This window comes from Saccopteryx bilineata, chromosome 1, assembly GCF_036850765.1.
Source record: "Saccopteryx bilineata isolate mSacBil1 chromosome 1, mSacBil1_pri_phased_curated, whole genome shotgun sequence".
Classification (NCBI taxonomy): domain Eukaryota; kingdom Metazoa; phylum Chordata; class Mammalia; order Chiroptera; family Emballonuridae; genus Saccopteryx; species Saccopteryx bilineata.
Genome location: NC_089490.1, coordinates 127126356 through 127270534, shown reverse-complemented (window position 1 = coordinate 127270534; position 144179 = coordinate 127126356). Strand labels below are relative to the sequence as shown.

At 43.3% G+C, this 144179-nt stretch overlaps 2 protein-coding genes, 1 non-coding gene and 1 pseudogene across 9 annotated transcripts; 3 read left to right on the top strand and 1 right to left on the bottom strand.

The window, feature by feature from the left end:
* Nucleotides 1-19921: 19921 nt before the first annotated feature.
* On the top strand, nucleotides 19922-56871 carry POU6F1 (POU class 6 homeobox 1). Its single transcript, XM_066265121.1, has 11 exons — nucleotides 19922-20009; nucleotides 35226-35320; nucleotides 37596-37791; nucleotides 42731-42852; nucleotides 43759-43984; nucleotides 44513-44766; nucleotides 45453-45581; nucleotides 46169-46372; nucleotides 49309-49450; nucleotides 49988-50156; nucleotides 52617-56871. The coding sequence occupies exons 2-11, from the start codon at nucleotides 35273-35275 to the stop codon at nucleotides 52960-52962; spliced, it is 1836 nt and encodes a 611-aa protein (XP_066121218.1). The 5' UTR covers nucleotides 19922-20009; nucleotides 35226-35272; the 3' UTR covers nucleotides 52963-56871.
* LOC136319322 (swi5-dependent recombination DNA repair protein 1 homolog pseudogene) lies at nucleotides 25505-33065 on the bottom strand (annotated as a pseudogene).
* LOC136321557 (U6 spliceosomal RNA) lies at nucleotides 28250-28356 on the top strand. The gene has a single exon (XR_010728708.1). It is a non-coding gene; the product is annotated as a U6 spliceosomal RNA (small nuclear RNA).
* An 11481-nt stretch (nucleotides 56872-68352) lies between the features above and the next one.
* Nucleotides 68353-142884, top strand: TFCP2 (transcription factor CP2). Of its 7 annotated transcripts, none has more exons than XM_066265082.1 (16): nucleotides 68353-68557; nucleotides 68959-69140; nucleotides 113117-113268; nucleotides 117720-117796; nucleotides 119064-119169; nucleotides 125466-125572; nucleotides 127324-127476; nucleotides 129661-129771; nucleotides 130090-130178; nucleotides 132172-132220; nucleotides 133367-133460; nucleotides 134234-134324; nucleotides 136982-137106; nucleotides 137890-138032; nucleotides 139926-139977; nucleotides 140787-142881. In XM_066265082.1, the coding sequence occupies exons 2-16, from the start codon at nucleotides 69019-69021 to the stop codon at nucleotides 140822-140824; spliced, it is 1509 nt and encodes a 502-aa protein (XP_066121179.1). In that variant the 5' UTR covers nucleotides 68353-68557; nucleotides 68959-69018; the 3' UTR covers nucleotides 140825-142881. The 7 variants fall into 7 exon arrangements, with proteins under 7 accessions (XP_066121179.1, XP_066121202.1, XP_066121194.1 ...); XM_066265086.1 differs by having other exon boundaries at nucleotides 68355-68469; XM_066265105.1 differs by lacking the exon at nucleotides 68959-69140 and having other exon boundaries at nucleotides 68353-68469; nucleotides 140787-142883.
* Nucleotides 142885-144179: the final 1295 nt, after the last annotated feature.

The window sequence follows — 144179 nt, the reverse complement described above, 5'->3', positions numbered from 1 at the left end:
TGTAAAAACAAACAAACTAACTAACTAACTAAGCCTTAGGCTATAACGACCTGGCCTTCTTAACAGCCTGTCCCCCACACCAATACAAACTATAAGCGAGCAAACATATATATCATATTTAAAAACTTATTTGACCAAATAGGGTTATACAGCAGACTGAGTGACCCCTTGCTCAAGCCAGCAACCTTGGGTTCAAGCTGGTGAGCTTTGCTCAAACCAGATGAACCTGCGCTCAAGATGGCGACCTCGGGATTTCAAACCTGGTCCTCTGTATCCCAGTCTAACACTCTATGCACTGTGCCACCGCCTGGTCAGGCTGTAGGTTTTTATTTATATAAAATTTTGGCAAATACAAACTATTTATAGTGATGAAGACCGGATCAGTGGTTACCTGTTGTTGGGCAGATAAAATATATTATGCTCACTTTGTTAAAGATGGCGCTGCCCACATGGAAGCCATTGCCCAGGTGATATTAATGTGTGTTGGGGGCGGGCTGTGGTCAGGCAGGATCCTTGTAGCCTGGGGCTTGGTTTTAGGACTAAGCCTTTCCCACCCTTTTTGATGTGGGGTGGTACAATCCCATCATGCCCCAGATACGTGACTTTGTATTAGAGACTTCCCTATTTTGTATATTGGATTAAAAGTTTTGATTTCTACACTATAAAATGGGGGCAGAACGGGAGCTTGCTCTCTTGGTTCCTGAGATTATCATTAGAGAGGAGAGAGCAGAGAGGAGAGCAGAGAGAGGACACATGGAGGAGGCCAGGAGAAGCAGCCAAGATGACGGAGTGTTGAGTGAGAAGCCAGTTTGTGCAGGGAGAAGGAAGGAGATGGGGAATAGAGGTGAATAAGTCTGGTGAGCTAGAAACCTTTGATTCTAGGAAACTCGGATAAGTCAGTAGCTTTGTGAGCACTGAATGTGAGTGGGTTTTGGAGCCCAGTGGGTGTTTTTACTTGCCCGCCGGGTGCAAGCTAGGATTAAAGATGATGGCCCACCAGTTTTTGGCTCCATTGTTTCTTTACCGACTGTCCTAATCCAATGTGAACCTGTATGGGCCAGGCGACTGTGATGGTGGCCATGGCCACTGGCCTTACACCTGTGTAGGGGGAACGGAAAGGGCAGGAGGGAGTCACAGATACTGGGAAACGTTGTGGGGTGATGGATATGTTTATTATCTTGATTGTGATGGTTTCATGGGTATGGACATATGTCAAAACTTAGAAAATTGTACATTTTAAACATGTACTTTATCAATAAAGGTGTTTTAAAAAATAGTGTTGGAATAAAGAAGAGGGAAAAGCCAAGGATAATGACTAATGAACTCTTAATGTGCTTGTGTAAGACAGATGCTGAAAAGAAAATTACTGCAGAATGCGAGCAGTGCCACAGAGGAATTGGGTAAGCTGTGCTCTGAGAGATCGGAGAACAAAGGTGCCTCTTCCTGATGGGCCCCCCAGTCCCAGTTAATTATATTGATTAGAACTTTTTATTGTACCTTATTGAACACCTACTATGTGTTATGCTCTTCACTTATGAAACTAGAAAAAAAACAAAACCATTTATTTCCCAGCCCAACGAGGGAGGGTGGAGGTTTGTGGAAGAATCCAATCAGGCTCTTTGAAGCAACTTTTCAAAGCTTTGGCTGGTTTTGTGTAACTAAGGGAACGAAAGATATTACAAGATATATGCCTCAGGATCCTGGCTGGCTGGCTTAGTGGTAGAGCATCGACCCTGCTGTGAAAGTCCCAGGTTCGATTCCTGGCCAGGGCACACGGGAGAAACGCCCATCTGCTTCTCCACCCTTCCCCTTCTCCTTTCTCTTTTTTTCTCTCTTCCCCTTCCGCAGCCAAGGAGCAATGTTGGCACAGGCACTGAAGATGGCTCCATGGCCTCTGCCTCAGGCACTAGAATAGCTCTGGTTGCAATGGAGTAACGGCCCAGATGGGCAGAGCATCGTCCCCTAGTGGGCATGGCAGGTGGATCCTGGTCGGGTGCATGTGAGAGTCTGTCTGACTGCCTTCCTGCTTCTCACTTCAGAAAACTACAAAAAAGAAAAAAAAAAGAAGATATATGCCTCAGAAATGGACCCTCCTTTCTTATTCCTGGCAGCCTTTGTAGGAGAGGCACTAAAACGTCTCTGCATAATAATGTACCGGGCTAACGCTACTGTAGCTAGGCTGCCTAGCAAAATCTAGGGCAGTAGCTCTTCTTTTGGAATTTTGATTCTTTTTTTTTTATGTGAAATCTCAAACCACTTGCATCACTGCATCAGAATCATTTAGTGCTTATTAAAAATGCAAAGTAATGGACTGATACTAATGCACACCAACATTCGCTGGTTTGGGGGTTGAGATTTCATTTTAATTGTGTGTGTGTGTGTGTTCTAAAGGTTACTTACTTTCCAAAGGACATTCAGAAGTCTAGAACCTCATTTGTATCTCAGGAGACTGGATGATGTCTGGACTTGAGGTGCCAGTCTCCCTTAGACGATTCTGCCAGATGGGCTGTGTGCCAAAGCTCACTAGGACACATGCACTTTGGCATCATAACCAGTGCTGGGATTCAAATAATTTAACAACTGGTTCTCTGCCCTAATGTCTGTTTTAAGTATAAAAAAACAATATACCAAAAGGTAGTTTATTATTTCATGCATTTAATACTTAAAAACAGCCTGACCAGGCGGTGGTGCAGTGGATAGAGCATTGGACTGGGATGCAGAGGATCCAGGTTCGAGACTCCGAGGTTGCCAGATTGAGTGCGGGCTCATCTGGTTTGAGCAAAAAGCCCACCAGCTTGAACCCAAGGTTGCTGGCTCCAGCAAGGGGTTACTCGGTCTGCTGAAGGCCCGTGGTCAAGGCACATATGAGAAAGCAATCAATGAACAACTAAGGTGTTGCAATGCACAATGAAAAACTAATGATTGATGCTTCTCATCTCTCTTCGTTCCTGTCTGTCTGTCCCTGTCTATCCCTCTCTCTCTCTGGAAAAAAAAAAAAAGGAAAAAAAAGAAAGAAAGAAAAAAACAAATAATACAAAAGGTACACAAAACTAGATTATAGGAGTTTAAAATATTAATAAAAATATTAAATAATAGCTGACAAAAAATAAAACTATTGTTTAAGATATTTCCAGTGACAGCTTGCCAGCCCCTGGTTATTTGACACTTTTTCTCTTTACATTACATGTTTGTTTACTGAAATAACAAACACAAGGGAATTAAAATGTAGTATTTCATCAAAGGTATAATGAGTTTTATGAAATGAATAAATAAATATTGCAAGCCATAGTTCCATCATATAGACCTGAAGACAGAATGAACATTAATACAAGTGCTTAGAATACACTGTTGCACAGATGGATGTTAAAAAAGTAAGGAATGTAGATTTGTGATTTCCACATTGGGTGGCTGCCCAGGCACCCACCTTAGAGAGAACCCTGATTACAAGTGCCAGGTTAAGAACTGGTTCACCGAACTCAACAAAAAATTAGGTATTGGTTCTGCTGAACCTGTATGAACCAGCTAAATCCCACCACTGTACCTTAACCCTGTTTACCCCTCCACACACTCACCTTTTCCAGACTGAACATGTCAGATATGGGAAAATGTACTTCTGGGAATAGCTGAGGCACCAAAGGGAGGAAGGATCTGGGGCTTCCCAGACAGGAGTGGAGGTTTGAAGGAGGATTTCCAAGGGGAGGGGAAGCAGACCTGAGGGCAGGGAACCAGGTTAGGATCTGGGGTTCATCAATTAAAGGACCTGACTCCTTAATAAAGATTGAACTTCTTAGCTATTTTTTACTTGGATTATAGAGAAAATTAAAAACCAAGTTTTAATGTTCTTTTTTATTGACTGGAATTATTTTTAGTTTTCCCACAATGCTTCAGTCAAGTATAGCCTGTGTAGTCACTTTAGGGAGAATTCACAGCTGTGCCCCACTGGGAATATAGTTGCATTTTATTCAGAGGAGCCACACCAGGAGTTCCAGGCCAGCAGCCAAGTGAGCGGTCCAGGAAAGAATGAAACAGACCATCAAGCAGAAGACTTGGGGGGACAGGCATGAAATGAACCTTGTTTTCCATCCCACTTTTCTGAACATACTAGAGAAAGAGATAACCCTTAAAACAGAGGAAAATGCTGACATTTGGGCTTCATATGCATCATCTCATTTAACACTTAAAAAACCCTAAAAGTGAGAAACGATGGCGATGGAGTAGGTGGACGTACCAACTTCCACCTCCCAGAACCAAAGTGGATTACAAACTAATTTTAAGAACTATCATCTGGATAAACCAACTTTGGACTAAACTAAGAGGACTCTTCAACCAAGGAACACTGAAGAAACCACACTGAGACTGGTAGGAAAAGTGAAAACGTGGAGAGGGCTGCCCAGCTCCCCAGAGCGAATGGCAGCTGGGAGAGGCTCACGTGGCGGGAAGAGAGTTTAGCAGAGAGGGGAGGGTCCTGAGTCCCAGGAACAAAGCCCCACCTACAGCCCCAGAACCTAGAAGAGGCGTATGAACAGTATTTAGCTGGAAACAACACAGGATACTATTTGTGAAAAAGAGACTAATTTCTCAGACCCAGGATTCTTCTTAAAGGGACCGCTCAGAAAACCTCTCTCATAACCACTCACCCAGGGATCTGGGGGACGGGGAGAGAGGAGAGGACTGGAGCAGCAGGAAAAGAGTGTAATCTAGGAGGCATGGGGAGAAACATTTTGAGAGACAGCCACCCTAACCCCTGGGATGAGTCACTCCCCAAATCTGAAGTGAATATTTCCCCTGGAAACAGCAATACCAGCAAAGGGAAGCAGGACACCAGCCAAACAAGCTCTTCTGTGGTACTCAGAGCAGAGTTGCTTAGAAGGAAGGAGTTTTCGGGACTAGAGTAGTGAGTGTTAGGGTCAGAGCTGCAGTACCTCCACCCGCACGGCTGAGGGCTCGCCCAAGAGCAGGAGGTGGGATGTGGAAGAGCGGTTCTGTCAGCAAGGGTGGAAGCTGGCTGGCCACCACTGAGGCGGAGGTGTGAGCTCAGTCTTGCCCGGCTGGGGAGGAGGGGACCCCCGAAAGTTGTCAAGGCCATCTGTGGGCCACCTGCAATCCAGCCTGCGGGGGAAGGGCAGGAGTCCCGGAAGGGGCGGAGACCCGCCCTTGAGCAAGGGTGCAGGAGCACAGCCTCGCCCCTCCTGCTGAAGTGGGAGCCAGCTCCTCCCGCGGGGCTGGAGCAAAAAGCCAGAACAGGCGGAGTCCCGCTACTGAGCATGGGCACGCAATCTCACCTGGCCTGTGGAGCCAAGGCTTGTAGCTGTCCCATGAGTGGGCTCCTACTTCAGGGGTGGGACAAAAGCCCGGAATCAGGCAGAGACCAGCAGCAGAGCAAAGATGCTCACCCCTGCCCTCAGGGCTGAGCATAACACCACCTGCGGGGGCTGGGCAAAGGCCAAAACCACCGAGGCTTGTATAACCAAGCACGTGATCACAGCCACTCCTATGAAGAAGAGGTGGAAACCACAGCAACAGCCCCAGTGGGCAGGCACCAGCAACGCCCATACCCTAACACCCCAGGCAGCAACAGCAGAGGGGGTGGCAGGCCTGCAGACAGACCACACTTAGGGAACACAGAAGCCACACCCAGTGGACTCCAGTGGCCAAAACCTTCTTTTACACAGACAAAATGAGAAGCAGAGAAATGCAAAATAAATGAATCAAGGGGAAGCCCCAGAAAAGGAACTGAATCAGTCAGATATAACCAAATTACCAGATGCAGAGTTTAAAATAATGATTGCTAGGATGCTCAAAGATATTAGAACAAGAATACATGGTCATTACAAACACCTAAATAAACAGCAAATATAAAAAAGGACACTGAAATAATAAAGAAGAATCAGTCAGAAATGAAAAATACAATATCAGAAATGAACACAATGGAAGGAATTAAAAGCATTATGGATGAAGCTGAGAATTGAATCAGCGAGTTAGAGGACAAGATAAATGATGGCACAGAAGCAGAGCAGAAAAAAGAAAAGACTCAAAAAGTCTGAGGAAACTCTAAGAGAGCTCTGTGACAACATGAAGAGAAATAACATCCGCATCATAGGGGTTTCTGAAGAAGAGAAAGAATAAGGAATAGAGACTTTGTTCAAACATATCATAGCTAAAAACTTCCCTTAGTTAAGGCAAGAAAATGTCTCACAAGTTCAAGAAGCACAGATAACCCCATTAAAGAGAAACCCAAAGAAATCTACACCAAGAAAAATAATTAAAATACCAAAGCTAAGTGATAAAGAGAAAATATTAAAAGCTGCTAGAGAAAAAAAGACTATCACCTACAAAGGAGCCCCCATAAGGATGTCTTCCGACTTCTCAACAGAAACACTTGAGGCCAGAAGGGAATGGCAAGAAATATTCAAAGTAATGCAGAACAAGAGCCTACAACCAAGACTACTTTATTCAGCAAGGATATCATTTAAAATTGAAGGAGAGCCCTGGCCAGATAGCTCCCTTGGTTGGAGCATCAGCCCAAAGTGCAGAGGTTGCCATTCAATCCCTGGTCAGGGCACATACAGGAGCAGATTGATTTTCCTGTCTCTCTCTCTCTCTCTTCCTCTCTGGCTAAAATCAATAAATAAAATTTAAAAAAAATAAAAAAATAAAAAATAAAATTGAAGGAGAAATAAAAAGCTTTCCAGACAAAAAAAAAAAAAAAACTCAGGGAATTCACTACAACCAAACCAAGGCTGCAAGAAATGCTAAGTGGCCTGTTGTAAACAGATCAAAGGAGAAAAAGAATATAGCAAAAGAGGAATACAATTTTAAAGAATAAAATGACATAAACAACTACATATCAAAAATAACCTTAAAAATGGATTAAATGATCAAATCAAAAGACATAGGGTAGCTGTGTTGATAAGAAAACAGGACTCATACATATGCTGTCTACAAGAGACACACCTGAAAACAAAAGATGCACATAGACTAAAGATAAAAGGATGAAAAAATATTTCACGCAAATGGAAATGAAAAAAAAGTGAAGTAGCAATACTTATATCAGACAAAATGGATTTTAAAACAAAGGCTATAGTAAGAGATAAAGAAGGTCACTACATAATGATAAAGGGGGCAATCCAACAGGAAGATATAACTGTTATAAATATCTACGCATCTAATATAGGAGCACTAAATATATAAAGCAGACTTTGATGGACTTAAAGGGTGAGATCAACAGCAATACTATAATAATAGGGGATTCCAATACCCCACTAACATCACTAGAAGATCCTCAAGAAAGAAAATTAACAAAGAAACAGCAGACTTAAAGGACATACTAGATCAACTCGATTTAATAGATAATAGATATCTTCAGAACCTTTCACCCTAAAGCAACAGAATATACATTCTTTTCAAGTGCTCATGGTACATTCTCTAGGATAGACCACATGTTAGGGCACAAAAGCGGTCTCAACAAATTTAAGAAGATTGAAATCATATCTAGCACTTTCTCTGATTACAATGGCATGAAACTAGAAATCAACCACAACAGAAAAACTGAAAAATACTCAAACACTTCAAAACTAAATAGCATGTTATTAAATAACAAATGGGTTAACAATGAGATCCAAAAAAAAATTTTTTTTTCTAGAAATGAACAATAACGAGCACACATCAACTCAAAATTTATGGGACGCAGCAAAAGTAGTCCTGATAGGGAAGTTCATAGCATTACAGGCATACCTTAAGAAGCTAGAAAAAGCTCAAATAAACAACTTGACCCTGCATCTAAAAGAACTAGAAGAAGAACAGCAAAGTAAAGCCCAGAGCTAGTAGAAGGAAGGAAATAATACAGATCAGACCAGAAATAAATGACATAGAGGCTAAAGAAAAAATACAGAGGATCAATGAAACCAACAGCTGGTTCTTTGAAAAGGTAAACAAAATCGATGAACCTTTAACCAGACTCACCAAGAAAAAAAGAGAGAGAACTCAAATAAATAAAATTAGAAATGAGAGTGGAGAAATAACAACTGACACAACAGAAATACAAACTATTGTAAGAAATTACTATGAAGAACTGTACGCCAAAAAAACTAGACAACCTAGATGAAATGGACAAATTCCTTGAATCATATAATCTTCCAAAAATTAATCTGGAAGAATCAGAAAACCTAAACAGACCAATTAAAACAAATGAGATTGAAACAGTTATCAAAAAACTCCCAAAAAGGAAAAGTCCTGGGCCTGATGGCTTCACAAGTGAATTCTACCAAATATTCAAAGAACTAACTCCTATCTTTCTCAAGCTATTTCAAAAAATTCAAGAGGAAGGAAGACTTCCAAGCTCCTTTTATGAGGCAAGTATAATTCTGATTCCAAAACCAGGCAAAGACAACACAAAGAAAGAAAATTATAGGCCAATATCCCTGATGAATTTAGATGCTAAAATCCTCAACAAAATATTAGCAAACCAGATCCAGCAATATATGAAAAAAATGATATACCATGATCAAGTGGGATTAATTCTGGGGAGGCAAGGCTGGTACAATATTTGCAAATCAATCAATGTGATTCATCACATAAACAAAAAGAAGGAGAAAAACCACATGATAATTTCAATAGATGCAGAAAAAGCATTTGATAAAATCTAGCACTCATTCATGATCAAAACTGTCAGCAAAGTGGGAATACAGGGAACATACCTCAACATGATAAAGGCCATCTATGACTAAACCACAGCCAACATTATACTCAATGGGCAAAAATTAAAAGCAATCCCCTTAAGATCAGGAACAAGGCAGGAGTGCCCCCTTCCACCACTCTTATTCAACATAGTTCTGGAAGTCCTAGACACAGCAATCAGACAAGAAAAAGAAATAAAAGGCATCCAAATTGGAAAAGAAGAAGTAAAACTATCATTATTTGCAGATGATATGATATTGTATATAGAAAACCCTAAAGTTTCAGTCAAAAAACTACTGGCCCTGGTCCTGGCCGGTTGGCTCAGTGGTAGAGCGTCGGCCTGGCGTGCAGAAGTCCCGGGTTCGATTCCCAGCCAGGGCACACAGGAGAAGCACCCATCTGCTTCTCCACCCCTCCCCCTCTCCTTCCTCTCTGTCTCTCTCTTCCCCTCCTGCAGCCCAGGCTCCATTGGAGCAAAGATGGCCGGGGCGCTGGGGATGGCTCCTTGGCTTCTGCCCTAGGCACTAGAGTGGCTCTGGATGCAACAGAGCGACCTCCCAGAGGGGCAGAGCATCGTCCCCTGGTGGGCGTGCCGGGTGGATCCTGGTCGGGCGCATGCGGGAGTCTGACTGACTGTCTCTCCCCATTTCTAGCTTCAGAAAAATACAAAAACAAAAAACAAAAAAAAAAACTACTGGACCTGATAAATGAATTCAGCAAGGTGGCAGGATATAAAATTAACAGTCAGAAATCAGAGGCATTTTTATACACTAACAATGAACTGTCAGAAAGAGAAATTAAGGAAACAATCCCCTTCATCATTGCAACCAAAAAAATAAAGTACCTAGGAATAAATTTAACCAGGGAGATTAAAGACTTGTACTCAGAAAATTATAAAACATTGATAAAAGAAATCAGGAATGATACAAACAAGTGGAAGCATATACCATTAGGAAGAATAATATGGTTAGGAAGAATAAACATCATTAAAATGTCCATATTACCCAAAGCAATTTATAAATTCAATGCAATGCCGATTAAAATACCAATGACTTACTTCAAAGATATAGAACACATATTCCAAAAATTTATATGGAACCAAAAAAGAATACGAATAGCCTCAGCAATCTTGAAAAGGAAGACTAAAGTGGGAGGTACCACACTTCCGGATATCAAGTTATACTACAAGGCCATTGTACTCAAAACAGCCTGGTACTGGGATAAGAACAGGCATATAGATCAATGGAACAGAACAGAGAACCCAGAAATAAATCCACACTTTTATGGACAACTGATATTTGAGAAAGAAAGTAAGAGCATACATTGTGGAAAACAGTATGGAGATTCCTCAAGAAATTAAAAATCAAACTGCCTTTTGACCCAGCTATACCACTTTTAGGAATATACCCCAAGAACACCATAGCACTGTTTCAAAAGAAGAAATGCACCCCCATGTTTATGGCAGCATTGTTCACAATAGCGAAGATCTGGAAACAGCCCAAGTGTCCGTCAGTGGACGAGTGGATTAAAAAGCTTTGGTACATATATACTATGGAATACTACTCAGCCATAAGAAATGATGACATCAGATCATTTACAACAACATGGATGGACCTTGATAACATTATACTGAGCGAAATAAGTAAATCAGAAAAAACTAAGAACTATATGATTCCATACATAGGTTGGACATAAAAATGAGACTCAGAGACATAGACAAGAGTGTGGGGGTTATGGGGTGGGGGAAGGGCATTGGGGGAGAGGAGGGGCACAAAGAAAACCAGTTACAAGATGTCGGAAGACAATTGGACCTTGGGTGATGGGAATGCAGCATAATCAAATGTCAAAATAACCTAGAGAAGTTTGCTCTGAACATATGTACCCCGATTTATCAATGTCACCCCATTAAAATTAATTTTTAAAAAACCCTAAAAGTGTTATCTCCATTTTATAGATGGGAAACTATGACTTAGAGGCTAACTTGCTCAAGGTTACACAGCTAGTAAATGACCAGATCCATATTGGAATGCAGATCTCTGGATCCAACTATATTATAATGTCTCCTACTTGTTCGTTTGGTGGTGGAGGTAGGCAGACATAGCATTTAACAGCCTGGGACATTTGTTATTCTCTGTTCTATAGAACATTGTATTATTTAATGATATCAACCTTGTATTGCTTCTATAGTTCAGAGAAATCATAAAGATGTAAAAAAGGGAAAACAAAATTAATGGTTCATGGAAAACATTGTGAAATGCTTCTATCTTGGGAACAGTGGATTTTATCATCCAGAGGATTTAGGAAGACAGAATATAAAGAACATGGAATGTGGAAGAAAATTTAGGTTCTAGTCCTGGTCTGTTCCTTACCAGCTGGTTGGCATTGGACAAGTCATTTAACCTCTTTTACCCTCAGTTTTCTCATCCTGAAAGTTATTCCTATCTCAAAGACTTGTGAAGGTCAAATAAAAAAATAAATGATAAATACTTCTTCAGCTATAGAATTCAACCTTTGTGTTAGTTAATATAAGTTAATTCTATCATATTTGCTGAAGCTGTTCTTTGTTGCAAGAAAGGAGACCCCCTTTGGTTACTTCCTGGGCACAGTCTCTGGAAGCAGGAGTCAGGGGCCTTTAGCCAAATTAAACCGACGGTAGTGGATTCTGCCAATTTATTTCCTACTCCAAGCTTTCTTTCCATCTTATCTACACATTGGCATGTCAGAAATAATTTGTTTCTCTACAATATCATTCTTTGATGGAAACTTCTAGACCAACTCAGAGGAGAGAAAGAGGTAGGGAAGACAAAAGCTCACATTTCTTCAACATTTCAATCAATAACTTCATTTTCTTCTAACAGTTGAACTGAACTTCTTATGAATAATAGATGATAGCCCGATGAATATGCATGCAGCCTATTATGCCTGTGAGGTTTAGTAAATAATTTACGAGCTAAATGTTCCTCACCTTGTTACTGTACAAAAATTATGATAAAAAACATTCACCCTTTGAGCTGGCAGGTTGATCTGTTGAAGTGACAGTAGCCCAGCAACAGTTTTACATCATTGCTAAAAGTAAAGTAAATACAATAAAACATATGCATTTCAGTGTCTAAAAAGTGGAGCATGCACAGCCTTGTCACCACAAGTTTATAAAACTTTGGCTTCCCATTTTTAAAAAATGCCTAGATTCATAACAGCACTCAGCGACCTCTTCCTTCATGGTCCATTATCTTCACAAGGACTTAAATATGACCAGTTGGAAAGCCAGTATCCACAGCCACCATCACAGCCGCCTGGCCCATGCAGGTTCGCATTGGATTCAGACAGACAGTAAAGAAACAAAGGAGCCAAGAACTGGTGGGCCATTAGCTTTAATCCTAGCTTGCACCGGGCGGGCAAGTAAAAACACACACTGGGCTCCAAAACCCATTCATTCAGTACTCACAAAGCTACTGACTTATCCGAGTTTCCTAGAATCAAAGGTTTCTAGCTCACCAGACTTATTCACCTCTGTTCCCCATCTCCTTCCTTCTCCTTGCACAAACTCTGCACAAACTGGCTTCTCCCTTGTTGGGCAGATAAAATGTATTATGCTCACTTTGTTAAAGAGGCCGTTGCCCAGGTGATATTAATGTGTGTTGAGAATTGTAGCATGAGGCTTGGTTTTGGGATTAAGCCTTTCCCACCCTTTTTGATGTAGGGCGGTACAATCCAATCATGCCTCAGAGAAGTGACTTTGTATTAGAGACTTCCCTGTTTTGTATATTGGATTAAGAGTTTGGATTGCTACACTATAAAATGGGGACGAAGTGGGAGCTTGGGCTCTTGGTTCCTGAGATAATCATTAGAAGAGAGAGCAGAGGAGAGCAGAGAAAGGCCACGTGGAGGAGGCCAGGAGAAGCAGCCAAGATGGTGGAATGCTGAGTGAGAAGCCAATTTGGGCAGAGTTTGTATCTGGGATAAGGAAAGGAGATGGGGAACAGAGGTGAATAAGTCTGGTGAGCTAGAAACCTTTGATTCTAGGAAACTCGGATAAGTCAGTAGCTTTGTGAGCACTGAATGCGACTGGGTTTTGGAGCCCAGTGTGTATTTTTACTTGCCCGCCGGGTGCAAAGCTAGAATTAAAGACTATGGCCCACCAGTTTTTGGCCCCGCTGTTTCTTTGCCTACTGTCCGAATCCAATGCGAACCTGCATAGGCCAGACGGCTGCTGTGATAATGACCCTGGCCTTGGCCACTGGCTTTACATCCCTCAACACTCTACCATCTTGGCTGCTTCTCCTGGCTTCCTCCATGTGGCCCTTCTCTGCTCTCTAATGCTAATCTCAGGAACCAAGAGAGCAAGCTCCCATTCTGCCCCCATTTTATAGTGTAGAAATTAAAACCTTTAATCCGATATACAAAATAGAGAAGTCTCTAAAGTCACTTATCTGGGGCATGATGGGATTGCACCACCCCACATCAAAAAGGGTGGGAAAGGCTTAGTCCTAAAACCAAGCCCCAGGCTACAAGCATCTTGCCTGCCCACAGCCTGCCCCAACACACATTAATATCACCTGGGCGACAAGCTTCCATGTGGGCAGCATTATCTTTAACAAAGTGAGCATAATATATTTTATCTGCCCAACACAGCCTGTCCCCTACACCCAATAAAAACTATAAGCAAGCAAACATATCATATTTACAAGCTTATTTGACCAACACCAGTCAAGATGGACTGCAGCTTCCCTGTTTCATGGAAACTGATCAACCACAAGAAGCCATAACATTATAGACCTTTTTTTTTTTTTTATCTGAAAAGCTTTCAGAGAGAACAAGCAGGTAACAAACACATGGGGGTGGGAGGAATCTGGCCAGGGAAGTACTTGGAAATGCAGTGCTCTCTTTTCTCTTCTCTTAGCTGAGAGCTGACCGACCTGACTCCCTGCTGTATCATCCTTCAACTCACTCCCACCTGCCCAAGCCTCAGTTCCTTAGCAACAGCACTGATACTTTTAGTCTGGTGACTGGAAAGGGGAGGGCAAGATTAACTATGGAGATAAGGAAGGTGTTTGGAAAAAAATACGTGAGGAACCTGGAGAAATTTGATTGCTCCAGAAGTTTTAAAGACTTGGAACTGGGTCAATTCTCTAGCCAGAGAAATAAGGACCCAGGGTTTATCTGATTACATTCCTAGAATTTTTTGGAATAAAGTGCCAAGGGAGACTTACTGTCAACAGAGCATCCCTAATAAGGTGAGTGCTTGGAAATCAGGCAAAAGAGGAAACAGGAGGCTCTGTCCCATATCTATGGGGCAAAGCAATATATTCTCAGGAAACAGAATGGCCTATAACAACCAATTATATAATGGAGTTATTGGAACCGTGAGGTAATTAAAGTAATAATATTAATTAGAACAATGTATTATTAAAGGAAGCTTCCTGGAGGGGGTAAATTTTAATAGTTTGTAAAGAAAGAAAGAATCCAATGAAATAGAAAGATTAGAGGGTATATATAGCCAAGCTTTTCTGAGCTGGGCCCTGCCTATCAAATGTAAAGCCAGGAGCCGCTATTGTGGCCATTCACATGCAGGTTCGCATTGGATTTGGACAGTCGGTAAAGAAACAACGGAGCCAAGAATTGGTGGGCCATCATCTTTAATCCTAGCTTGCATCCGGTGAGCAAGTAAAAAAACACACAAGGGGCTCCAAAACCCACTCTCATTCAGTGCTCACAAAGCTACTGACCTGTTGGGCATATAAAATGTATTATGCTCACTTTGTTAAAGATTACACTGCCCACGAGGAGGCCGTCGCCCAGGTGATATTAGTGTGTGTTGGGCTAAAGGCAGGCAGAATCCTTGTAGCCTGGGGCTTGGTTTTGGGATTAAGCCTTTCCTACCCTTTTTGATGTGGGTTGATACAATCCCATCATGCCTCAGAAAGTGACTTTGTATTAGAGACTTCCCTATTTTGTATATTGGATTAAGGGTTTGGATTTCTACACTATAAAACGGGGATGGAGCGGGAGCTTGCGCTCTTGGTTCCTGGGATGATTAGCATGAGAGCAGAGGGAGCAGAGCAGAGAGCAGAAAGAGGCCACGTGGAGTAGGCCAGGAGAAGCAGCCAAGATGGCGGAGTGCTGAGTGAGATGCCAGTTTGTGTAGAGTTTGTATCTGGGATAAGGAAGGAGATGGGGAACTGAGGAGAATAAGTCTGGTGAGCTAGAAACCTTTGATTCTAGGAAACTCGGATAAGTCAGTGGCTTTGTGAGCGGGTTTTGGAGCCAAGTGTGTGTTTTTACTTGCCCGCCGGGTGCAAGCTAGGATTAAAGAAAATGGCCTATCAGTTTTTGGCTCCGTTGTTTCTTTACTGACTGTCCGAATCCAATGCGAACCTGCATGGGCCGGGCTGCTTTGATGGTGGCCCTGACCCTGTCTTCTGGCTTTACATGACCTATCCGTGTTTCCTAGAATCAAAGGTTTCTAGCTCACCAGACTTATTCACCTTTGTTCCCCGTCTCCTCTCCTCCCTGCACAAATTCTGCACAAACTGGCTTCTCACTTAGCACTCCACCATCTTGGCTGCTTCTCCTCTCCTCCACATGGCCTTACTCTGCTCTCCAACCGGCTCTCTGCTCTAATGCTAATCTCAGGAACCCAGAGCAAGCCCAGGTCTGCCCCACTTTCTAGTGCAGAAAAACCTTTAATCCAATGTACAAAATAGGGCAGTCTCTAATACAAAGTCACTTATCTGAGGCATGATGAGCTTGCACCACCCCACATCAAAAAGGATGGGAAAGGCTTAGTCCTAAAACCAAGCCCCAGGCTACAATGATCCTGCCTGCCCACAGCCTGCCCCCAACACACGTTAATATCACCTGGGCGACGGCTTCCATGTGGGCAGCACCATCTTTAACCAAGTGAGCATAATATATTTTATCTGCCCAACAAGTTCCTACTACACTTCTGGCAGGTCTGCGATTTTGGGACATAGGGGTGAATACCATCATGCTCTCTGGAGCAGAGATGGAAATGCTGACTGCCATTGCCACGTGCTCCTCTTTGGGACAGTGTAAGACCTGCCAGGATGGCAGGGATGAGGGGGTGGCTAAGGCCTCATGTGCATGGACTGATTTCCTGGACTACAACCGGAGTTGGCACTGGCTCCTTTGTTTAATGGACTTACAGATTTTGAACGTGAATACCCTGATGGGTTAGGGGGGACGGTTTTGCTGGAGAACCTCACCCTGCCCTGGGAAGCTTTTCTCATGGCTAGAGAGAAGTTTGAGGACATTTTGTGCTTTTGGCAAAGTGTTCAGAGACTGGTGAAATGTATCTTTGTAATTGTTGAAATTTTATGATTTGTCATGTTGTTGTAATTTGTGTAATGTGCCAAATTTCCTTGCACAGGGATGCCGGTGGTGTAGATTGTGGGTAATAAAGTGAGCATAGGGGTGGATTGTTGGACAGATAAAATATATTATGCTCACTTTATTAAAGATGGCACTGCCCATGTGGAAGCTCATCTCCCAGGTGATGATATTAGTTGCCCTTCCTGCTTGGGATGGGTGTGATTATATTAATGTGTGTTGGGGGTGGGCTGTGGGCAGGCAGCATCCTTGTAGCCTGGGGCTTGGTTTTAGGACTAAGCCTTTCTCATCCTTATTGATGTGAGGTGGTGCACTCTCATGAGGAATTCCATTATGCTTCAGATAGTGACTGTATCAGAGACTTCCTTGTTTGTATATTGGATTAAAGGGTTTTTTTTTTGTTTTTTTTGTTTTTTGTATTTTTCTATAGCTGGAAATGGGGAGAGACAGACAGACTCCCGCATGTGCCCGACCGGGATCCCCCTGGCACGCCCACCAGGGGGCGATGCTCTGCCCCTCCGGGGCGTCGCTCTGTCGCGACCAGAGCCACACTAGCACCTGGGGCAGAGGCAAGGAGCCATCCCCAGCGCCCGGGCCATCTTTGCTCCAATGGAGCCTCAGCTGCGGGAGGGGAAGAGAGAGACAGAGAGGAAGGAGAGGGGGAGGGGTGGAGAAGCAGATGGGCGCTTCTCCTGTGTGCCCTGCCGGGAATCAAACCCAGGACTCTTGCACGCCAGGTCGACGCTTTACCACTGAGCCAACCAGCCAGGGCCGGATTAAAGGTTTTGATTTCTACAATATAAAGTGGGGCAGACCAGGAGCTTGTGCTCTTGGTTCCTGAGATTAACATTAGAGCAGAGAGCAGAGAAAGGCCACGTGGAGGAGGCGAGGAGAAGCAGCCAAGATGGTGGAGTGCTGAGGGAGAAGCCAGTTTGTGCAGAGTTTGTGCAGGGAGGAGATGGGGAACAGAGATGAATAAGTCTGGTGAGCTAGAAACTTTTGATCCTAAGAAAGTCAGATAAGTCAGTGGCTCTGGGAGCCCTGAATGGAAAGGGAAGTATTTTCCCATTGTGTGTATTTCTTGCCCGCCAGATGCAAGCTTGGATTAAAGGTAATGGCCCACCAGTTCATGGCTCCGTTGTTTCATTACTGTCTGTCCGAATCTAATGCGAACCTGCATGGGCCAGGCAGTTGTGATGGTGGCTGTGGCTACTGGCCTTACAAGTACATACTGCCTGTCCTGGTTGGATGGCTCAGATGGCTAGAGCATCATCCAAATGCACAGAGGTTGCCAGTTTAATTCCTGATCACGGCACATAGAGAAATATATTGGTGTTTCTGTCTCTTTCCTTACCTCTCTCTCCAGAATCAATTAAAAAAAAAATTTTAAGAGTACATACACACACTGATTCCATTTATATGAAGTTTCAGAACCAGCAAAACTGATCTGTGACGATCAAAATCTGAATAATGGTCACAAGGAGCACAGGGAGCCTTCTCAGGTGTTGGAAATGCTTTGTATTTTGTTGTGGATGGTGATTACATACACAATGTAAAAATTCATCAAGGTGTACATTTAAGATCTATGCACTTGACTGTGTGCATGTCATATCCAATAAAAACGAAACAAAAAAAATCATATTCGAGCAACAGTGATGTATACAATATAAATTAAAATTTTCTTTTTCCCAAAGAAAACCATAATTAACATGTTGGTGAATGTCTCCCTGAACCTTTTTGATCACATCTACTTTTCTCATCATATAATCCCTGATATCCATGTCATCCAACGCATCTGATTTGTATGCAGCAACAAACCAAGCCACATAGCCTAACAGTTTCTGCCTTCATGGTGACAATGTTTAATAGCAATACTGTGCCCCATAAAGAGTTACAGGAAATACAAAAATGAGTTAAGTTACAACCTGTGCTGTGGAAGAATTTACAGTCTGCTGGGAAGACCACAGGGACTACAGACCAAACAAAACCCCCAAGGGCTATAATACCATGACATGTATTAGAGTTTCACAGCCATTAAAGTGGATTCCAATGGACCTTCATCCTGAAGCACAGAAGTTGCCAGTTCGATCCTGGGTCAGCACACACTGGAACAGCTCTATGTTCCTGTCTCTCTCTCCCTGTCTCTCAAAAGAAAAAAAGAAAGTGGGTTCCAGTTATTGTGCAGGTAATTGTAATCAATTATATATAGCTCACATAATCTCACAAACTAAGATGTTTCAACCCTGTGAAGTAGTGATTACCTCATTTTATAAATAATGAAGAAGTTAAATTACCTGCCTGAACTGCTAGTGAAAGAGTTGGGACTAAAACCTAAATATTCTGACTCCTAATCCATTAGTTACTTATAAATCTGACATCAGCAGTATCTCCTCACCCCCCCACCCCCACCCCATGGAAACAGCAAGCTAAGAGAACCTGAGTTCTGCTGGTGGGGCAAATTATGATGGTGACAGGCCTCAAGGGCCCCTGGCTGCGAGCAAGGTACAGCTAACTTTCTGGGAAGGGTTGTGATGGTCTGGAGTCACCTGATACTACTCCCCCTTCCTCCCCTCTTCTGCAGTGTCCTTCTACCAGGGGGCTTAAAGAACAGTCTAGGGAGGGCTGAGGGCTCCCTTCCATTCTTCTCATACTACCCCTAACTCATTTATGCTACCTCATGGTAAGACCACCACATGACAGTGGGGGTGGAGCAGCCTAGGCAGAGAGCAGGCTGCCTCAATGTTGGAATCCACATTCACTGGATTTACAAAGCCACCCTCCTCCCAATTCTCCCCTCATTTCTTCTCTTCCCCTTTGTTTTCCCAACCCCTCCTTCCATTTGTCAACTACTTCTCCAATCTGCTTTCCCTCAGTCCCAAATTCTGCGTCTTATTCCCATCCCTTTCTCTACCTTTGAGAACCGCCAGACAAGTCAGACCCTCGCTACCATTACCACTGCCAAAGTAGACTATTTTTCACTCCATCCTACAGAACTTTATCTTTTTCCCCCCTTTTCATTTCCTTGTCTGCTTGGACAAGAACGCAGGCAAGTTGTCTTACGACAACACAGTTTCAGGACCTGAGAGGGACGTGAGGCAGAGCTCGAGGTTTGACGCTGGTTGAGCGATGTCTGAGTTCCCTCTCCTTTCTCGAAGTGGGGTCCCGACCTGGGGCTTGGGAATGGACGTGAACTTGACTTTCAGCAGATGGCTAATTTAGGGAGGGAAAGGCGACTGCTAAGAAGTCACTGCCGTCACCGCCCAAACCCAAGGCTGAAGGGAATATGGTTAGGGTCGCAGTCCGGATCCCATGCTCCTCCTGCTCTATCTCGCACCTTCCAAAACAAAACAAACTCAAGCAGTAACTTAAATGGAGCTGCGTGCCCCGCCCCACCGACCCCCCACACCCGTCCCGGGAGTGAGCCTCTCTAGGACAACCCGGGGTGGCTAGGGCAGAGGGTCCCTTCCCTGCCCCCATCCCTGGTTCCTGGCTCCCCTTCCTACCCGCCCGCCCCCGGCGGCTGGCTAGCGCGGTGCAGCAGCCTGCAAAGCTCTTTGCATAAATTATGTTCATGACGCAGCAGCTAAAAAAATCCAAGTAGCAGGAGAAAAAAGGAGAGGGGGGTAAGGGGGGGCTATAGAAGGGGAAAAAGAAACACACATATACCTGACCGCCCCCTCCCGCACCCCCCCCAGCTTCTCTTACCCGCTCCCCCACCGTCCGGCCTCCGCCCAGCGCAGCCTGCGGAGTCCCCCTTCGGCGCTGCCCATCCCCGGCTGGGGACCCGGGGGCGGGCGGCAGGTCCCGACCGGTTCCCAGGCCCCAGGCCGAGCCGAGCCCAGCCAAGCCGCATTGGCTTCTTTGTCTACAGGCGGCGGCCGCCCCGGCCCCGGCCCCCGACCCCCCGGCCCCGGCTGTGAGATGCATCTGTAATCGGTGGCCGCCAGACACCCTGGGCGAAGGCGGCTTGGGATCAGGCTCCGGTAAGTCGCGGGGTCCCGGGCGGGGAGGGGTTTGCACAGAGGGGGTGGGGGACGGGCAGGGGAGGTTTCGGGTTTGGTTAATATGCAATGCCCGTAATTAGCATAATTTATATATTTATGATAAAGAGAAAAAAATGCCACGGGGCTGGGGCGCCAGGATGCTGGGCCGAGCGGCGGGGAGCTCTGGGAGTGGGGACAGCGTGCGGCCGCCCTCCTGGGACCGGAAAGCCTGGGACCGCAAAGCCTGGGACCGCATCCTCACCCACCCGCGGACCCCCGGGACCGGGGGAGGAGAGGGGATGGCCGCTAGGTGAACGGTTAGGGCGCTTGCACCTGGCCTCTCACCGTTTCTGCTTCTGGAGCCCAGGTGGGATCCAGACCTTAGAGGATGTTCTGTACATAGACCCTGTGGCTACCAGGAGCGTATTCTCACCCCATGGGAGAACCGGGATCCCTGGGTTCCCGGTGGTTAAGGTCAGCTGAGGCAGCCAAGGCGACCTGTCATAATTCTCTCCACTTGCAATGCACTCAGTATACCGGAAGGACTAGTGGGACTCAGGGTTAGGGACCCGGCATTGCTGGAAGGGTGAGGAAGGGGTGGGAGGGTCACCATCGAGCAGCATGACTACTTCATAAATATTTAACAATATTATTATTAATAAATTGTCATAATAATGGGCCCGATATATGCTCCCTGTCATTCTTACCTAGCAAGGCCAAGGGAGCCCCCAAGGGGCCTAGTAACCTCCACTTTAACGTTGGAATTCCTCACTCAGCTGTAATTGGAAACTTAAAAACTGCACAGAATAGCCTAGGCTGCGGGGAGAGTCAGAGGCAGTCAGGAAGCCTTCTTGGGCAAGTGAAAGAAGTTCTTTGCAGATATTTTAACCTCATCTGCTCTTTCTGAGTCCTTGTTCCATATTTAGGGACCTGTCTTCAATTGTTTATAGACATTTATCCCTAATCCCCTTATCTTGGTAGTCTAAGACAGCCAACACTGACAAGCAGGGCCTTCCGAAAAATGATTTCATATAGTAGTATTCCATTTTGGTTGAAGTACTGGTGCTCAGGGTGATAGTTCTGTGATCTGGTATTTCTTTGCATATTTGTGGTGGAACTTCATTTATCTGTTCACCGGTCCAACAAAAATATCTGTATGTGCCACACACTGAACAATACAGATAGAACTTCCTCTGTCACAGAGTTTTCATTACAGTTTAGGGGGACAGGCAGATCATAAACATGAAAACAAACAAGATAGTATCATTTGATGTGATGTGATGTGTGTGAGATGGGCTATTTCTTCTCTTGGAGGTGCTACATGGCAATTAAGAAAAAGTCAGAAAAAATTTGCTTCTCTAAGGGTTCTCTAATTAAGGAACACAGGATGAGACCATATCCCCTTCCTCAAGATTCACTCACTATAAAGTCATAATAGTGCCTGACCCTCTGGTGGCACAGTGGATAAAATTTTGACCTGGAATTGGGAGGTCCTTGGTTCAAAACCCTGGGCTTGTCCAGTCAAGGCACATATAGGAAGCAACTACTATGAGTTGATGCTTCCTGCTTCTCCCTCTTCTTTTTCTCTCTAAAAATCAATAAATAAAATCTAAAAAACAAAAGTCGTAATAGTAATCTTATACATTTTTTATAACACTTTACATTTTAAAACATTTTTTTTTTTTTTTTTTAGGGAGAGAGACAGAGAGAGGGACAGATAGACAGGAAGGGAGAGAGATGAGAAGCATCAATTCTTTGGGCTCAAGCCACTGACCCCATGCTCAAGCGGGTGAGCCTGCACTCAAGCTGGATGAGTCCACACTCAAGCCTGTGACCTCTGGGTCTCCAACCTGGTTCCTTGGTGTCCCAGGCCAATGACCTCAGTGTCCCAGGCTGATGCTGTATTCATTGAACCACTGCCTGGTCAGGCTTAAAAACCTTTTTATATGCATGCTTTACTTCCATTAAAATAATAGTAATAGCCTGACCTGCGGTGGCGCAGTGGGTAAAAGCGTCGACCTGAAACACTGAGGTCGCCGGTTCAAAACCCCGGGCTTTCTTGGTCAAGACACATATAGGAGTTGATGCTTTCTGCTCCTCCCTCCCTCCCTTCTCTCTCTCTCTCTCTCTCTCTCCTCTCTCTAAAATAAATAAATTTAAAAAATCTAAAAAAAATAAAATAATAATAATAGTAATAACAGTAACAATTACATAGTGTTTGCTGTGTGCCAGGCTCTGTTCTAAATGCTTTACATAAATGTTATCAATTTAATCCTCACAATAATCCATGAGATGAATAGTGTAATTTAGACTCATTTTCCAGATAAGGAAACTGAGGCTAAAGGGTGTTACCTGAGACAGAAGCAGCACTCAATTTGGGTCTTCTGCCTTTAAATCCCAAGCTCTTTCTGTGTCACAATTTATAGGAAGAAACCGTGGGCCGAACCAAAAACACACATGAGGCTAGTATGTTTCAAAAGGAAAGTTTATTTTAAAAACTCCTGGGTGCAAGCAGGCTGAGACCAGCAATGGTTGTCAACCTCTGAGCTGTAGAATGGAGCATTAGATATAGGGGCTAGGGGTGGATTAGCATATCTTGGTTTATGGGCTTGGTCACTGACTTGATGAGTAGGAAGTAGGGGGTTCAGATGTGGAAACACCTCCTTTGCAAGTTTTTCTGTTGTAGCACAGGCTTAATTAGCATGGTTCTGTCTTGTGTCCTTGGTAAATTTTCAAGACAGCAGAGGTCAGGTATTTCCCAGGAACAGCTAGGTCCTGGCACCTCTGAGAATTATCTGTGAAATTTCTCTCATAAACTCTCTTTTCTTTAGGATACAAAGTAAAGATTTAGGATTCATGAACTAAGTTTCTAATTAATTTATAGGCTTTAACTTTTCACAGTAAATCCTGTGGCTAGGCTTTTATAAACAACTATTGTGATTTAAATTCCCCTATTAGCCCTGACCAGGCAGTAGATAGAGTGTCGCAGAGGACCCAGGTTTGAAACCCTGAGGTCACTGGCTTGAGCACGGGGTTGCTGGCTTGAGCATGAGATCATACAAATGACCTCATGGTATCTGGCTTGAACCCGAAGGTCACTGGCTTGAAGCCTAAAGTCGCTGTCTTGAGCCCAAGGTTGCTGGCTTGAGCAAGGGGTCACTGGCTCAGCTGTAGTCGCCCCCCTCCCCATCAAGGCACATGTAAGAAAGTAATCAATGAACAACTAAGGTGCTACAATGAAAAACTGATGCTTCTCATCTCTCCCCTTTCCTGTCTGTCTGTCCATCTCTCTGTCGCAAAAATAAATAAATGAATAAATAAATTCCCCTATTTGTCAGTTTCCTCCCCAATGTAAGCTGTTCCTGACATTCCTGCAAGGTGAACTTTTTGCTACATTTCAAAATAAAGGCCAGAAAGCCATTAACAGAGAATAGCAAGCAAATTAATTATAACCTTGCAGTAGGGGATGAGAATGTTCTGTTTCTAGCCCTTCCTCCTCCTTCCAGCCTACATTGTTCTCGGGATGGCAGCTGAGTAGCCATTTTATCTATCAAAAGTGAAGATGAGCGTCAGCCTGGCGTGCAGGAGTCCCGGGTTCGATTCCCGGCCAGGGCACAGAGGAGAAGCGCCCATCTGCTTCTTCACCCCTCCCCCTCTCCTTCCTCTCTGTCTCTCTCTTCCCCTCCCACAGCTAAGGCTTCTTTGGAGCAGAGTTGGCACGGGCGCTGAGGATGGCTTTGATGCAGTGGAACAACGCCCCTGAGGGGCTGAGCATCACCCCTGGTGGGCATGCTGGGTGGATCCTGGTCAGGCACATGAAGGGGTGTGTCTGTCTGCCTCCTCCCAGCTTCTTACTTTGGAAAAATACAAAAAAAAAAAAAAGAAGTTCAGTGGGGCCAAAGAGGGAATGATACCAGGGAGAAACTGGCCAAGGGAAAGAAGGCTTGGGAATGAGGAGCAGGACAGGCACGTTAGGAAGAGGTAGGTGTGATTAGGCTCCTCCAGAACTCAATACTACTTTGAAATCATTTTATGTAGTCATAGTACTGGGAATGGGGGCAAAAAATATGAAGCAGGACATGTGCTTTAAGGGGGAAAGTAGGAAATATGAGGAGGTTAAGTACTATGGTCTGATTTAAAAAAAAAAACCCAGAATTTTACTTATTTATTTATTTATTTTTGATTTCTAGATTTTATTGATTGATTGAATTCTGGGGGGTGGGGGGGAGAAGTGGGAAGCATAAACTTGTAGTTGTTGCTTCTTGTATGTGCCTTGACCAGACAAGCCCAGGGTTTCAAACCAGCAACCTCAGTATTCCAGGTTGATGCCTTATTAATTGTGCCACCACAGGTCAGACTATGGTCTGATTTCCTAATTTTTCATAAATTTATTAAATTTATGATTTCTTAATTATGATTTCTAATTTATTAGCTGTCTGGCATATACTAGGTATTACACGAGGCACTGGGATATAATAAGTGGACATGCCTTCCATCTTGGAGCTTATAGTCTAACGAGGAAACAAGTGTGTTTTCACATTTTATTTGCCCCCTCCCTTCACCAAGTCTGAGATTAATCAAGTTTGGGCACAAGAGGATAAACTAAACCTAAATTTGTCCTTATAAAACTAGTTTTTACTGTTTGGCTATATATCTAAAATTACAAATGGTATGCTGGAAGAGGGGAAATTGTCACGGTCCAGCCCCAACGAGTTTATTCTGGGGTCTCGAATGAGAAAATGTATGGAATTGAATAAATGATAGAGACTTAAAGATATATACATACAGATGGGTTCGGGAGGACGGCACAGTGAACAGTCTCTACTGTTCCTGAGCCATAACATGGCTGCTCCACAAAGTGCATCCATCTTTATTCAGGGAAAAAAAACGTGGCCATTAGCAATTCAGTTGCTTCCAAGACAACTCAAAGACAACCCCCACCATACCATTCAAATCTAACTTTACACCAATAAGAAACTAGCTTCCAGCCTCTTCTGGAGAACATGGGTAGGACAAGCGAGACTCAGGTATAGCTCTTTGTTAACTAGGCAGGTGAGGTGGGGGGTTGGGCCCAGCACCTCTGTCCCCAAGATATCCAGATTGTAAAAATACCCTGTTTATATTTCCAGTCCCCAACAAGAAATAAAGTTGTTTACTACTTCCCTGTCTTTTTCCCTTTTCCTGTGTGTTCCTAGCCATTCTACCAACAGCTTCACAAGCCATGGTCTCCATCCATGGGTCCAGGGTCTGAGGTGGAAAGTCTGGGGCAGACCCAAGAGCTTCCTTTTTCCAAGTGTCCTTATCCTTTGATGCCAACAGTACAGCCCCTATTAGCCTTCGTTCCAAGTTTTTTTTTTTTTAATTTTTAATGTTTATTTTATTGATTTTAGAGAGAGGAAGGGAGAGAGTAGGAGAGAGAGAGGAACATCTGTTCCTGTATGTGCCCTGACTGGGGATTAAACCAGCAACCTCTGTGCTTTGGGGCAATGTTCTAACTAACTGAGCTCTCCGTCCAGGGCTTGTTTCACCTTCTGAGAGAAGGCTTGGTGTAGTGTATGGAGGACAGGGGTCTGGGGCAGGTGGACACATCTTGAAGTTTGATCAGCCACTGACTCTCCTGTGCCCTTGGTCAGTCCCCTGACCTCCTCTGTCTTCATCTCCCTGTAGACAAAAATGGGGATCATAATAAGAGCACCATGCTAAGCATTTTACTCACATGATCTTATATCATCATTATAACAACCCCATAAGACTTGCCCATTTAATCACCATTTTAAAGATAAGGAAATTATGCTTTAGAGCGGTGGTTCTCAACCTTTCTAATGCCGTGACCCCGCAATACAGTTCCTCATGTTGCGGTGACCCCAAACCAAAAAATAATTTTGGTGGCTACTTCATAACTGTAATTTTGCTACAGTTATGATTCGGAATGTAAATACCTGATATGCATTATGTATTTTCTGATGGCTTTAGGCAACCCCGCTGGGGTCGCGACCACAGGTTGAGAACCACTGCTTTAGAGATATTAAAACAGCTGCCCAAGATCACACAGCTATTTCATTGGCAAGCTGGGATTTGAAGCTTATACCCTTACCTCTCTTTTGATCCTCAACTTTCTCATCTATAAAATTGAGGGCAATAATAGCTAATTGTTGTTAGTGTTATGTACAATAATTCTAATTACTTATTAGAATTATTACTTATCTAGGAGAAAACAGAGAAGTAGCCTGTCCACCTATGTTGCTCTTTGGTCTCATAAGGTTGGTGTCAGAATTGAATAACAGTTTGTATTTATTGAACCTTTATACAGTTTACCACATACAACATTGTCCCCATTTTAAATGTGGTAGCTGAGGCATGGAGAGGTTAGGTCTTTGCCCAATGTGTCACAGCTAAGAAGTGGTGAGACTGAGAGATGAACCTAGGTTCTTAATCACTCCACTAAATTGAAATGATATAATGTATGTAAATTTTTATAACAGCTACCATTTTCTGAGCACTTATTATGTTCCAGGCATTGATCTAAATTATTTATGTGCTCTAATTTATTTAATTCTCACAGTAACCCTCTGAAGTAGGTGCTATTACACTCATTTTTACAGATGAAGAAACTGAGGCACTTACAAATCATTTGTCCCAAGTCCCACAGCTAGTAAATATCAAAGCTGAGGTTATAAAAGAAAGCTGTTTCTAGAGGGTCCTTACTGTAATACTATGTGTAAAGGGCCTGGGTCCCAATTAACTATCAGTGATTGCTATCCTTCAACTAGGAAGGGAAATCTGTGTCCTGAGGCCAGAAATGGAGAAGTGTAGGAGGACATACAGAAAATCTACTGGGCAATAACAACTTGGAAGAGGTGGTAGCCTACCTGGAGTCTGGCGATTTAAGAACAGATCAAGTAATACTGTGTACAGAAGGGCATGTGGTGTTCCTTCTCACTAGGTCCACTAAAGCTGCATGGACCAGGGTAGTAGTGATAAAAATTGGGAGGATTCTGGGGATATCATGAGGGAGAGCCAACAGGATTTGCTGAAGGAGTAAATGTGAGATAAGAGAGAAGGCAAGGATGATGGCAAGGTTTTGGGCCTGAGCATCTGGAAGAATAAAGCTGCCATTTGCTGAGATGGGGAAAGCTGAATGCAGGTGGAGCAGATCTGAGGTGGAAATCAGGAATTTGGTTTTGAACTTGTTGAGTATGAAATGATATGAACAACCAGTAGCCATTGGATATATGAATCTAAAGTTACCAGGTGAGGTCCAAATGAGATTTAGATCTGGTACTTCCCACTGGGGAGGAGGGGAAGAGTGGATTGTCCTCTCCATTCAGTTCAGCCCCAGCCACCAGTCTATATCTATCTCCTGCTTCCTGTCCTTGTGGCCTATTTGAAAGGCAGCTCTGCAGAAGGTAAGTGTACATGATTTAAATATAAACGTAATGTAGAGCTAAAGATGCTGATGTCTACAAGCAGCCTGGTCTGTGAGAATTATATCAAACATGTGAAAGGTAATTTCTCATTTAAAAAAAATGTGACTTTCGCCTGACCAGGCGGTGGCACAGTGGATAGAGCGTCGGACTGGGATGCGGAAGACCCAGGCTCCAGACCCCGAGGTCGCCAGCTTGAGCGCAGGCTCATTTGGTTTGAGCAAGGCTCACCAGTTTGGATCCAAGGTTGCTGGCTCAAGCAAGGCGTTACTCAGGCTGCTGAAGGCCCACGGTCAAGGCACATTTGAGAAAGCAATCAATGAACAACTAAGGTGTCACAACAAAAAAACTGATGATTGATACTTCTCATCTCTCTCATTCCTGTCTGTCTGTCCCTGTCTATCCCTCTCTCTGACTCTCTCTCTGTCTCTGGGGGGAAAAAATGTGACTTTCTATCAGTCAAATACCAGTAAAACTAATTTTACCTCAAGTAGCCATTCCTTGAAGTCTACTGACTTCATGCATACTACCCTCCACTCCCAAAAATGACTGGATAAAGAGGTGTTTTACACCTTGAAAACCTCAACCTCATTAAGTGTTAAGGGAATGAATAAAACTACAGAAATTAGTTTGAATTAAAAGTTTGGCCCTGGCCAGATAGCTCAGTTAGTTACAGCATCATCCTGAAGTGCAGAGGTTGTGGGTTCGATCCCTAATCAGGGCACATACAAGAACAGATTGATGCTCCTGTCTTTCTATCCCATTCTTTCTCTCTAAAATCAATAAGTAAAAAACTTTTAAAAAATTATTAAATGAGTGCTCGCTTCGGCAGCACATATACTAAAATTGGAACGATACAGAGAAGATTAGCATGGCCCCTGCGCAAGGATGACACGCAAATTCGTGAAGCGTTCCATATTTTTTTACTATAGTTAAAAAAAAAAAAAATTATTAAATGAGAGGCAGGGAGGCAGAGACAGATTCCTGCATGTATCCTGACCGGGATCTACCTGGCAAGCCCCCTATGGGGCAATGCTCTGCCCATCTGGGGCCACTTTGCTCCATTGCTTGGTAACTGAGCAATTTTAGCACCTGAGGTGGAGGCCATGGAGCCAACTTACTCAAATGAGCCATAGCTACAGGAGGAGGAGAGGGAGAAGGGGGGGAAGGGGGGGGAAAGGAGGAGTAGAGAAGCAGATGGTGACTTCTGTGTGCCCTGACCTGGAATTGAACCTGGGACTAGCTGATGCTATACCACTGAGCCAATCAGCCGGGGCCTAAAAAACTTTTTAAAAACAATACCATATAAGTTCTATTTTCCTCTACATGGCACAAAAGTCTTCATACATGAAATTTCATGTCTGGAACATGTGCCACTCTAGAACAGGGGAAAGGACCACCACACAGAACTTCATTGGATATCTCTTCTGTGCATTCTCTGCTACTCTGTATGCATTTACATGACACTTAAACATGCTGTACTGTAGTTATCTTCTTTTTTTTTTCTGTATTTTTCTGAAGTTGGAAATAGGGAGGCAGTCAGACAGACTCCCGCATGTGCCTGACCGGGATCCACCCGGCACACCCACCAGGGGGCGATGCTCTGCCCATCTGGGGCGTCGCTCTGTTGCAACCAGAGCCATTCTAGCGCCTGAGGCAGAGGCCATAGAGCCATCCTCAGCACCCGGGCCAACTTTGCTCCAGTGGAGCCTTGGCTGTGGGAGGGGAAGAGAGAGGCAGAGAGGAAGGACAGGAGGAGGGGTGGAGAAGCAGATGGGCGCTTCTCCTGTGTGCCCTGGCCGAGAATCGAACCTGGGACTCCTGCACACCAGGCTGACACTCTACCACTGAGCCAACCGGCCAGGGCCTGTAGTTATCTTTTTATTTCTGTGGCTCCCATGTTAGACTGTAGGCTTCTTGACAAAGCTGAGGAATGTGTTTTTCCCTTATCCTATTGTATACCCAACACCCAGCATATATTAGCCATTGAAATATTTTTTGAATAAATGAAGGACAAAGCATTTCAAGATTTTCTTCTAGTATGATCTCAGGCTAGTTTAGGGGGTTCTGATATTATTTTTGCAATTTCCCAGAGCTCTTCTGGATGTCAGAATGTTGCACTAAGCTTAAAGCAGTTCCTAAAGGAGAAAGATAAATAGAACTAGGTCCTCTAACTCATCTCAGTCCCCTCCACTGAAAGTCCTGGATAGCCCTAGACCTCTGGATTTTTAGGTTGTAGGCAAATGCCTCAGCACTCGCAGTTCATTCTCCCCCTGAGATTTTTAGATGTTAGCACAGGAAAGCCGGGATAATTGAGCCATTCGTTAGGTGAGCAAAGTGCCCTGTCAGGTTTGCTTCAGGTATTTTAAAATTCAACTCACTGGAGAAAGAAGGCATAGGAGGCTCTGGGTGGTCTCTGGCTTCCCTAGCAGCTTTTACCAGAATTGTCCAAATTATTATAATTACTTAAATTTTAAATTTACTTAAATTTATTATAATTACTTAAATTTTGACCTCTGGTGGCACAGTGGATAAGCTTGACCTGGAATGCTGAGGTCACTGGTTCGAAATCCCGGGCCTGCCTGGTCAAGACACATACAAGAAGCAATTACTTTGAGTTGATGCTTCCCATTTCTACCCTCCCTCCATCCCTTTCTCTCTCTGAAAACAAACAAACAAAACCTATATATTTAGAATTTTTTATATTTCTTTGGCAAATTTATTCAAAATGTTAAGTGTTCATTTTAGAACTTGGTTTATATGACAGAATGCCTTAAATCAATAATCATTGGGATACCTTTCTCTAAGCCAGTGATTTTCAACCAGTGTGCTACAAGAATTTTTAAAACATGCAATACCTGAGAAGGCCAAATATACAATGATGGAAAATCATTTGACTTTTGATGATGGGCACACAATGCAATGCACAGTTCAAGTGCTATACAGAGAGATGTTTCCCTGAAACCTATGTGTTCTTATGCACCAATGCCACCCCATTGAATTTAACTTCTAAGTTAAAAATATTTTGTGGAGTAAAAACATGAAATGCCTGACTATTTAGTCAGGGGCACTGACTTCTTTTCCCTTACATTGTCAAATAAAAAAAATGACAACAGCCTGACCAGGCGGTGGTGCAGTGGATAGAGCATTGGACTGGGATGCGGAGGACCCAGGTTCGAGACCCCGAGGTCGCCAACTTGAGTGTGGGCTCATCTGGCTTGAGCAAAAAAAGAAAAAGCTCACCAGCTTGGACCTAAGGTTACTGGCTCAAGCAAGGGGTTACTCGATCTGCTGAAGGCCTGTGGTCAAGGCACATATGAGAAAGCAATCAATGAACAATTAAGGTGTCACAACGAAAAACTGATGATTGATGCTTCTCATCTCTCTCTGTTTCCGTCTGTCTGTCCCTATCTATCCTTCTCTCTGACTCTCTCTGTCCCTGTTAAAAAAAAAAAAATTCACCCATTATCAATAAACTAAGTAGTGTGTGTGTGTGTGTGTTTAAATGACAATAGCCAACACAATTTAAAACATCCAATATGGCCTGACCAGGTGGTGGTGCAGTGGATAGAGTGTCAGACTGGGACGCGGAGAACCCAGGTTCGAAACCCCAGGGTCTCCAGCTTGAGCGCAGGCTCACTGGCCTGAGCGTGGGATCATAGACATGACCCCATGGTCTCTAGCTAGAGCAAGGGGTCACTTGCTCTGCTGTAGCCCCTTAGTCAAGGCACATATGAGAAAACAATCAATTAACAACTAAGGAGCCTCAATGAATAATTGATGCTTCTCATCTCTTTCCCTTCCTGTATGTCCCTGTCTTTCAAAAAAACCCAAAACAACAACAAACCAAAACCATTAAATGTGAATGAATCAAAATGATAAAAAAAAAATTTTGTCAGTGGCAAAAAATATAATACATTTTTTGGTGTGCCACAGAATTTTAGTAATTAGTTTTTTTGTGTCATGAGATGAAAAACGTTGAAAATTGCTGCCCTAAGTGTTTTTTTTATCTTCTCTTTAATATGTATAAGTATCATTTTTATTATGTTGTGATTTTCAGAGATATTCAAGAGAAAAAATTATGAATTAAACACTTATAAATTTTTCTTCATTTCTGTTCTAGTGTAGCAACTGATCAAAACTAGTGGCCTGAGTAAAACTGCATTTCTTAGTCTCTTCAGACCTATCTACAACTTCTCTGCTTATTTACCAACAACCATAACTGAGGTCATTCTGTGATCTATACATTTTGACTATTGTAGTTTTAGCCTCTGAAGGTCTTATTTCTCCTGAACCTGCTTCATCAACTTTGCCTTCTCTTCCTTTAGTTCTTGTTTGTAAAGGTTCTGATTCACAAAAGTCATTTGGAGACTACTGCATGACCCAGTATCAAGTGACTGAAATTCACATGCATTGATTTTTTTTTATGTTTTTTTTTTTTTTTTTTTTTTTATTTACAGGGACAGAGAGAGAGTCAGAGAGAGGGATAGATAGGGACAGACAGACAGGAATGGAGAGAGATGAGAAGGATCAATCATCAGTTTTTCGTTGCAACACCTTAATTTGTTCATTGATTGCTTTCTCATATGTGCCTTGACCGTGGGCCTTCAGCAGACCGAGTAACCCCTTGCTTGAGCCAGCAACCTTGGGTCTAAGTTGGTGAGCATTTTTTATTTGCTCAAGCCAGATGAGCCCGCGCTCAAGCTGGCGACCTCGGGGTCTCGAACCTGGGTCCTCGACATCCCAGTCCAACGCTCTATCCACTGCGCCACCGCCTGGTCAGGCCACATGCATTGATTTTTTAAAAAATTTTTATTTATTGGTTAGAGAGAAGGAGAGAAAACATTGATTTGTTTTCCACTTACTTATGCATTCACTGGTTGATTGTTGTATGTGCCCTTGGCATACTGGGAGGATGCTCTAACCTTGGCATACTGGGAGGATGCTCTAACCAACTAAGCTACCCAGCCAGAGCTTATATTCTTTTTTTTTTTTTTTTTTTTTTACAGAGGCAGAGATAGACAGGGACAGACAGACAGGAACAGAGAGAGATGAGAAGCATCAATCATCAGTTTCTCGTTGTGTGTTGCGACTTCTTAGTTGTTCATTGATTGCTTTCTCACATGTGCCTTGACCGTGGGCCTTCAGCAGACCGAGTAACCCCCTGCTGGAGCCAGCAACCTTGGGTCCAAGCTGGTGAGCTGTTTGCTCAAACCAGATGAGTCTGCGCTCAAGCTGGCGACCTCGGGGTCTCGAACCTGGGTCCTTCTGCATCCCAGTCCGATGCTCTATCCACTGCGCCACCACCTGGTCAGGCCCAGAGCTTATATTCTTGAAGGTATTTTTCAAATATATACCTTTTTCAAATTCACTGGCTATGTCTTTAAAATTTTCTGAACTTTCGAAGTTTTTTTTTTTTATCTGAAAAGTTCTGATAGTTTTCTTCTCTCTAGTTGAAGATGTGCTACCACTCTGTAACAAGGATTAAATGAAGTTTGTAATTTCCTTTATTATTCTCTAAGTGTTGCACTCACAGGTTGTTTTCTTGATATGCTTGTATGGGAATTGGTGGCCTAGCACAGGCCTGTGGAGTGCTAAGTAGGCTCACAGCTGAGTCTGATGGACTTTTCATCTTGGAAATCAAATCTTGGTTTACCCATGCCTAAGGCATCCTTAGAGAGTGCAGAAAACCCATACAATGGAATATTACCCAGCTATAAAAAGGAATGATGTACTGGTACGTGCTACAATATGCATAAACCTTGAAAACATTCTGCTAAGTAAAAGAAGCCATACGCAAAGGGACATATAGTGTAGGATTCCATTTATATGAAATATGGAGAAAATCCTTAGGTAATAAGCTGATTAGTGGTTGTCAGGAACTGGGGGGTGGCAGGGAAAGGGAGTAACTGCTAATGGGTGTGGGATTGGGAGGGAGTGATGAAAATATTCCGGAACTAAATAATGATAATGATTGCACAACAATGTGAAGGTGTTATATCTACTGAGCTGTATATTTTAAAATAGTGAATTTTATATTATGTGGATTTTTTTTTTTTTTGTATTTTTTCTGAAGCTGGAAACGGGGAGAGACAGTCAGACAGACTCCCGCATGCGCCTGACCAGGATCCACCCGGCACGCCCACTAGGGGGCGACGCTCTGCCCCTCCGGGGCATCGCTCTGACGCAACCAGAGCCACTCTAGCGCCTGGGGCAGAGGCCAAGGAGCCATCCCCAGCGCCCGGGCCATCCTTGCTCCAATGGAGCCTTGGCTGCGGGAGGGGAAGAGAGAGACAGAGAGGAAGGGGGAGGGGAGGTGGAGAAGCAAATGGGCGCTTCTCCTATGTGCCCTGGCCGGGGATCGAACCCGGGTCCCCTGCACGCCAGGTCAAGGCTCTACCGCTGAGCCAACTGGCCTGGGCCATGTTATGTGGATTTTATCTCATTCAATAAAAACACAAAAAAAGTAAAACAAACAAATAATGCAGGGATGAAAGAGGAAAGTGAAGGGAAAGGTGAGGGATCCACAATACTTCTCTGAGTTTAGTTTCCTTATCTATATGGTGATAATAATGCCCCCAGCTGGCATGAGTAATACATAAGTGATTACATAAAATGCTTAGCACAATAACCACTCAAAATAAATGTTAATTTCCTTCTTTTCCATATAAGTGTCCAAACTTATCTGCCCCTTTATTACTTTTATTTCTTATGACTATATGGTTTGTAGCTCCAGCCGACAACCTTTTCTTACAAGGGCTTCTCCCACTCCTCATTGCATTTGGCAGGCTGCCCTGCCTCCACTGTGAAAGGCCAGTATGGTCCTTGGGCCACTGCCACAAAATCACCTAAGAACTGATTCTGTGGGACCCACCAGCTAAGTTAGATTCTCTGGGGTTGTTGGGTGAATCTGGGGGGTCTGTGGTTTGTTTGTTTGTTTTAGTGAGAGATAGGAAAGGAGAGAGAGAAGCATCAACTCATAGTTGCAGCACTTTAGTTGTTCATTGATTGCTTCTCATTGGGGTTCTGTGTTTTTTAATAAGTGCTCCAGATGATCATGCACATTAAAGTTTGAGACTAATGTTTTAATTTATTCCTATTTTTACTGTCTCTTCCAGAAAGTCTGCTTAGACTCCTTCCCTGAGAAGCACTCTGACACCCAATGTGCTCCTTGTCCATGTTTGAGGTTCTGAGTGCCTGGGTCACAGTTGCCTTGGGTTCTGTTGAGTTGTCTCTCTCCCAGTGAATGGTGTGTGTGTGGGGGGAGCTCCCAGGGACAGATGCCTGGCCCTCTCTTTCCTCTTGTTATCCTGGTTCTTCTTTTTTTCTCCCCCTGGTTCTTCTGAGTGTAGGTTCTTCTGGGATGCTGTAAGAAACGAGGCACTTTAGTTTTTGTTTTTTTATAAATTTTATTTTTATTTTATTTATTTATTCATTTTTAGAGAGGAGAGAGAGAGATAGAAAGGGAGAGAGAGGAGAGAGACAGAGAGAGAGAAGGGGGGAGGAGCTGGAAGCATCAACTCTCATATGTGCCTTGACCAGGCAAGCCCAGGGTTTCGAACCGGCGACCTCAGCATTTCCAGGTCAACGCTTTATCCACTGCGCCACCACAGGTCAGGCACGAGGCACTTTAGTTTTAAAGTCCTTACAATCCTTTCTGTCTACAAATACTTGGGAAAACTTAGCTTCTCTCTCTTCCTTCCATTCTACTTCTGACTCTTTGAGATGGTATGAAAATTGTATTACTGAGTCATATCAGCCTTTGCTTTTCCCATCCCATTTTGCCTCACAGGATGTGCTAGGTGTGGGCTGGCCCCCACTCCACCCTGACAAGTGACCATGGATCCAGGAGCTGGCCCAGAGTCCTCTCTGACTGTCAATGAGCAGGTATCTTCTGGGGCAAAAAGAGGTGGGGGAGTGAGAGTGATGGACCAAGAGATGTGGGAAAGTAGGAAGACCCCATAGAGACCCTCATCATTTGTTTCTTACCAAAGTTCATGATGACCTCACCTGTTCAGGTAGTTCCCAGCTAGGAATTCTCAAGGGGCTAAGTTTGGGGATTTAAGCCATGACTTTATTTATTTATTTATTATTATTATTATTTTTTTTTTTTTTTGTATTTTTCTGAAGCTGGAAACAGGGAGAGACAGTCAGACAGACTCCCGCATGCACCCGACCGGGATCCACCCGGCACGCCCACCAGGGGCAACGCTCTGCCCACCAGGGGGCGATGCTCTGCCCCTCTGGGGCATCGCTCTGTCGCGACCAGAGCGACTCCAGCGCCCCGGGCAGAGGCCAAGGAGCCATCCCCAGCGCCCGGGCCATCTTTGCTCCAATGGAGCCTCGGCTGCAGGAGGGGAAGAGAAAGACAGAGAGGAAGGGGGGGGTGGAGAAGCAGATGGGCGCTTCTCCTGTGTGCCCTGGCCAGGAATCGAACCCGGGACTTCTGCACTCCAGGCCGACACTCTACCACTGAGCCAACCGGCCAGGGCTAAGCCATGACTTTAAAAAGTGAAATTAAAATGAACAAATATGTATAAGTTTACATAGGGAAAGATTTGGATACAGTGTGTATGCAAAATCCCGCGATATAGTGAAAAATCTGCGATACTAAATTAGATATATACAATTTAAAAATCCACAATACAGTGAGACCACGAAAAGTGAACTGCGATGTGGCTAGGGACGACTATATTGGGTAATTTGCTCTTAATTTTTTCTTCTTGCTTATATATATTTTCTAATTTTTCTGCCATGACCATTTATTACTTAAGTAATTTTTAAAAGGAGAAAAAAGATTAACAACTCTTAAAATGTAATTAGAGTGAAGTTCCTCATAGGTCAAGTATGAGTCAGAAGACAACTGCTTTTGGGGATTTATTTCATTCCAGCTCCCCTGATGGGTCATACTGTCACTTTTTCCAGCAGAATCTCTGGCTGAATTGAATTTTCAGGCTTAAGAACTGTGTTGTGGGAGTGGCTTCAGGCACAGGCCAAATGCAGGGGAGGCCAGACAGAGAGCTTTTTAACCCTTTGAGTAGTAGGAACGTTCATGTACTTCCTTGTGCCTCCTGACCATCCAGAGTACGATCAATTTATTTTATAAATGTGTAAGGCAACATAAAAAAAAAAGGCAAATGTATGTTTTTCTTGTTTCCATAAATTGGTTACCAAACAAATATGATTTTAAGTGAATAAAACTGGAACTGGAACTAATTTCATTTTTGGAGAAAAAAACAACAACTCACTTCTGGGGATCAGCGAGCATGAAAAAAACTCACTACTCAAAGGGTTAATGTACAATGTCCTTGATTTTTAATGGGCCAATCTGAAGCCTTTCAGTGCCAGAGGTAAAGAGCTGAGTGCTGACTGGCTGAGCAGAGGAAGAAGCTAGCTAGTGTTCTGAAGAGGCCCAGGGCACCGCATGGCTGGGGCATGGAAGCTCCCTTCAGCGTCAGAGCAGGCCCACAGCAGATGGCACAACTGTAGTCACAGGCCCACAGGGTACAAGCTCTAGTCCAGGGGGTGGGGCGAGGTGAGAGGCTACATCTTCAGGATTCAGGAATTTAGCTTGCAAAGAAGTCTTGGCCTTTACCCTGGAGTTTTGTTTGGAATAAAAGAATCATGAGCTGAAAAAGTTACTTAACATTATGGAGCACTTGTTTCCCACTGCTCTATCTTTGAGGGAACTTCTATAAGGTCTCAAGGGACATGGAGCAGGATTTGCTTCTTGACCCAGCTTAAGCTGTGGATACTGTGCTAGGAGCCCACATAGCCACACACCAATATCCTAGAGCCAAGAGGACATCCTTGCAAGGCTGTGGGATGAATCTTTTACCACTTCCTGAACTGAGTTCAAGAAAGGGAGCAAATAGAAATATCCCCAAGTGATTTGGCTGCATGGGACTTTTTCTAGCTTATGTCAGGCCCTTTCCCCTGCCCATGGGGCCTACTTTCTCCTAGCTGCTCCTTCTCTAGAATCCAGGAGCTGTGGCCTACCCCAGGCTCTGGAATTCTCAAAGAGCTCACAGTCCTTGGGAAAGGAAGTCTGCATCCTCAGGTGCCATTTTCTCTCTCCCCCAACCATACCCAGAGCTATGGTCCCCAGAAAGGTCTATATTTGCCTCATTCCCCAGAAATGTTCCCTGTACTCTGTTTGTAGGTCATCGTGATGTCAGGCCATGAAACCATCCGCGTGCTGGAAGTCGGAGTAGATGCCCAGATCCCTGCTGAGGAGGAGGGCAAAGGACTGGAGGGTGTGGCCGCTGAGGCCTCCCAGAGTGGAGGCTCTGCTGAAGCCAGTGAACTTACTGGTGAAGCTGGACCAGACAACCCAGACTCCTCTGCAGAGGCAGCTGGTATGAGGCCATTGCCCCCATCTGGTATTGCTCCACCCAACTCAAGTCCCTGCCTGTGGTTCCCTGGGGAGCCAGCACAAGTCCCTGGAACTTAGGTGGCTTTAGAGTCTTGTTGTCTTCCTGTCCACTGGACAGCCTTTGGCCATGGCCTGTATTTCTGGTCAGCTACTAGGGCTATCTTAGACTCCTCATCTCTGAAACTTAGGTTCTGGTTTTAGTCACTTCCAGACCTAAACTGGGATGGGTCAGAATAAGGTGGGTGGAGAGTGGCCAGGCTCAGCTAAGGGGACTGAATAAACGTCAGAGTGTGCTCCTAGACCTAAAGAGACCTTCAGGCCCAGTGCAGAGAGCACTAGACCTTCAGGGTCCTGCCAGCCCTTTCAACTTTACTTGCTATAGTACAGCTGGGAGGTTCCAGAAGCTGGCAATAGGAGGGCATTTTACCTACCTTGGACTAAGTATGTACATTAGGTAGGACCTCGCAGAATGCTAGCTCCTTACATCCAGCTGGGCTGGTGTGAGTTAAACCTGATGACTTGTTTCTGCTGTCATCCAGAGGTGATGTGATGGTGTGATTCTCCTACATGGGTATGGATATGGCTGATCCCTGCACATTATCTCCCCTAATTACCTACAACAGTGCTGTTCTGAAGGCTAGGGCTGGTACCAGGCCCTGCTTTCTTGCCATAGGGCACCATTTCATTAATTTTTCTCATTAATACCGTGTAGAACAGATTATCTCCTTCTGCAGGAAACGTAAGGTCTCCCCTGCCAGTTCCCACAGAACACCAGGATCCATCTACCTTGCCTTCTGCTTATCTACCCTTTCCTAGATTGGAGATCTGGGCTGGTAGGGCTGGGAAGCCAAGAAGACAGCAAATGAGAACAGACAGACTTCAGGGAAACAGCATCTCCTTAACAAGGAAACTGTTAGACTTCACATCCTTTGCTTTACCTGCAAATTAGTGTGCAGATTCATTTGGGACCCTAATAACTTGGCTAATTTTACCCCCTTTTGAAAAAAGAAGTGACAAGAGACATGACCATTTTCCCTTTACCAGGAAATGCTGTGCTTTTATTTTATTTTATTTTATTTTATTTTATTTTATTTTTTTCTGTATTTTTCTGAAGCCAGAAACGGGGAGAGACAGTCAGACAGACTCCCGCATGCGCCCGACCGGGATCCACCCGGCACGCCCACCAGGGGGCGATGCTCTGCCCCTCCAGGGCATCACTCTGCTGCTTCCAGAGCCACTCTAGCACCTGGGGCAGAGGCCAAGGAGCCATCCCCAGCGCCTGGCCATCTTTGTTCCAGTGGAGCCTCGGCTGCGGGAGGGGAAGAGAGAGACAGAGAGGAAGGAGAGGGGGAGGGGTGGAGAAGCAGATGGACGCCTCCCCTGTGTGCCCTGGCCAGGAATCGAACCCGGGACCTCTGCATGCCAGGCCCACGCTCCACCACTGAGCCAACCAGCCAGGGCCAATGCTGTGCTTTTATTGAGGCCAGGATGGGCATTACCTGTGTTTCTATGGTCCAGTGCCCTGGAGAGCAGACAGAGAGGACGAGGATTCTTGTCAGTCACCCTTCCCATTCCTTTCCATTGTGGGGATGGAGTCCCTTTTCACAAAATTTGAGAGGTGTCCCAGGTTTATCCACAGTGCCTTGACTTTCATTTTTACCCTTTAACCATATTCCATATCTATTTTTTCTGATATCTTAATTCTGCTCCTTATCCAAATCTGCTCCCAGGAATAGGCCCTAAGTCAATTACTTTCACCTTAGCGTGAGTGTTTTGTTTTTGACAGAGACAGAGAGAGGGACAGATAGGAATAGAAAGATAGGAAGGGAGAGAGATGAGAAGTATCAAGTCTTTGTAGTGGCACCTTAGTTGTTCATTGATTGTTTTCTTATATGTGCCTTCACCTGGGGGCTACAGCAGAGCAAGTGACCCCTTGCTCAGGCCAGCGACCTTGGGCTTCAAGTCAGCGACCATGAGGTCATGTCAATGATCCCTTGTTCAAGCCAGTGACCTCATGCTTAAGCCAGATGAGCCTATGCTGAAGACGACAACCTCGGAGTTTTGAACCTGGGACCTCAGCGTCCAGGTAGATACTCTATCCACTGTAACACCACTAGTCAAGCAAGAAGCATTTCCTCTTAAAACAAAATAAAGCTAAATAATAGGGAACTTTTCCATGGTGAAGAAAAATCTAGTGATTTATGGCACTCTAAGTTACTACCCAGTCCTTGTCACACATACATATTTTTATAGCTGGAACCACCACGTATAGAATATGTAGTATGACACTGACCACCATGTTATTTCAGATACTCTTTTCCTTTACTGACAGATTCACAAACCTGTTTTGGTTTTGGCTATTGTCAAATGTCTGTTTTTTTATTGTCATAACCAGTGCTGCTTTAAATATCTTTGTACTGGTCCTTTGAAAAAAACAATTAAAAAAATTTTTTTAGAGATTTTATTTATTCATTTTAGAGAGGAGAGAGAGAAAAGTGGGTGGAGCAGGAAGCATCAACTCCCACATGTGCCTTGACCAGGCAAGCCCTGGGTTTCAAACTGGCGACCTCAGTGTTCTAGGCTGACGCTTTATCCACTACACCACCACAGGCCAGGCTGAAATATTTTTTCTTTTTTTCTTTTATTTTTATGACAGACACTGAGAGTCAGAGAGGGACAGATAGAGACAGACAGACAGAAAGTGAGAGAGATGAGAAGCATTAATTCTTCGTTGCGGCATCTTAATTGTTCATTAATAGCTTTCTCGTATGTGCTTTGACGAGGGGAGGGGGGGGCTACAGCAGAGTGAGTGACCCCTTGCTCAAGCCAGCAACATTGGGTTCAAGCCAGCAACCATGGGGTCATGTCTATGATCCTACGCTCAAGTCACAAACCCCGCGCTCAAGCTGGCGATCTTGGGGTTTCAAACCTGGGTCCTCCGCGTCCCAGTCTGATGCTCTATCTCTTGTGCCACCACCTGGTCAGGCAGAAAAAAACTTTTTTCTTTGCAGTATAGTCCACTCACATTCCTTTTGAAGAGAAATCAATTGTTTATATAGGAAGAAGTCATCATATGAAAAAATACAAAATCTTGCTATCAATGAGAGAAAAAGTAAATGGCTATAAGGTACTACCTGCCTGTTAAGCCACAACAATCAACAGCAATAAACACTAAATTGGGTGATGCCGTGAAGAAACAGATACATTGTCGATGTTTCTATAAATGGGTTTAGTCTTTCTGAAAAGCAGTCTAGCAAGAAGTGACCGAAGTCCTAAATGTATGCAAACTCTTGGACCCCTTGGTCCTACTTTGGAGATATATTCTAATAAAATGAATATTTTATATCTTCAGATGTTAAGCTTTTATCATTCATGTTTATCATATTGATATTTTTTAGTTTCCTTTTTATAGTTCATTATATTTGTCAAGCAAAATGTTTTTACAATTTTTCTAGGTTCAGATTATCCTTGCCTTCTCTGATTTTTTCAGTAGTTGAAAATGTATTTTTCCTCCACAGTGGAAATAAATCTGACATTTTGTTTTATTTTAGGATTTGATAAGACTTTCGTTGCTGCTTGTTTGTCTCTTTAATTCCTTAAACAATGTGACTGTCTTTATAATGTGCTATGAGCAGTACAGTCCTGGGTTAAGTCGGTGCCTTTTCAGATTGGGCTGGGAATGCGGGGCTGGAAGGTTATCTAATTCAGTGGTTCCCACGGTAACTGTGTGCTGTACCGCAAGGGGGCTTAAAAGGAAAGAGGCATTAAGAAGTACAAATTGCCAGTTATAAAAACAGTCATGGGGATGTAAAGTATAGCATAGGGGAATATAGTCAATAATATTATAGTAACTATGTATGATGTCAGAGGGGTAATAGACTTCTAGGGGTGATCACTTCATAAATTATATAAATGTCTAATCACTATGATGTACACTTGAAACTAATATAATGTTGAATGTCAACTGTAATTGAAAAAAAATAGAGAAAGGAGAGGTTACTGGCCTTCACTCCCAGGCATTCTGATCAGTAATGGTCCTGGAAAACCTGTGCCCAGACAGTATTAAGAGGCCACTGATCTGGCCATGTACTCATCTCCCAATACCTACACTCCTTTTAATGGCTCATCAGATAGAACATAATAACCTATTTCATTGCGTGGCTTTGAAAAGGCTTCCTGGTGGGCACCCCCAATACCTGACAAATCAAGGCAACAAGAGGAAGCTATAACCTGGATGAAAAGCTTTGGTTTACAGGAAGTTCCTTTAGAAGCTCATTAAAGCTGCTCATCCAGGTGTTAGACCTCGGGGACTGGCAGAGAAGAGCTACCTGGTCTGTAGAGCCATTGTGTGGCAAAGACATGTCCAATTTTTAGGGACTGTCATTTCAAGGACTTCACCCTGCAGAATCCTTGCCCCTCCCCCTGCATCCAAAAACTAGTCTGAAGGTGGGTTGAGCAATGGTCCAGTTGCTGGATAAGCCAAGGGAAGCTGCTCCCATAGATCCTATCTAGTTCCTTCCCTCCCAGATACATGTTCACTTCAGGCTCCTCTGCTGATTATGTGATAGGTCACAGTGTTCTGTAGAGCCAGGAAATGAGAGACTGAGAATCAGCTGTGCATAAGCCTGCATTTTCTTCATCTAAATGTGGGAAGAAGAGTTCCTATATTCTATGTTTGGCACAGAATAGGGCTATGTTTGGAGTGAATAAGGCACTCTAGTTTCCTATTGTCACTACCAGTAGCGTTTGGGAATCTGCCTTCTGGGCAAGGGAAAGCCAGGGATTGTCTTGGGTTGTGCAGAAATACAGTGTGAGGCTGATAGTTGCCATTTCAAGCTGTAGACAAGATATTCTAGCCCAGTGACCCCTCTGCTCACACCAGGCTTACTCTTTGTCCCTCTTTCTCTCAATGCCACATGAAGGGAAGTCACTTCCTGGGACCCCTTCGAGCCCTGCCCCTAATGTCACCACCTTTAGCCAAGCCTCAAGCCAGCCTCAGGCATCGCAGATCCTGACACCACTGGCTATACAAGCTGCCCCCCAGGTAAGAGCCACCCCTGGGAGCTGGACAGAGAACAGTGGGCAGAAGCAAGGCATGGGACCACTAAGGTGGAGTAGGCTTGGGATCTGGAAACTTCATTGGGCAGGACAGGGAAAGGGCTGTGGCTTGAGGGTGGGAGTCCCCTACTAAGCACCCCTGGCCTTTCCCCTGCCCGAAATCAGGCCCACTGGAAAAGAGTAGACCTGCATTTTCCAGGTAATCTCCTTGGGTCCAGAAAGGATTGTAGGTTCATTAACTCTTTCATGGCACAGGCCGTTCTATTTATCTGATGATTAAATGAGTGACTGCCCTTGTCATTCCCTCCAGTGGATGCCTGGAAGAGTTAATGATTGCATTGTTAAAGTCCTCATAGTGTGTGTGAGTGTGTGGTGGGGGGAGGGGGAGCCCCAGCAGTTAGCTGCCTCCGGCATCTCCCAGGCTCCCTATCACCTTTCGCTGTATTTCAGAAGCATCCATCAAAGGGTGGCCTCCATCAGAGCTGCTCAGAAGCTTCAGTGGGCCCTTGATCACTTGGTTCCATCAGCCTCTGCCCCCGCTCTGGCCACAAAGTGTTGGTCCTGCGGGTAAGGGCCCAGAGGAGGCTGGGAAGCAGCAGCAGCCTGTAGTGGAAGAGGCCTGTGCACCCTTTGCTGTCCTGTGAGCGGGGCCAGGTCCTGTCCTTGATTTGGGCTGCTTCTCTGAAGGCAGGTTAGTCTGGTCAGGCACACCCCTCACAGCTGAGCCTCAGGTTAGGGCTTGTCTCTTCCCTGCCTTCAAGCATCCTTTCCCCCAGTGCCCTCAGAATGCTTTGTTTGTTCTTAGCTGGGTCTCAGAGATCCAGTGTTTGCACTGTCGATGTTGATTTTTTTATTTTTTGTTTTCTTTTTGAAATCTTGTTTGCTTTTGCAGGTCTTGACTCAGGAAAACTTAGCCACAGTTCTGACAGGAGTTATGGTTCCAGCAGGGGCAGTTACTCAACCTCTTCTTATCCCCATCAGTATTGCAGGTCAAGTGGCTGGTCAGCAGGGGCTGGCCGTGTGGACAATTCCTACAGCAACGGTGGCTGCCCTCCCAGGACTGACCACTGCTTCTCCTACGGGGGGAATTTTCAAGCCACCTTTAGCCAGTCTCCAAGGTAACAGCAGATCTCCCCAGGACTGTACCAGGCCCCCCACGACCCACCACTGCCATTCCTGCACGTGGGCTTGCCATGTTGGACTCAGAACCCGCAGCCCACCCAGTGCAACAGCCCTGGAGTCTGGATCCGGTGTCCCAGGCACCCAGCCTCAAAGCTGATGCAGCACCTCGGGACTCTAAGCCATGACACCATGCTGGCTCAGCAGGCCTCACTTACTTCAGCCAACTGCCTGAGACTGCCCCTCTCCCCCCACACCAGAATTCAGCCCATGACCAGCCTCCTGAGAAGGACTGCAAGAAGACTCAACTTCTGGTTTTGAACCTACACATCTCCAGGCCCAAGGGAGGGGGGATGAGAGATGTTGGCATGTGCTGCCCTCTGTGAGGATCAAGGGAATCACAGCTGCCTGTCCCCTGCCCCACTGCCCCAACCCTCTCTCCTTTTCGTGCCAGATCCCTTGGGATTGGAGCTGCACTGGGCTTTGGCTAGGAATTTGAGCACCTCTGTCTCTGCCTTGCTCCATAGCAGCTGCCGTGCTGAACACCGCTCTCCCGGCACCCATACAAGCTGCCCCATCGGTACAGGTCTCCTCGCCCACCCAGCCACGGCCACCAGCTCAGCCCCAGACGCTGATCCAGACCCCACCGCTGCTGCAGACCACACCTGCCATTCTCCCGCAGGCCCCTGCTGCCACCGCTACCGCCCCCGCCCCCAAGCCAGTGGACACACCCCCACAGATCACCCTGCAGCCCGCAGGCTTCGCATTTAGCCCAGGAATCGTAAGCTGCTGCCCTCACCCAGGGCTGACCAGGGATGGACCAAATCTTGGGCCAGGGGTGGAACTGACGGGAGGAAAGTGGTGGAGTACCAGCTCCCTGAATACGGCTCTTTTTTTTTTTTTTTTTTTTTTTTTAACACATCAGCAGGGATGGGCTCCCTTGGAAGCCTTTTCCATGCAGCTGCCAGCCCGTCCATCCCAGACAAGAGCAAACAACCTCTGCCAAGAGGGCTGGGCAAATTCTCCAGAACCCGAACCACTGGACCAGCCTTGGAGGGTGGGATGATGTCTGGGGATTGCAAACTTGTGAGCTGTCACTAAGGTGGAGCTAGAGGCTCACAGCCCCATGCCAACATCTAACAGTGTGGCTTCTGGCTTGGCAGTGGAGCTGTTAGATGTGACTAGAATCACATCAGTCACTCCAATCTGGCCCTTAAACCCTCTCAGGCCTGACCTGAAAGATTAGCCAGCTACATTTTTATGGCTTTGACCTTAGCTGTCCCAGCTGACTGCCTGCCACCCCTAGCCCTAGATATTATTCACCTGGTGGACATGGGCCTGCAGCCTACATTCATATCTGCTCCACATCCCTACCTCCCTACCCCAAAGCCTTGATCCCTCTTCCTTCTGCCTTGGGTTCTTTCTGTCCCCTTTAGCCACTGAGCAAGGCTCTTCCTCCACCCACAGATCAGTGCTGCTTCCATCGGGGGACAGACCCAGATCCTGGGCTCCCTCACCACCACTCCAGTCATTGCCAACGCCATTCCCAGCATGCCAGGGATCAGCAGTCAGATCCTCACCAATGCTCAGGGACAGGCAAGTGGTCAAAGCCAGGGCTAAGGGATGGGGGCTGTGGAGAAGCTGGCCGGGACCAGAGTTGGACTGAGGGTCATAGAAACTCAAACAGGATGTCAGGCTGCTGTTCATATCTCCTGTGTGGCAGCTCTCTGCTTATGCTGAGACCAGGCCTAGCCACTACCTTGCCCTAGAGGTACCCACTCTAGTTGAGGTGAACACCCACTTAATTTATGGAGCACTTACTTTGTGGCCAGTCTCTGTGCTTTCTTATACATCATCTCACTTTGAGTACAGATCTATGAGGTAGAGATTTTTATTCCCATTTCACAGGGAAGAAGGTTGAGGTTCAGAGAAATTAAGCCACTCAGCTAAACTGACAGAGCAGGGATTCAGTCCAAGTCTGTATGACTCTATGTGCAGACCTGGTTCTGCCCCATCACAGCTCTGGAGACAGAATAAAGGAAGCAGCCCCCAGACTGTGAATCCTTCCCTTTAAAGGTTAACCAGTTCACCTAAGTTCCTTCCCCTGCTAGTGTTGGGGTTTGGGTTGGGAGAGGAGCTGGACACTGCCCTCAACTTAGGGCCCCTGCCTTATTTCCTCCCAGGTTATTGGAACACTTCCGTGGGTAGTGAACTCGGCTAGCGTGGCAGCCCCAGCACCAGCCCAAAGCCTGCAGGTCCAGGCTGTGACCCCTCAGCTGCTGCTGAACGCCCAAGGCCAGGTGATTGCAACCCTGGCCAGCAGCCCCCTGCCTCCACCTGTGACTGTCCGGAAGCCAAGCACACCTGAGTCCCCTGCTAAGAGTGAGGTACAAGGGCTACGGTTGGGGATGGGGCAGGCAAAAGATTATTTTCTGAAGCTCCTGGGAAAGCAGGGTACCTTCCCAAAGTAAGGGGAAGTCCGGAGTAGAAGGTTCACATGAGTCACACCTGCTCTGCCCAGGGAAGATGCACCCCTGCCCCCAGCCCCTACCTACACACATCAAACACCTGTCTATGTGCCCTCAGAGGTCAGTGCCATTCTGAGAAGGCCCAGGAGGAGGTGTTCAAAGGAAATGCTCTGGGAGGTTAGTTCTGCATCCCTTCTCTCTTCCCCCTTCATCCCCCTAGCCCTCTGCTCTTTACTGTGGCTTTGATTATTCATTTATTTATTCATCCCAGGAGCAGTTTTTGAGTGCCTACTGTATTCCAGGTGCTGAAGATATAGAGATGAATAAGACGCCTTTCCTAGCCTTAGGTAGCCCAGCACTGGAGGCAAGTACAAGGCAGCCTGACAAAGACTAGGATAGGGGCGTCATAAGGGAACCAGAAAAGGAGCTCTCAACAGACTGGGGAGTTCAACAAGGCTTCATAGAGAAAGACATTGAACTAATCTAAAGGAATGAGTTGGACAAAAGAGTATTTTATCTTTAGGAAATTGCAAGAAATATAGTGTGCAGGAGTTCTCAAACCCGAGTGTGCATCAGAACCACTTGGAGGGCTTGTTGAAATGCAGATTCCCAGGCTCACCCTAGAGTTTCTTATTCAGTAAATGTGGAGTGGAGCCCAAGAATTCCCATTTTAACAAATTCCCAGTTGTTGAGGCCTATGGTTCTCAAATGTGGTATGCCACTTCCCAGCTTTGTGAATAATCTCTTAGCCTCATTTGTAAAAGGGAGATTATAAGAAGACCAACTGCAGAAGGTTGAGTATTACAGGACATATTGCACATAGGCAGTTAACATTCTAGTACACAGGAAGCACTTGAAAAACAGTGTTTTTGTTGTTATCACTATTATTATTAGCTAGTGAAGGGTCATGGAAGGATTTTTAGCAAGGAAAGGGCTAATTAAATGTACACTAAAAAAACTTCCTCTGGCCCTGGCCGGTTGGCTCAGCGGTAGAGCGTCGGCCTGGCGTGCGGGGGACCCAGGTTCGATTCCCGGCCAGGGCACATAGGAGAAGCACCCATTTGCTTCTCCACCCCCTCTCCTTCCTCTCTGTCTCTCTCTTCCCCTCCCACAGCCAAGGCTCCATTGGAGCAAGGATGGCCCGGGCGCTGGGGATGGCTCCTTGGCCTCTGCCCCAGGCGCTGGAGTGGCTCTGGTCGCAGCAGAGCGACGCCCCGGAGGGGAGAGCATCGCCCCCTGGTGGGCAGAGCGTGGCCCCTGGTGGGCGTGCTGGGTGGATCCCGGTCGGGCGCATGCGGGAGTCTGTCTGACTGTCTCTCCCGGTTTCCAGCTTCAGAAAAATACAAAAAAAAAAAACACAAAAAAAACTTCCTCTGTCATTGGGTGGAGCCAAGAACTAGACTATGTTGAGATTTAAGTCCTTGTCACCTGCATGGAGGTGAGTTAAATAGTTAGACAAAAGACTGAAGTAAGCCTGAGGACTTGAGAAGCAAGGAATGGACTTGAAAGCTACTAAAAGGTAGATTCCAGGGAACAGGGCCCATCCTAGAAAATTTGAACTTTTCAGGAAGCATTTTCAAAAAACACTAAAAATACTAATTTCATATAGTTATAATTTCTTCTGATTATAAATGACACATGATTTTTATAAAAATTCCAAGATTATGTCTAATGTAAAAAAGTAAACTTCCCAGCCCTGGCCAGTTAGCGCAGTGGTCGAGCATCGGCCTGGTGTTCAGATGTCCTTGGTTCAATTACCAGTCAGGGCACACAGGAGAAGTGCCCATCTGCTTCTCCACCCCTTAACCTACCCCTTCTCTCTCTTCCTCTCCTGCAGCCATGGCTCGATTGGGATTGGTTTGAGCAAATCAGTTTTAGGCACTGAAGATGCCTCAAACACTATTTAGCTTAGTTCTGAGCATGGCCCCAGATGGGCAGAACATCAGCCTCAGAGGGGGGTTGCTGGGTAGATCCTGGTCGGGGCACATGCTGGAGTTTGTCTATCTCCCCTCCTCTCACTTGGAAAAGAAAAAAAAAAAAGTAAAAATCCCTTTTAATTCCACCTCCTTTTTATTTTCTTCTGGAAATTTATATGTATTTTTTGAAAGAATTATTCCATAAAACCTGTTTTTCACCTGACTTTTCTCTTTCATTTAGCATTATGACTCTGACCTCTTTCCATGCCAGTAGTTGAGATATACCTTATTCTTTTAAATGGCTATACACTGCAGGGGTCCCCAAACTTTTTACACAGAGGGCCAGTTCACTGTCCCTCAGACCGTTGGAGGGCTGCCACATACAGTGCTCCTCTCACTGACCACCAATGAAAGAGGTGCCCCTTCTGGAAGTGCGGCAGGGGGCCGGATAAATGGCCTCAGGGGGCTTCATGCGGCCCGCGGGCCGTAGTTTGGGGATGCCTGCTATACAGTATATCATTGTAAGGAGGTACCAGACATCTTGTACTTGCTGGTTTTCTATTAATGAATGTTTGGGTCTGGAAGGCTCTAAAATTAGGTTAAGTTTCTCCTCTGAGGGCAGAGATCTGAGAGTAGTTATCTTAAGGGTGGACACTTGGAGCTTTGACCATGTATATTGAACCTTCCTGAACCTCTGACCTGCCTGTGTCACAGGTGGCTATGAGGCTCCAGTTTGGTGGGACATGGTGCTATGCTTATTTTGGAGGTCATGATCATTGGGTGGGTGATAATAAGTAGCTTCTACTCTTGCTTTTTGATGGGGCACAGGTAGGAGTGTGAATTTCATGCCCATTTTGCCCATCTCTGGTCCATGCAGGGACTACAACCCCATGAGCTGGGCAGGTGGTCAATAGGGACTTGTGTGTTGTCTTCTCATAGGTACACCCCATCCAGCCTACACCAGCCATGCCTCCGCCTGCTGTGGTCATTGCCAGCTCAGCTCCGGTGGCCAAGTCATCTGCTTCTGTTCCCATCCCAATTACCTGCTCAGAGACGCCCACTGTCAGCCAGTTGGTGTCCAGTAAGTGGCTCCTGGAGGAGGTTGTGAAGAAGGGGACATAGGCATTTATTTGGACACCCTGACCTCTTTAGATGCTGCTCTCCTTAATAAATTTCCCAGAGTCCAAAGGGGAAGGGCAAACACTCAGTGCCAGGGACTGGCTTTTTTAGTCCTGTTGAGCTGGGTTCTAGGCATGATGATAGTGGAGGCTGTTTCTCTGACTAGCCACGCTATTGGCTATCTCTCCTGTGGTCTCTCATCCAGTATTTGAGGAATGTGGATGGCCAACAGATGTGCTCGGGGTCCAGGAGTAGGGAAAATGGGGAGGGTCAGCAGTTAGAGCTGGAAGAACTTGAAAATAGATGCCCTAACTCCAGAAAGGTTGGTCCAACCCCTTTTCCCCCAGTCCTGTTCTCTTGGGCACAAGGTTAATGAGGGTCTCAAGGAATGTGGGCCAAATCTCCTCATCCCTCTCCACCAAACCAGGCCAATGTGCCAGTTAAGTAGTAATGAGTGACTATTCTCTGCACTCACTCCTGGCCCCTTTCTCTGGCCTAGAGCCACACACCTCAAGTCTGGATGAGGATGGGATCAACTTAGAAGAGATCCGGGAGTTTGCCAAGAACTTTAAGATCCGGCGGCTGTCCCTTGGCCTCACACAGACCCAGGTGGGTCAGGCTCTGACTGCAACAGAAGGCCCAGCCTACAGCCAGTCAGCCATCTGCCGGTGAGTAAGGCTGCCTGAACAAGGCCAGGGCCTGCTCAGCTGCCTGGTGGCACAGGGACCTGAGTATCTGACTCCTATTTTCTCTCTTCCACCTGCCTTCTTCCAAATAAGGAAAGCTGCTTTAAGGAAAAATATGAGCCTAACCAGGTGGTGGCGCAGTGGATAGAGCATCTGCCTGGGATGCTGAGGTTCCAGGTTCAAAACCCCAAGGTCATGGGCTTGAGCGCAGGCTCACCAGCTTGAGGACAGGGTCGCCAGCTTGAGCATGGGATCGTAGACATGACCTCATGGTCATTGGCTTGAGCCCAGAGGTCACTGGCTTGAGCAAGGGATCACTTGCTAAGCTGGAGCCTGCTGGTCAAGGCACATATGAGAAAGCAATAAATGAACAACTAAGGTGCAGCACCTATGAGTTGAGGCTTCTCATCTCTCTATCCTTCCTGTCTGTCTGTCCCTGTCTGCACCCCCCTCGCTAAAAAACAACAACAACAAAAATAGATAGAAATGAAAATCTGAAGTAGCCAAAGTCTGATCAGGTCCTTCTGAGGGGCCTCTGATGTTTATCCTCCAATCCTGAACATTTCCATAGTCTTTCTCTCTCTTTAAAAAAAAAAAAATTATTGGTTGATTTTAGAGAGAGAGAAAGAGAAGCACCCATTTGTTGCTCCACTTAGTCGTGCTGCATTGCCCTTCTGTATGTGCCCTGACTGGATCAAATGTGCAACCTTGCTTTTTTGGGACTGTGCTATAAATGACTGAGCTAACCAGCCATGCCCACGAGTATTGACATGGTCTTTCTCTGGGAACCGAAGACCCTAATCCATTCGGGAGTCTTAGAGAAAAAGGAATACAGCTTATGAAACTAGTCACAAAGGTGGGAACTTCAGTTCTGGCATGGCTGTCAAGTATATACCCCCATCACCCCTATCATGCGCCCATCTCTATGTCTTATAAGGCATGACTCTAAAGTGATGTAGCTGGTGTTCTGTGTGCAGCATATAAACTGGTTCTGGTGCCAGTATCATAGGAAAGATAGCAGAGGGTTTCAAACAAGAATGAGTGTATGGGCTCAGGGATGGTAGAAAGATTTCGTCTGCCTTTCAGTTCCATAGACTAGAGTGGCTATTAGATATAGTGCCATGTTGGGAATGTCTGTAGTTACATCTGAGCTTAGCCAGAAAGAGTAGTCTGATGTAATGATGCTTCTATGAAGATATAATTAGAGGGGAACAGGACTCATGACATTTATTTGCAGTCTCTGGAGTCCTCTCAAGATAATACCTCAATCCCTGGCCGGGTGGCTTACTGGATAGAGCACTGTCCTTGCTTGCCGAGGTTGTTGGTTTGCTCCCTGGTCAGGGCACATATGAGAAGCAACCAATGAGTGCACAACTAAATGGAACAATGAGTTGATGCTTCTCTGTCTCTCTCTTTCTCTCTCTCAAATCAATGGAATAATTAAACCCTGGGCAGTTTGGCTCAGTGGTAGAGCATCAACCTGGCGTATGGAAGTCCTGGATTTGATTCCTGGTCAGGGCACACAGGAGAAGCAACCATCTGCTTCTCCTCTTCTCCCCTTCCCCCTTCTTTCTCTCTGATTTGAGGACATTGGCCCCAGGCTCTGAGGATGGCTCCATGGAGCCTCCACCTCAGGCACTAAAAATGACTTGGCTGTGAGCATTGGAGTCAGACTGGGGTCACTAGCTGGACCTTGGTTGGGGCACATGTGGAAGTCTATCTTTCTATCTCCCCTCCTCTCGCTTAAATTTTTTTAAAAAAGGAATAATTAAAAAAAAAAGATAGGGGCCCTGGCCGGTTGGCTCAGTGGTAGAGCGTTGGCCTGGCATGCAGGAGTCCCGGGTTCGATTCCCGGCCAGGGCACACAGAAGAAGCACCCATCTGCTTCTTCACCCCTCCCCCTCTCCTTCCTCTTTGTCTCTCTCTTCCCCTCCCACAGCCAAGGCTCAATTGGAGCAAAAATGGCCTGGGCGCTGAGGATGGCTCTATGGCCTCTGCCTCGGGCGCTAGAATGGCTCTGGTTGCAAGCAACAGAGCAATGCCCCAGATGGGCAAAGCATTGCCCCCTGGTGGGCATGCCGGGTGGATCCTGGGTGGGCGCATGTGGGAGTCTGTCTGACTGCCTCCCCATTTCCAACTTCAGAAAAATATTAAAAAATAATAATAAAAAAAAAGATAGGACCTCCCTTATTTGAGTGTGAAAGTTCTGGAATGATTCATATAGCATTTGCACTGTTATCACCGCACTACTAAACTAAGGCTATGCAAATGGTCCCTCTGTATCACCTAGGATACAGGACAGTCCGAGAAGTTTGGGTTTGACTGAGCTAGGAGGGTCTTGGTGGGGGTGGTAAGGAGTAGCCTCTTGAGTGGAGTGTTCATACCTGGGTGTGGGGAGTAAGACACTCTCACTCTCCCTTCCTGGGCTTGGGTCACCTACAGGTTTGAGAAGCTGGACATCACGCCCAAAAGTGCCCAGAAGTTGAAGCCGGTGCTGGAGAAGTGGCTGAATGAAGCTGAACTCCGGAACCAGGAAGGCCAGCAGAACCTGATGGAGTTTGTGGGAGGTGAGCCCTCCAAGAAACGCAAACGCCGCACCTCCTTCACCCCCCAGGCTATAGTGGCTCTCAATGCCTACTTCGAGAAGAACCCCCTGCCCACTGGCCAGGAAATCACCGAGATTGCTAAGGAGCTCAACTATGACCGAGAGGTCGTGCGGGTCTGGTTCTGCAATCGGCGCCAGACGCTCAAGAACACCAGCAAGCTGAACGTCTTTCAGATCCCCTAGGGCTCAGCCCCCAGCTCTGTGTTCCAGCACTTTCTACTTACTCCTTGGCGCCCTGCTGCAGCCATGGTCATGACAGCACTGTCATCCCACTACATATGACTGTGCTTGTCCTGAGTCTCAAGACTCCACCGTGTGCATGTGTGTCAGCTGCCTCCCTCCCGTCCGTCCCTCATATATTGCACATCATGGGGAGGCTGGAGGGGCCCACTAAGAGCACCAAGCTCCGCTGGTCATGTTGAGGGAGGGTATTTGTAGTGTCACTTAAAGAAGCACTTTGCCAGTGGTAGAGCGTCGGCCTGGCGTGCAGGAGTCCTGGGTTCGATTCCAGGCCAGGGCACACAGGAGAGGCGCCCATCTGCTTCTCCACCCCTCCCCCTCTCTTTCCTTTCTGTCTCTCTCTTCCCCTCCCGCAGCCAGGGCTCCATTGGAGCAAAGTTGGCCCGGGCACTGAGGACGGCTCAGTGGCCTCTGCCTCAGGTGCTAGAATGGCTCTGGTTGCAACAGAGCGACGCTCCAGAGGGGCAGAGCATCGCCCCCTGGTGGGCATGCCGGGTGGATCCTGGTCGGGCGCATGCGGGAGTCTGTGTGACTGCCTCCCCATTTCCAACTTCAGAAAAATACAAAAAAAGAAAAAAAAAAAAAAGAAGCACTTTGCTAACATGGTTTTTGAAGGGTGAATTCTGGTTGGGAACTAGAAATTCCCCACCTTTGGGGCAGGGCTTTAGCAGCCCCTAACAACTGGCCATTAGCTCTTGTTTTTAATTCTCTTTCCACCCTCTTCTCTTGGCTCCTCTGTGTAAGTGTGGCAGGTATAACAGCTCATTCAGTAGAATACAGCTTCACCCTTCTCTTCACCCGCAGGTACACTATCCCCTGAAAGGACCCAAGAGACTCAATTCTGAAAAGTGTGATGTGCTGCTCAGAAGGTCAGACTCTTGTCTGCCTGGGCTTCGAGGTCAGAAGGTTCCATAGCCCTAGGGCCAGAACATGTCACCTCCTCACACACCTCCCCCTGGTTCCTTTGGAGGAAAATTGCACTAAAGCAGAATCTTTTCTTTTGTAATCCATGTTGGAAGGAAGCATCAGTGAACTCTAGCTGTCCTGGAGTTGACCTGAGTCTATGGCATATTAAATAAGGCAGTTCTTCCAGATATTAATCTAATATCAGTCCATGACTATCTCTTCCCCCACCCCTAACAGTATGGGTTAAAGAGAACTTCCAGCCTGGAAAATCCCCTGCCCAAGCAAGTAGGCACTTTGGAGAAAAATGAGGAAAGAAATGCTGGCTCTTTCTCTTGTCCTCACATTCTAACCTGGCCCAGGGGCCTTATCGGAAGTGTCAAATGAAACAATAAAACCAGAGAGCAAGGCCTGGGGGGAAAGTCCAACATCCAGAAAGAGCTGATGGCAGCCCCAGAAGGTTCTTGTGGAAGATGACTTAACTGATTTTCTTTGTAACGGTAAGCCTTGGATATTGGAGGGGAAATCTTATTTTCTCCAGAGTCTTAGACCCTGTGTTGGGGTAACAATGCCCCCAATGCTCCAATAAACCAAAAAATACCCCTGGAGCAGGATGCGTTTTGCCTCTAGAGATGGCAACTACGGCACATTGGGGGTTTACATCTCATCCGAGCTCCTAGGTGAGCTTCCCAGCTTCACTGAGGCTGGACAGCCACTGGAACTCAGCATGTGACTCCGGGAAGTCAGAAGAACACTGAGAGGTGTTGCTTAGATGAGCCCAGCCTTCATGTGTAGACCATCCCTAAAGGGACACAAGTCACAGGGGTTAGCTACCTCCTCTCTTTACTGTTCCTGTCCTTACGGAGCCAGGTCTCTAGTAACTGCCCTCCATTGCACCTCATGTGATGCACCCTGAGGATGTGACTGCCAGGCAAGGGCATATCACCAGCTCTGCTGGTCACTGGCAGCCACCTCCTAGCCTAGCTTTCTCTGGCATGCTGTTTCCGTTTCTGCCTACAACTGGGCCCTCCCAGGCCCTGCAGTACCAGCGTGGCCATTCTCTTGGTAGCCTTGCCAGTAGGGTGACAGTTGTGTGTCAAATTACTACACATACACACACTTTTGCCCCTTGCAGTGGGACCAACAAACCCGCCAAAGTGTGGTGGCAGTGAGGAAGCAGGCGGGCATCTTGCCTGTCCCAGCTCTCCAGGAAAATGTCTCCAAGTGAGAGGCTCTACACTCAAGTTCAAGGTTTTCAACCTGTCTCAGTAAGATAAGGGAGGGACACTGTAAACAAGTTTTCTGTAATAGTTAAAGTCCTGGAGTTTGTTAAGGATTCAGTTGCCCTGGCTGGTTTGCTCAGGGGGTAGAGCACTGGCCCGGCCTGCAGAAGTCCCAGGTTCGATTCCCAGTTAGGGCACACATGAGAAGCAACCATCTGCTTTTCTTCCCCTCCCTCGCCTACTTCTCTCTCTTTTCCCCTCTCGCAGCCAGCGGCTCAGTTGGCAAAGCATCAGCCCCAGACAGGGGTTGCCCAGTGGATACCAGTTGGGGTGCATGCAGAAGTCTATCTCTCACTCAGAAAGAAGAAAAAAAAATTCTCGTGGAACCCTGGTTGAAAATTACTGTATTAGAGAAATACAGGTTTTCACCCTGAAACACTTGTGTTCAGATACGCTTTCTTCCAGGTGGGTCATGGCTAGTACTCTGGGAGTAGCATACAATCAAGTAGCATATAATCATGGCAGTGAACATGCAGGACACCATCTGTCTAATGTTAGGGCAGGAAAAAGATAATGAATTGCTAGTCTAAATTAGGCCTGGCCATGCTTTTTCAGCTCCTCCCTCATCTAAATCTGTTTTCCCAACACTGGGCTAGAGCTAAACCATTTTCTCCTCGGCAGGAAGGATGGGTAGGTTGTTCAGAGGAATGATACCAGGGGCAGAATATTTGCAGGCTCAATCCCCAGGCAGGAGGGCACAGGGTATCCCTGAAATGTGCCCCAAGCAGAGCTCACCAACCTATGCTCTCTTTCCTGCTTCCCTACTGTAGGGCCCCCAGGAAGCAGCTGTGGTCCTGAGGTGGGTTTTCTTTTTCTTTTTTTTACAGAGACACAGAGAGAATCAGAGAGAGGGATAAACAGGGACAGACAGACAGAAATGGAGAGAGATGAGAAGCATCAATCATTAGTTTTTTGTTGCGACACCTTAGTTGTTCATTGATTGCTTTCTCATGTGCCTTGACCGTGAGGCTACAGCAGACAGTAACCCCTTGCTCAAGCCAGCGACCTTGGGTCCAAGCTGGTGAGCTTTGCTCAAACCAGATGAGCCTGTGCTCAAGCTGGCGACCTCGGGATCTTGAACCTGGGTCTTCCTCATCCCAGTCCGTTGCTCTATCCACTGCGCCACTGCCTGGTCAGGCCTGAGGTGGGTTTTCTGTTTTTGTTTTTGGTAGCATCACACTCTAAAGGGAGTTGATATAAATTTTGTTTTGAAAGCACCTTTCTGGGGATAAAGCCAGAGCTCAGTGGCTTCTTTGCCATGGAAAGGCAAGAGAAAGGGAAGAACTGGTTTTACTGTTTGTGGTTTTGTTTGTTTTGTTTTAAATGAAAGACCAAAACTTTCTATGGCCTAGTGACTTAGCTGAGGCCTTTGGCCCTGCACTGTGCATGGTATTTTATCCATGTGGGGTCCAGGGAAAGAATTTGGCCAAATAGATTGAAGAACACACTTGATTTTAGAATGAGAGTCACTGACGTTTTTGTGTCCTTGCAAATCCAATCACCTTCCCATGCCTAGATTCCCTCCTATTTTATAAGCCAGGCTCTGAAACTGAGGATCTGACTGCCTTCTGACACAGGAAAAACCTGCTGAGGGCTGGAGTGAGGGTTAGGGAGGGGAGAAACACTTGATGTAGTTGTGTGGAATAAACAGTATTTTTCTTTTGTACCGATCTGTTTCTTCCTCCTTCTCCTCTCAGGGTGGGGATATAAGGGAACTCATGTTGGGGGCCAGGAAAGTATCAGTGAGCTTCCTTTGCTGTCAGAACTGATAGCCTGGAAAATCCCATTGCAAGAGGGTGAAGGTCAGTGCCCTGGACCTCCACTTCAGAAGACCCTGCCCCTAGCCTTCAGGCCACTACCCTCTCCATGGGGTGCCAGCTCAAAGGCATGTGCCCTTCCTCTTTCAACACCACCTTCCTGGTAACTAGGACCCCAGAATACCTTGCCAAGCCTGCTTTCTGGCCTCTCTTCTCTGGGTCCTGACAAAAGATGTTGATATGCATACTCCTAGGTTCCCGACAAAAGATGTTGATATTCATACTCTTAGATGTTGGTAAGAGACCTGGGTAGACAAAGCTTGGATGTGCAGGCTGGAGTGTCTATACATATAAGACAAAAAGTCCTCTGCAATGTGAGATGAGGCTACAAGGAGGAAGTTAAGGCAGGAGGATGGGGGCCGGGCTGAGGATTATTCTAGCACAGAACTTCAAGGACTTTTAAAAGTTTAAATTCAAGATTGGCCTTCCAGGTCATTATGAAGGTACGCTTATCATTATAGGCTGCTAGATCACTCACAATTAGCTTGGTTTATACCAGGGGTCTCAAACTCGCGGCCCGCCGAACAATTTTGTGCGGCCCGCAGACTAATCCACGAAGTTCAAAATATTTTGGATAAAATTAAGTAAGCCTAGGGGCCTACTTGTATTTTTCATTTCTCTAGCATCCTAGCTAGATATTAGCTTAGTTAACAGCAGTTGTGATGCGAACTACAGTTTCTGGTCGTTTTGTGACACTGAGTAAACTGCATGTACGATTGTGCTTGTTGTACTGATTTTTTTTGTTTTCAACTGCAGTGAGAAAAGTGTTGCGTAACAGTTGCCTTTTGTAGACCTAGTGCGGCCCGCCTAACAGCTGTGATCTTGCTCTGCGGCCCACATGTTGAGTTGAGTTTGAGACCCCTGGTTTATACTGTGTGTGTGTGTGTGTGTGTGTGTGTGTGTGTGTGTGTGTGTGTGACAGAGACAGAGACAGGGAGGCAGAGAGAAGGACAGATAAGGACAGACAAGCAGAAAGGAGAGAGATGAAAAGCATCAATTCTTTGTTGCAGCACTTTTTAGTTCATTGATTGCTTTCTCATATGTGCCTTGAACAGGGAGGGGGGGCTACAGCAGAGCTAGTGACCTCTTGCTCAAGCCAGCAACCATGAGGTCATGTCTATGATCCCACTCTCAAGCCAGAAACCCCGTGAGCAAGTTGGTGAGCAAACACTCAAGCCAGATGAGCCTGTGCTGAAGCTGGCAACCTTGGGGTTTCAAACCTGGGTCCTCTGCATCCCAGTCCGATGCTCTAACCACTGCACCACCACCTGGTCAGGCTATACTTTATAAAATTTAGATATATGGTATGTGTATCTTCATTTGTGTTCTTCCTCAGGCCAACAAATGTGAGGGATAGACTGAATCTTGAACCTATAGCTGGGACAGCACAGCTGTAATAAGGGTCTCTCTTTGCTTGTCCACTTCCTAGGAGTAGGGTTTATGCCATGCTTGTCTGCAGCCTTCCCTTTTCCACCCTCCACATACCTGTTACTGATGAGGTTTGGGCTACAAAATCTAAATTGGTGAGAGCAAAGCATCATCTTTGATTTTACTCAACCAGGATTTCTGAGCCAGGCACTGTGCTAGGTTTGACTTCATGCTCCACCGCCCCACCTCCACCCTAGGCACATTAGATGTCTAATATTCTGTTATAAGGTTAGAACCAGAAGAGCTTTACAGCACTGTGAAATAATGGGACAAAAAATTAAATAGAAGCCCACACTTACTTCTGCATAGATCTCACAGCCCTAATACTAGCTGTCCACACTAGGCAGTGGCTCCTCAGTACCAAGACCAGGGGCACACAGTATGTGCTTGGTAAATTTCAGAGAGATGACTGAATGTATCTCTCATCCTCTTCTTCAAGGAAATAATAGGAGCTGAGACATTGACTTCAGGCTACTCAGGGAAAGCAGATAGAATTCTGCTTAGCTATGCAGGGTTTAGACTGTGATATGTGGAATTGAATCGAATCTGGGTAGCAGTTGGCCCTGACTGGAGAGAGACAGATTCCATCAGAAGAGTCAGTGGAAGCTGATATCTCTGGCCCAGACTAGTTGAGTGTGGTTCCAGGCACTTAACCCAGAAAGATTTTAAAGAAAGCGAGGTGGGGGGCCTGACCAGGCGGTGGCACAGTGGATAGAGCGTTGGACTGGGATGCGGAAGACCCAGGTTCAAGACCCCGAGGTCGCCAGCTTGAGTGTGGACTCATCTGGTTTGAGCAAAAGCTCACCAGCTTGAGCCCAACGTCGCTGGCTCGGGCAAGGGGTTACTCAGTCTGCTGAAGGCCCACGGTCAAAGCACATATGAGAAAGCAATCAATGAACAACTAAGGTGTTGCAACATGCAACGAAAAACTAATGATTGATGCTTCTCATCTCTCCGTTCCTGTCTGTCTGACTCATTCTCTGTAAAAAAAAAAAAAAAAAAAAAAAAAAGCAAGGTGGGTTTGTGGACAAACTGTAGTTTCTATTCCCAGGTATATCTAGGATATTCTTTTGGGTTCCTGGACCCAATTCCAGAGTGTGTGTATGTGTGTGCACGCGCGCGCACTTTCCCACACCAACAAGCAATTCTCAGACACCAGCAGGGTGTCCAATAATTTAACTCAATTCTGACACTCTCTACCTGGAGATAGCATCAGATTCCACAGGTAAATGTCTGAGTTCCACAAGACCACCCTCCACTTCAGATACCAATTGAGGGTCCATATTATTTCCAATGCTTTTTACCAACCTACTGCAACTGGAGGCTCCAACTACCTTCTCCAACTCAGGATGCCAATTCTAAGTTCAGATTGTTACCTGTGCTTCTGACCAACTGACTATAAATCAGAGGTTCCCACAACCCCCTTCTTGCATTTGATTAATTTGCTAGAACTGTGCCTGACCTGTGGTGGCGCAGTGTATAAAGCGTCGACCTGGAAATGCTGAGGTCACCAGTTCAAAACCCTGGGCTTGCCTGGTCAAGGCACATATGGAGTTGATGCTTCCAACTCCTCCCCCCTTCTCTCTCTCTGTCTCTCTCTCCTCTTTCTCCCTCTCTGTCTATCTCTCTCCTCTCTAAAAATGAATAAATAAAAATAAAATAAAAGATTAAAAAAAAAATTTGCTAGAACTGCTCACAAAACTTAAGAAAACCATTTACTCTCTAGATTGCCAGTTTCTTACAAAGGATACTAGGATATGAACAACAGCAAAATTTAGACATACATAGGGTAAGGTCCTGAACAAAGGGGCTCTGTCCTCATGGAGCTTGGGGGCCTGGCATGATGCCTCTAGCAATGTTCTGGTTCTCCAACCCAGAAGCTCTCCAAACACTTCTTTTTGAGTTTTTATGGGGGTTATATAGGTAATATTTTTCTGCATATGAGAAAACATACATTGTTCAATATTCCTTTATGGGCTCAGTTTTCTGAAAATTCAATATTCTCACCTGCACAAGCTTCAAACTCATCTCTAAAGAGAATAGGTAGGAAGCAGATCTTTTTTAGGTCAAAACTACCCACAGGGACAGAGTACCATGATGGTTGGATGCCTAGACTTTGAGGTTAGTCAGTCAGGCTTTAACACTCAAGTTGGATGACCCTGACTGAACAAGCCAAGTAATTTTCTAAGCCTCAGTTTCCTTATCTATGAAAGTAACCCAGTAATGGTACTTTCCTTAAGGTATGATGCATAATGCACCTAGGTAAGCCTTGGAACTTCGGAATGAGTCAGTAAATATGAGACTGTTGTTATTATTAGCTACTATTTGCCCTATATCTGTGTGGTTCCTAGGAACTTGTACCACCAGCAGGCAGGCACTGAGGCAGATAAAGTCTAGCTAAGAGAACCAGGGACCAGGACTGTAGTTTCCGTATCAGCTTCTCACTTATATAATATCTTATGTTATATATAATATGAATATATAATATGTTATATATTCAAGAATATTTTTTTTGTGTGTGTGACAGAGACAGAGACAGAGAGAGGGACAGATAGGGACAGTCAGAAAGGAAGGGAAAGAGATGAAAAGCATCCATTCTTCGTTGCAGCACCTTAGTTGTTCACTGATTGCTTTCTCATACGTGCCTTGGTGGGGGGGGGGGGCACAGCAGAACAAGTGATCCCTTGCTCAAGCCAGGGACCTTTGGGCTCAAGTCAGCAACCATGGGGTCATGTCTATGATTCTATGCTCAAGCCAGTGACCCCACGCTCAAGCCAGCAACCTCAGGGTTTCGAACCTGGGTCCTCCGCATCCCAGTCTGACACGTTATCCACTGTGCCGACTCCTCTTCAGGCGAGAATACTTTTTTTTGTATATTATGAAGCATAATGATGAAACAATCACCCTTGAACTTACCATTTATCTTAACTATTACCACTACTGAAGCTACTTTTGAGTTCTTTCCCTAGCCCACTCTCCTGCCTTTTAAAAAAAAAGATTTTATTTATTGATTTTACAGAGAGAAATGGGGGGGGGGATGAGAAGTATCAACTCATAGTTGCTTCATTTTAGCTGTTCATTGATTGCTTGTTGTATGTGCCTTGACTAGGCAAGCCTGGGGTTTCAAACCAGTGACCTCAGCATTCCAGGTCAATGCTCTATGCACTATGCCATCACAGGTCAGGCTCCCCTGCCTTTCTTTAATATAACCCTGAGTTGTGTTTATATGTATTTTAAAAGAATGTATATTTCCCTAAATGATAGATTGCTTAATTTTTCTGGGTTTTGGTCTTTATAAAGTGATATTACACTATATGAGGACTTCTGTACATGCCCCCCCCACCTCTGGCCCATATTTTATTTGTTTTTTTTTTTTTTTTTTTTGTTCATTTTAGAGAGGAGAGAGAAAGGGAGAGAGAGAGACAGAGAGAAGGTGGGGAGGAGCTGGAAGCATCAACTCCCATATGTGCCTTGACCAGGCAAGTCCAGGGTTTTGAACCGGCGACCTCAGCATTTCCAGGTTGACGCTTTATCCACTGTGCCACCACAGGTCATGGCCCATATTTTAGAATGGATTTATTTATGTGTCTTGCTGCTATGAAAACAAGACAAAAACTTCTGAGGATTAAATAAGAATATATATTGTCTGACCCGTGGTGGTGCGGTAGATAACGCGTCAAACCCGGATGCTGAGGTTGCCGGTTCAAAACCCTAAGGTCACTGGCTCTGAGAGCAAGCACATCAGCATGGGGTTGCTAGCTTGAATGAGAGAATTGTCTACATGATCCCAAAGCTCACTAGCTTGAGCCCAAAGGTTGCTGACATAAAAAACCCAAGGTTACTGGTTTGAACAAGGGGACACTAGCATGGCCCTGGTCACCCAGCTTGAGTGTTAAAGCCTGACTGAGTAACCTTGAAGTCATAAAGGATTATTAGACAATGGCATGGATGAAAAGCTCAATGTACAATTAAAGTGGAAACAACTATGAGTTAATGCTTCTTACCCTCTCTCGTCCTTCCTGTCTCTATTTCTCACTCTCAAAATTATATATATATGTTAAAGTACTATTAAAACCATAACACATCATACAAAGTAATTTAATGTTTTTAAGTAGGTTAACAATACTGACCTAATCTTTCTTTCTTTTTTTTTTTTTTAACAGAGACAGAGAGAGAGTCAGAGAGAGGGATAGACAGGAATGGAGAGAGATGAGAAGCATCAATCATAGTTTTTTGTTGTGACACCTTAGTTGTTCATTGATTGCTTTCTCATATGTGCCTTGACTGCGGGCCTTCAGACCAAGTAACCCCTTGCTTGAGCCAGCGACCTTGGGTCCAAGATGGTGAGCTTTGCTTAAACCAGATGAGCCCGTGCTCAAGCTGGCGACCTCGGGGTCTTGAACCTGGGTCCTCTGCATCCCAGTCCAACGCTCTATCCACTGTACCACCGCCTGGTCAGGCTACTGACCTAATCTTAACAGAGAGGTGGAAATTGGCTAATGGGAGACTGAAGTTAATACTTAATGGATAATTATTATTTAGTAATAATTATTGGCATCTTGGCATTTAATTTAATCCTCACGACTTTAAAAGGACGAATTATTTTCATTAATTTATGAATTAAAATACTAAAGCTCATAAAGAGAAAGTTACTTGCTCAAGATTATGCATCTAGTGATGGAGTTGTTTTTCAAAGAAGGCATAGTTATACCTAATAGATATGTTTTAAAATACTCTGCCTGAATACAAAAATTTTTTATTATGACATCTCTCCTTTGGTCTCTGAGCCCAGGACCCATTCCTTTACCCACAGGCACGTGTTTTGAGATAAACTGGCTCAAGGGAAGAAACTATGACCTGAAGAGATGCTGAATGTCACAGGAAAGAACCAAAACTTGGATGCCAGAGCTCATTAAAGTAAGAAGATGAGTAAGCCTACAGCCCTCCTAAAAAGAAGCCAGTGGCTGCCTGACCAGGTGGTGGTGCAGTGGATAGAGCATTGACCTGGGATGCTGAGGACCCGGGCTCAAAACCCCAAGGTTGTCGGCTTGAGTGCAGGCTCAACCAGCTTGAGCACAGGTTCACCAGCTTGAGCATGGGATTATAAACAGGACCCCACGGTCACTGGCTTGAGTCCATAGGTCGCTGATTTGAAGTCTAAGGTTGCTGGTTTAAGCAAGGTGTCACTGGCTTGGCTGGAGCACCACCACCCTTCATCAAGGCATGTATGAGAAGCAATCAATGAACAAAAGTGCCACAACTATGAGTTGATGCTTCTCATCCCTCTTCCTTCCTGTCTCTCTTGCTAAACAACAACAACAACAAACAAAAATGCCAGTGGCTGAAACTGGGTAATGCTGTCAACTTCATGTCAACCACTTTCCTCTCATTCTTTCCTTTTGTAATTCAATAAGCATTTTTATTTTAGAAAAGTCCTATTGAATATAGGAACTATACTAGAAGATATTTAGAACACAAACCTATAAAAGCATATTCTCTATTCCTTAGGAGGTCATGGTCAAGTGAAAAAGGCTGATATATACCTGTAAAGCAAGTAGCCGCGGCCATCATCACAGCCGCCTGGCCCATGCAGGTTCGCATTGGATTCGGACAGGCGGTAAAGAAACAACGGAGCCAAAAATTGATAGGCCATTTTCTTTAATTCTAGCTTGCATCCGGTAGGCAAGTAAAAATACACACTGGGCTCCAAAACCCACTCACATTCAGTGCTCACAAAGCCACTGACTTATCCGAGTTTCCTAGAATCAAAGGTTTCTAGCTCACCAGCCTTATTCTCCTCAGTTCCCCATCTCCTTCCTTCTCTCTACACAAACTCTACACAAACTGGCAGCTCACGCAGCACTCCGCCATCTTGGCTGCTTCTCCTGGCCACATGGCCTCTTTCTGCTCTCTGCTCTGCTCCCTCTGCTATCTCATGCTAATCATCCCAGGAACCAAGAGAGCAAGCTCCCGCTCCGTTCCCATTTTATAGTGTAGAAATCCAAACTCTTAATCCAATATACAAAATAGGGAAGTCTCTAATACAAAGTCACTTCTCTGAGGCATGATGGGATTGTACCACCCCACATCACAAAAGGGTGGGAAAGGCTTAATCATGGGATTGTACCACCCCACATCACAAAAGGGTGGGAAAGGCTTAATCAAAACCAAGCCCCAGGCTACAAGGATTCTGCCTGCCCACAGAGACACACATTAATATCACCTGGGCAACGGCCTCCATGTGGGCAGCACCACTTTAACAAAGTGAGCATAATACATATTTTATCTGCGCAACAATACAAAATATTAATTCAAGGCAGATTATAAAAATTCAATAATGGAATACAACAATGAACCAATACTTTCACACAGTGCCTCTGTCTTGTGAAAATGTCAGGATCTGAAGCTGGCACATCAATTTAGCTCTGGCCAATTTAAACCCTTAGCCTTATTGATAAGATGAGGGTCACAATACTTACTTTCAGAATTATAATTCTAGTTACAAGATTGTCTTGAGGATTACTGATAAGGTAACAAAGTGCCCTGTATATAGATCAGGGGTCCCCAAACTACGGCCCGCGGGCCACATGTGGCCCCCTGGGGCCATTTATCTGGCCCCCGCCGCACTTCTGGAAGGGTACCTCTTTCATTGGTGGTCAGTGAGAGGAGCATAGTTCCCATTGGAATATTGGTCAGTTTGTTGATTTAAATTTACTTGTTCTTTATTTTAAATATTGTATTTGTTCCTGTTCGGCAGATAAAATGTATTATGCTCACTTTGTTAAAGAGGCCGTTGCCCAGGTGATATTAATGTGTGTTGGGGTGGGCTAAAGGCAGGGAGAATCCTTGTAGCCTGGGGCTTGGTTTTGGGATTAAGCCTTTCCTACCCTTTTTGGTGTAAGGTGGTACAATCCTATCATGCCTCAGAGAAGTGACTTTGTATTAGAGACTTCCCTATTATATATATTGGATTAAGGGTTTGGATTTCTACACTATAAAATGGGAACGGAGCAGGAGTTTGGCTCTTGGTTCCTGAGGTTAGAAGAGAGAGCAGAGGAGAGCAGAGAAAGGCCACGTGGAGGAGGCCAGGAGAAGCAGCCAAGATGGCGGAGTGCTGAGTGAGATGCCAGTTTGTGTAGAGTTTGTATTTGGGATAAGGAAGGAGATGGGGAACTGAGGAGAATAAGTCTGGTGAGCTAGAAACCTTTGATTCTAGGAAACTCGGATAAGTCAGTAGCTTTGTGAGCACTGAGTGTGACTGGGTTTTGGAGCCCAGTGTGTATTTTTAATTGCCCGCCGGGTGCAAGGTAGGATTAAAGGCTATGGCCCATCAGTTTTTGGCTCCATGGTTTCTTTACCGACTGTCCAAATCCAATGCGAACCTGCATGGGCTGGGCTGCTCTGATGGTGGCCCTGGCCTTGCCTCCTGGCTTTACAGTTCCCGTTTTGTTTTTTTTTACTTTAAAATAAGATATGTGCAGTGTGCATAGGAATTTGTTCATAGTTTTTTTTATAGTCCGGCCCTCCAACGGTCTGAGGGACAGTGAACTGGCCCCCTGTGTAAAAAGTTTGGGGACCCCTGATATAGATGATGCTCAGGCCTGCCTGTGGTGTTGCAGGGAAAAGCGTCGACCTGGAACGCTGAAGTCGCTGGTTCGGACCCCTGGGCTTGCACATATGGTCAAGGCACATATGGAAGTTGATGCTTCCTGCTCCTCCCCCTACTCTTCTGTCTCCTCTCTCTCTTCTCTAAAATGAACAAATAAAAAATAATTAAAATAAATAAATAAAAATAAAATAAATGATGCTCAATAAACAATGGACATCAAATGCTGAGGTCGCCGGTTCAAAACCCTGGGCTTGCCTGGTCAAGGCACATATGGGAGTTGATGCTTCCAGCTCCTCCCCACCTTCTCTCTCTGTCTCTCTCTCCTCTCTCTCCCCCTCTCTGTCTCTCTCTCTCCCTTTCTCTCTCCTCTCTCTAAAAAAAAAAAAAGAATAATAAAAAAAATAAACAATGGACATCATTATTTAAACCTCAAAGGAGGAAGGTGGAGCAGATATGGTTATCTCCTCATTTCAAATGAGGAAGTTAAATCTCAGTGAGAGTAAGTAATTATTCTTAAGCTACTAAACTAGTTAAGTGAAGATGTCAGCCCAATTCCTGATCGTTAGGCCAAAAACACACACTTTTGGCCCTGGCAGGTGGCTCAGTGGTAGAGGATCAGCTCCGCCTATGTACAGTGTGTCCGTAAAGTCATGGTGCACTTTTGATCAGTCACAGGAAAGCAACAAAAGATGATAGAAATGTGAAATGTGCACCAAATAAAAGGAAAACTCTCCCAGTTTGATACCTATTCAGTGCAGTTTGATGTGGGCTCACACACAGATTTTTTAGGGCTCCTTAGGTAGCTAGCTATCCTGTATAGCAGGGGTCCCCAAACTATGGCCCGCGGGCCACATGCGGCCCCCGGAGGCCATTTATCCGGCCCCCACCGCACTTCTGGAAGGGGCACCTGTTTCATTGGTCGTCAGTGAGAGGAGCATAGCTCCCATTGAAATACTGGTCAGTTTGTTGATTTAAATTTACTTGTTCTTTATTTTAAATATTGTATTTGTTTCCATTTTGTTTTTTTACTTAAAAATAAGATATTTGCAGTGTACATAGGCATTTGTTCATAGTTTTTTTTATACTCCGGCCCTCCAACGGTCTGAGGGACAGAGAACTGGCCCCCTATGTAAAAAGTTTGGGGACCCCTGCCGTATAGCCTCTACAGACTTGTCACTGACTGATGGCCTACTAGAATGGGGTTTCTCCACCAAACTGCCGGTTTCCTTCAACTGCTTATCCCACCAAGTAATGTTATTCCTATGTGGTGGCGCTTCATTATAAATGCACCAATATTCACGTTGCACTTTGGTGACGGATTTGAATTTAGTGAGCCACAGAACACACTGAACTTTCCTCTGTACCATCCACATCTTTACTGGCATGGCCGTGGGCTGCTCCGCTGTATACACGGTGTTACGTCATCATCTGTGCATGCGCACATGCTGCCACATCATCCTACAGAAACTGGGAGGGTTTTCCATTTATTTGGTGATTTCACATTTCTATCGTCTTTTGTTGCTTCCTGGTCAAAAGTGCACCATGACAGTACGACACACTGCACATCCCAGGTTACATTCCGGGTTAGGGCACACAAGAAAAGCGACCATTTGCTTCTCCCCTTCTCTTTCTCTTCCCCTCCAGCAGCCAGTGGCTCATAGAACATGGCCAGGGTGGTGTGTGTGTGTGTGTGTGTGTGTGTGCTGAGGTTGGTCCCAGCTGGTCAGCCTCAAGTGCTAAAAATAGCTCAGTACAGGAGCATTGGCCTCAGGTGGGGTTGCTGGGTGCATCCTGGTCAGGGCACATGTGGGAGTATTCCTAACTATCGCCCCCCCTCACCTACAAACAACAACAACTCACTTTCACTTATCTTATGCTTTCCTGTTCAAATGCATTAGGAAGAATGCGGAAGATAGGAAGTACTAGGAGGGAAGGGGGACTTAGGCAGTCTTGACCCCCAGAGAGGTGATCTGAAGGAGAGGATTACAGAGAAAACAGTCAAGAGTCCTCCAGGGTAGGGTCTGGGTTCGGGAAGACTAGAGCGAGGACTCCACGCAGGCCTTAGAGGGCCAACTAGGTACCTAGCAGATGCGAAAACTCAGGTAAGCCCCGGCAGAGACGTTTAAAGCGAGACACCTGACCTACACTACGTGCGATCCAGATTATCCAGCCCACTTTGGGGCGGGAAGCCGTGGAGTACCTGACCTATCATCTCTGCCTAGGCTGACGAAGTCTCTTTTTCATTGGTGAGTATTTGGGTGACGTCATGTTTGCCGGACAAGCAAAGGAAAAGGGCGCCATGATTGGCTGGCGTTGGCGGTGGGCAGCGAAGGATTTTGGAGAGACTGGGTTTCACATCAGTGCTGGACTTTCCCCTTACATGTTTTGAGGCCGTTTGGGGGCTGCAGAGGTCAGAAAGTCGGCTGGGCGGAAACCTGGATTTGGTTCTAAGAGCCTGGGGTTGACCGGAAGTGATCTTGGGGTTGACCGGAAGCGAGGTCTGGAGGGGAAAGGGAGAGCGGGTTCGGGAGGGAGGGGGTTATTACTAGTAGTAGTGGGCGGAGAAAAGGTGCGAAAGCGACCTGTGAGCGCCGAGTGGGCAGTGGGTCGCCGCTGCTGGCCTGTTGGGGAAGCAGCGAGTGACCACCTCGAAAGGGGACAGAGCAGAGAGTGGGAGTGTGGGGATACAGGGGTGACTCTGGGCAGCCTGGAATAATTAAGCAAAAGAGCCCTCGCGCGGCTCCAGAGAGCTGGGAGGGAGAGATTTTGGAAGTCGGGCAGCCCAAAACAGGGCCTAGGGTACGGGACATTAGTGAGGGTCGGGCTTGGGGGTGGCTGCCGGGTACTGCGAGGGAGATCTTGGTTTGAAGTTTCCTACAGTCCTTGCCCCGTTGGGTAGAATCAAACTATTCACCTCTGTGCAAGAAACTGTGTCTCCTGGGGCAAGGAAGGAACCAGGATGGCTTGGGCTCTGAAGCTGCCTCTGGCCGATGAAGTGATTGAATCCGGGCTGGTGCAGGACTTTGATGCTAGTCTGTCCGGGATCGGCCAGGAACTGGGTGCTGGTGCCTATAGCATGAGGTGAGTGAGATTTTCCCAGACCCTGCATCTTCTGAATAACAAAGGCAGGATAGAAAATAGCGGTGGTGTTCGTGGAGGGTAGTGTAATGCAGAGTTAGAGGCTGCGTTAGGGAAAAGGGACTTGTTTCTTTGGTTGCTTTTAGTTGTGAGTATTGTGGAAGAAATGGAACAAGAGATTGTAGGCAGTGTCAGTAGGAGTAAGAGTGTCTGCAGAGTCAGTAGAAGGAAGAAGGGCTCTCGATAAATGTTGAGAGGCTGTTGTGCCAGTGTGAGAGACTTGGCGATTGATGGTCTGATAGTGTGTGTGTGTGTGGGTTGTACTGGACTTACATGAAAAGGAGGCCACATTGAGCACGTGATGGATGTCTATGGAGCTAGGGAGTTGGAAGTTGGGTCTTAATGATGAATACTGGTTGACTGTTGGAAGGAAATGTGAGACCTCGGTGAAGAAGTCCACACATCTGTATCTTAGCCTGCTTTTAAGGGACTTTTGAAACATAGCTGTGAAATGAAGAAGTGTCAAAGACAACTTTTAGATTTTTCTAGACCTTTATGTATCAAGTCAAATGTTGATAAGAAATAAAAGTACTCTTTGAAAGCAACATTACTTTTTCATGTAACTTATTTGCATACATTTGCTACTTCATTTCTCTAACATAGTTTGTTTCATTTATATGATGTGCAAAAACAATGTCTGGAAATGTTGAAACATCTGCATTTTAGGATTAGATAGAATACAATAGGGTTTCCAAATGCATTATAAGGCTTAATCTAAATGAGTAAGTCAAGAGAGACTTTATTTGTATTGAATTTATTGAGGTGACATTGATTAATAAAATTAAATAGGTTTCAGGTGTACATTTTTATAATACATCATTTGTATATTGTGTATTTACCACCCTAAGTCAAGTCTCCTTCCATTATCATTAAATCCCCTTTACCCTCTCCTATCTCTTGCCAAACCCTTTTCCCTTTGGTAATCACCATGCTGTAGTCTGTCTGATGTTTTTTTTTGTTTGGTTTTTGCTTAATCCTTTCACCTTTTTCAGGAGCCTTCTAATCCCCTCCCCTCAAAAGAGAGTTAAGATTTAACACTTTATTTGGGTTTAGGGGTTTATAGAGGAAAGATGCTTTTTATGAGAAAAGTGGAGAAACTTTGCATTCTGATAGTGAAATCCTTTGAGGGTACATAATGTAAACTTTCTTTATCCTTATGAAATCAAAATGGACTTGCCTCACTAAAGTAAAAAAATTATGTTAGAATTTAGTAAATACTTCACCTTTGGGAATCTTTGGTTACAGAATAATAAAGGCTATCCTTGTGTATACATTTTTGTGATCTTTCAAGGAAAATTGAATTCTATCATGCAATACTCTTGAGAAATTTAACTCTAGTTTTACCTGTTCTTGTTCACCTAAGTCTGACCATAAAAATAGAGATTAACTTGGTCTGAAAGTAAATAACTGGACCCTGAGCTTGCATGTCAGTGTCTGACATTATATTTGACAATTTATACTAGTGTTCATGTGAAGATTACCACAGCAAAAGTTTGGTTTGTCTAGGTTATTAGAGTTTAGGATAGAGATAATTAAACATAACTGTACTTGTTATAAATATAGTTAACATTGTCAACAGACATTTGCGCATCCACTATGTACTCTCTCTACTACATGACCTTACATTGATGAGTACTTTCTTTGTCATACCGAGTGGTCTTCACAGGTGTAAGAATGACTTGCATATTTATACATTTAGAATATTTTTCCAACATCAAATCCACAAGTTTTCAAGCATCATTTTATGTTTCCCCAAGAGCACAATGTCCTAATATTTTTCTTCTCTTTTTTCCACTTTTTTTAATGCATTTTACTCTTGTCACTGTTCTCTTGGCTCTTGCATACATTTCATTTCTTTCTTTTTTTTTTTTTTTTTTTTTTTTTAGTGAGACTGGGGAAGAGAGAGACAGGAACACAGAAACATTCAGCTGCTCCTGTATGTACTCTTACCAGGGAATTTAACCAAAACCCTCCATGATCTGGGACGGTGCTTTCCAACTGAGCCATCTGGCCAGGACTTAACTTTCATTGATTTTTAGAAAGACAGAGAGAGGAAGGGAAAGAGAGGGGAGGGGAAAGGGAAGCATTCATTTTTTTGTTCCACTCAGTTATACATTCCTTGGTTGCTTCCCGTTGTTTGCCCTGACCGTGGATCGAACCTGCAACCTTGTTGTTTCAGGACGGTGCTCTTAACCAACTGAGCTAACCAACCAGGGCCTTTAATCTGATTTTTTTAAAAACAAGTTCTTAGATTTTATTTTAGTGAGAGAGAGAGAGAGATGGATGGACAGACAGGAAGAGAGAAATAAGAAAAATCAACTTGTAGTTGCAGCATTTTAGTTCTCATTGATTACTTCTCATGTGTGCCTTGACAGGGGGAGGGTGGCTCAAGTCAAGCCAGTAACGCCTTGCTCAAGCCAGCAACCTTGGGTGCAAGCCAGCAACCATGGGAACGTGTGGATGATTCCATGTTCAAGCCGGCGACCCTGTGTTCAAGCTGGTGAACCTCCGCTCAAGCTGGCAACTTCAAGGTTTCAAACCCAGGACCTCACTGTCCCAGGTCGATTCTCTATCCACTGTGCCACCACTGTTCAGGCTTATATGATTTTGATGCAGGTAGTCCAGGGACCATATTTCGAGAAGCACTGACCAGAGCAGGGGTCTCAAACTCAACTCAGCATGTGGGCCGCAGAGCAAGATCACAGCAGTTCGGCGAGCAGCACTAGGTCTACAAAAGGCAACTGTTACGCAACACTTTTCTCACTGCAGTTGAAAACAAAAAAAAATCAGTACAACAAGCACAATCGTACATGCAGTTTACTCAGTGTCACAAAACGACCAGAAACTGTAGTTTGCATCACAACTGCTGTTAACTAAGCTAATATCTAGCTAGGATGCTAGAGAAATGAAAAATACAAGTAGGCCCCTAGGCTTACTTAATTTTATCCAAAATATTTTGAACTTCGTGGATTAGTCTGGGGGCCGCACAAAATTGTTTGGCGGGCTGCATGCGGCCTGCGGGCCGTGAGTTTGAGACCCCTGGACTAGAGGATATAGACAGAGGTAATGGCTTTTTACTCTTCCTGATCCTCGTTTTAATTAGAACCTGTGATTGCTTTTTGTACACCTTCATTTAAGGAAAATGTTCTCTTTGACAAGCAATTTGTTTTTATTTTATTTTTTAAAATGCTTATTTTGTTGATTTTAGAGAGAGAGGAAGGGGGAGGGAGAGACACACACAGAATCAATATGTTCCTGCATGTGCCCTGACTGGGGATTGAACCAGCAACTGCTGAGCTTCAGGACAGTGCTGTAACCAACTGAGCAATCCAGCCAGGGCCGACAAGAAATTTGTTTTCATTCTTATTTTTTTATTACTTTTTGAAGTGGGAGGAGAGGAGATAGTGAGACAGACTCCTGTTTGTGCCCTGACAGGGATCCACCCAGCAACCCCCACTGGAGTCAGTGCTCAAATCAACCGAGCTTTCCTCAGTGCCTGAGTCTGATGCTCAGACCAACCCACCTATCCTCAGCTCTCGGGGCTGATGCTCAAACCATTGGAGCCACTGGCTGTGAGAGAGGAAGAGAAAGAGAAGGGGGAGGGGAGGAGAAGAAAAGCAGATGGTCACTTCTCCTGTGTGCCCTGACTGGGATTGAATCCAGGACTTCTACATGCCATGTTGATGCTCTATCCAGTGAGCCAACCTGCCAGGGCAAGCAGAGTTTTCTTTTTCCAAGTGAGAGGAGGGGCAATAGATGCATTATGACCAGGATCCACCCGGCAACCCCCATCTGGTACTGATGCTCTGCCTATCTTGGGTCATGCTCACAACCAAGCTAATTTTAGTGCCTGAGGCGGAGTTTCCACTGAACCATCCTTACCGCCTGGGGCTGGTGTGCCCAAACCAATCAAGCCATGGCTGCTGCAGGGGAAGAGGGAGAGAAAGAAAGGGGAGGCAGAGGTGAGGAGAAGCAGGTGGTCACTACTTCTGTGTGCCCTGACTGGGAATCAAACCAAGGACTTCCACATGCCAGGCCGACACTCTACCACTGAGCCAACCAGACAGGGCCAGCAATTTGTTTTAAAAATTCTTTCTCTAGCCTGACCTGTGGTGACACAGTGGATAAACTGTTGACCTGGAATGCTGAGGTCGCTGGTTCAAAACCCTGAACTTGCCTGGTAAAGGCACATATGGGAGTTGATGCTTCCTGCTCCTCCCCCCTTCTCTCTCTCCTCTCTCCCTAAAAATGAATAAAAATCTAAAAATAAAAGTCCAAAATAAAATATATAAAGAAATAAGTTCTTTCTCTAATATATTTTACCCTAGTTTTCTTACTTGAATGATTTTACTTTAAGTCTCTTGATTTATATTTTATAAAGATTCATCTTAACTTTTGGATTCCTCTTTTTGACTTTAAAAATTTTTTAATTGACTTAGAGGAAGAGGGGTAAAGAAAGATCAACTTGTTCCACTTATTTATGCATTCATCGGTTAATTCTTTTTTTTTTTTTTTTTTTTTTTTACAGATGCAGAGATAGACAGGGACAGATAGACAGGAATGGAGAGAGATGAGAAGCATCAATCATCAGTTTCTCGTTGCGCATTGCGACTTCTTAGTTGTTCATTGATTGCTTTCTCACATGTGCCTTGACCGCGGGCCTTCAGCAGACCGAGTAACCCCCTGCTGGAGCCAGGGACCTTGGGTCTAAGCTGGTGAGCTCTTTGCTCAAGCCAGATGAGCCCGCACTCAAGCTGGTGACCTCGGGGTCTCGAACCTGGGTCCTTCCGCATCCCAGTCCGACGCTCTATCCACTGCGCCACCGCCTGGTCAGGCCGGTTAATTCTTGTATATGCCCTGACCAGGCATCAAACCCACAACCTTGGCATATTGGGACAATACTCTAATCCAGTGGTTCTCAAATTTTTTGAAGTCAGGGCACATTTAAAATGCTACAAATAATTGTAAGTGCACTATATACAAATTTTTGAGAAATATGTTATAATAATTAAGTCAAATATTAAAGAAAAAAATAAAGCATGCTTTTATGGTAATTAAACAAAATAAATACGACAAAATTAAATTTATTCTGACATTAAAAAACATTTTCATGTTACATTTTTTGAGTTATGCTTTTTAGAATTCGTAAAAAAGAGGAGTTAAAAAATAAAAAATGAGGCCCTGGCCGGTTGGCTCAGCGGTAGAGCGTCGGCCTGGCGTGCGGGGGACCCAGGTTCGATTCCCGGCCAGGGCACATAGGAGAAGTGCCCATTTGCTTCTCCACCCCCCCCCCCTCCTTCCTCTCTGTCTCTCTCTTCCCCTCCCGCAGCCAAGGCTCCATTGGAGCAAAGATGGCCCGGGCGCTGGGGATGGCTCCTTGGCCTCTGCCCCAGGCGCTGCTAGAGTGGCTCTGGTCGTGGCAGAGCGACCCCCCGGAGGGGCAGAGCATCGCCCCTGGTGGGCGTGCCGGGTGGATCCCGGTCAGGCGCATGCGGGAGTCTGACTGTCTCTCCCTGTTTCCAGCTTCAGAAAAATACAAAAAAAAAAAAAAAAGACAAAAAAGTTCTCTTTTTATATATACAGTGCTACCTTGAGATACGAACAGACCAGCATACGATTTTTTTTATTTATTTTTATTTTTTTTTATTTTTTATTTTTTTTAAGATATGAGCTGCGACTTGGTCTGTAATTTTGTTCGAGATCCAAGCGAAATTCTGAGATACTAGTCATGATTTGGGAAGCTGCTGCTGGTTGGCGCGTTGGTGCATGGGTCCATTATCAGCAGTTTATATACAAGTTGACTGACTTACGAGCTCGGTTACAGAACGAATTAAATTTGTATCTCAAGGTACCACTGTATAGATACATTCTAAATAAGATTTAGTAAATTCGGCAGGTCCCGCCTGACCTGTGGTGGCGCAGTGGATAAAGCGTCGACCTGGAAATGCTGAGGTCGCCGGTTCAAAACCCTGGGCTTGCCTGGTCAAGGCATATATGGGAGTTGATGCTTCCAGCTCCCCCCCCTTCTCTCTCTCTCTCTCTCCCTCTCCTCTCTAAAATGAATAAAATAAAATAAAAAGACATAAGAGATGGTACCAGTAGGATTAGAATTCAGGTGTTGCCAACACCACAGCATTGATTAAAAAAAAAAAAAATTCGGCAGGTCCCGGCGCAAATGTGTTAAGTTTTTTCATTCTTTTTTTTTTTTTTTTTCATTTTTCTGAAGCTGGAAACAGGGAGAGACAGTCAGACAGACTCCCGCATGCGCCCGACCGGGATCCACCCGGCACGCCCACCAGGGGCGACGCTCTGCCCACCAGGGGGCGATGCTCTGCCCATCCTGGGCGTCGCCATGTTGCGACCAGAGCCACTCTAGCGCCTGGGGCAGAGGGCACAGAGCCATCCCCAGCGCCCGGGCCATCTTTGCTCCAATGGAGCCTTGGCTGCGGGAGGGGAAGAGAGAGACAGAGAGGAAAGCGCGGCGGAGGGGTGGAGAAGCAAATGGGCGCTTCTCCTGTGTGCCCTGGCCGGGAATCGAACCCGGGTCCTCCGCACGCTAGGCCGACGCTCTACCGCTGAGCCAACCGGCCAGGGCCAAAAATATTAATGATTTCTTGCTAGCGTGAGGGCAATTTGTATATCCCATTTTTGAAAATGTTTTATCTTTTTTTTTTTAAAGATTTTATTTATTTTTAGCCCTGGCCGGTTGGCTCAGTGGTAGAGCGTCGGCCTGGCGTGAAGGAGTCCCGGGTTCGATTCCAGGCCAGGGCACACAGGAGAAGCGCCCATCTGCTTCTCCACCCCTCCCCCTCTCCTTCCTCTCTCTCTCTTCCCCTCCCGCAGCCAAGGCTCCATTGGAGCAAAGTTTGCCCGGGCACTGAGGATAGCTCTGTGGCCTCTACCTCAGGCGCTAGAGTGGCTCTGGTCACAACAGAGCAATGCTCCAGATGGGCAGAGCATTGCCTCCTGGTGGGCGTGCCAGGTGGATCCTGGTTGGGCGCATGCGGGAGTCTGTTTGACTGCCTCCCCGTTTCTGGCTTTGGAAAAATACAAAAAAATAAATTATTTTTAATTTTTACTTATTTATTTATTTTTTTTCAGAGACAGAGAGAGAGTCAGAGAGAGGGATAGCCAGGGACAGACAGATAGGAACGGAGAGATGAGAAGCATCAATCATTAGTTGTTGTGTTGTTGTTGTTTTTTACAGGGACTGAGTGAGAGTCAGAGAGAGGGATAGATAGGGACAGACAGACAGGAACGGAGAGAGATGAGGAGCATCAATCATCAGTTTTTCGTTGTGACACCTTAGTTGTTCATTGATTGCTTTCTCATATGTGCCTTTACCGCGGGCCTTCAGCAGACCGAGTAACCCCTTGCTCGAGCCAGCGACCTTGAGTCCAACCAAGCTGGTGAGCTTTTTGCTCAAGCCAGATGAGCCTGCGTTCAACCTGGCGACCTCGGGGTCTCGAACCTGGGTCCTCTGCATCCCAGTCCGACGCTTTATCCACTGCGCCACTGCCTGGTAAGGCGAAATATATTTTATCTTTTGATGTGAAAAATTGAACCAGTGCTTGTTTGATATCTTCTTCATTTTTGAATTTTTTGCCCTTCAAAAAATTTTAAAGTTTTTTTTAAAATATTTATTTATTTATTTATTTATTTATTTATTTTTTACAGAGACAGAGTGAGTCCGAGAGAGGGATAGACAGGGACAGACAGATAGGAACGGAGAGAGATGAGAAGCATCAATCATTAGTTTTTCATTGTGTGTTGCAACACCTTAGTTGTTCATTGATTGCTTTCTCATATGTGCCTTGACCGCGGGCCTTCAGACCGAGTAACCCCTTGCTCGAGCCAGCGACCTTGGGTTCAAGCTGGTGAGCTTTTCCTCAAAGCAGATGAGCCGCACTCAAGCTGGCGACCTCAGGGTCTTGAACCCAGATCCTCTGCATCCCAGTCCGATTCTCTACTCACTGCGCCACCGCCTGGTCAGGCTCAAAAAATTGTATAAGGACAAAAACAAGTGATAGTCAGAGGGTGCTAAGTCCGGGGAATATGGTGGATGTGGCAGACATGCTTCTGTAGCATTTCTTCCTTGTTGAAATTCGTAAAAATTACGGTGGCGTAAATGAACTTTATCAGTAGCCATGGGTACACTATCGCTTCACACATAAGACTAACGTGAATCAACTTTGTTTTAGTTAATTTGCTACGTCAGTATGTATACATTAAGTGATAAAAGTAGGCACACATACGCCAAATAAACATGTGCTTAAGTGTTGAAACTTGTTGTGATAGAAATGGACAGAACTTTCCGGTAGACCTTATACTTAGAATTGGAATTGATGGGACGTATGCTAATTGTGTGCTTAATTTTTTTTTTTTTTGTAATTTAAAGACCATTTTTTAAGAGTATTTTTAGGGCCTGACCAGGTGGTGGTGCAGTGGATAGAGCGTTAGCTTTGGATGCTGAGGACTCAAGTTTGAAATCCCAAGATTGCCTGCTTGAGCACAGGCTCATCTGGCTTGAATACGGGGTCACTGCCTTGAGCGTGGTATCATAGACATGACCCCATGGTCACTGGCTTGAAGCCCAAGGTTGCTGGCTTGAGCACAGGGCTACTCACTCTACTGGAGCCCCCCAATCAAGGCACATATGAGAAAGCAATCAATGAACAACTAAGATGCCGCAATGAAGAATTGATGCTTCTCATCTCTCTTCTTTCCAGTCTGTTTCTCTCTCTCTTGCTAAAAAAACCCCCCCAAAAACAAAAGAGTAGTTTTAGGTTCACAGCAATAGAGGAAGGTACAGAAATTTCTCATATACCCCCTTCATTCTTACATGTAGAGCCCCTTAGTATCATTATCCCCCACCAGAGTAGAACACACTCTGTATCTACACTGATGATCCTACATTGACACATTGTAATCATCCAAAGTCCACAGTTTACATTAGGGTTCACTCTTGGTGTATGGATGGGTTTAGACAAATTTGTAACATGTATCCATCATGTCAATACCAGCATTTTTTCACTGCCCTAAAATCCTTATGTTTTGCCTATTCATTTTACCATCCCCCATCCCTGGCAAATTATTGATCTTTTTACCGTCTCCATAGTTTTGTCTTTTCCAGAATGTCATATAATTGGAATCATATAATATGTTGACTTTTCAAATTGACTTCTTTCACTTAGTAATATGCATATAGCATTCCTCCAGGTCTTTTTTTTCCCCTCCATGTCTTTTCATGGCTTAATAGCTCATTTCTTTTTAGTTGTGAATAATATTTCATTGTCTGGAAGGATTTATTTTATCTGTTCACCTTCTGAAGGACATCTTAGTTTCATCCAAATTTTGGCAGTTATTAATAAAGTATAAACATTCATGTGCAGGTTTTTGTGTGGAGGTAGTTTTCAACTGCTTTGGGTAAAACCAGTGAGTGTTAATTGCTGTATCATATGGTAACAGTATGTTTAGTTTTGTAAGAAACCACTGAACTGCCCTTCAAAGTGATTGTATCATTTTACTTCCCATCAGCAATGAGTGAGTTCCTGTTGCTTCACATCCTTGCCAGCATTTGGTGTTACCAGCGTTCCAGATTGTGGCCATTCTAATAGATGTGTAGTTATCTTTTTCAAGAACTGCCAAGCTGTCTTACATAGTACCTGCACCACTTTACTTTCCTACCAGCATTGCACAAGCTTTTCTGTTTCCTTATATCTTCACCAACATTCCTTCCTTTCCTTTCCCTCCCCCTCCCCTTCCCCTCTCCTCCTCCTCCCCTCCCCTTCCCCTCCCTTTTCCTTTCCTTACCTTTTTCCCTTCTTCCCTCCTTCCTCCCTTCCCTCCTTCCTCTCTTCTCCTTCCTTCCTCCCCTTTCCCTCCCTCCTCCTTTCTCTCTCTCTCTTCTTCCTTTCTTAATTAATTAATTAAAGCCATCCTAATGAGTTTGAAGCAGTGTCTTATTGTGGTTTTGTTTTACATTTCTTTAACGTCCATGATGATGAACATCATTTCATGTGCTTGTTGGCTATATATATATATATCATCTCTCTTCTTTGGAGAAGTGTCTCTTCAAGTTCCTTGCCCAATTTTAAATTGGGTTGTTGTATTTTTGTTGAGTTGAAGGAGGTCTTTATATAGTCTGGGTACTACATCATTACCAGTTATATGGTTTGCAGATAGTCTTTTCACATTCTTGATAATGTTCTTTCACTTTACAAAAGTGTTTAAATTTTTTTTTATGGAATGCTTCATAAATTTGCATGTCATTCTTACACAGGGGCCATGGTAATCTTTTCTGAGATAGACAGGCTCCCGCATATACCCTGACTGGGAACCACCGGGCTACCCCAGTATGGGGCCAATGCTTGAATTAACTGAGCTATCCTCAACACCTGAGGCTGATGCCCAGACCAACTGAGCTATCCTCAGTGCCAGGGACCAACACTTGAACCAGTTGAGCCACTGGCTAGGAGAGGGGAAGAAAGAGAAAAGGGAGAGAGTGAGGGGGAAAAAAGCAAATGGTCTCTTCTCATGTGTGTCCTGGCCAGGGATTGAATCCTGTATGTCTGCATGCCAGGCCCATGCTCTATCTACTGAGCCAACTGGCCAGGGCCCACTCTTTGTTTTTTAACAGTTTGAATGTAATCTATCTTGGTGTAAATCTCATTGAATTTATCCTGTTGAAGTTTGTTAAGCTTCTTGGATATGTATGTAGATTTATGTCTTTCATCTAGAAAGTTTTTTTCTTAATTCTTCAAATAGTTTTTCTGCCTCTTTCTCTTTTCCTGCTGGGGATCCTATAAACTGTATATTGGTAGTCTTGATGGTATACCATAGGCCCCTTAGACTGTTCTTTTTTTTTTTTTTTCTTCTCCTTATAGGCCTGAGTAATATCTTACCTTCTACCTCAGGGGTCTCAAACTTGCGGCCCGCGGGTCGTGCGGCCCGCAGACTAATCCACGAAGTTCAAAATATTTTGGATAAAATTAAGTAAGCCTAGGGGCCTACTTGTATTTTTCATTTCTCTAGCATCCTAGCTAGATATTAGCTTAGTTAACAGCAGTTGTGATGCTAACTACAGTTTCTGGTCGTTTTGTGACACTGAGTAAACTGCATGTACGATTGTTCTTGTTGTACTGATTTTTTTTTGTTTTCAACTGCAGTGAGAAAAGTGTTGCGTAACAGTTGCCTTTTGTAGACCTAGTGTGGCCCACCGAACGGCTATGATCTTGCTCTGCGGCCTACATGCTGAGTTGAGTTTGAGACCCCTGTTCTACCTGGTCAAAACCTGAAGTTGAACCCTTCTAGTGAATTTTTAATCCCAGCTATTAGACTTTTTTGGTCTAGAACTTTTATCTGGTTCCTTTTTAAAAAATTTTTTATTTATTGATTTTAGAGAGAGGGGAAGGGAGGGAGAACAAGAGAGACAGACCATCAATCTGTTCCTTTATGTGCCCTGACTAGGGATCGAACCAGCAACCTCTGCACTTCGGGATGATGCTCTAACCACTGAGCATCTGGCCAGGGCTATCTGGTTCCTTTTTATAATTTCTGTCTTTTTATTGCTATTCCTTACTTAAGCATACATTTTTCTGATTCCTTTATTTGTCCATTCCTTTATATTATGATTTCCTTCAGTTCTTAGAGCATATTTAAGATAGTTAATTTAAAGTCTTTGTGTAGTAATTCTAGTATCTGGACTTGCTCAGACATGGTTTCTGTCAGTTTCTTTTTTTCTTCCTGTGACTGGGCTATACTTTCCTATGTCTTTGCTTGCTTCATAATTTTTTTTTGTTGAGAGATATTTATTTTGAGTATTGTAATGTGGTAGCTCTGGAAATCAGATTCTAATTCCTTCCTAGAGATTACTGTTACATGGCAAAAAGCTGTAGTTGTCCATTTGTTTAGTGATTTTTCCTATTTTTGCAGTGACTTTTTCTTCTTGTGTGTGGTCAGTGAAGTCTCTTCTTTTATCTCCATGGTCAGCCAGTGGTGACTTGACGCAGATTTCCTTAAATGCCTGAGTCCAGTAAGAAAAGGGGGGGTATATGTTTTGTTTTTTTAAATCCCCTGTCTGAATCTGCTAGAAAAGACACTTCAGCCATGGGGGTTGAAACAATGGCTGGCCTCTGTGCCAGCTTCTCAGCATTCAAAAACAGTGATCACAGCCCTGGCTGGTTAGCTCAGTGGTAGAGCGTCGGCCTGGCGTGCAGGAGTCCCAGGTTTGATTCCCAGCCAGGGCACACAGGAGAAGCGCCCATCTGCTTCTCCACCCCTCCCCCTCTCCTTTCTCTCTGTCTCTCTCTTCCCCTCCCGCAGCCAAGGCTCTCCATTGGAGCAAAGTTGGCCTCGGGCGCTGGGGATGGCTCTGTGGCCTCTGCCTCAGGCACTAGAATGGCTCTGGTTGCAACAGAGCAATGCCCCAGATGGGCGAAGCATTGCCCTCTGATGGGCATGCCTGTTGGATCCTGGTCGGGCACATGCGGAAGTCTGTCTGACTGCTTCCCCGTTTCCAACTTCAGAAAAATTAAAAAAATTAAAAATAAAAAACAAACAAAACCAAAAAAACAGTGATCAAAACTCATAATTTTATCTTTGTAAGATAGGGTCCCTATTGCTCATTCTAACACTAAGAAGCTGTAACAGGATCTTGAGCAACTGTCCCCACAGCTGCCTGCCATGGGACTGGGAACTGGAGGATGATAGATGCTACACCAAACACTGAAATTCACTAAAATTTACCAGCCATCTTCTATAACCTCTGGTTTTTTTTGTTTGTTTTGTTTTTCCTTTTTAAAACCTCTGTTCTTAATCTATAATAGCCTTTTTTTTTTTTTTCTTTTATTAAGTGAGAGGCAGAGGAACAGACTCCTGCATGTGCTCCGACCAGGATCCACCTAGCAACCCCCCTACAGGGGGATGCTCTGCTCATCTGGGCCACTATTCCATTGCTTGGGCAACTGAGCTATTTTAGCACCTGAGGCATGTTCATGGAGCCATCCTCAGCACCCAGGGCCAATTTGCTTGAACCATTTGAGCCATGGCTGCACGTGGGGAACAGAGAGAGAGAGAGAGAAAAGTAGAGAGGGTTGGAGAAGCAGATAGTCACTTCTCCTGTGTGCCCTGACTAAGAATTGAACCTGGGACTTGCACACCCGGGGCCAACACTCTACCACTGAGCCAGCTAGCCAGAGCCATTGGTTCAATCCTATTTCTAGTTCTGCACTTACCAAACCCTCAGTGTATTCTATACACAGAAACTTTTATAAATGTGTGTGTATTCATTTAAAAAAGTAATTTCAGCCTGACCTGTGGTGGCTCAGTGGATGGAGTGTCAACCTGGAATGCTGAGATCACCAGTTCGAAAGCAACCGTGAGCGGCTTGCTCTGTCAAGGCACATATGAGAAGTAACTTCTATGAGTTGATGCTTCTCATTTCTTTCTCCATTTCTCTCTCTGTAAAATTGATAAATAAAATATTTAAAAATAAATTTCAGACTTGCAGAAAATTTTAAAAAAATAGGACAAAGAATTTGTGAATACCTTTCACCCAGATTCCTTAATGTTAACATTTTACTATATTTGCTCAATCTTTCTTCCTCTCTCTTGCTCTCCCCAAATACCTAGAAGTATTTTTTTTCTGAACTATTTAAGAATAAGTTGCAGATGTGGTGCCCCCTAATACCTAAATACTTCAGCCTGACCAGGTGGTGGCGCAGTGGATAGAGTGTCGGACTGGGATGCAGAGGACCCAGGTTTGAGACCCCAAGGTCGCCAGCTTGAGCGTGGGCTCATCTGGTTTGAGCAAAGCTTGGACCCAAGGTCACTGGCTTGAGCAAGGGGTTACTCGGTCTGCTGAAGGCCCATGTGAGAAAGCAATCAATGAACAACTAAGGTGTCACAACGAAAAACTGATGATTGATGCTGCTTCTCATCTCTCTCCATTCCTGTCTGTCCCTATCTATCCCTCTCTCTGACTCTTTCTCTGTCTCTGTAAGCAAACAAACAAATAAACAAAAGAAACCTCAAAAACCTAAATACTTCAGTGTTTTGTTTTGTTTTTTTTTCAACAAACTTCCTTACATAAAGTCAGAAACTTAACACCAACACAATACCCTGCTATAAACTATGGATCTTATTCAGATTTTGTCAGTTGTCCCAGTAATGTTCTTTATAGCAGAACACCGAAGATCGTGTTTTGTTTCAATAGTCATATCTCTTTTATTTCCGTTAATCTCAAACAGTTCCTAAGTACGTTTTTGTATTTTTATGAATTTGATGAATTCTGTTATTTTATAGACTATCCCTAATCTGGGTTTGTCTGTTGATTTAGGTTATGTACTTTGGGTATTAATACCTAAAAAGTGATGCTGAGTTCTTTCTGTGTGTCATCTTTGGATGCACTTGCTATTGACTGGTCCCATTACTGGCAATGTTATCTTTGACCATTTAGTTAGGATGGTGTATGCCGATTTTTTCCATTGTAAATTTATTATTTTGCCTTTTGTAATGAATAAGTGTCTTGTGGGAAAATATTTTGAGACTACATAACTATTCTATTTTCGAACTTTCACGCTACAATTTTAGCCTTTATTGAATTCTTGCTCTAATCAGTTATCTTTATGATGGTTGCTAAATGATGATTTTCTAATTACGTCTTTCCTCCTACATTTATCAGTTGGCTTTCAAAGCACTTTCCCTTATTTATTTTTTGCAATGTTACCTTATAGATTACTTTAAGCAATATGTAATAATCTTTTATTACCACTATATATTTTGATCAAATTATTCCAGATTTGGCTAGTTCCATGCAGAAGCCTTTTTTTTTTTTTTTTTTTTTTGCATTTTTCTGAAGCTGGAAACAGGGAGAGACAGTCAGACAGACTCCCGCATGCGCCCGACCGGGATCCACCCGGCACGCCCACCATGGGGCGACGCTCTGTCCGTCCTGGGCGTCGCCATGTTGCGACCAGAGCCACTCTAGCGCCTGGGGCAGAGGCTACAGAGCCATCCCCAGCGCCCGGGCCATCTTTGCTCCAATGGAGCCTTGGCTGCGGGAGGGGAAGAGAGAGACAGAGAGGAAGGCGCGGCGGAGGGGTGGAGAAGCAAATGGGCGCTTCTCCTATGTGCCCTGGCCGGGAATCGAACCCGGGTCCTCCGCACGCTAGGCCGACGCTCTACCGCTGAGCCAACCGGCCAGGGCCAGAAGCCTTTTAAAATTAAGCTTTTGTTTATGCTTATTGTCCTGAGGTAACTTTTTTTTTTAATTTTTTTAAATTTATTGACTTGAGAGAGAGAGAGAGAGAGGAACATAGATTTATATGTGCCCTGAACAGGGATTGAACCAGCAACCTCTGTGCTTCAGGATGACGCTGTAATCAACCGGGCTATCCAGCCAGGGCCTGAGGTAACTATTAATAGCTCCCTCCTTCACACACCAAAGTGTCCCTGATTGAGTGATAAATTGTATGACAAATTACATATGATAACAGATCATGTTACTTTTCTTACGAAAAACTCCACTGATTTTGCATCTAACTTTGAATAAAAGCCTCAGTTCTGGCATTGATCCTCGTGGAATGCCTCTCTGACCAGCTTGTTCTCATCTACTCTTCTCCTGGCTTGCTCTGCCTCAGCCACCTCTGGCTTTCTTATAGCTCCTCAAATGCTGTGCACACTCCTACTTCAGGTCCTTTGCATTTGCTTTTACTCTTCCTGGGGTAAAAGACTTGAGAGGAAGTAGAGGAGAGCAAGGAAAAGGAACTGTCAGCTGGAACTTTTAAAAAGGGAAAGGAGATATGGGAAGTATAATGTAGATGAGACTATAGGTAAACTGGGCCACTTTGGAAGGGACTTCTGGGTCCTGTTGAAGAGCTATCATGATTTCACTGAGAAGCCACTGAAGCATTGTAAACAGAACTGTGATATTTTAGATTTACATTTTTAAAGGTTACTCTGGCTGAAGATTGGAAGATAATGATAAAAAGCTAGTTATCATTCCTAAAAAGGGTTGAAGCTTAGTGAACTGGGTATCTTGTGCTTTGCATATTCTTGGAGATGTAAATTGATTATTTATAAAAGAAAAGGAACAAATAACAGTTCTGCTTTGATTGCATTGTCAGGCCTAATTGAGGACATCTTGGAACATGTTGGCCATTTTAGAAGAAAGAGCCTTCATCAAAGGTGCAGTCTGAAGGAGGAGAAATTTTTAAAATTGATTTTAAAGAGGGAAAGAGAGGAAGGGAGAGAGACAGAGAGAAAGAGAAACATTGATTTGTTGTTCCACTTATTTATGCATTCATTAGTTGCCTCTTGTATGTGCCCTGACCAGAGATTAAACCCGCAACCCTGGTATATTGGGACCATGCTCTGACCAACTGTGTCACATGGCTAGGGTTGAGGAGGAGATTTTTTTTTTTTTTAAGCCCTACCACTGAGCACAAAGGGAGAAGGAATAGCTGAAGCCTTTTACCATTTCATAGGACTAGTGTTCTGGTATTTATAGGATTTCTCCAAAAGTCATTATCACTCAAAGTCTTAAAAAACAAACAAACAAATAAACCCGGAAAAATGTCTGTGCCTGTTCACTGCAGGGAGGAATTGGGCACTTAGGGAAATTGTATGATTTTGAAGCTAGGTTTGGTAGCAGGGATGGAATGAGCAAGGCAGAAGAACCCCAAAGATGGTGATACTTCTTGCCAGTGAAAATGGAGTGAAGCTTAACTGCCAAACAAAGGAGAAAAAAGAACTGGCAGACATTTTGGATCTGAAAAGAACTTGAGGCTCAGCACCATTAGGAGTAAGTGTGGTTTCCCTTAGTCACAGAAAAACAAAAACAAAAACGGCTGTTTTCCCAGCTGGCTCATACTATGATGGTAGATATCAGAACAGTCTTTTTTTTTTTTTACAGAGACAGAGAGAGAGTCAGAGAGAGCGATAGATAGGGACAGACAGGAACGGAGAGAGATGAGAAGCATCAATCATCAGTTTTTCGTTGTGACACGTTAGTTTTTCATTTATTGCTTTCTCATATGTGCCTTGACCGTGGGCCTTCAGCAGACTGAGTGACCCCTTGCTTGAGCTAGCGATCTTGGGCTCAAGCTGGTGAGCCTTGCTCAAACCAAATGAGCCTGCGCTCAAGCTGGCGACCTTGGGGTCTCAAACCTGGGTCCTCTGCATCCCAGTCTGACGCTCTATCCACTGCGCCACCGCCTGGTCAGGTGATATCAGAACTTTGAATACTGAAATGGGAGTTCTACTTTCTGTATCAAAATGATCAGATTTCTGGAAAATATATAAACTCATGAATATTGTTGCAGATCGCCATTCATTTTATTAATGGGAAGAGTCATTAATTTCAGAAATTTAATAAAAGAGCCTGGTACTAATGATGCCACAGGTGATGTTTTCAGTTAACAGTGTTTTAATGAGATTTGTAGACTGGTAAGAGCTAATCCTGTCATGTAGGAAAAAAACTGAGTATATCTGGCAAATCTCCTGAAGTAGGGCTTTGCTGATTCAGAAGTCTTGGATTAAACATTTAATATCTTACAAGCTCTCTGGAAGTATCTGACATTGGTTAGATACTTTTCCACTTCCAAAGTAAGTAAGACTTGCAAGATATATTTGAAATTAGAAGTTTTTAGTGACTTTCTTAGCTAATGGAAAATAAAAAACACATTGTTTATAGAAGTAGATTAGTGAGTTGGCAGATAACTCAGTAGAAATGAGAGAGATTCAAAGACTTGGGGTAGGGGAGAAATTAGCTTAATTTTTTGCTAAATTTGGGAGGCGCATGATGACAACTATTCAGACCTCTGGTCTCTCATAACTGTGCTGAAGAAATAGAATGGTTTATACCTAAAAGCACCTTCTTAAAGTACTTAAAGACTATTAAGCCCATATTGAGATCAGGAAAAAAGTTCTAGAAACAGTATTCCTAAAGAAAGACTATCAGATAACCAATATATCTATCAGGGGAAGCATTTATCTACTGTCCCCTTGTTCTGACATCAGACTCATCAGTCTATATTCCAGGTTTTAAGTTGGAGGGGAATAAAGTTGAGCTCCTCAGAGCAGAGTTGTATAAAATACCTGCTAGAACCATGCGAGGCCCTTTCCAATCATGTCACTTTTTCTATATATATTTAAATAAGTCATTTAAGCTTTCTTGAGTATTAGTAATACTGTAAGGACAATGAACTGGAATGTAGGAAAACAATAGGTGTTTGTAGAATAGTATGCTTTGTTGATGTGCAGAGTTTGAAATTTAGATGACAGTGATGCTGTGATCTCTAAAGGGACCTTATCTATAACTTGTTTACTTGTATTGCTATATCCTGCAACATAAAATAGGTCCCAGAACATAGTAAGTGCTCAAAAACTATTTACTGAATAAATGGAAAAATTAAAAGATCTAGAATGGATTTAAGTGATTCAATATCAAGCTTAGTGTTTTACCCACTAGTGGTGGTAGAACAAACTCCTTTGTCCTTAGTGGCAATGTTTCAAGATGGCTCACTGAGGACCTCTGTAAAATCAGGTCTTGGTATAGAAAGGTAGTCATCCTGGATCACATAGAGATCAAACCCATTACCTTGGCTTATTAAGACACAGCACTCCAAGGAATTAAGCTCACCAGACTCTTCCTCCCGGCTCTGATTTAATTGGCATGGAATAAGGCCTGGCAGGGATATTTAAAAGTTCCCCTGGTGATTCTTAGTATGCAGCCATGGTTGAGAACCACTGGTATTTACAAGCCTTTCATATACACCTGACTCCTTTAATAATGCAATCTACAAGTACAGCAGATGACTTGAAAGCTATTTTATTTCCAGATATTTGCTGACTTAAAAAGTAGAATATGGATTGTAGTGTTTTTTTTGTGTATGTGTTTATTTAAGATTTGATTTACTAATTTTAGAGAGAGAAGGAGCAAGATCATAGTTGCTTCACTTTAGTTGTTCATTGATTGCTTCTCATATGTGCCTTGACAGGGCAAGCCCAGGGTTTGAAACCAGCAACCTCAGCACTTTATTCACTGTGCCACCAAAGGTCAGATGGATTGCAATTTTTAAGATAGTCTTTGGTATGAATATGTTGGCTGTTAGGTTTAGCAGCATTGTTTGTTGTTTTGCGTTGGAGAGTTATATACTATGAGTTTAAAAATGAGAGTCAACTTGACCGGGCGGTGGTGCAGTGGATAGAGTGTTGGACTGGGATGCAAGGACCCAGGTTCGAGACCCCTAGGTTGCCAGTTTGAGTGTGGGCTCATCTGGTTTGAGCAAAGCACACCAGCTTGGACCCAAGGTCGCTGGCTTGAGCAAGGGGTTACTTGGTCTGCTGAAGGCCCATGGTCAAGGCACATATGAGAAAGCAATCAATGAACAACTAAGGTGTCACAACGAAAAACTGATGATTGATGCTTCTCAACTCTCTTTGTTCCTGCCTATCTGTCCCTATCTGTCCCTCTCTCTCTGACTCTCTCTCTGTCTCTGTAAAAAAAAAAATAAAATAAAAACTAAAAATGAGAGTCAAAAAGGACCAATAAAGATGAGTTGGAGGAAGAGTCACTTTTCTATTGAGTACCATCTGTGTTTACTCTATGTGTGAATCTCACTATTTGTTTAATTATCTATTAAAGTAGATAATATCCTTGTTCTTAAGTAGCTGAGTTACAGTTTGATGAAACACTTTTATTGTGTTAGGTTTTTAAAAATTTTTAAATACTGATAAAAGGACTGTAAATAAACTTGACTTAATTTATTATAATCCTAAGGAAAAAACCCAAGTGGTGTTTTTCAAACTGCAGGTCGTGGTCCACATTTTAAAAAGAAGTTAACTAGAAAAGACTAAAACTAGTAAGTTTTCTTTTTTTTTTTTTTTGTATTTTTCTGAAGCCAGAAACGGGGAGAGACAGTCAGACAGACTCCCGCATGCGCCCTACTGGGATCCACCCGGCACGCCCACCAGGGGCGAAGCTCTGCCCACCAGGGGGCGACGCTCTGCCCCTTCGGGGTGTCGCTCTGTTGCGACCAGAGCCACTCCAGCGCCTGGGGCAAAGGCCAAGGAGCCATCCCCAGCGCCCGGGCCATCTTTGCTCCAATGGAGCCTCAGCTGTGGGAGGGGAAGAGAGAGACAGAGAGAAAGGAGAGGGGGAGGGATGGAGAAGCAGATGGGCGCTTCTCCTGTGTGCCCTGGCCGGGAATTGAACCCGGGACTTCTGCACGCCAGGCCTATGCTCTACCACTGAGCCAACCGGCCAGGGCCTAGTAAGTTTTCTTGAACCTTGTTTCATATCTGTATACACACAAAAATATATGTATGTGTGTATCCTGGGCCTTAATATAAAAATGATTTAATGTGAATAGTATTCAAAGAAGTTTGAAAGCCATAGGACTAGAGCAGGGGTCGGGAACCTATGGCTCGTGAGCCAGATATGGCTCTTTTGATGGCTGCATCTGGCTAATTAAATCTTTTTTTTTTAATTTTTTTTTAATTTTATTTATTCATTTTAGAGAGGAGAGAGAAAGGGAGAGAGAGAGAGACAGAGAGGGAGAGAGAGAGGAGAGAGACAGAGAGAGAAGGTGGGGAGGACCAGGCAAGCCCAGGGTTTTGAACCGGCGACCTCAGCATTTCCAGGTCGACGCTTTATCCACTGCACCACCACAGGTCAGGCTAATTAAATCTTTTTTTTTTTTAATTTTATTGTTTTATTGATTCACTTTAGAGAGGAGAGAGAGAGAGAGAGAGAGAAGGGAGGAGCAGGAAGCATCAACTCCCATATGTGCCATGACCAGACAAGTGCAGGTTTCAAACCAGCGACCTTAGCATTCCAGGTTGATGCTTTATCCACTGTGCCACCACAGGTCAGGCTAATTAAATCTTTAATAAAAAAATAATGTTAAAAATATAAAACATTCTCATGTATTACAATTCATTCATGTTCATGGTTGTGGGTGGCTGGAGCCAATCACAGCTGTCCTCCAGGACAACACCAAATTTTTATTGGATAATGTGTAATGTACACAGGTTATTGTATGGCTCTCAAGGAATTACATTTTAAAATATGTGGCGTTCATGGCTCTCTCAGCCAAAAAGGTTCCCAACCCCTGGACTAGAGTATTTGAGCAGATGGAGGGAAAGAGGTGGTTGTCGTATCTTTTCCATTTTTTTCCTTTTCCTTTTTTTTTAATTTTTTTTACAGAGACAGAGAGAGTCAGAGAGAAGGATAGACAGGGACAGACGGAGAGAGATGAGAAGCATCAATCATCAGTTTTTCGTTGCAACACCTTAGTTGTTCATTGATTGCTTTCTCATGTGTGCCTTGACTGTGGGCCTTCAGCAGACCGAGTAACCCCTTGTTTGAGCCAGCTACCTTGGGCTCAAGCCGGTGAGCTTTTGCTCAAACCAGATGAGCCCGCGCTTAAGCTGGTGACCTCGGGGTCTGGAACCTGGGTCTTCCGCATCCCAGTCCGACGCTCTATCCACTGTGCCACTGCCTGGTCAGGCCATTTTTTTCCTTTTTTTAAAAAAATTAATTTTATCTCCAGGTTATTTTGACATTTGATTATTTTGCAAACCCATCACCCAAAGTCATATAGTCTTCTGTCACCTTTTATCTGGTTTTCTTTGTGCCCCTCCTTTCCCCTACCCCCTCCTTTCCCCTCCCCACCCCCAGTAACCACCACACTCTTGTCCATGTTTCTGAGTCTCATTTTTATGTCCCACCTATTTATGGAATCATATAGTTCTTAGTTTTTTTCTGATTTACTTATTTCATTCAGTATAATGTTATCAAGGTCCATCCATGTTGTTGTAAATGATCCGATGTCATCATTTCTTATGGCTGAGTAGTATTCCATAGTATATATGTACCACATCTTCTTTATCCAGTCATCTATTGAAGGGCTTTTTGGTTGTTTCCATGTCTTGGCCACTGTTAACAATGCTGCAGTGAACATGGGGCTGCATGTGTCTTTACGTACCAGTGTTTTTGAGTTATGGGGATATATTCCCAGTAGAGGAGTTGCTGGGTCATATGGTAGTTCTATTTTTAATTTTTTGAGGAACCACTATACTTTCTTCTATAGTGGTTGTACTACTTTATATTCCCAGCAACAGTGGATGAGGGTCCCTTTTTCTCCACAGCCTCTCCAACACTTGCTATTACCTGTCTTGTTGATAATAGCTAATCTAACAGGTGTGAGGTGGTATCACATTGTAGTTTTGATTTGCATTTCTCTAATAGCTAATGAAAATGAGCATCTTTTCATATATCTGTTGGCCATTTGTATTTCTTCCTGGGAGAAGTGTCTGTTCATGTCCTCTTCCCATTTTTTTATTGGATTGTTTACTTGTTTGTTGTTGAGTTTTATGAGTTCTTTGTATATTTTGGATATTAGACCCTTATCTGTGCTCTTGTTTGAAAATATTATCTCCCATTTAGTTGGCTGTCTGTTTCTTTTGTTGTCAGTTTCTCTTGCTGAGCAAAAACTTCTTAGTCTGATGTAGTCCCATTCATTTATTTTTGCCTTCACTTCTCTTGCCTTTGGAGTCAAATTCATAAAATACTCTTTGAAACCAATGTCCATGAATTTAGTACCTATGTTTTCTTCAATGTACTTTATTGTTTCAGGTGTTATATTTAGGTCTTTGATCCATTTTGTATTAATTTTAGTACAAGGGGACAAACTGTAGTCGAGTTTCATTCTTTTGCATGTGGCTTTCCAGTTTTCCCAGCACCATTTGTTGAAGAGGCTTTCTTTTCCCCATTGTGTGTTGTTGACCCCTTTATCAAAAATTATTTGACCGTAATACATGTGGTTTTATTTCTGGGCTTTCTATTCTGTCCCATTGGTCTGAGTGTCTATTTTTCTGCCAATACCATACTATTTTGATTATCATGGCTCTGTAGTATAATTTGAAGTCAGGTATTGTAATGCCCCCAGCTTTGTTCTTTTTCCTTAGGATTGCTCTGGCTATTTGGAGTTTTTCATAGTTCCATATAAACCTGATGATTTTTTATTTCATTTCTTTAAAAAATGACATTGGAATTTTGATGGAAATTGCATTAAATATGTATATCACTTTGGCTAATATAGTCATTTTGACTATATTTATTCTTCCAATCCAAGAACAAGAAATATTTTTCCATTTCATTATATCTTTTTCGATTTTCCTTAACAATGCTTTGTAGTTTTCATTATATAGGTCCTTTACAGTCTTTGTTATGTTTATTCCTAGGTATTTTATTTTTTTTTGTTGCAACCATAAAGGGGATTGTTTTTTTTTTAGCTTGTTTTCTGATGTTTCATTGTTGGCATATAGGAAGGCAATGGACTTTTGTATATTAATTTTGTATCCTGCAACCTTATTGTATTGGTTTATTATTTCTAGTAGTTTTTTTGTGGAGTTTTTGGGGTTTTCAATGTACAGGATCATATCATCTGCAAAAAGTGAAACCTTTAATTCTTCTTTCTCAATATGAATGCCTTTTATTTCTTCCTCTTGTCTGATTGCTCTGGCTAGAACTTCTAGTACTACGTTGAATAAGAGTGGAGAGAGTGGACAACCTTGTCTTATTCCTGATTTTAGGGGAAAAGTCCTCAGTTTTATGCCATTTAATATGATGTTAGCTGATGGTTTATCATAAATGGCCTTTATCATGTTGAGATATTTTTCTTCTATACCCATTTTGTTAAGTGTTTTAAACATAAAATGTTGTATTTTATCAAATGCCTTTTCTGCATCTATTGATAAGATCACATGTTTTTTGTTCTTTGTTTTGTTGATATGGTGTATTACGATATTAACCATTTTACATATGTTGAACCACCCTTATGATTCTGGGATGAATGCCACTTGATCATGGTGAATTATATATTTTTTTAAGTTTTTAAAAAAATTTTTATTTTATTTATTCATTTTAGAGAGGAGAGAGAGAGAGAAAGAGAGAGAGAGAGAGAGAGAGAGAGGAGAGAGAGAGACAGGGGGGAGGAGCTGAAAGCATCAACTCCCATATGTGCCCTGACCAGGCAAGCCCAGGGTTTCGAACTTGCGACCTCAGCATTTCCAGGTCAGTGCTTTATCCATTGCACCACCACAGGTCAGGCCCAAGTGAATTATTATTATTATTATTATTTTTGTATTTTTTTGAAGCTGGAAACAGGGAGAGACAGTCAGACTCCCACATGCGCCCGACCAGGATCCACTTGGCATGCCCACCAGGGGCGACACTCTGCCCACCAGGGGGCGATGCTCTGCCCCTCCGGGACGTCGCTCTACCGTGACCAGAGCCACTCTAGCACCTGGGGCAGAGGCCAAGGAGCCATCCCCAGCGCCCGGGCCATCTTTGCTCCAATGGAGCCTTGGCTGCGCGAGGGGAAGAGAGAGACAGAGAGGAAGGAGGGGGCGGGGGTGGAGAAGCAAATGGGCGCTTCTCCTATGTGCCCTGTCCGGGAATCGAACCCGGGTCCCCCACACGCCAGGCCGACGCTCTACCGCTGAGCCAACTGGCCAGCGTGAATTATTTTTTTTAATGTGTTGTTGTATTTGATTTGCTATTATTTTGTTTAATATTTTAGCATCTGTATTCATTAGAGATATTGGTCTGTAGTTTTCTGTTTTTGTGTTGTCCTTGCCAGGTTTTGGAATGAGGGTTATGTTGGCCTCATAAAATGTGTTTGGCAGTATTGCTTCTTCAATTTTTTGGAAGACTTTGAGTAGAATAAGAACCAAGTCTTCTTTGAATGTTTGATAGAATTCACTAGTATAGCCATCTGGCCCTAAACTTTTATTTTGGGGGAGGTTTTTAATAGTTGTTTCTATTTCCTCCCTGCTTATGGGTCTGTTTAGGGTTTCTGCTTCTTTATGACTCAGTCTAGAAAGATTGTATTGTACTAGGAATTTATCCATTTTTTTTTTATTTATTCATTTTAGAGAGGAGAAGGAGAGACAGAGGGATAGAGAGAGAGGAGACACATAGAGAGAGAAGGGGGAGGAGCTGGAAGCATCAACTCCCATATGCGCCTTGACCAGGAAAGCCCAAGGTTTTGAACCGGCGACCTCAGCATTTCTACATCAATGCTTTATCCACTGTGCCACCACAGGTCAGACAGGAATTTATCCATTTCTTATATATTGTTAAATTTGGTGGCATACAGTTTTTCATAGTATTCTACAATAATTCTTTGTATATCTATGATATCTGTGGTGATTTCTCCTCTTTCATTTTGGATTTTGTTTATATGAGTCCTTTCTCTTTTTTCCTTGGTGAGTCTTACCAAGGGTTTGTCAATTTTGTTGATCTTTTCAAAGAACAAACTTCTTGTTTTATTAATTTTTTCTATAGTTTTTCTGTTCTCTATTTTGTTTATTTCTGCTCTGATTTTTATTATTTCCTTTCTTCTACTAGTTTTGCGTTGCCTTTATTCTTCTTTTTCTAGTTCCTTAAGATGTGAAGTTAAGTGGTTTACTTGGGCTCTCTCTTGTTTGATCATATAGGCCTGTAGTGATATAAACTTCCCTCTTATTACTGCTTTTGCTGCATCCCAGAGATTCTGATATGTTGTATTGTTATTTTTCTTTGCCTGTATACATATATATATATATATATATATATTTTTTTTTTTGTATTTTTCCAAAGCTAGAAACGGGGAGAGACAGTCAGACAGACTCTCGCATGTGCCTGACCGGGATCCACCCGGCACGCCCACCAGGGGCGACGCTCTGCCCACCAGGGGGCGATGCTCTGCCCCTCCGGGGCATTGCTCTGCCACGACCAGAGCCACTCCAGCACCTGGGGCAGAGGCCAAGGAGCCATTCCCAGTGCCCGGATTATCTTTTGCTCCAGTGGAGCCTTGGCTGCGGGAGGGGAAGAGAGAGACAGAGAGGAAGGAGAGGGAGAGGGGGGAGAAGCAGATTGGCGCTTCTCCTTTGTGCCCTGGCCGGGAATCGAACCCGGGACTTCTGCACGCCAGGCCTATGCTCTACCACTGAGCCAACCGACCAGGGCTGTATATATCTTTTGATCTATGCAATTATTTCTTCTTTGACCCACTCATTTTTTTTTTTTTCTGAAGCTGGAAACGGGGAGAGACAGTCAGACAGACTCCCGCATGCGCCCAACCGGGATCCACCCGGCACGCCCACCAGGGGCGACACTCTGCCCACCAGGGGGCAATGCTCTGCCCCTCCGGGGCGTCGCTCTGCTGCGACCAGAGCCACTCTAGCGCCTGGGGCAGAGACCAAGGAGCCATCCCCAGTGCCTGGGCCATCTTTGCTCCAATGGAGCCTTGGCTGCGGGAGGGGAAGAGAGAGACAGAGAGGAAGGAGGGGGTGGGGTTGGAGAAGCAAATGGGCGCTTCTCCTATGTGCCCTGTCCGGGAATCGAACCCGGGTCCCCCGCACGCCAGGCCGACGCTCTACCGCTGAGCCAACCGGCCAGGGCCGACCCACTCATTTTTTAAAAGTATGTTGTTTAGTGTCTACATTTTTGTGGGTTTGTTTACCTCCTTTTTGTAGTTGAATTCTAGTTTCAAGGCTTTATGGTCAGAAAATATGCTTGGTATAATTTCAATCTTTCTGAATTTGTTGATGTTATTTTTGTGGCCCAACATATGGTCAAGTCTTGAGAATGTTCCATGTACACTAGAGAAAAATGTATACTCTGGCACTTTGAGATGAAATGTCCTGTAGATATCTATCATATCCAATTGTTCTAATGTTTTATTTAAGACCAATATTTCTTTATTGATTTTTTGTTTCGATAAACAATCTAGAGCTGTCAGCAGTTTATTGAGGTCTCCAAGTATGATTGTATTTTTGTCGGTTTTTGTTTTTAGGTTAGTCAGTAGCTGTCTTAAATATTTTGGTGCTCCTTGGTTTGGTGCATATATATTAAGAAGTGTTATGTCTTCTTGATTCAGTGTCCCCTTTATCATTATGAAATGACCATTTTTGTCTCTGATTACCTTTGTTGTCTTGTCAGCATTGTTAGATATGAGTATTGCTACCCATGCTTTATTTTGAATATTATTTGCTTGGAGTATTGTTTTCCAACCTTTTATTTTGAATTTGTTTTTATCCTGTAGCTTAGATGTGTTTCTTGTAGGCAGCATACAGTTGGATTTTCTTTTTATTTTATTTTTTTTTATTTTATTTTTATTTTTTTTTCATTTTTCTGAAGCTGGAAACAGGGAGAGACAATCAGACAGACTCCCGCATGCGCCCGACCGGGATCCACCCGGCACGCCCACCAGGGGGCGACGCTCTGCCCACCAGGGGGCGATGCTCTGCCCATCCTGGGCGTCGCCATGTTGCGACCCTCCTGGGTGTCGCCATATTGCGACCAGAGCCACTCTAGCGCCTGGGGCAGAGGCCACAGAGCCATCCCCAGCGCCCGGGCCATCTTTTGCTCCAATGGAGCCTTGGCTGCGGGAGGGGAAGAGAGAGACAGAGAGGAAGGCGTGGCGGAGGGGTGGAGATGCAAATGGGCGCTTCTCCTATGTGCCCTGGCCGGGAATCGAACCCGGGTCCTCCGCACGCTAGGCCGACGCTCTACCGCTGAGCCAACCGGCCAGGGCCTGGATTTTCTTTTTAAATCCATTCTGCTATTCTGTGTCTTTTTTATTGGTGAGTTCAATCCATTTACAGTTAGTGTAATTATTGACATTTGAGGGTTTCCTATTGCCATTTTATATATTGCTTTCTGATAGTTTTGTATATTGTTTGGTTCTTCTCTTATTTTTGTATCATTTGTTTTTGTTTGGTCGTAACCTATACTTCTTTTCTTTGTTACTTTTTTTTCAAGCCATGTACTTCTGTGTTGGTTTTTTCAGGGGTGGTTACCATTAAGTAATGGAAAACATACATATCATGTTCATTGTTGTAAATTATCTCATGAGTGTCTGCACTCCATCCTCCTTTGCTACTGTTAATTTTGTCCTCTCCCCATTTTTCTTTCTTTGTCACAGATTAATCTTGTTTTCATTGCGGTCTTGATGGTGCTTTTACTTGTAGTTTTGCTTTGTTTTGTTCTTTGTGTCTGGTCAGAAAACCTCCTTTAGTATTTCCTGAAGTGGGGGTTTTCTGGTGATAAATTTTCTCATCTTTTTTTGTATCTGTGAATGTTTTTATTTCTCCTTCATATTTGAAGGATAACTTTGATGGGTATAGTATTCTTGGCTGGAAGTTCCTCTTTCATAACTTTAAATATTGAGGTCCATTCTCTTCTAGCTTGTAGAGTTTCTGCTGAGAAATCTGTTGATAATCTAATGGGCCTTCCTTTATATGTTGTATTCTTCTTTTCCCTGGCTGCCTTGAGAGTTTTTTCTTTGTCGTTGGTTTGTGCCAATTTCATTATGTGCCTTGGAGTAGGTTTGTTAGGGTTAAGATAAATCGGTGTTCTGTTTACTTCTTGAATTCGAGGCTTTAGTTCTTTCCATAGGCTTGGGAAGTTCTCGTCTATTATTTGTTTGAGTAAGTTTTCCATTCCATTTTTTTCCTATGTTTTTTTTTTATAATTTTAATGGGGTGACATTCATATATCAGGGTACATATGATCAGAGAAAACATCTCTAGGTTATTTTGACATTTGATTATGCAGCATTCCCATCACCCAAAGTCCAATTGTCTTCTGTCACCTTCTAACTGGTTTTCTTTGTGCCCCTCCCCTCCCCCAACTCCCGCCCTCTCCTCCCCCCACCCCGTAACCCCTCCACTCTTGTCCATATCTCTGAGTCTCATTTTTATGTAACACCTATGTATGGAATTATATAGTTCTTAGTTTTTTCTGATTTGCTTATTTCACTCAGTATAATGTTATCAAAGTCCATCCATGGTGTTGTAAATGAGCTGATGTCATCATTTCTTATGGCTGAGTAGTATTCCATAGTATACATGTACCAAAAATTTTTTTTTGTATTTTTTTCTGAAGTTGGAAATGGGGAGGCAGTCAGACTCCCGCATGTGCCCGACCAAGATCCACACGTCACACCCACTAGGGGGCGATGCTCTGCCCATCTGAGGCATCGCTCTGTTGCCACCAGAGCCATTCTAGCACCTGAGGAAGAGGCCATAGAGCCATCGTTAGCGCCCGGGCCAACTTTGCTCCAATGGAGCCTTGGCTGCGGGAGGGGAAGAGAGAGACAGAGAGGAAGGAGAGGGGGAGGGGTGGAGAAGCAAATGGGCGCTTCTCTTGTGCCATGGCCGGGAATCGAACCCGGGACTCCTGCACGCCAAGCTGATGCTCTAACACTGAGCCAACCAGCCAGGGCCTGTACCAAAGCTTTTTAATCCACTTGTCCACTGACGGACACTTGGGCTGTTTCCAGATCTTCAATATTGTGAACAATGCTGCCATAAACATAGGGGTGCATTTCTTCTTTTCAAAGAATGCTATGGTGTTCTTGGGGTATATTCCTAAAAGTGGTATAGCTGGGTCAAAAGGCAGTTTGACTTTTAATTTCTTGAGGAATCTCCATACTGTTTTCCACATTGGCTGCACCAGTCTGCATTCTCATAAAGCAGTACAGGAGGGTTCCCTTTTCTCCACATCCTTGCCAGCACTTATTCTGTGTTGTTTTGTTGATGAGCGCCATTCTGACTGGTGTGAGATGGTATCTCATTGTGGTTTTAATTTGCATTTCTCTAATCATTAGTGATGTTGAGCATTTTTTCATATGCCTATTGGCCATCTGTGTTTCCTCTTTGTAGAAGTGTCTATTCATTTCTTTTGCCTATTTTTTGATTGGATTGTTTGTCTTCCTGATATTGAGTTTTACAAGTTCTTTATAAATTTTGGTTATTAACCCCTTATCAGATGTATTGTCAAATATATTTTTCCATTGTGTAGTTTGTCTTTTTATTTTGTTCTTACTGTCTTTAGCTGTGCATAAGGTTTTTAGTTTGATATAGTCCCATTTGTTTATCCTGTCTTTTATTTCACTTGCCCGTGGAGATAAATCGGCAAATATATTGCTTTGAGAGATGTCAGAGAGCTTACTGCCTGTTTTCTTCTAAGATGCTTATGGTTTTACAGCTTACATTTAAGTCTTTTATCTATTTTGAGTTTATCTTTGTGAATGGTGTAAGTTGGTGGTCTAGTTTCATTTTTTTGCAGATAGCTGTCCAATTTTCCCAACACCATTTGTTGAAGAGGCTGTTTTTACTCCAATGTATGCTCTTACCTCCTTTGTCAAATATCAGTTGTCCATAAAAATGTGGGTTTATTTCTGGGTTCTCAGTTCTGTTCCATTGATCTATATGCCTGTTCTTATGCCAGTACCAGGCTGTTTTGAGTACAATGGCCTTATAATATAACTTGATATCTGGAAGTGTGATTCCTCCCACTTTAGTCTTCCTTTTCAAGATTGCTGAGGCTATTTGTGTTCTCTTTTGGTTCAATATAAATTTTTGGAATAAGTGTTCTATATTTTTGAAGTAAGTCATTGGTATTTTAATTGGTATTGCATTGAATTTATAGATTGTTTTGGATAATATAGATATTTTAATGATGTTTATTCTTCCTTTCCATGAGCATGGTATATGCTTCCACTTGTTTGTATCATTTCTGATTTCTTTTATCAATGTTTTATTTTATTTTTATTTTTATTTTACAGAGACAGTGAGTCAGAGAGAAGGATAAATAGGGACAGACAGGACGGAGAGAGATGAGAAGCATCAATCATTAGTTTTTTGTTGCGTGTTGCGACACCTTAGTTGTTCATTGATTGCTTTCTCATATGTGCCTTGACCGCAGCCTTCAGCCGACCAAGTAACCCCTTGCTGGAGCCAGCAACCTTGCGTTCAAGCTGGCGGCCTCGGGGTCTCGAACCTGGATCCTCGGCATCCCAGTCCGACGCTCTATCCACTGCGCCACCGCCTGATCAGGCTCTTTTATCAATGTTTTATATATAATTTTCTGAGTACAAGTTTTTAGTCTCCCTGGTTAAATTTATTCCTAGGCACTTTATCTTTTGTGTTGCAATGGTAAAGGGCATTGCTTCCTTAATTTCTCTTTCTGACAGTTCATTGTTAGTGTATAAAAATGCCTCTGATTTCTGAGTATTAGTTTTATATCCTGCCACCTTGCTGAATTCATTTATCAGGTCCAGTAGTTTTTTGACTGAGACTTTAGGGTTTTCTATATACAATATCATATCATCTGTAAATAATGATACTTATACTTCTTCTTTTCCAACTTGAATGCCTTTTACTTCTTTTTTTTGTCTGATTGCTGTGGCTAGGACTTCCAGGACTATGTTGAATAAGAGTTGTGAAAGGGGGCACCCCTGCCTTGTTCTTGATCTTAAGGGGATTGCTTTTAATTTTTGCCCAGTGAGTATGATGTTGGCTGTGGGTTTGTCATAGGTGGCCTTTACCATGTTGAGGTATGTTCCCTGTATTCCCACTTGCTTAGAGTTTTGATCATGAATGGGTGCTGGATTTTATCAAATGCTTTTTCTGCATCTATTGAAATTATTATGCGGTTTTTCTCCTTCCTTTTGTTTATGTGGTGAATCACATTGATTGATTTGCGAATATTGTACCAGCCTTGCCTCCCTAGAATAAATCACACTTGATCATACTGTATGATTTTTTTCATATATTGCTGGATCTTGTTTGCTTATATTTTGTTGAGGATTTTAGCATCAAAATGCATCATGTAGGCCTGACTTGTGGTGGCGCAGTGGATCAAGTGTCGACCTGGAATACTGAGGTCGCCAGTTCAAAACCCTGAGTTTGCCTGGTCAAGGCACATATGGGAGTTGATGCTTCCTGCTCCTCCCTCCTTCTCTTTCTCTCTCTCTCTCTCTCTCTCTCCTCTCCTATAAAATGAATAAACAAATAAAAATTTAAATTCATCAGGTTTATTGGTCTATAGTTTTCTTTCTTTTTTTTGTCTTTGCCTGCTTTTCGAATCAGAATTATACTTACCTCATAAAAGGAGCTTGGAAGTCTTCCCTCCTCTTGAATTTTTTTTTATTTTTATTTATTTATTAATTTTAGAGGAGAGAGAGAGAGAAAGGGGGGAGGAGCAGGAAGCATCAACTCCCATATGTGCCTTGACCAGGCAAGCTCAGGGTTTTGAACCGGTGACCTCAGCATTCCAGGTTGACGCTTTATCCACTGCACCACCACAGGTCAGACATCTCTTGAATTTTTTGAAATAGCTTGAGAAGGATAGGAGTTAGTTTTTCTTTGAATATTTGGTAGAATTCACTTGTGAAGCCATCAGGCCCAGGACTTTCCTTTTTGTGAGTTTTTTGATAACTGTTTCAATCTCATTTGTTTTAGTTGGTCTGTTTAGTTTTTCTGATTCTTCCAGATTAATTTTTGGAAGGTTATATGTTTCAAGGAATTTGTCCATTTCATCTAGGTTGTCTAGTTTTTTGGCGTACAGTTCTTCATAGTATTTTCTTAAAATATTTTGTATTTCTGTTTTGTCAGTTGTTATTTCTCCAGTCTCATTTGAGTCCTCTCTTTTTTTCCTTGGTGAGTCTGGTTAAAGGTTCATCGATCTTGTTTACCTTTTCAAAGAACCAGCTCCTGGTTTCATTGATCCTCTGTATTGTTTCTTTAGCCTCTATGTCATTTAATTCTGGTCTGATCTTTATTATTTCCTTTCTTCTACTAGTTCTGGGCTTTACTTGCTGTTCTTTTTCTAGTTCTTTTAGATGCAGGGTCAAGTTGTTTATTTGAGCTTTTTCTAGCTTCTTGAGGTATGCCTGTAATGCTATGAACTTCCCTCTCAGGACTGCTTTTGCTGTGTCCCATAAATTTTGAGTCGATGTATGCTCGTTATCGTTCGTTTCTAGGAATTTTTAAAATTTCTTCTTTGATCTCATTGTTAACCCATTTGTTATTAATAACATGCTATTTAGTTTCCAAGTGTTTAAGTATTTTTCAGTTTTTCTGTTGTGGTTAAATTCTAGTTTCATGCCATTGTGATCAGAGAAAATGCTCCATACGATTTCAATCTTCTTAAATTTGTTGAGACTGCTTTTGTGCCCTAACATGTGGTCTATCCTAGAGAATGTACCATGAGCACTTGAAAAGAATGTATATTCTGCTTCTTTAGGGTGAAAGTTTCTGAAGATATCTATTAAATTGAGTTGATCATCCTGACCTGTGGTGGCGCATTGGATAAAGTGTCGACCTGGAGATGCTGAGGTCGCCGGTTCGAAACCCTGGGCTTGCCTGGTCAAGGCACATATGGGAGTTGATGCTTCCAGCTCCTCCCCCTCCTTCTCTCTCTCTCTGTCTCTCCTCTTTCTCTCTCTCTCTCTCTCTCTCTCTCTCTGTCTCTCCCTCTCCTCTCTAAAATGAATAAATAAATAAAATAATAAAAAAAGTTTAAAAAATTGAGTTGATCTATTGTGTCCTTTAAGTCTGCTGTTTCTTTGTTAATTTTCTTTCTTGAGGATCTTTCTAGTGATTGTAGTGGGGTATTGAAATCCCCTACTATTATAGTATTGCTGTTGATCTCGCCCTTTAAATCCATCAAAGTCTGCTTTATATATTTAGGTGCTCCTATATTAGGTGTATAGATATTTATAATGGTTATACCTTCCTGTTGGACTGCTCCCTTTATCATTATGAAGTGACCTTCTTTATCTCTTACTATAATCTGTTTTGAAGTCCATTTTGTCTGATAAAAGTATTGCTACCCCAGTTTTTTTTCATTTCCATTTGCGTGAAATATTTTTTCATCCTTTTATCTTCAGTCTATGTTCATCTTTTGTTTTAAGGTGTGTCTCTTGTAGACAGCATATGTATGGTTCCTGTTTTCTTATCCACGCAACTACCCTATGTCTTTTGATCGGATCATTTAATCCATTTACATTTAAGGTTATTATTGATATGTAATTGTTTATTGCCATTTTATTCTTTAAAACTGTATTCCTCTTTTGCTTTATTCTTTTTCTCCTTTGATCTGTTTACAATAAGCCCCTTAGCATTTCTTGCAGCCTTGGTTTAGGTGTAGTGAATTCCTTGAGTTTTTTTTGTTGTTTTTTTTTTGGTCTGGAAAGCTTTTTATTTCTTCTTCAATTTTAAATGATAGCCTTCCTGGATAAAGTAGTCTTGGTTGTAGGCTCTTGTTCTGCATTACTTTGAATATTTCTTGCCATTCCCTTCTGGCCTCAAGTGTTTCTGTTGAGAAGTCAGAAGTTATCCTTATGGGGGCTCCTTTGTAGGTGGTAGTTTTTTTTTCTTTAGCAGCTTTTAATATTTTCTCTTTATCACTTAGCTTTGGTATTTTAATTATGATGTCTCTTGGTATAGATTTCTTTGGGTTTCTCTTTAATGGAGTTTTCTGTGCTTCTTGAACTTGTGAGATGTTTTCCTGCCTAATTGAGCGAAGTTTTCAGCTATGATATGTTTGACCAAAGTCTCTATTCCTTGTTCTTTCTCTTCTTCTTCAGGAACCCCTATGATGCAGATGTTATTTCTCTTCATGTTGTCACAGAGCTCTCTTACAGTTTCCTCAGACTTTTTGAGTCTCTTTTCTTTTCTCTGCTCTGCTTCCGTGCCTTCATTTATCTTGTCCTCTAACTTGCTGATTCAATTCTCATCTTCTTTTATCTTGCTTTTAATTCTTTCCATTGTGTTTTTCATTTCTGATATTGTACTTGTCATTTCTGACTGATTCTTTTTTATTATTTCAATGTCCTTTTTTATATTTGGTATCTATTTAGGTTTTTGTAATGACGATCTATTGTTGTTCTAATATCTTTGAGTATCCTAACAGTTATTATTTTAAACTCTGCATCTGGTAATTTGGTTATATCTGACTCATTTAGTTCCTTTTCTGGGTATTTCTCTTGATTCATTTGTGTTGTATTTCTCTGCCTTCTTATTTTGTCTGTGTAAAAGTAGGTTTTGGCCACTGGAGTCCACTGGGTGTGGCCTCTGTTTTCCCTAGGTGTGATCTGTCTGCAGTCCCTCCACCCCCTCTGCTGTTGCTGCCTAGGGTGTTCAGGTATGGGCGTTGCTGTGGTTTCCGCCTCTCCTTCATGGGAGTGGCTGTGATCACATGCTCGGGTATAAAAGCCTCGGTGGCCTTGGCCTTCACACAGGCCCTGCGGGTTGCGTTATGCTGTGCCCTGAGGGTAGGGGTGAGCACTTTTGCTCAACTGCTGGGTCTCTGCCTGATTCCGGGCTTTTGCCCCACCCTTGCAGGAGGAGCACGCTCATGGGTCGGCTGCAAGCCTTGGCTCCACAGGGCAGGTGGGACTGCGTGCCCACACTCAGTAGTGGGACTCTGCCTGTTCTGGGCTTTTTGCTCCACCCTCACGGGAGGAGCCAGCTCCCAAGTCAGGCCACAGGCCTTGGTTCCACAGGTGGCACAAGGCTGTGCTCCTGCACCCTTTCTCAAGGGCAGTTCTCCACCCCTTCTGGGGTTCCTGCCCTTCCCCTGTAGGCTGGATTGCAGGTGGCCCGCAGCTGTGCTTTACCAGTTTTGCACGTCCCCTCCTCCCCAGCCGGGCAAGACTGAGCTCACACCTATGCCTCAGTGGGGGCCAGCCAGCTTCCACCCTTGCCGACTGAACCGTACTTCTGCGTCCCACCGTCGCTGCCGTCCAGCGAGCCCTCAGCCGTGTGGGTGGGTTGTGCTACAGCTCAAACCCTAACACTCACTACTGTAGTCCCGAAAGCTCCCTCCTTCTAAGCGACTCAGCTCTGAGTGCTGCGGGAGAGCTTGTTTGGCTGGTGTCCTGCTTCCCTTTGCTGGTATTGCTGTTTCCAAGGGAGATATTCACTTCAGATTTGGGGAATGACTCATCCCATGGGTTAGTAGGGTGGCTGTCTCAAAACGTTTCTCCCTATGCCTCCTCGATTACACTCTCTTCCTGCTACTCCAGAGCTCTCCTCTCTCCCCATCCCCTGGAACCCCGGGTAAGTGGTTTTGAGAGAGGTTTTCTGTGTGGTCCCTTTAAGAAGAATCTTGGGTCTGAGAAATCAGTCTATTTCTCATAAACAGTATTCTGTCTTGTTTCCAGCTACCTACTGTCCATTCGCCTCTTCTAGGCTCTGGGGCTGCAGGCTGGGGCTTTGTTCCTGGGACTCAGGACCCTCCCCTCTCTGCTAAACTCACTTCCCACCACGCGAGCCTCTCCTGGCTGCCGTTCGCTCTGGGAAGCTGGGCAGCCCCTCTGCGTTTCTGCTTTTCCTACCAGTCTCAGTGTGGCTTCTTCAGTGTTCCTTGGTTGAAGAGTCCTCTTAGTTTAGTCCAAAGTTGGTTTTTCCAGATGATGGTTCTTATTAGTTTATAATCCACTTTGGTTCTGGGAGGTGGAAGTTGGTATGTCCGCCTCCTCCATCGCCATCTTGTCTTCTCTTTCCATTCCATTTTCTCTCTCTTCTCCTTCTGATATTCTTATGTTGCTCTTTCTGATAGTCAGACAATTCCTGTAGGGCTATCTCATATTTTTTTAAATTTGTGAGTCTCTTTCTCCTCTTCTCTCTGTAGTACCTCTAGTTGCCTGTCTTCTATGTCACTAATTCTCTCCTCTATCTGGCCTGTTCTATTGGCTAAGCTTGTTACATTGTTTTTCAGTACATGAATTGAGTTTTTCATCTCTGTTTGATTTGTTTTCATAGTTTCAGTTTCCTTGAAGAAGTATTCTTTCTGTTCATTGAATTGTTTTTTGAGCTCCCTGAATTGCCTTTCTGGGCTTTCTTGTATATCCCTGAGTATTTTTAGGACTTCAATTTTGAATTCTCTGTCACTTAACTCCGAGGTTTCTAAGCTATTGAAATTTTTTTCTATAGATTTTGCCTCATCTATCTGAGCTACATCTCTGTCTTTTGTATCCATGATATTTGAGTTCTTTTTCTTCAATGGCATTTGACAGTGATATTGTTAATAACACTAATAAGAGTTGATAAAAAAATTTTTTTTTGAGAAAGTGCAGTGAAAACAGAAAATTGTATTGTGTTAAGTGGAACAAAAATACGTAGAATGGAGAGCCTGGGTTAGGGAGGTTGACAAAGAGGCAAAAAATGAGGCAAGAACCCATAAAATGCCACAAGGAAAAAATTTGGATCAAGAATAAAATAATTGTTTTTAAATGATGGTCGAATGAGAGAAATCATGTAAGAGGAAAGAAAAAAAAGAGAAAAAAGAAAGAAAATACAGTGAAAAATGAAAATTCTATTGTATTAAGTGGTACAGAAACTATAGAATGGAGAGCCCTGGAGTTGGGGGAAATGCTAAAGAGATAAAAAGTGAAGTAAAAAGCACACATAATGCCACAAAGATAAAATTTGAATCCAGAATAAAATAATTTGTGGGTGAGATTCAAATGAGAGAAAAAGTGAAAGAGAAAAGAAGAAACAAAAAGAGAGAGAGAAAAAATTGAGTTTCGGTTTTTGGAATGTAACACTCATAGAAAAAAAAGAATGCAAAATGTAACACCAATGGGTAATAATGTTCAAAATGAAAAGAAAGAATAGAACGGAAAGAGGATAAAATGATCAAGGTAGAAGGAAAAAAAAAGCATTAAAAATACAAGAAAAATAAATGGAAATAGTTATAAAGAATGTGAATTTTTCCTGGTTTTGAGAAGTTATCTCCTTTTTTTTTCTTCTTTCTCTTTTTGACCAGTGGCACTGTACTCCAGGTTCTGCCCCTGTGTCACTCTTAGGCAGAGATTTGCTGTTGTGTCGCTATGGTAATGATATAAACTAGGCCTCAGTCCCGTTGGTAGGCGGAGCTTGTTAGCGTTTGCAGACTCCGAGAATGGGAGAGTCCATTTTCCCGGAGCCTCCCCCCAAATCTGTCCTTCTTGAACCAGCAGCCTGGGTCCTAGTTTTGAAGTTGCCCCAGCCACTGCCTGGAGAGCAAGAGGCTCTAAGAGCTGCCAAATCCCCCTCTCTATGCCCACTCAACGCAGGGTTCTGGGTAAGGCTTTGCCAGCCAGAGCCACCAGCATAATCAGGCAGTGCTGGGAGCCGATTGCCTTTCAGGTGTCTTTCTATGAGCCTTTGGGCATGTCTAGTATGCATCAGCACTCCGCAGGTCTGCTCTCCAGAGGCTGTCTGCAAGCTGCCTGCGCGCCCTTCCCCCCACCACTTCTGCAGTTCTCTTCTCCAGCAGTGTGCTTTGTTAGCCCGTATGGCTGGCGGTGGTGCCGTGCCCAGACAGGTCCGGGTGTAGGGAAGCCGGCTTTCGTGCACTTGCGCGCTGTTGTTTGGGAAGCAGAGATTATTCAGAAACTCTGGTCACAGCCCATAGAAGGCCACTACTGAGAGTCTCCAATCCAGCCCCTCCATCTGGGAACATGGGCATCTATGCCTGAAGCGCCAGGTGGATCCAATCACACACTGCCTGCACTCGCAGGCCGGGATACTGGAAGTGAACAAAGCAACTGCTCGCCCACCTCTGCCGGGGTCTGCCACTGGCGTTAGCTCCGCGTGGGCTGAGCCGTGGGCACACTCTCTCGGTTTTAACATCTCTGCCCTACCCCAGCTTTTTCTCTGCTCCCAGCCTTCGCTTTCTCTCAGTTCCAAGTGAAAGCATTCTTTGCTCAGGTCAGTGAGGAAAGTAGGATACTCCAGTCTCCGTCTTATTTCCTTGAGAGCGGATTATATATTCAGCCACCTTTTCACCCAATTGTACCTTTGTTTGATGTATGTGTATTTTAGATGCTCCTGAGATTGTTTTTTCTGTCTCTAGTTGTTTAATTTGTTGAAGTTTCAGGGAGAGGTATCTGGAGCACTCCTCACGGTGCCATTTCTCTGACGTCACCCCTGTATCTTTTCCTTAATGCAAGGGTTCTCAACCTGTGGGTCACGACCCCGGCGGTGGTTGAACAACCAAACACAGAGGTTGCCTCAAGCCATCGGAAAATTTTAGGCGACCCCTGTGTTTTGGTCGATCGACCCCCGCCGGGGTCGTGACCCACAGGTTGAGAACCGCTGCCTTAATGGGTCAGACTGATCATTTAGCACATTTTTCTCCCTTACACATATTTTTGTTTCTTACCCAGTTGCTTAGTCCTAGGATCTGGCCATATTGTTCACACTCTTTGCTACTCTTTCTTTAATAGGTATGCTTTACTAGCAATGTCGTGTTTTTTTTTTCTTTTTCTTTTTTTTCTTTTTAAAAGCTGGAAACGGGGAGAGACAGTCAGACAGACTCCCGCATGCACCTGACCGGGATCCACCCGGCACGCCCACCAGGGGCTACGCTCTGCCCACCAGGGGGCGATGCTCTGCCCCTCCGGGGTGTCGCTCTGCTGCGACCAGAGCCACTCTAGCACCTGGGGCAGAGACCAAGGAGCCATCCCCAGCGCCCTGGCCATCTTTGCTCCAATGGAGCCTTGGCTGCGGGAGGTGAAGAGAGAGACAGAGAGGAAGGAGGGGGGGACTGGAGAAGCAAATGGGCGCTTCTCCTATGTGCCCTGACCGGGAATTGAACCCGGGTCCCCCGCACGCCAGGCCGACGCTCTACCGCTGATCCAACCGGCCAGGGCTGCAATGTCGTTTTTGTAGTATCGACTTGCTGTTGTAAAATTGTAAGTGGGAAATAAAAAATAAAAAATTATTTAAAAAGTTTTTAAATAAAAGATAATATAAGTAAAGTGGTTCGTGCTTTGTTGTTTATTTTTCCTTTTGGAATGTATCTTTTTCTTTTTTCTGTGTATGTGAGGGATTTAATATTTTTACATATTCACAACTACTCTCAAGTTTTGTTGTAAAGAATTCTTTAGAAACACTGGAAACAGATCTATTCCTCTATCTTGTTACTTAACAAATCACCCCTGAAGTGTAGTGGCTTAAAACAATTTATGACTTCTCATAAGTCCATGGATTGATTGTGCTGATTTGTTTGATGTGGAACATTCAAGTTAGCTCACTCACATGTACAGTGCGCTCTGTGGGACACGGGGATAGCTGGATCAATACCTATCTACTTACCCAGCTACTTACCTACCTACCTAACCTGTGCCTGTCTTTCTTGCTCTGTCTGCTAGCCTCAGGGCCTCTCTCTCTCCACGATGCCACTTCATGTGGTTTCTCCAGCAGGGTAGCCAGACTTCTTACCTAGTAGATCAGGATTCCTCAAAACACAAAAGTAAAAGCTGACAGTCCTTAAAGATTAGTTCCTAGGCCAGAACTGGCACACTGCTATTTCCTCTGCATTGTCCTTGTTAAAGCAGTTTACCAGCCCAGGTCCACCAGATTCATTGTGGAAGAAGGGTCACAAAAGTATGACTACCAAGAGATGCTGATTATCATTGGCCATCTTTGGAGATTAGCTACCAAAGGAACATTTAGCAGCCTACTTATGAAATCTCATGCAATTTTTCTGTATATAAAACTTAAAACTAGCCTGACCTGTGGTGGCACAGTGGATAAAGCATCCACCTGGGATGCTGAGGTTGCTGGTTCATGACTCCAGGCTTGCCTGGTCAAAGCACATAAGGGAAGCAAGCTGATGCTTCCTGTCCCCCTGACCCCATCCTTCCTCTCTCTCAAATTAATAAATGAAATCTTAAAAAAATAGTAATAAAATAAATTGGTTAGGGAGAAGTGAGTACAGAATGGGGAACAGACGATGTCAAACTTTGTGTTAAAAAATTAGTAGGATCTAAAAAGATGTACCATTTATTGACTATAGCTAAAATATCAAAGACCAGAGAAAAGCAGGAAAAAAGGAAAGGAAAATAAAATTATTTTATTAAAAAAATTATATGTGATCCCTGGCCGGTTGGCTTAGCAGTTACAGTATCAGCCCAGCCTGTAGGAGTCCCGGGTTCAATTCCTGGTCAGGGCACACAGGAGAAGCGCCCATCTGTTTTTCCACCCCTCCCCCTCTCCTTTCTCTCCATCTCTCTCTCCTCCTCCTGCAGCCACGGCTCTACTGGAGCAAAGTTGGCCGGAGCGCTGAGGACGGCTCCATGGACTCCGCCTCAGGCGCTAGAATGGCTCAGACCACAACAGAGCAACACTCCAGATTGGCAGAGCATCGCCCCCTGGTGGGCATGCTGGGTGGATCCCAGTCGGGTGCATGCGCCAGTCTGTCTGACTGCCTCCCCGTTTCCAACTTCAGAAAAATACACACACACACACAAAATTGTATGTGATGTTTAGCACTTAGAATATTGCCTGGCACTAGTAGGTACTCAATAAATATTTGAATGAATGATTGAAGTTGTCTTTTTTAAAAGAGAATTATCAGTACCTCAGAAAACTTGTATTCTGCTTACTACTGGCTAGTTCCTACATAGTTTAGAAGAGTGTATTCTGAGATCATAGTTCATTAGGATCACTTTTCCCAACAAACTTTTTCTAAGACTTGAAAACCTTTTTATGTCTTGACTTTAATGAAGAATGTCACTGGCCTTGGCCGGTTAGCTTAGTTGGTTAAGAGCATTGTCCCCAAACAACAAGGTTGCAGGTTCAGTCCCTGGTCAAGGCAAACACAGGAAGCAACCAAAAAATGCACTACTGAGTGGAACAACAAATACTTCCCTTCCCCTACCCTCTTTCTCGTTTCCTCTCCCTTCCTCTCTCTTCCTCTCTTTTCCTATCTCTTCCTCTCTCCATCTCTCTAAAAAAATCAATAAAAATTAAGCCCTGGCCAGAGAGCTCAGTTGGTAGGAGCGTAGTCCTGGAGCATGAAGGTTGCCTGTTCAATTCCCCAGTCAGGGCACATACAGGAGCAACTTGGTGTTCCTCTCTCTCTCTCTCTCTCTCTCTCTCTCTCTCTCTCTCTCAAAAAAAAAAAAAAAAAAAAAGTCATGTTTTTAAAAAACTTACCTTTATTTTTAAATTGATTTTAGAGAGAGAGGAAGGGAGATAAGAGACAGAAACAGTTATCTGTTTCTTTATGTGTCCTGACTGGAGATCAAACCCACAACGTTTATGTAAGGGCACTCTATTCAACCGAGCTATCCTGCCAGGGCTCAACAGTGTCATTTTTAGGAATTATCTATTAAAAAACACTGTACTGATGAATCTCAGAATTTGGAATATACAAGGTTTAGCATGCCCAGATGTTATCATGTTGTTTTGTCATGTTGTGCCTTGTTTTGTCATGTTGTTTGTCTTGTTTTGTCATGGCAAATACACAAAGGTAGAAATGAAATTAAAAATATATATGTAATGAGGTCTGTAAGCCAGTTGGTCTAGCCAGTATACAGGCTTTTATGATTATCATTTGGTGCCTTCTGTAGCAGATGCTCTAGAATATACTTTGGACTAAAATAGCAGTGAACTAGTGATATTTCCTGACTTCTACAGAGTACTATATATGTATCTATTTATATTTTCTAATAATACATAGGATCCCTAGGCCTATCCCAATACATCTTCTAAGACCTTGACAGGCTCAAAACATTTAGGTTCTTTTAGAACAAACAGTAAAATATAGAATTGATTTGAATGACATTTTATTTATTATTATTATTATTATTTTGGTGAGAGAGAGGGAGAGACAGATGGGAAGGGAGAGAGATGAGAAGCATCAACTCGCAGTTGCATCAGCTTAGTTGTTCATTGCTTCTCATATGTGCCTTGACTGGGGGGCCCAAGCTAAGCCAGTGACCTTGGGTTCAAGCCAGTGACCATGGGACCATTTGAATGATCCCACGCTCAAGCTGGCCACTCCATGTTGAAGCTGGCGAGCCTGTGCTTAAGCTGGATGAGCCTGCACTCAAGACAGTGACTTCAGGGTTTTGAACTTGGGACCTTAGTGTACCACCCAGGTCAGTGCTCTACCTACTGTGCCACCACTGGTCAGGCTTGGAGGACATTTTAAACAGGTAACTCTCTCAACCCTGAACTGGTAATCTTTTTATTTATAATTTTTTTCCTTTTTATTTTTTAATTTAATTTTTTAGGTGAGAGGAGGAGAGATAGAGAGGCAGACTCCCACTTGCACCCCGATTGAGATCCATTCAGCAACCCCTGTCTGGGGCCAATGCTTGAATCAACCAAGTTATCCTCAGAACTTGAGGCCAAAGCTCAGACTAGTCGAGCCACTGGCTATGAGAGAGGAGAGGGTAGGGAAGAGAAGCAGATGGGTGCCTCTTCTGTGTGCCCTGACTGGGGATCAAACCAGGGACTTCCACACGCCAGGCTGACCCTCTACTGCTGAGCCAACCGGCCAGGGCCTAAAATTTTTTAAATTTTTATTTATTTATTTTATTAAGTGAGTGGCAAGAGAAAGAGACTCCTGCATGCTGAGGACCAGGATCCACCCAGCAAGCCCCCTACCTACAATGCTCTGCCCATCTGCCAGTAGTTGCTGTGTTGCTTGGCAACCAAGCTATTTTAGCACCTGAGGCTAGGCCATGGAGCCAGACTAAGCAACGGGGGGCCAACGTACTTGAACCAATCCAGCCATGGCTGCAGGATGAGGAGAGAGAGAAGGAGAGAGAGAGAGAGAGAGGAAGAGAGAGAAGCAGACTATCACTTCTCCATTGAGCCAACTGGCCAGAGTTACACTTAGGTGGTTTTAATATTGAATAGCTGTCATTGCTCATTGTTGTGGTCAGAGTATATCACTCCAGATGTTCTGAACTGAATGATTGGGAAGAAACTCCACAAAAGTGAGTAATATTGTTCTGGCTAAGTAGCTGAAAGTTGGATAGAGTGCCTTACTGATATATCAAGGTTGTGGGCTCAATCAGGGCACATGCAAGAGACAACTTGCATGTCTCTTGGTGCATGAATGGGTGGAACAACAAATTGATGTTTCTTTCTCTTTTTCTTTCTCTCTGCCTTCACTCCTTCCCTTTCTGTCTTGAATCAATAAAATTTTTAATATTTTAAAAAATAATATTTGAGTAATATTTATGGTTTTCCAAAGCAAATTGAAGTAAAATTGCTTCAACAATAAATCTGCTCTTGCACCTTTGTCAGATGTTAATGAAAATCATTTATTTGTTTTATTTCAGTGATGTCCTCGCATTGCCCATTTTTAAGCAAGAAGAGTCAAGTTTGCCTCCTGATAGTGAAAATAAAATCCTGCCTTTTCAATATGTGCTTTGTGCTGCCACTTCTCCAGCAGTGAAACTCCATGATGAAACCCTGACATATCTCAATCAAGGTTAGATATGTGGTAGATGTGTCCTTATTCATTAGTATTATTGCAGACCTGCTGGATTCATTTAATTAGGTACACTTTATGTAAAAAGTACATCTTTCTAGTGTGACCTGTCAAAGTCAGACTTCAGTTATTTGAGCTTTAATGTCATATGTGATAATATGTTACTGGCTTCTTTTGTCTACCTGCCCATTTTTAGTTCCCATTTCCCTCTTTTTTTTTCTAATCCATGTTCCCTGGACATCCCCATTGGTTATTGTCTGAGAAGTATTACCCTACTCAGCATTATTGTTTATCAGTTGTGTGGCCTTGGACAAGTTGCTTAAAGTCTTTACGTTTCTGCTTCCTTATCTTTAAAAATGGGATTGAGGCCTGACCAGGTAGTGGAACAGTGGATAGAGCGTCGGACTGGGATGTGGAGGACCCAGGTTTGAGACCCCGAGGTCGCCAGCTTGAGCGAGAACTCATCTGGTTTGAGCAAGGTTCACCAGCTTGAGCCCAAGGTCGCTGGCTTGAGCAAGGGGTCACTCAGTCTGCTGTAGCCCCGGTGGTCAAGGCATATATGAGAAATCAATCAATAAACAATTAAGGAACCACAACGAAGAATTGATGTTTCTCATCTCTCTCCCTTCCTGTCTGTCCCTATCTGTCCCTCTCTCTGTCTGCCAAAAATAAAAATAAAATTAAAAAAAAAATGAGATTGAGGCCTGACCTGTGGTGGCACAGTGGATTAAGTGTTGACCTGGAAAGTGTGGGCACCAGTTTGAAACTCCTGAGGTAGCCGGGTCAAGGTGCAGATAAGAAGCAACTACTATGAGTTGATGTTTCCTGCTCCTCCGCCCCCTTTCTCTCTCTCCCACTCTTTCTCTCCCCTCTCTCTAATATCAATAAATCTTAAAAACGTATATAGCCTGACCAGTGGTGGCACAGTGGATAGAGTGTCAACTTGAAACACTGAAGTCCCAGTTTTGAAACTCCAAGGTTGTCAACTTGAGCATGGGATCATGGACATGATCCTAGGGTCACTAGCTTGAGCCCAAAGATCACTGGCTTCAACAATAAATCTGCTCAACAATAAAATTGTTGAGCAAGGGGTCATTGGCTTGGCTGGAGCATCCTGATCAAGGCACGTATGAGAAAGCAATTAGTGAACAACTAAAGTACTGCAACTACGAGTTGATGCTTTTCATCTTTCCCTTTCTGTCTCTGTCTCTCTCACTCTGTCAAAAATAAATAAGTTAATAAAATGGAATTGATAATACCTTAGAGCAGTGGTTCTCAAACTTTTTGAAGTTGGGGCGCATTTAAAATTTTACAAATAATTGTAGGCACACTATATACAAATTTCTGAGAAATATGTTATAATAATTAAGTTAAATATTAAAGAAAAACATATAAAGGCCAAGCATGCTTTTATGGTAATTAAATGAAATAAATACGACAAAATTAAATTTATTCTGACATTAAAAAACATTTTTGTTACTTTTTTTGAGTTATACTTTTTGAAATTCGTAAAAAAGAGGAGTTAAAAAATAAAAAAACAACAAAAAAACTTATCTTTTTATATATATAGATACATTCTTAGTAAGATTTAATAAATTCAGCCAGTCCTGGCATGAATATGTTAAGTTTTTTCATTCTTGTGTTTATGAGAAACATGAGCCTGATGTGTCCTAGCGATTTCTTCAATGTTTGGGCATATATTTGAAAGGCAAACTCTCATTTCCCCGTCAATACATTGAAGAATTCCTCTCTTTTTACTCTTAATTGTGTTGAGGATAGAAAATCCTAATTCACATAAATAGGATGTTGAAAATTGTAGTAAAATGTTCAAAGCTTTTTTAGATATTACCACATAGTATTCTTTTATAGAAATCCAAAAGGCTTCGAGAGACAATCCCTTATGTTTAATCATCAATCCAAAACCCCCACCATACATATATATCATCTTAACTTTACACCAAACAAAAGGTAGAAGAAACTTGCCTCCAGTCTTTCTGGGGAACATGGGGGGTAGTGTAAACAATCCAGCACCACAGTTCAACAGTCTTTTGCAACCTAATCAGGCAAGTGATATGGGGGGTTGGGCAGACTGTCAGCTTACAGCCAATTTCCCACACCTCTGTCCCCCCAAAATCTAAACTCCAAAAACCCTGTTGTTTTTTTGGTCCCCAGCAGGCACATACAGCTAGTGCTTTACTTACGATCACGATTGGTTCTGACAGACCGGTTGTAACACGATTTGGTCGTAAGTTGAGTAGGCCGTAAGTTGTACAGTATTGTGAAATGATGTTATAAAAATCTTTAAGTCATATTTTATCATAATTTTCTTTCATTATTGTTATATATCATAATTTTCTTTGTTCATTTTATGCCATTTGTATCATCTCTACACCATTTTGTTTCTTATTTTTACATTTGTCAGATTTAAGTAAAACACTGCATTACCAGTACAACTGGTTTAATATTTGCAAAGACAATTTCCTCTTGGTAGACATCTTGGGAAGGGTTTGATGAAAAATATCCAAGACACAAACACAAAGTGCTGTACCAAGTCTGGGATAGCAGTTGAAATAGTGCACACGGAGATGGTAGTGCTGCCGGAAGCTGGTCCGCACTGTCGTAGGCCCAGCTGGGCAACGCTTGTGCTGCCAGACACGGAACAGTCATGGCTAGTGATTGTGGTAGTAAAGTCGAATGGTCGTGAGTTGCATGGGTCATAAGTCGATTAATATTTGTATTTCTCTGGAATACCATAGTGCACACCTGGAAATCTAGGGTGCACCAGTGCGACCCAGCGCACACTTTGAGAACCACTGCCTTAGAGACTTGTATCAATTAAATGATACCAGGTATGAAAACACTTAGCACTGTGCATAACATATAATAAAGGATTATGGTTGTTGTTACTAATATTAATATTATACTCTTTTATATTCAACCACCTGAATTCTTTTTTTTTAACCTTTAAAGCAGTTTATGAAAGCTCCTGCATTTAACTCTCTATCATACATCCATAAACAAGATAGTGTGGGAATACAAACTTTCATAAGATTCTATCATAAGCCTGACCAGGCGGTGGCGCAGTGGGTAGAGCGTCGGACTGGGATGCAGAGGACCCAGGTTCGAGAGCCTGAGATTGCCAACTTGAGCGCGGGCTCATCTGGTTTGAGCAAAGCTCACTAGCTTGGACCCAAGATCGCTGGCTCGAGCAAGGGGTTACTCAGTCTGCTGTAGCCCCCTGGTCATGGCACATATGAGAAAGCAATCAATGAACAACTAAAGTGTTACAACGAAAAACTAATGATTGATGCTTCTCATCTCTCTTTGTTCCTGTCTGTCTGTCCCTATCTGTCCCTCTCTCTGACTCTCTCTCTGTCTCTGTAAAAAAAAAAAAAGATTCTATCATAAGATTCCAAGATAGACAGGGTTTTTACTAAGTTTTATTATATTCTTAAGTGATTCTAAAACTTTTTCTATAATGTGTCAGTTCTAGCTGATTCTGGCAATGTGGCAATCAATGACTGTTACAGCTTACGTACATTGAGCCATTTAGTGCCAGGCATTGTTTTATGTGCTTTATATGTATTAAAGTGTTTAATCCTCTCAACAACCCCATAATATGGATTACTAAATATTATTTCAGTTTTAAGAATTAGGCAACTAAGGCAAAGGTTAAACTTGAAAAGGTCACACGATGGAAGAACTGGGTTTTAAAACCAGGGAGTAAGTAATTTGACTTCCAGCTACATTGAACTCCTGAAGAAAGAGATGCTTTTTATGCTTTTATCCCACACAGAATCTAACATCACTTTCAAAACTCCAAAAAGGTTGCTAAAATGCCTTTTTTGAGGGGTAGGAGTATAGAGAAAGAGGAATCTTTAATGATTCACTAGTTCTAAGTCACAATTCTGTCCAAAAGAGGAATATACTCATGGTATTGCATGGGCAGCGGTGTACATATCTGTGCAAGGACTATTTTCTAGCCACCTCAATACTGAGATGATTCTAGGCACATGAGTCCACTTCTGGGCCCCTCAGTCTACCTGCAGGTAAACCATTGAGGGAAGGGGAAGCACACTGCACCTTGTAGTGTCACAGGAGTAAGAGTTTTCTCATTTCATTCCTTTGCCCTGGGTGCCCTGGGGCCCACTACACACCCTCCCCTTCCCTGAGCTTCCTGCCTGAGTCTGGACAGCTGAATGCACCTGACAGTTGTTTGCACCACCCCAGGGACCTACGACCCTCTGCCCTTATGCCCCTCAGCTCCTCAGCCCATCCGACAAAGCATGGTGGCTCCATACTTTGAATCCTCAGAGAACATTACTCCTAAAATTCGACTTGCTGCTGTCACAAGGAACCACATGGAAACTCTCCTCCCAACTGAATTTTTCTTTCTGGATTTTGGAAAGTTAATTATGATGAATATAATACATAGTTACTTTTTCTTTTAGGGCAGTCTTACGAAATCCGAATGCTAGACAATAGGAAACTTGGAGAACTTCCAGAAATTAATGGCAAGTTGGTGAAGGTAAAAGAAAATGAGTAAACCATTCCTCTACATCCTTTTACTGGCCCTTTGTAATATTCTTTTGCTTTCATGAAGGGTGTGGTGATAATTTAACTGCTATAATTTACTGGCTTAGTGGTAAACTGTTGTATTAATTTGGGGGGGGTCAGAGTGAGCCTCTCTATTCATGGATTTTCAGAGTTGGGTTTTTGGTCCCCAACAGGCACATATTTTTCTGGAATACCATAGGGTGCACCTGGAATTCTTCTAGGATGCACCAGTGTGCCTTGGCACACACTTTGAGAACCACTGGCTTAGTAGCATGTAAAACAAGCTATCATTGATAAATAGCAATTTCTTTATTTAGACTGACAGTAGTGAATTCACAGTACACCTGGAACAGAGGAGTTTGGTCAACAGCTGTAAAAAGTAGTAAGAAAGTTTCTAATAAGCACCTCTACAAAGTAAGAGTAACAAAAGGAAAGTTGATGGAAACACTTGCTACCTACTCAGTGGTGTTTTGTTTTGTTTTTTGTATTTTTCCAAAGTTTGAAGCGGGGAGGCAGTCAGACAGACTCCTGCATGCACCCGACTGGGATCCACCTGGCATGCCCACCAGGGGGCAGTGCTCTGTCTACCCAGGGCATTGCTCTGATGCGGCCGGAGCCATTCTAGCGCCTGAGTAGAGGCCATGGAGCCATCCTCAATGCCTGGGCCAACTTTGCTCCAGTGGAGCCTTGGCTGCGGGAGAGGAAGAGAGAGATATAAAGAAAGGAGAGGGGGAAGGGTGGAGAAGCAGATGGATGCTTCTCCTGTGTGCCCTGGCCAGGAATCAAACCCAGGACTTCCACATACCAGGCTGACGCTCTACTGCTGAGCCAACCGGCCAGGGCCCTACTGAGTGTTTATAGTGTGTATGGTGGGTTAGCAAGCAGGGAACTTGGTGGATTTTGCATATACATCTGAAGAGCCAAGCTGAATACTATGTAGTAACAATAGGGTCATGTAGAAATGCTGAATGCTGATAGGAGTCCTTTATGCTTAGTTACCATCAGAACTGATGTTTCAGCCAAATATGTTGCCAGTTAAATATAAAGATTATATCTTAGCAATTATAAAATTTACCTTGAAATAGAGCTTGGTATGGTATGGGTTTTAGAGTGCAATAAGTCTTAAAACAATTTTAGATTATGTCTAAAAAACCACTGGCAGTGACTCCTGCAGTTTTTTCTTTGTCCGCATTGACTTTTAAGGAATCCTATTATTTGATTTTGTTGCTTCCTTTTAGAGTATATTCCGTGTAGTGTTTCATGACAGACGGCTGCAATACACTGAACATCAGCAGCTGGAGGGCTGGAGGTGGAACCGACCTGGAGATAGAATTCTTGACATAGGTGAGTTAAGAGACTTTATTGCCCAGGAAATGCTTACAACTATGGTCTGAGAATTGGTGTTCTTTACTTTGATTCAGAATGCTTCAGGGGCTCAATTAGCATAAATTTGGAAGTAATTATTGACTAAATATAAAAAAGTTACTGGTGCTTGACCAAGCAGTGGCGCAGTGGATAAAGCGTCAGACTGGGATGTGGAGGACCCAGAATAAAAAAGTTACTGGTGCTTGACCAGGCAGTGGCGCAGTGGATAAAGCGTCAGACTGGGATGTGGAGGACCCAGAATAAAAAAGTTACTGGTGCTTGACCAGGCAGTGGCGCAGTGGATAAAGCGTTGGACTGGGATGTGGAGGACCCAGATTCAAAACCCCAAGCTTACTGCCTTGAGTACGGGCTCATTCAGCTTGAGCGAGGGCTCCCCAGCTTGAGCACGGGGTCACTGGCTTGAACATGGGATCATAGACATGACCCCATGGTCACTGGCTTGAGCCCAAAGGCCCCTGGCTTGAAGCTCAAAGTCGCTGGCTTGACAGGGACAGGCTCACAGGAAGGGAGAGAGATGAGAAGCATCAATTCATAGATGTAGCACCTTCATTGTTCATTGATTGCTTTTTCATATGTGCCTTGACTCGGGGGCTCCAGCCGAGCCAGTGACTCCTTGCTCAAGCAAGTGACCTTGTGCTGAAGCCAGCAGCCATGGAATCATGTCTGTGATTCCCCACTCCAGCTGGTGACCTCGGGGTTTCGAACCTTGGTCCTCAGCCTCAGCCTCCCAGGCTGATGTTCTATCCACTGAGCCACTGCCTGGTCATGCTGGCTTTACTATTTTTAATAAGTGAAATTATCCAGTATTTACCTTTTTTGATGGGCTTATTTCACTTAGCATAATCCTCAAGGTTCATTATGTAGTAGCATGTGTCAGAATTTCCCTCTTTATGACTGAATAATATTTCCTGTATGCACATACTGTATTTTGTTCTTCCATTCATCCCTCAGTGGATGCTTGGCCTGATTTCACCTTTTTTAAATTTTATTTATTTTTAATTTTAATTTTTGACAGAGATAGAAAGAGAGACAGAGAGAGGAACAGACAGACTGGAAGGGAGAGAGATGAGAAACATCAATTCTTTGTTGTGGCACCTTATTTTCTCAGTGATTGCTTTCTCATATGTGCCTTGACTGAGGGGCTGCAGCAGACCGAGTGACCCCTTGCTCTAGCCAGAGACCTTGGGTTTAAGCTGGTGAGCCTTGCTCAAACCAGATGAGCCCACGCTGAAACTGGCAACATCGGAGTTTCGAACCTGGGTCCTCCATGTCCCAGTCCGATGCTCTATTCACTGCGCCACTGTTTGATCAGGCGTGATTTCACCTTTTGGCTTCTGTGAGTGAATAATGCTATTATGAACATGGGCATACAAATACTTATTTCAGTCTCTGCTTTCACTTTTGGTGTAAAATTACTAGATTATATGGTTTTGTTTTGTTTTTAGATTTTATTTATTGATTTTTTTTTTTTTTCATTTTTCTGAAGCTGGAAACAGGGAGAGACAGTCAAACAGACTCCCGCATGCGCCCGACCGGGATCCACCCGGCATGCCCACCAGGGGCGACGCTCTGCCCACCAGGGGGCGATGCTCTGCCCATCCTGGGCATTGCCATGTTGCGACCAGAGCCACTCTAGCGCCTGAGGTAGAGGCCACAGAGCCATCCCCAGCGCCCGGGCCATCTTTGCTCCAATGGAGCCTTGGCTGCGGGAGGGGAAGAGAGAGACAGAGAGGAAAGCGCGGCAGAGGGGTGGAGAAGCAAATGGGCGCTTCTCCTGTGTGCCCTGGCCGGGAATCGAACCCGGGTCCTCCGCACGCTAGGCCGACGCTCTACCGCTGAGCCAACCGGCCAGGGCTATTTATTGATTTTTTAGAAAGAGGAGAGAGAGAGAAAGGGAGGTGGGGGAGAAGTGGGAAGCATTAACTCATAGTACATAGTTGCTTCTCATATGTGCCTTTATGGGGCAAGCCTGGGGTTTCAAACCAGCACCTTCAACATTCCAGGTCAGTGCTTTATCTACTGCGCCACCACAGGTAAAGCTGTGGTAATTCTATTTTTAAGTTTTTGAAGAACCACCATACTGTTTTTCACAGCAGCTACACATTTTATGTTCCTATCAGAATTTCACAAGGGTTCTCGTCGCCAACACTTATTTTCTATTTTTTTTATATTAGCCATTGTAATGGATATGGAATGGTATCTCATTGTGATTTTGATTTACAATTCTCTAATGATTAGTGATATTGGGTATCTTTTCATATGCTTACTGAGCATTTGTATATCTTTTTTGGAGAATTGTTTACTAAGTCCTTTGCCTATTTTTTAATCTGGTTATTTTTGTTGTTATTGATGTTCAGTTGTAGGGTTCTAGATATAATGTGGATGTTAACCCTATATTAGATTATGATTTGCATCTGATGTATGGTGGTGCAATGGGCAGAGATAGACTCCCTCATGCTCCCCAACGAGATCACCCAGCAAGCCCATTAGAGGGCGATGCTCTGCCCATCTGGGGCATTGCCCCGTTGCTCAGCAACCAAGCTCTTCTTAACGTCTGAGGCAGAGGTTATAGAGCCATCCTCAGCACCTGGAGTGAACTCGCTCTAGCCGACCCATGGCTATAAGAGGAGAAGAGAGATATAGAGATAAGCAAGAGAGGGAGGGGTGGAGAAGCAGGTGGCCGCTTTTCCTGTGTGCCCTGACCGGGAATTGAACCTGAGAGTTCCACATGCTGGGCCGATGCTCTACTGCTGAGCCAATCGCCCAGGGCCAGATAAATGATTTTCAATATTTTCCCCCATTCTGTGTGGGTTGGCTTTTAACTGTGTTGATAGTGTCCTTTGATGGAGAAAAGTTCTAAATTTTGATATAATCCAGTATATGTATTTTTTTAATTGCCTGTGCTTTTGGCATCATATCTAAGAAATTATTGCAAAATCCAGTGTCATAAAGTTTTCCCTGGTGTATTTTCTAAGAGTTTTAAAGTTTAGGTTTAGATTTTTTCTACTTTAAAACACAATGTAGCAGTTTTCTTTTAATTCCAAAAATTCTACTTAAATATGATTTAGTCTACAACTAACTCTAGTATCATAAAAACTGTAACTTTAAATCTACTTCACTAAGTTTTAAGATTAGTGTTTTTTTTGAGAGAGAGAGAGAGAGAGAAAGAGAAAGAGAGAGACAGACAGCAACATCAAGCTGCTTCTGTGTATGTTCTGACCCAGGAATCAAACTGGCAACCTCCATGCTCTGGGACAACATTCTAACTAATCAAGCTATCTGGCCAGAGGTTTGTTTTTTTTTGTATTTTTCTGAAGCTGTAAACAGGGAGGCAGTCAGACAGACTCCGCATGCACCCGACTGGGATCCACCCGGCATGCCCACCAGGGGGCGATGCTCTGCCCATCTGGGGCATTACTCTGTTGCAACCAGAGCCATTCTAGTGCCTGAGGCAGAGGCCATAGAGCCATCCTCAGCACCCGGGCCAACTTTGCTCCAATGGAGCCTTGGCTGCGGGAGGGGAAGAGAGAGAGAGTGAGGAAGGAGAGGGGGAGGGGTGGAGAAGCAGATGGGTACTTCTCCTGTGTGCCCTGGCCGGGAATCGAACCCAGGACTCCTGCACGCCAGGCCAACGCTCTACCACTGAGCCAACCGGCCAGGGCTTTTTTTTTTTTAAAGACAGAAGAATGGAGATAGCAGGGAAGGGGAAGGGAAGCATTTATTTGTTGTTCCATTCAGTTGTGCATTCATTGGTTGCTTCCCGTGTATGCCCTGACTGAAATTGAACCCACAACCATGTCATTCCAGGTGGATGCTCTTATCTGACTGAGCTAACTGATCAGGGCCAGATCTATTTTTTAAAAATTATTTTTATTTATTTATTCATTTTAGAGATGAGAGAGAGAGAAGAGGGGGAGGAGCAGGAAGCATCAACTCTCATATATGCCTTGACCAGGCAAGCCCAGGGTTTTGAACCAGTGACCTCAGCGTTCCAGGTCGATGCTTGATCCACTGCGCCACCACCAGTCAGGCCGGATCTATTTTTTAAGTTAATTTTTGTATATGGTGTAAAGTAAGGGTCCAACTTCAATTTCATTACTTCTATGTGGATATCCAGTTTTTGTTTTTTTGTTTTTTGTGTTTTTTTAAGAGACAGGAAGGTAGAGAGATGAGAAGCACACGCTTGTAGTTGTGGCACCTTAGTTGTTCATTGATTGCTTTTAATAAGTGCCTTGACAGTGCTGGGTGCGGGGTGGGAGAGGCACTCCAGGCCGAGCCAGTGACCCCTTGCTCAAGCCAGTGACCTTTGGGCTCAAGCCAGCAACACCCTTCAAGCCAGCGACCTTTGTGGCACCTTAGTTGTTCATTGATTGCTTTTAATAAGTGCCTTGACAGTGCTGGGTGCGGGGTGGGAGAGGCACTCCAGCCGAGCCAGTGACCCCTTGCTCAAGTCCAGTGACCTTTGGGCTCAAGCCAGGGACCATGGGGGTCTATGATCCCATGCCCAAGCTGGCAACCTTGAAGTTTTGAACCTGGGTCCTCAGTGTCCCAATTGTGCTACCACCTGGTCAAGGTTGGGTATACAGTTTTTCTAGTATCATTTGTTGAAAAGACTATCTTTTACCATTGAATGGCCTTGTCACCCTTATCTGAAATCATTTTAACCTATATATGAAGGTTTTTCTGCATTCTGTTTTCTGTTCCATTTGACCTTATGCCCATCTTTATGCCAGTACCACACCATTTCTGACAATTGTAACTTTGTAATAAGTATTGAAATCAGAAAGTATGAGACCTTCAAGAGGTATTTTTCAAGATTGTTTTGGCTATTTGGGGCCTGGCATTTTGTTTTGAGTAGTATGTAAAAGGGGCCAGGTTTTCCCCCTGAATTTCACAAGTGCTTTTATTTTATAATACCTTAGAACTAGATTAGTGCTTTGTCTTACGTAAAGTAAGAGGCCTTGAATTAGAATCTATGTCTCTTGGTTTTCAGTTCAGGTTTTTCTACTTGGCTACACAGGGTGAAAGTTGTTTCTCTTAAGTCATGGCACATAAGGGAAATATCTTTACAACATGCATAACCTCTCTTCATAAATGTATTTTGAATCCTAGCATCTGTATCTTTGATCTCTTATTGGTTATTTTTATTTTTTACTTTTTTGTGGTAAAGACAGAGAGAGACAGATAGGGACAGACAGACAGGAAGGGAGAGATGAGAAGCACCAATTCTTTGTGGCTCCTTAGTTGTTCATTGATTGCTTTCTCATATATGCCTTGACGGGGTGGGGGGAGGCTACAGCAGAGTGAGTGACCCCTTGCTCAAGCCAGCAACCATGAGGTCATGTCTATGATCCCACACTCAAGCCAGAGACCCTGCGCTCAAGCCTGCAACCTTGGGGTTTCAAACCTGAATCTTCCACATCCCAGTCCGATGCTCTATCCACTGTACCACTGCCAGGTCAGGTTCTTATTGGTTATTATCTCTTATTGGTAACCTGTTAAATCCAAGTATTACTAGTTTTACCTGAGAAAACACTGGTTCTCATACAGATATACAGACACCCTGATATTCATATGACAAAATTGGCCTTAGAATGAATCCAACAGAACTAACACTGTGGAGTGGACCCGCTTAGTGCCTTCTTGTTTAAATCATTGATACTAAAACAGTACAGTTATAGGAAGCTTTATCTCCTAGTTTGAATATTTGTAAGAGAAGTCAGGGAGTAGTATTTGAATGTATGCTATGTGGGATGGAAAGCAAAGTTCTAAAGCCTATTTTTGCTACCTCTGAGTAGAAGAAGTGTCACGCTGTTATAGGATTATTTAATGACTTTCCCATTTTTATCTGAGATACAGTATTTTTTGCCTTTATTTACACATTTTACTTTAGTCTTTTATAGAAATGCTCTTAGGGTACTTCTAGCAGTAACACTAATCTTAAAACTTAGTGAAGTAGATTTAAAGTTACAGTTTTTATGATACTAGAGTTAGTTGTAGACTAAATCATATTTAAGTAGAATTTTTGGAATTAAAAGAAAACTGCTACATTGTGTTTTAAAGTAGAAAAAAGATACTCAGAAGGAAAGTACTTAGGGCAATTTTAGCTCTATTCATACCCCTTTCACTCGCAAAAGAAGGTACATAAAAATCTTGGTAACTAGAGGCCAATAATACCAATGTAAAAAACAGTGTTTTTGTACTTAAACCCAGTAGCACTCAGAATTGTTCAACGATTACCATTTGTTTCTCAGATATCCCAATGTCTGTGGGTATAATCGATCCTAGGGCTAATCCAAACCAACTAAATACAGTGGAGTTCCTGTGGGACCCTGCGAAGAGGACATCTGTGTTCATTCAGGTAAGGCATTGGGAATGGGGTTCCAGTTTCAAAGAACATCTCTTTCTCTCTTTCTTTTTTTTAAGATTTTATATATTGATTTTAGAGAGAGAAATGGGGGGTGGGGTGAGAGGAAAGCATCAACTCATAGTATTTGCTTCTCACATGTGCCCTGACCAGGCAAACTGGGGGTCTCAAACTGGCAACCTCAGTATTTGGTTGGACACTTTATCCACTGCACCATCACAGGTCAGGCGTGAGCAGCATCTCTTACTACCGATTTGTTTCTTTTTTCTTTTTTGTATTTTTCTGAAGCTGGAAACGAGGAGAGACAGACGGACTCCCACATGTGCCCGACCGGGATCCGCCCGGCACGCCCACCAGGGGCGATGCTCTGCCCCTCCCGGGCGTCGCTCTGCCGCAACCAGAGCCACTCTAGCGCCTGGGGCAGAGGCCAAGGAGCCATCCCCAGCGCCCGGGCCATCTTTGCTCCAATGGAGCCTTGGCTGCGGGAGGGGAAGAGAGAGACAGAGAGGAAGGAGGGGGGGAGTGGAGAAGCAAATGGGCACTTCTCCTGTGTGCCCTGGCCGGGAATCGAACCCGGGTCCCCTGCACGCCAGGCCGACGCTCTACCGCTGAGCCAACCGGCCAGGGCCACCGATTTGTTTCTTAAAGGATAAAACAGGTTGAGTTGGGAATCTTTACAGGGTACGAGTCTATCAAGTGTAGACTCCTTAACATGTCCCTGGAAGCAGTAAGGAGTTTCTGAATTGATCTTCTAATTTCTCCAATTTACTTATTTGTTTCTCACCAAAAATCTTACGGACAGCTGCATAATATAGAGTGGGGCAAAAGTAGGTTTACAGTTATTCATATGGAAAAATAATACAGTAATTAGTAAATAAGAATATAAGAATAAACTCTGTGTTTCACGTACTCACAACTGTAAACCTACTTTTCCCCACCTTCCATATTTTATTCTGGATGTACCATAATTTCACTAACAATTATCTAGCATTGAGATTGTCCTAATTTTTCACTATTATCTATAAAGTTATTTTGAACCTCATTATACTTAAAATTTGATTTGCATATCTGATTATCTTTGGGTAGATTCCTTAAAAATTCTTATTTGTCATGATCATAGAGAATATTTATTGAGTAGTTCCTATGAGTTAGCTACTGGGTTAAGTAAACACTTTGTATACATAATTTTATTTGAGACTTTCAACAGTAATGCTATGGAATAGGAATAGTCCTTGAGGCTTAGAGAAGTTAATAACTTACCCAGGCTAGTATTTGGTCAATCAGGGTTCCACTCTTCAGATTCACCAAAGTCTTAAGACTTTTTGCAGAGCCAAGCAAACCTTTTCCTCCCTATTGCCAGTTTTCATAGCTACTATTTTCCCAGTAGGGATGTTGCCTCCTCTTTCTAAAATCTACATAAAAGTCCAGAAAACTTTTACTAACAGAAATTATTTCTCTTTTATGTTAATTATGTATTCTCCGAAGCAGTTACTGAATTTAATTCTTCACAGTAGCTTTTGTTAATTAGATCTATATATTTACTTTTTTTGCATTTGTAAATCATTTCAGTTTTCCTCATTTCCACCATTAGAGTGTAAATTCTTTGAGATTAAAAAGAGTAAAAGTTTTTTTTGGTAAATGTTCACAATACTTTGTAAAGGTTTTGCTGGTAGTAGTTGCTAAGAAAATGTTGTTTGGTTTGCCTAGCTAGCTCTCCTGAAACCTGGATGTTGTGTTCTCCTCAGGTGCATTGTATTAGCACAGAGTTCACCATGAGGAAACATGGCGGAGAAAAGGGAGTGCCATTCCGAGTCCAAATTGATACCTTCAAGGAGAACGAGAATGGGGAATATACTGAGCACTTGCACTCAGCCAGCTGCCAGATCAAAGTCTTCAAGGTATTCCTTGGCATTGCCATGGTCCTTGGAGCTATCTTCCTCATCTTTCAGTTGTAACATTTATTTACCAAGTCAAAAAACCAACTTGTCTTTCATCAGAAACTATGAAAACTCATGGATTTTTTTTTTTTTTTAGAGCAAGAGAGACAGAGATGAGAAGCATCAACTCACAGTTGTGATGCTTTAGTTCATTGATTGCTTCTTATACGTGCCTTGGTAGGCAATGGGTGGGCTCAAGCTGAGCCAGTGACGCCTTGCTCAAGCCAGCAACCTTTGGACTCAAGGCAGCAACCATGGGATCATGTTGATGATCCCACACACAAGCCAGATGAGCCTGCGCTCAAGCTGGTGACCTCACAGGTTTCCAGACTGGGACCTCAGCATCCAAGGTCCATGCTCTAACCACTGTACCACCACCAGTCAGGCAAAAACTCATGGATTTTCATTGAATGCTCTTAAAGTCTGTTGAAATTACAAGCTTTTCTAAAAGCTTACAAAAATTATGAAAAGTTGACAGCTTTGGTTACATTCAAACTTGATCTTCCCTTATTTTGCTGTTTATTTATTTTTTATTAAGTGAAAGGAGAGGAGGCAGAGAGGCAGACTCTGGCATGCCCCTGACCAGAGATCCACCCAGCAAGCCCCCTACAGGGGGTTGCTCTGCTTATCTGGGGTGTTGCTCCTGAGCTATTTTTAGTGCCTGAGGGGAGGCCATGAGAGGCATCCTCAGCACTGGGTCCAATTCACTGGAACCAATTGAGCCATGACTGTGGGAGGGAGGGGGGAGAGAGAGAGAGAAGGGGAAGGAGGAGAGGTAGAGAAGCAGATGGTTGCTTCTCCTGTGTGCCCTGACCAGGAATTGAACCCAGGACTTCCAGGTTCTAGGCTGATGCTCTGCCAGTGAGTCAACTGGCCAGGGCTGCTCTTTATTTTTATCACATGGATAAATATGTTCTCATTATAAAAGATCCATTAATACAAAAGTATGCAGAGCATGACACTGACATTCCCCTTTACCACTCTTACCCTGACTCGCCATCCTCTCCCCAGGGGTAACAACTGTTACTATTTAGTATGTATGTATCCTTCTAGTCCCCTTCTGTGCCTTTATATATACATGTATGTAGATATACATATGCTTTCTTTCAAACATAAAAGGTATTATACTGTATGAACTATTTTGAGGCTTGCTTTTTTCAGTTAACTATGTACTTTAGAGCTCTTTCCATGTTTATAGCTATAGATCTCTTACTCTTTTTTAACTATAAAACATTTAAATTTCCTATTTTCCAACTTACATACAGTGATGCATCTTGTTTTTATGTCATTATAATATATCTTTGTTTCAATTGTGACTGCATAAGGTTTTTTTAAATTTTTATTGATTTTAGAAAGAAGGAGAAAGAGAGAGAGAAACACTGATTTGTGGTTCCACTTATTTATACATTCATTGGTTCATTCTTTTATGTGCTGTGACTAGGGGTTGAACCTGCAGCTTTGGCGTATTGGGATGATGCTCTAACCAACCATGCTAACCGGTCAGGGCTTATTTATTTATTTAAAGATTTTTTTTTTAATTTTTATTTTTTACAGAGACAGAGAGTGAGTCAGAGAGAGGGATAGACAGGGACAGACAGACAGGAACGGAGAGAGATGAGAAGCATCAATCATTAGTTTTCATTGCACGTTACAGCACCTTAGTTGTTCATTGATTGCCCTCTCATATGTGCCTTGACCGTGGGCCTTCAGCAGACCGAGTAACCCCTTGCTCGAGCCAGCGACCTTGGGTTCAAGCTGGTGGGCTTTTCCTCAAACCAGATGAGCCCGCACTGAAGCTGGCGACCTCGGGGTCTTGAACCGGGTCCTCTGCATCCCAGTCCGATGCTCTATCCACTGTGCCACTGACTGGTCAGGCTATTTAAAGATTTTATCTATTGATTTTACAGAGAGAAAAGAGAGGGTGCGGGAAGAACAAGAAGTATCAACTTATAGTTGCTTCACTTTTAGTTGTTCATTGCTTGCTTGTCGTATGTGCCTTGAATGGGCAAGCCCAGGGTTTCGAACCTACAACCTCAGGGTTCCAGGTCAATGCTCTATCCACTGCGCCACCACAGTCAGGCTTAAATTTTTAGTAACATTGTTGGATTGAAGAGTGAGTTTAAAACAAAGTATTTTTCATTTCAGCCCAAAGGTGCAGACAGAAAGCAAAAAACTGATAGGGAGAAAATGGAGAAACGAACACCTCATGAAAAGGAGAAATATCAACCTTCCTATGAGACAACAATACTCACAGAGGTAAAAGGACTTCTTTTGGTGACAATTTCAATCAATACTTTTTACTCTTAAGAAAAATCTAGTCATTTTACCATATATACATTTATTATATCATTCTGTTGTAATTTACCTACAACTAATATAATGTTGTACGTCAGTTATATCTCAAAAAAAAGTTGCTTCCTACCTGGTTGAAACTTAACTTATCTTAGTTATAGGGACCTCTGAGGACTTAAAATTTACTTTTACTAATCAAGATGTGCTATTCAAGTAACAATGTTTCTGTGGAACACTGGAGTCAATTATACTTTTTATTATCTCAGTTGTCTTTTGTTTTAGTGTTCTCCATGGCCCGAAATCACATATGTCAATAATTCCCCATCACCTGGCTTCAGCAGTTCCCATAGCAGTTTTTCTCTTGGGGAAGGGTAAGTGTGGGAAATGAAATTTATTGCCTGTGTTTGTATTAAATGTGTATTTTTCATAATCTCTCTGTAAACAAGATCTTTTCAAATCAATAAGTACAGGGGGTCCTCAGTTTATGAGAGTCTTGACATACAACGTTTAGAGTTTATAATGCTCACTCTCATAAAAACTTGGGAAAATTGAGATGTGAGTGTTTCAGCTTATGCTGTTAATGTCATACTTATGGACTACATGGGCGAACTAGTTTGGTAGTGCAAGGCGGAAGAATATACAGTATAGTGTACAGTACAGTGTATTTATGTCCTTTTTCTTTTTCTGTGGCTTAATTGTGTTGTTATGTTCTAGATTATGATTTTACAACTGTGTTAGGATAGGTAAGTGACTTAGGCTAGGGTGTGTTTCGACTTATACCAAAATTTGGATTACGTCACTGTCATAGGAATAGAACTGTGTCGTAACCCGAGGACCCACTGTAGTTCTATTTGGTTAGTGTTTGATGGATTTATGTTGTAACTGAGTTTTGGATTACCTTCAAAATAGACTGAAAGAGGTTTTTTTTATTGTTTGGTTTTTGGGTTTTTTTTGGCACTAAGTCTGTATAATGGCTTATCTCATAGATGAGAGAGCCCTGGAATAGGTTCGACTTTGTTGCAAGGTCAGATTGTGTCAGTTTTGATCATCTGCCACAGTAAGAGACTGAAAGAGGATCATAAATCCCTTTCTCTTCTTTTTTCCTCCCATTAGAAAATCACATTTATAGTTAGTTTTTAGTGATTTAGGGACTGATTTTCTGGGCTTTTCACTTCTCACAATCACTGTATACTTGTGGTTATTTCACTTCCTGATCAAACTCTCACCAGAGAGTGATCATCGGGAATTGAAACACAATTGTACAAACACTAATATCTATTTTATTATTTATTAAGAATGATCCTAACACCTAATTATTATGAATCTTTGTTAATCGGGAAGAAGGTTGAACATGATTGCTAAAGAGTGTCTTTCCCCCTAGGCCAGATTGAAATTTCAAATAGGCTATGAAATGTATGAGTATATTTAGTTCTAATGTTTTTTAATTTATTCAGGCTATGTATTCATCCACCTAAAGTAATTTAGGTGGCTTAAATATTCAAAATGTAACAATTAAGAAAAAAATAGGTAGAAGTTGTAGAAAGAATAGATAACTAGGGCCTTTGAGATAACTTAATCACTCAATTTGAATACTGAATTTGTATTTTGCAGTTAAGATAAAGAAAGAAGATGGAAAAGATCTCTTTTGAAAGAAAAATCTCTTATTACCCATGTGGATTATTCAGTCTACCTATAAGCAATTTAAAATATTATATAGGATTTAAGAGGGTATTTTTTTCCTCTTTGTTATGTACTTCATTCTAATAATTTCCTCTCATAAAAAAAACACACTAAACATTAGGTAAGAGGGACAATCTGTAAAGCAAAAGGAATCTCAGGGAGAAACTAAAGGTGTGGAAATAGTCCTTAGATTACAATATTTGAAGTTGCTTCAAAAGTAATTATTAAGTGTTTTCTATTATAAAAAATGTGTGACCACATTGCATTTCATAAATTTTATTCTAAAATTTTTTCTATAGGTGTTTGTACATTTATACATTTAATGTAGGAGTGATATATTGATTACTTTTGTATTCTGATATTTAGCTTATATTCTAATAAGTTTATGTTAAATAGTCTTTATGCCATAATTTATTCCCAACTTACTGTAATCTTGATATTTTTTCAATTTATCCAATAATAAAAAAATGTTGCAAATGACATAGTCTCTCCCCCCTCACTCCCCAAAATAGCCTACAATAAATTAACAAACAATAGAAGTATTGGGTCTAAGAATAAGAATGTTTTATGAGAGTGCACAGATTCATTTAAATATGTAGCTTAGGACTTATTATGAGAGTGAAGAATAAAATGAACTCTAGTACATGTCATGGACTCATCCTTTCATTATAAATGTTTCTTTAGAAATGGTTCACCAAACCACCAGCCAGAGCCGCCCCCTCCAGCCACAGATGTAAGTCAAAAGTTATATGTCAGTTATTTGCAATGTCTAATAATACTTTGATGACTGCGCAATCCAGTAGAAGTGCCCATCTTTTAAGGAGTATTCATTCATTCATTAACCATTTATAAAGCCTGACCAGGTGGTGGCACAGTGGATAGAGCATCAGCCTGGGATGCAGAGGACCCAGGTTTGAAACCCCAAGGTTGTTGGCTTGAGTGTGGTCTCATCCGGCTCGAGCATGGGCTCATTAGCTTGAGCATGGGGTCACTGGCTTCAGCATGGTATCACAGACATGATTTCATGGTTGGTGGCTTGAGCCAAGGTCACTGGCTTGAGCAAGGGGTCACTGGTTTGGCTGGAGCCCCCTGGTCAAGGCACATATGAGAAAGCAATCAATGAAGAACTAAGGTGCTGCAACTATGAGTTGATGCTTCTCATCTCTCTCCCTTCCTATCTGTCTGCCCCTTCCTGTCTGTCTCTCTCTCTTGCTAAAAAACAACCACCTTGGCCTGACCTGTGGTGGCGCAATGGATAGAGCGTCGGACTGGGATGCGGAAGGACCCAGGTTCGAGACCCCGAGGTCGCCAGCTTGAGCGCGGGCTCATCTGGCTTGAGCAAAGAGCTCACCAGCTTGGACCCAAGGTCCCTGGCTCCAGCAGGGGGTTACTCGGTCTGCTGAAGGCCCACGGTCAAGGCACATGTGAGAAAGCAATCAATGAACAACTAAGAAGTCGCAACGCGCACAACGAGAAACTGATGATTGATGCTTCTCATCTCTCTCCGTTCCTGTCTGTCTGTCCCTGTCTATCTCTGCCTCTGTAAAAAAAAAATAAAAAAAAACAAAAAAAAAACCAACCACCATAAAAAAACAACAACACATTTATTGAATTTTGACTGTGAACCAGATACTATGCTAAGGACTGGAGATACAAAACAAGTAATGCAGGACTTGTGTGTAAGGAATTTACAATCTAGTGGGGAAGATAAGGATGAAATTCCAAGGATATCTTGCATGGTTAGAGAAAGAAGACTGTTGTATAGACAACTTCCAAAGCAAACTAGGCCTATCTGAGTGTGGGTGTGTTTGTGAGTGTTTTTATCTTTGTGAAGTTCAATCTATTTAGTTACCAAAAAAATTGCTTTCTTTTTTTTTAGAACCTCTTGCCAACAACCACACCTCAGGAAGCTCAGCAATGGTTACATCGAAACCGGTTTTCTACATTCACAAGGCTTTTTACAAACTTCTCAGGTTAAATTTGCTTGTCCTTTTGTTTTCCCCAGCATGGGATATTTTACATTCTAAGACCTCCTGGTATACGTGTGAGAAGGTGTATGTGTGCATGTGTGCGTGCTCTGAAATACTTAGAAAGACTCTTAGTTTAAACTCACCTTAATTTTAAAATATTTATTCTTTACAACATTTTAAAATGTATATTACACATATTTATCAAGGCATATTTGCAGGTAGTCAGAAATTTTCCTCTTGATATCACTATGTTGTATTTTATTTGCACATTCCACTCTTATTTAGCACTTTCAGTGTACCATGGCAGAAATACACAAATGGATAAGGCATACTGTCTGATCATTCATGATCTAGTATCAAAATATTAAAATAAAAATAAATCCTCCAAAAAAGGGTAAACAGTAAATGTGGTATAGTAGATACAGAATTAGGCATTTTGGGGAGAGTGTGGGGTTAGGGAACATGTGTGATGTGTGAGGGATGAGGAGGAGTCTATTGGTCAGGCGGTGGAAGGGTATTTCAGGTAGGAGAAACAAATTCTCATTACACATCATCAGTATGATGAAAGCATGGAGTTAAGTGGAGAAGTAACTGGGTGGGAATTGAGGTGGAGGAAGAAGAGGCAGGGTCATGGAGGACCTTATATACCATGCAAAAGATTATGGATTGTAATGTATGTAGTAGTAATGAGGCATCTTTGTAACAAAACCCATTTTAATAGTCATTAACAAAGAGAATCTTTGCCTTTGTCACCCAATTTCTTATGTTTATTTCAGGGGCAGATTTATTGAAACTAACTAGAGATGATGTGATCCAAATCTGTGGCCCTGCAGATGGAATCAGACTTTTTAATGCATTAAAAGGCCGGTATGTGATTAGTGTGAAAATATCAGGTTGGATTTCAAATGGATTTGAACTCATGGACTCTTCACAATACTTGTTGCACAGCTAAATACATCTTGTCAAAGCATTCTTTTTGAATGCAAGCTTTGTACCAAATAAATGAAGATGAAAAATATCCTTTCCAACACTTGATTCAAGGAATTCCTCGCGATATTTCTTTTTTTCTAGCAGTTTTTTCATTCAGTAAATATTCATTGTCCCTATTATGAGCTATTAGGTTTTGGGGATACAGTGATGAGCAAAATAGACAGGGTACTCATTATCATGGAGACTACTATCTAATGGGAAGAGAGATAAAGATATAAACAGTAAGTATTTTGGATAGTGATAGTGCTTTGAAGGAAAGCAAAACAAAGACACAGTTGTGACTTACAGAGTACCTAGAATTTGGTTAGGAAAGATCTTTCTGAAGAGAAATTATTTAAGCTGAGTTATGAGAAGACTAGAAGCTATGAGGTCATATGAAGGAAGAGCCTTCTAGGCAAAAGAAACAACAGCTGTAAAGGTCCAGCTTTAGCTAGAGAAGAGATAATTTGTAAGTTTGGGTAAGAATTGCTTAAATGTCTTTTTAGAAATATATTTATAATACAGAGAGTAATTTGTAGTCCCAATTTGTGATTTCAAATTTGCAATAGGTACCAGTAGCATTGATAGAAAAAACATACAAGTCAATGCCATAGAACCAAATCAGTGACTAAATAATGAAACAGATTGTGAAGTACTTTGTTTCTGTATATTACAAGAGTTTATCAGTTTGGCTATAATTTAGGAAAATTTTAAGGAAAGATGTGAAATTCACAAAGTACTAATGACTTGGGAAAAAGGAATGGATATTTATTTTTTTAATTTATTGCAAGAGAGAGACAGACAGAGAAAGGGAGAGAAGGGAGAGAGATGAGAAGCATCACCTTATAGTTGCGGCACTTTAGTTGTTTATTGATTGCCTTCTCATACGTGCCTTGACTAGGGATTCAATGATGATCCCATGCTTAAGCTGATGAGACAGCACTCAAGCCAGGACCTTAAGAGTTTCAAACCTTGGACGTCAGCATCCCAGGTCAGCCCTGTTCTGCACCACCACTGGTCAGACTAGATCTTTCATTTTTAAATGTATTATCTAAAGACCATTTAGAAATAGAAAGCAATAAGATAGATAATCAGATCAAGAGGTAATTGAATACAGTTATCAAAGAAATAAGAACCAAAAGAAGGCTTAGGCTATTTAGGAAAAGAAGGTAATGAAGCAAACAAGACTCTCCAGTTTACTATATTGGCACATTTTAAATAAAAGTTGTATCTTGAACCTAACTCATAAAACAGTGGTTCATGCCCTGGCTGGGTAGCTCAGTTGGTTAGAGAGTTATCCTGATATGCCAAGGTTGTGGGTTTGATCCCTGGTCAGGGCACTTATAAGAGTCAGCCATAAATAAATAGGACAACAAATCAATGGTTCTCTCTTTCTCTAAAAAAAATCAATGAAAACAAACAAAAATATTGGCTCATAACATTTTGACTATAGGTGGTCCCTGATTTATAATGGCTCGACTTATGATTGTTCAACTTTAGGATGGTATGAAAATGATATGTAGTCAGTAGAAACTTTACTTTGAATTGTGAATTTTGATCTCTTTCTAGACTCTAGTGATAAACGATATGATACTCTGTAATACTGAGCAGTTTCAGTGAGATGATTTTTCCCAACTCTAAGATCATGTAAGAATTCTGATCACGCATGACCAAGCTGTGGTGCAGTGGATAGAGCGTTGGACTGGGACACAGAAGACCCAGATTCGAAACCCTGAGGTTGCCAGCTTGAGCACAGGCTATCCGGCTTGAGTGTAGGGTTGCTGGCTTGAGCATGGGATTATAGACATGACCCCATGGTTGCTGGCTTGAGCCCAAGGTTGCTGGCTTGAGCAAGGGGTCGCGATCACTTGCTCTGCTGGAGCTCCCTGGTCAAGGCACATATGAGAGAGCAGTCAATGAACAACTAAGGTGCCACAACAAAGAATTGATGCTTCTCATTTCTCTCCCTTCATGTCTGTCTGTCCCTATCTGTCCCTCTCTCTGGCTCTCTCTCTGGCCCTGTCAGAAAAAAAGAAAAAGAATTCTGATCACATTTAATGTAGGCTAAGTTAAGCTATGATGTTTGGTAAGTTTGGTATATTAAAGGTGTTTTCAATTTACAAGATTTTCAACTTAGGATGGGATATCAATATATAACTTCACCATAAATTGAGGAGCATCTGTATTCTAATGTTTACATCAAAGGTCACAAACTCAGATGACCACAGAGGTCACATGTAAATGAGTAACAGTCAAGTCTGGGGTGTGTACTGAAGAATGCATAGCCCATGCATAGAGAACAGCTGATTGTTTTGTAGTAGAATGAGGGTTTTGGATCACCAGATCTGATTTTTGAAGAAAAGCCAAAAATTCAGAGGTGTATATGATGCTTTCTGTGGGAAAAAATTCAGTTAAATGCACATGCACCCCCTCCCAATGGGGAGCTAATAAAACAGCAAATTAGCTTCATTGGCCCATGGGCTGTTAATCTTCAATCCTTGCTCTACAGTAATAATGTAAATGTAAGATTAACAGCTTTTTTTTTTTCTCCTTAGGATGGTGCGCCCAAGGCTAACCATTTATGTTTGCCAGGAATCCTTGCAGCTGAGGGAGCAGCAGCAACAGCAGCAGCAACAGCAGCAGAAGCATGAGGATGGGGACTCAACTGGTACTTTCTTTGGTAGGTCCTTCTGGACAGGACAGGACAGATATGAGAAAAGGTGGAGAGATGACTTACCAGCATATGTGATAGGAATTTACAAACAGCAGATTTAGCAATGGTAATAGCTAACATTTACTAAGTTCCTAGTATATTCCAAGCACTACTCTCGGCAGTTTTGTCATGTTTTTTTTTTTTTTCATTTTTCCGAAGCTAGAAACGGGGAGGCAGTCAGACAGACTCCCGCATGCACCCGACCGGGATCCACCCGGCATGCCCACCAGGGGGCGTCGCTCTGTCCCTCTGGGGCGTCGCTCTGTTGCATCTAGAGCCATTCTAGTGCCTGAGGCAGAGGCCACAGAACCATCCTCAGTGCCCAGGCCATCTTTGCTCCAATGGAGCCTCGGCTGTGGAAGGGGAAGAGAGAGACAGAGAGGAAGGAGAGGGGAAGGGGTGGAGAAGCAGATGGGTGCTTCTCCTATGTGCCCTGGACGGGAATCGAACCTGGGACTCCTGCACACCAGGCCGACGCTCTACCACTGAGCCAACAGGCCAGGGCCAGTTTTGTTGTAGTTCCTCTTTACAGTAGATTTTATTGTTATCTCCAGCATTTAGGTGAGGAAAATGAGGCTTAGATATGTTACCCCAAGTCACACACTAGCAAGTGGTTAAGTCAGGATTTGAACTCAGGATTTGACTCTGAGTCCTTCAGAAGAGTGGGCATTTTTAGGGATCAGATTACCTTAAAGAGCAGATAAATATTATATTGACTGCCATTGCTCTCTTTCTCTCTCCCTTTTGCAGTGTACCATGCCATCTACCTAGAAGAATTGACAGCGGTTGAACTGACAGAAAAAATTGCCCAGCTTTTCAGCATTTCCCCTTGCCAGATCAGCCAGATCTACAAGCAGGGGCCAACAGGAATCCATGTGCTCATTAGTGATGAGGTAGGTTTTCAGTACAGCTGAATCACCAGATGGCAATTGATTTGTCAGGGAGTGTGAGAGGATCAAGATCAGTTCTATTGGGGCAGAGTGCTATTTTCTAGACCAGAGGTTTCAGATGGTTTTGTTTGCTTGCCTCCTAAAATAATTTTCTTTTCTTTTCTTTTTTTTTTGTATTTTTCTGAAGTGAGAAGTGGGGAGGCAGAGACAGACTCCCGCATGCACCAGACTGGGATCCTCCCGGCATGCCCTCCAAGGGGCAATGCTCTGCCTATCTAGGGCGTTGCTCCATTGCAGCTGGAACCATTCTAGTGCCTGAGGCAGAGGCCATGGAACCATCCTCAGCGCCTGGGCCAACTTTGCTCCAATGGAGCCTTGGCTGCGGGAGGGGAACAGAGACACAGAAAGAAAGAAGAGGGGGAAGGGTGGAGACACATATAGGCGCTTCTCCTGTGTGCCCTGGCTGGGAATCGAACCTGGAACTTCCACATGGTGGGCCACGCTCTACCGCTGAGCCAACCAGCCAGGGCCCTAAAACAATTTTTCAAAAATGTGTATCCCGTTGTACATTTTTAGGGACTTGAACTTTTTTCTCTTAAGTTTAAATAGTTGCAAAAGATGTTATTTCTGGGCATATTATGACATTTAAAAATGAAATGATTGCTTCACTATTTTAACTATATTCCATGTAATCTAAATACAAGAATGATTTAATACTTTCATTTATTTAGGAAAAAAAAAAGAGACCCTGGTTGGCTGGCTCAGTGGATAAGAGCATCAGCCCAGCATGTGAAGTCCCGGGTTTGAAGCAACCATCTGCTTCTGTTTCCCTCTCTCTCGTCCTTCTCTCTCACTATCTCATTCTCTCTTAACACCATCATTATATAGTTGATTAAAACAAGAACAGTCAGTGACTTGATTGGTTCAAGCTTTGGCCCTGGTGCTAAGGATAGTTAGGTTGATTTGAGCATTGATCCCAGACGGGTTGCTGGGTGGATTCTGGTTGGGATGCATGTGGGAGTCTGTCTTACTACCTCCCCTCCGCTCGCTTATAAATAAATAAATAAATAAATAAATAAATAAATGGGAGGCCCTGTCCTGGTAGCTCAGTCAGAGCATCATCCCGAAACACCATGGTTGTGGGTTCAATCTCAGGGCACATATAGGAAGCAGCCAACGAATGCATAACTAAAGTGGAACAACATATAAATGTTTCTCTCTTTCAAATCAATAAAATATATAAAAATGAATACACTTTTTTTTAACAGAATTTTAATGTAATTTCTTTGTTTCCTTTAATTCATATTTCCATTCACTTCCCCCATAGAATTTTTCTTACCATAACCTATTTTTATGCTTGAATACTTTTTAATTATTCTACCATATTTCATTGAAACAAAATTTGTTTCAATTAAAATATTTATTTCAGTAAAATTGATAAATTATTTCTTCTGAATAGAATTAACACCATAATTATATAGTTGATTAAAACAATATAAATGTACTACATGTTTTCATGAGTAATTTTTTCTTTTAAGTGTGAGAGAGAGGGACAGACAGACAGGAAGAGGGAGAGAGATGAGAAGTGTCAACTCATAGTTGTGGCACCTTAGTTGTATAATGATTACTTTCTCATATGTTCCTTGACTGGGGGGCTCAAACCGAGCCAGTGACCCCTTGCTCAAGCCAACGACCTTGGGCTTCAAGCCAGTGACCTTGGGATCTTATCTATGATCTACTTAGCTTTTAAAACTTAATAACTAAATGGAAGAAAACAAAACAAAGCAATGGATTATTTTTTACTTAAGTCTAATATAATAAAAAGCCACACAAGCAAAATTAAATACAACAGACTGAAGTTTTTAATGATCAGCAAATTTTCTTGCTTTTTTTCAGATGATCCAGAACTTCCAGGAAGAAGCCTGTTTTATTTTGGATACAATGAAAGGTAATAAAATAGTAAGACAAACAAACACCTTTTTCTAGGGGATTTAAGAGCTTTTTTCATACTAGTTTTTGAGGAGAGATGAAAGGTATTGACCACCGTATTTGAGGTAGAGAAAGTGACTTTTCTTTTAAAGATTTTATTTATTGATTTTTACAGAGAGAGGAGAGGAAAGCAATATGTATCAACTCATAGTTGCTTCACTTTAATTTTCTCTGCTTGCTTGTTATATGTGCCTTGACCGGACAAGCCCAGGATTTCAAGTTGGTGACCTCAGTGTTCCAGGTCAACGCTCTCAGGTCAAGGCTCTATCCACTGCACCACCACAGGCCAGGCTAGAGAAAGTGACATTATTAGAGATTGTTTCTTTGTATGAATTGACTCCTTGTCATTATCAGAGTAGACAAAGTGTAACTGATGATTCTCTGCCATTCTCTTTTACCTTCCATGGACAAATGAGGAAATTGAAGCTCGTCTTTATCATGTATATTTTATTTATTTGTTTATAGATATTATTTATTGATTTTAGAGAGAGAGAAAAGTGGGGGGGGGAGCGGGAAGCATCAGCTCATAGTTGCTTTTCTCATGTGCCTTGACTGGGCAAGTCTGGGATTTTGAACCAGTGACCTCAGCATTCCAGGTTAACACTTTATCCACTGTGCCACCATGGGTCGGGCATAATATATATTTATCATTAGTATTCTGTGATAATAAGTATGCTGCCCCTTGTCTTCTGTATTTTTTTCTTCCACTGTGTTTTAAAGGTGACTAAAGATTATTCTCTCTCTCTCTCTCTCTTTTTTTTTTTACAGCAGAAACCAATGATAGCTATCATATTATACTGAAGTAGGTGTGGGGTATTCCATCCTCAGTGACTGCTGCTTCCTTCACCTCTTGGAAACTCCCCTCTTGAAGGGGCCAGAATGGAGATTTGAAAGTCTGCAGGAACCTGACCCATCTGACTGTGTGTGGGGGGAGTTCAGGCTATGGAGGCAGAGTCCCAGCCATCTGTGTTGGCCCAAGCTCTTGCGGCACACACAGATTACTGCCTAACATGCATTTCTGCAGCTATTCTTAGTTAAAATTTCTGCACCCTGTTGTCATTGAATATCAGTAGAAACTCTACATCATCTGGGGTGTATTTAGGGCATAATGATGGGAATTGTGTGATATTTAATGGAAAGATGTTAAATTTTGTGATATGGAATTGTGTAATTTTTTTTAATAATATAAAGTGAACACTTATATTCATAAGACTAGATCCTAAATCTCTTTTGCATCAGACATATACTGGCTTTTTACCACAGTTGGCCCCTGAAAACCTCATCAAAGTGAAATACTGAAGTAGACTAGGATTTTTCTTTTGGTTCCCCTGTAATACTATGATGGGTATAATTTTAGCTAACATTTATGGAGCATTTATTTGTGCCATGCAATGCGATAAATTCTTCTAATGGGTTATCTTGTTTCAATTCTCTTAATAATCCTATATGAAGTAGGTAATAATGATCCTAGTTGAAGACAAGGAAATGGAGACATATAGTGGCTAAGTAGCTTGCTGAGCAGCAGGCAGGTAACAGGCAGTGATGCTGAAATCCAAACCCAGGCAGTCTGGCTCTTATTAGTAGCCACCCATTACTGCCACCCATGCAATACCCTGAGCTTGCCATCATTTCTTACTGTGGCTCTTTTGATGAATAGAACTTTATACTGAGTGAGAAATGAGTGTTTAACCACTGAAAGGGACAAACCATACCTAAATAACAAACAAATCAAAACCTACAAAAAAATAGGTGCTTTGTAAGCATCATCTGTTATCAGATCACAGAATTTGAGGTGGTGAAAACTGGGGATTTTCTGTAACTCTGAAAATTCACAATCTTGAGTGACCTTCTCAAACTATTTATTAATGAGCTAAACTAACCCCTCCTTTTTCTTTCCCCTCTCTGCATTTTCTCTTGGTATAGGAAGTTCTTTTACTTATGTGGTGTTCTTTTATTTAAGCTTTACAAGAAATTCATTCTGATCCCATTCACATTCTTACCATGTATTTTTGTTCTTCCTTAAAGAATGTGTGTGTTTATATGTGTAAGACTATGGGTCTTTTTTACACATGTAAAGTTTTATCGAGAAATCCCTTTACATATTCTGTTGAGGTGAAAAAAAGAATGTTCATAGATTATGTATTGGATTTGGATCTGTGTGTGTGTTTTTAAAGCATTTGATAAAGTTTAAATGTTTTTATACAGAGATTATTATTCATTAAAATCAACCGGCAACATGGTCTGATTTCTTTTGGTTGGAAACAAATGGAAAACTTTGAAAACTGGAAAATTAAGTCAACAAACTTGTTTAGAACTGACCTGGACAATTTGACATCTTAGACCAAAACAGTTATTTACTGAATGATTACCGATGCTTCCATTTTAGGGGCATTTCTAATTCTTCTATGTTCCTAGGACTGGTTCTCAACTTCAGGGAAATCAGCTCTATCAGCAGGCTCCTATTGTGTTATTTTTGTTTTGTTCCTCTTCTGTTTGAATAATGTTAGGCTAGGAAGGTTGGACTAGATGACTTTTAAGGTCCTTTCTAAATCGGAATCTGTGACTTGTTTACTGCAAATGATACATAGAATTCTATTAACATATTTACTATAAATTTACACTTATTAATTTTTACTTGAAGTTAGTGGTTTTCTTTCAGAGTAGTCTTCAAATTCATATAAATGAATTTATACAGGTTTGTCATCACAGGTGTTTAAATTGACCAGAAAGTATCTTAGGCTTTCTTTAGCTCCAAAACATATTTATAGTGCCAATAAAAATTGCATCTGTTCATTATTGATCCTTTCAATTAAATGAAAATTTCAGACTATGTTTTTCATTATGAAAGTTATTTGCAGCCTGGCCTGTGGTGATGCAGAGGATAAAGCATCAACCTGAAATGCTGAGGTCACCAGTTTGAAACCCTGGGCTTGCCTGGTCAAGGCACATATGAGAAGCAAATACTAGTTGATGCTTCCTTCTCACCTTTTTCCCCTCTCTCCTCTCTCTAAAAAAACCAATAAAATAAAATCTTTAAGAAAAAATAAAGTTATGTACAAAGTGAAAAATTTACTTATTTTTTAGCAAGAGAGAGAGAAAGAGGGACAGATAGGGGCAGACAGACAGGAGGGAGAGAGATAAGAAGCATCAGCTCTGTGTTGCGGCACCTTAGTTGTTCATTGATTGCTTTCTCATATGTGCCTTGACCGGAGGCTACAGCAGACCAAGTGACCCCTTGCTCAAGCCAGTGACCTTTAGGCTCAAACCAGTGACCATGAGGTCATGTCTATGATCCCACGCTCAAGTTGGTGAGCCCATGCTCAAGCCAGATGAATCTGCTCAAGCTGGCGACCTTGAGGTTTCAAACCGGGGTCCTCTGTGTTCCAGATCGACACTCTATCCACTCTGCCTGATGCAGGCACAAAGTGAAAAATTGAAACAATAAAGAAAGGTATAACTATTTCCCTCCTAGTTCCACTGTATAGAGTTCATCATTGAGAAAAAGTATTCCTCTATCTCTTTCTCTCTCTCTCTCTCTCTCTCACACACACACACACACACACACACACTAACTCAGATGGGCTCATGTAATACTAATGACTTGCAACTTGTTCTTTATATTTCTGTAACATACCTTGAACATCCTTTATATTAGAATGTATAGTTCTAGACTGACCAGGTGGTGGCACAGTGGATAGAGCGTCGGACTGGGACATAGAGCACCCAGGTTCAAAACTACGAGGTCACTGGCTTGAGCACAGGTTCATCCAGCTTGACCGTAGGGTCACTGGTTTGAGCGTGGGATCACAGACATGACCCCATGGTTGCTGGCTTGAGCCCAAAGGTCACTGGCTTGAAGCCCACGGGTTGCTGGCTTGAGAAAGGGGTCATTTGCTCTGCTGGAGTTCCCCAACCCCCCCCCCCCCATTAAGGCACATATGAGAAAGCAATCAATGAACAACTAAGGAGCTGCAAAGAAGAATTGATACTTCTCATCTCTCTCCCTGTCTGTCCCTATCTGTCCATCTATCTGTCTTTGTCACACAAAAAAAGAATTTATAGTTCCACATATTTAAAAATAGCCATTCCCTGTGGATGCCATTTAGGTTAGGTCCTGTTTTTTTTTTAAGATTTTATTTTTTGCCTGACCAGGCGGTGGCA

Coding starts and splice junctions, on each gene's coding strand:
- POU6F1 (XM_066265121.1), top strand. CDS start 35,273: ATGGATCCAGGAGCTGGCCCAGAGTCCTCTCTGACTGTCAATGAGCAG. Junction 35,321..37,595: donor CTCTGACTGTCAATGAGCAG/GTATCTTCTGGG, acceptor CTCTGTTTGTAG/GTCATCGTGATGTCAGGCCA. Junction 42,853..43,758: donor CTATACAAGCTGCCCCCCAG/GTAAGAGCCACC, acceptor TTGCTTTTGCAG/GTCTTGACTCAGGAAAACTT.
- TFCP2 (XM_066265082.1), top strand. CDS start 69,019: ATGGCTTGGGCTCTGAAGCTGCCTCTGGCCGATGAAGTGATTGAATCC. Junction 69,141..113,116: donor GCTGGTGCCTATAGCATGAG/GTGAGTGAGATT, acceptor GTTTTATTTCAG/TGATGTCCTCGCATTGCCCA. Junction 133,461..134,233: donor GCTTTTTACAAACTTCTCAG/GTTAAATTTGCT, acceptor TGTTTATTTCAG/GGGCAGATTTATTGAAACTA.